Raw genomic sequence first — 144,179 nt, 5'->3', positions numbered from 1 at the left:
GTACATGTTCATTTGGTGTGATTTACACAAATCTGCTCCTGTGGCAGTTCTACAAAAAACAGCAATATTTAGTGACTTGGGGTTACTAAATGGGTGATCTTATGTCGTTTTCATAAACACTTGATAGAAAATGAGCACGAGATAAGTAAAACTACACAGTTTCCTTATCTAAATTGTCGACACGTGTTTCAGCTCTCCATTCATGTTGCACTGTACCCACGTGTACACAATATACTATTTATAGAGCCACCTTCAGGACATATAGTTATTTGTTTGGCAAGTTAAATCAGATGGTGACTCCTCTATTCACAAGACCTACAATACACAATAGACAATGGGCCTCATTACAAGTCTGCCGGTGCGCATTAAACGCTGCCGGCTCATTCTGACCTGCAATTCCGGAAACACCATCTCCTCGAATCCACCCCCGCGCCGACAACGCACCCGGAAAAAGCGTCGGGAGACACAGCGCATCGACACCCCGTTAGCTGCATCACGAAAAACTATGCGCATTACGAGTAGCACGGACACGGAAACGGAAACAGCGCCACCGATGTAGTGGAAACACCGTGAACACTGTGGCGGTACCGCCGCCACAGCAGACATGGCGGTAAACAGTGGCAGGTGAGCTGAATCAGGCCACAGGTGCACCAAATGAACCCAGCTGCACCCAGCAGGCCACTGGGAGCCTACAAAAGGGCCACACCCACACCCAGGCCAACTCCAGACACAACCATGCAGCCAGCCACTGTAGCAGCATTAGGCCTGGGGCTAATGAACCTACAGGCTGCAGCGCACATAGTGGCAGTAATGCAGCACAGGAGGAGGAGGCAGATGCAGAGGAGGTGCAGGCAGCAGATAGTAAACACGGCACCCATACCAAATCCCAGTGTGCAGCCGGCACGACCCCGCATCCAGCCTGCAATACCCAGCATCAGCCTCACCCTGGAACCTGACCCCAGGGCAGATCCACACATTATATCGGCTTGACTGTCCAACAATCATGTCCATCGCCACCATGATTGAGGATGACATCAGCAGCCACATTGAAATTCGGACAGCAATTCCACCCCTGCTGAAGGTGGTCCCGGTGCTGCATTTCCTAGGGACTGGAATGTATCAGCACACTGTTGGTCAGCTGCACGGGCTGTCACAACCTTGTTTTTCAAGGCTACTCGACCAGGTACTGGATGCCCTGCTGCACCATGCATCGGAACACATTGCCCTCCCCGATGCCCCTGTCCAGGTTTTTGCCACCAAGATGGCCTTCCATGCCATTGCTGACATGCCAAATTGCATTGGTGCATTAGATTGCACCCACATAGAGCTGACAGTACCATGTGCAATGGAGTTGGTGTACGGCAATAGGAAACTATACAACTCACTGAATGTACAGATGGTATGCAACGCTGCACAAGTGATAACCCATTGCTGTGCACGTTTCCCGGGGTCGACACATGACTCAATGGTCCTGCGGAATCCCACATTGGCACGGTACATGGACGCTATGCTGGACAGAGCACATGACTATTGGGTGAGTACAACTGCCAATGCATGACCCCTGTGAAAGGGGGGAGGTGGCCAGGGCAATGACCTGTGTGTCTGGGTTGCTACAACTGCCAATGCATGACCCCCTGACCTATGCAACGGACAGTCTTCACACACCACACATTGCAACGCTTCACAATACAGATGGCCACAGTGTGCCTGTACAAACCCTGCCAAAGGAGATGGACAATCAAGAGATGTCGTAGCACCACAACCAAACACTTAATGAGGGAGTGAGTCCCCCCACCCATCCAATGCACCTGTGCCCCCACAATGCACATGATGAGTGCATATCTGACATTTAGCATCGATCCACGTTAACACAGTGACCATTGACAGACTGCTCTGCGTGTGTACATCACCGCACAATGACATACTTACCTACCACAAATGAGCATAAGGCCATCATCTAATGCACAGCGAGTCGTTGACCACTGTCAAAGCGCCAATATGGAAAACAATGACCCATGAACGGGATTCACCCACTAGTCAGATCAGCGCAATGCCCCATATGAATGATTCACTAATGGTACATGATTGAACTGCATCTTATCCACATATGGATGCCACTAACGAGGACATGTCCCCTTCCTTCCCATTCCATGTAGGTGATGCAGGATATGCACTCACGCCATGGCTGATGACGCCCATACGGAGGCCAAGGAACATGCATGAGGAGGCCTACAACAGGGCACACGTTCGCACACGTGGCATGACCAAGAGGGCATTTGGTTTACTGAAGGCCAGGTTCCGCTGCTTGAGCAGATCTTTGGGATCATTGCTGTACAAGCCAGTGAAGACAGGTAAAATAGTGGTTGTGTGTGCCATGCTGCACAATCTGTGCATGCGCAGGAATGTCCCTCTGCCCCCAGACACAGAGGTTGATGATGAAGTGGATGATGAAGATGACGATGGGGATGGGGATGGGATGGCTGCACTCCCTGGCAGGGGTGCACAAGATGGACAACATGCACGGGATGCACTCATTCGCAGTTTCTTTTGAGAGACTCTACATGAACAGCACTGCATGCATTTAATGTAGCATGACAATAAATGGAGTCACTGTACATCAAATAACGGTTGTCCACTTGTCACTTCAATTTCAACAGGGATTTAATGTTAACAAAGCAGGAAAGAAGGTGGTATCGACAGGAAAGCTCTACACCCATGGCCACCCACCCACCAAGTGTACCCACCTCACCAAGGCCCCAACACACTACCCCCATTATGGACCTCCCCCACCTCCCAAACGTACCGACCCCCACACAGGCACCAACACACTACCCCCATAATGGACCTCCCCCACCTCCCAAACGTACCTATCCCCACCCAGGCCCCAACACACTACCCCCATAATGGACCGCCCCCATCATACAAACGTACCCACCCCCACCCAGGCCCCAGCACACTACCCCCATAATGGACCTCACCCACCTCTCAAATGTACCCACCCCCATACACCCAATGATCCCAAAATGTCTTGTGGACAGTCAATCATAGTGGACACTATTTCCGGCCGCGCTTATGTGCACTAGCGTCCTTGCCAGAGGGGCCAGCAAGCCGACCAGAGCACCTCTTTGGGCTGCCTGAGACAGAACTTGAGGGGGTGGTGCTGGTGAATGGCACTGGTGGCGTGACAGGTGGCACACAGGCAAAATACGCTTGCTGGGCCACCAACATGGACTCAGCAATGGTGGACATTTTGCTATTGCCCTCCCTGACATTGCGTGACAATTGGTGTGGAAAAACGGCCTATGGCCCTGGACAGGCGATGTACTGACGTGGCAGTGCTTTCGCATTGCAGCCTCACCTCATCGCGCTGCTGCATCGCTTCCTCTCGCTGTAGTCTAGCCTCCTACATCTGGCTTTCCACCAGCTGTGCAAGGCTGGCCTGCTGCACTCCCATGCGCTGCTTGCGTGCACTTAACTCAGCCATTGAGGGTGTTGGTGACCTCATGGGGCTGTGCAGGTCTGGGGGGCTAAACTGCAGGTTGTGGAGGGATGAGAGGTCACCCATGTCATACACCTCCTCCTGTCCTGCATCTTCAGACTGCACGACTGGGGGACTGTTGCCACAGGATGCAGCATCCTCCTCAGTGCACACTGCCAGATCGATGGTTTCGGTGGCCACGGTGGTGCTGGGGGCTACTTGTGTGGCAGCTGGCTGTACGGGGTTGGCCACTTGGGTTGGGACATCTGTGCCAGAACTTGCTGGTGCAGATCTTGCTGGTGTACAGGGTTGGCCACATGGGTTGGGGCATCCGTGCCAGATATTGCTGGTGCAGACCTTGCTGGTGCAGGTGGCTGTACAGTGTTGGCCTCGTGGGTTGGAGCATCTGTGCCAGATCTTGCTGGTGCAGGTGCCTGTGTCCCGGAGGTGGTGGTATCAGCATCCCGGGTAGGACAGCTGCGTCAGTCACATGCGGGTGGACGTGGCGGTGCCTGTTGTGCCATGTCACTGTCACTTGACGTGCCTGTGGAGGAATAGAGGGCATGCTGTTAGTTGTGTGGTGGAATTTGATGGGTCCATCACATGCATCACATTGAGCACTGCATGCCCACTTGCATGTACACACATTTGACAGGTCAAGCACTCAGGTGGTCTCAGCCTGTACTCAGTCACGCACTTTGTGCATGTCCAGGGGGCATGTCTTGAGTGCATGTTGCTTGTCGTCTGGGTCATTGGTAGATGCATTGGGTTACTCCTGCCCTGGCTGGGGGGGTGTTAATTGGTAGATGTATTGGGTCACTCCTGCCCTGGCTGGGGGGGTTTTCATTGGTAGATGCATTGGGTCACTCCTGCCCTGGCTGGAGGCGGGGGTTCATTGGTAGATGCATTGAGTCACTTCTGCACTGGATGCGGGGACAGGGGGGTCACAACCATAGCTTTGCACTCTGTGCACTTACCAGCATCAGCAGGTGGGCATACTCCAACCTATGCCTCGCCAACGCCCTGTATCCCCCTCCAGGTGCAGGATACTGCTGCACCGCTCCTCCCACGACTGGAGTTTCAATGGGGATGCTGGGCCTCCACTGGTGTCAGTGCTGTGCTGGCACTGTGCAGCAATATGATTGTGCACTCGCAGCCGTAGGTCATCCCACCTTTTGTGGCAGTCCTTTACAGTGTGTTGGTCACCCCAACGGCTGTGCATCTGTGTGCAGCTTCTGCCCAGACCTCCTTACGGCGTTGCTGGGTGCTGCGTCGCTGGTCTGCGCTGAAAAGCATGTCTGAATTCCCTACAATGTGCTCCACAAGCACTGTGAGCTCTGCCTCACTGAACCTATTCTTTGCGCTGTCTTGTAGCAGGGATACTGGGTGGCCTTGTGGTGGTTGGTTTTTCCAACTGAAGGAGGTGATGTAGCCTGTGGTCTGTGAGGATGGCAATGGATTGTGGTTTAAGTAATGGCCACCTCTCTCTTTCCGGTTTTTGCGATCACAGTGTTTTCGCTTCCGGTATTTCCATGTCCGTGTCGGTGGGTGCAGTCCCGGAAATTCCACTGCTATTATTGGCGTTATGTCCATGTCCGTGGGTGTTTCCGTGCCGGTGGTGACACCGTTTCCGCGTTGTTCTGGTGCGCGCGACCAACAAGCCATAATCAGCCATTGATTCTGCAAGCTTGCGGTCGTGGAAACGGTGTCACCGTCATCACAGAATCAATGGATTACGGACCGGTGAACTCGTAATGAGGCAACGGTTGGTCACATAATTGTAATTACTGCAGTTCTCTTGTTATATTTATAACGTTATTTGATGTTTTAAGTAATTCAAAAAAGGATGCTATCTTCAGTAAAGGGAGGGTAAATAGGGAAAATGTGGCAGTTATTTCTGGTCAGGACGTACTCAGTCGCCTACTTTCTTCTTAGTCGAGATAAACAAATATTCTCTGTTAGTGGGAAAAACACAAGGCATACATTGGTCTGGTGCCTCAATGTCGCACACATGGTTTGTTGCTGTCTTATTTCAATTTTTTATTTTTAGCATGCAGCAACAGTTTGTACAAAACTAGTGGGAAAGAACAATTAGTAATTCCTACCCATAGTTGTTGACCTGTACGTTTTCAATTATGAGTTGTGCATGCACCGTTTTCATTCAGGTATGTATGTCAGCACGCTTGTACTCTGTAATGAGAAAACACAGATTGCTGTGTTTAATGTATGAGATAGACAGCGTATTCCACCATTTTCAAAATATTTGTCCTCAATTCAGTTAGCTCTATATGTGTTTATTAACCTAGCGTTTGTTGCCAGCTGTTGCTCTTTAAAACACATTTGGTCCGAAATGGCACATCAGGCAAATGTCAAAAAAGGGGGGGGAGCATTATCATTCTAAAATGCCACTAAGGAAAAACAACTGGAGGATTATGTGGAGCGCATTCTTCTCTCCTTGTTTGATTCCCCAAAGCTCTCACCAGAATTTGCAATTGATCGCACCCACCGATGCCTGGCCGTGAAACCCAATCCTGAGGCTCCCCCCCATCCTATCATAGCCAGAGTGCTAAACTATCGAAACAGGGATGCTTTGCTACGTGCGGCCAGGGCTAAAGGCAAACTACTACTTGGCTCTGCCAGGATCCATTTGTATCCAGACTTCTCCGTTTCCATTGAACAGGAGCGCAAAACCTTCCTTGCCGCCAATAAATGCCTTCAAGAGGTAGGGGTTAAATACTCCATGCTGTACCCAGCAAAATTGAGGATTGAACATGCAGATCGTTTTTCTTTTTTTCACCATCTCAGAGGAGGCCCCACAAAGTTATTGAGGACCACTTTCCGGGCTATCAACTGTAACGCATCACCCTTATTGACCCTTTTCGGTCTCTTTGAGATATGGTCCTCCCATTCAAACCTGGCAGATCAGTGCTAGCTCCACCTGTACGATCGACCTTCATTCTTTATTGGATATGAAGCCACGCTCTTGGAATGGTTGGAGGGCCACCCCCGCTTTGTCTAAGCCACCCCCACTTTGTCTAAGCTCCTTATAATTCTTCTTTGTTAATATTCAAAGTTATGCACCAAGTAATGTTTTCTCATGCCCTACGTTAGAGTAGATGCTGTTCTTGGCCAGCGCATATCCCCCATGCAGTGCTGCGATTGTTGTGTTCTTGGGTTGAAGGTTTATTGGGGTGTCACCCTTCTAATTGGGAGGCGTTGGGGTGGAGGTGGTGGGGAGGGACACAAGTTTGAAAATTGCTTGACGTGCGATTGTGGAGACGAGCTGAAGCTTATTTTCGTGCTGAGTTCACCGTGTTTTGACCCTTTCCGACCTGATCAGGATTTCGCTGGGCAAATTTTGTATTGAGTTAAGCTTCCACTGACACAAATCCATCGTCCTGATGGTGGATGAAGGCATAGTATGCATGAGCTGGAACATTAGAGGATTGGGTAACCCTGTCAAAATGTGTCAACTGCAATTGTATGTCGAACGACACAAGGTCAAGGTACTTTTCTTACAGGAAACCCACGCGCTGGCTTAGGGGTACGCTAGGTTTTCTAGGTCATGGGGCCCTCAGCGCTACTATACCACCTCTTCCACCCAAAACCACAGAGTTATGATCCTTATTCATAAGTCCCTCAAGTTCGTCCACAAGGTTACACCTATAGACCCCCTGGGACGCTACCTTTTACTATTCGGCTCACTTCTTGGATGGGAGATGGTCTTACTCAATATATATGGCCCTAATACTGACGATCCCGGCTTTTACTCCCATCTCTCCTCCCTGTTGGCTGGGTTCCCCCTCATTCCCATACTGTGGGGCTGGGATTTCAATACCATAGTCGACACTGATTTGGATAGGTCTGGCACGAAAACTTGTCAGCTCTCCAAAGCGGCTAAAACCATTATAGAACTGCAGGCCTCACTAGGGTTGGTCGCGGCATGGAGACTGATTCACCTCGGTTCTCGTGTCTTCTCCTTCTACTGATCGGTTCACGACTCTCACTCCTGTATCGATAGATTGCTAGTCTCTGATATACTGATCGGACCTATAGGGCAAATAAACATCCTGCCTAGGACCTTCTCAGGCTACTCCCTGGTTACAGTCTTATTGAGGTGGGGGGTGGGGCGGGCATGTTCATGGAGACTGACGCCAAACGCCTTAATGGACCCAGTGTTTGAATCCGAACTGGGGTCAAGTATTGACAACTTCTTCAAATTCAATACTGGGTTGGTAGACACTCAGGCCACTCTCTGGGAGACTTTTAAAGTCAACTTTCGTGGAGTTGCCTTGGTGAATGAGGTGGGGATCCTTAGGGTGATTTGTAAATCCATTGGGGAAAGTGAGCTAATAGTGAGCTAATACTTGCTGGACTAGAGACGCTATACACCTCGTTTCCCACACCTGCCACACTCAGCGAGATAGGGACAGCATTAGATACCTACTGAGCTCAGGCAGATCACGAACGCAAGTTCCTAGACGACCCTCAGACCGCCAGAAAATACGGTGAGGGTGAACGCCCCGGCGTCTATTAACCAGATTTATCCGTCAAGAGAGGGGAGCTCCCCATATTCCAGGAATTGAGAGAGCGGATGGTATACTGGCCCTCTCTTCTCAGGAAATCAATGATGAGTTTCGCTTTGCTACTTTTATGATGCGCTCTATACAAATACGGACACCGCCCCTACGGCAGATATCAAATCCTTCCTTGACAGTCTCCCGCTCTTGACATTATCTTCAGAGACCAGGGAGGCACTTGATCACCAAATGCCAGTGGAGAAATTATCTAAGGCAATAGACTCACTATCGGCCAGGGCCGATGGGCTTACTTCTGAATTCTTTAAATGTTACAAGGGGCACCTGGTTCCCTGACTGGCAGCGGTTTGGGAGGTGGCATGCATGGTCGGTGAACTTCCCCCCTCGCTTTGCGAGGTGGTTATTTCATTATTACTCAAACCTGACAAGCCGGTCACACAGTGCAGCTCCTACCAGCCGCCTTCTCTTATTAATTGTGATGTCAAAATATTTGCCAAAGTGTTGGCCCTCAGGCTAGCACCATACATGTTGTTTATTGTGCACGCAGACCAGTCGGGATTCATCCCGGGCTGCTCCACCGCTCTTAACCTGCATTGCTTATTTGACATCCTGGCCCAAAACGACCCAGACGCGCAAGCCGTAGCGCCCACATTAGACATGCAAAAGGCTTTCGATTCGGTTTCCTGGAGGTTCTTGTGGTTGGTGCTAGAGAAGAGTAATTTTGGTCGCCGCTTCCTATCCTGGGTGAAACTACTATATGCGTCACCTGTCGCCAGGGTCCGCACAGAAGATCGGTGCTCCACCCAATTTACGATAGCTAGGGGTACCGGCAGGGCTGCCCCTTCTCGCCTCTGAGATTTGCGATAGCCATCGAGCCTTTAGCAGACAGGATTCTTCAGCGGCATGCCCATAGGGGCATAAGACTCTCCGGGGACCCCGAGATCATCTCACTCTATGCGGATGATGCACTGCTTTACAGCCGCGCTCCTAAGGAGAAACTGGCACCAATAATAGAGTATGTTATTCTTTTTGGTGAGTTATCTAGGCTAAAGGTCAAGTGAACTAAGTCCACACTATTCCTGTTGACGGACACCACCACGGTCCCCCTGACCTTTATGGGTTTTCCTGGTCTTAATCAGAGATGAAATATCTAGGGGTAGTGGTCGCACATCACCGGATTCCATTGTACAACCATAACTATGGAAATTACCTCTCCTAACCCGAAAAACTGAAGGCTGGGCTAAGTTACTGATCACACTTGTCGGGAGGGTGGCTGTCCTCAAAATGGTGGTACCCCCACAGTTTTTATACAGATTTCTAAATGTCCCGCTTTGGCCTGGAAGTGAATTCTTCAACTCACTGACCTGGACAATCAATGCTTTCTTGTGGCACTCTGGTGCTGTCCACCTAAAGTTAGACACGTTAGCTACTACTTTCGCGCAGGGTGGATTTGCTGCCCCTAATTTCAAGTGATACTGGATTGCTGCTCAGGCCCATTTTGCAGCTTTTTAGTTTGAATCTGACGGACCCCCCCCATGTCAAGCTTGAGCGCCTGGCAGCCGGTGACCTAGATGTTCGCTCGCTTGTTCTCCCCTCTTCCAGTCTGAAACTAGAGCCCACTGATCCCACCAGAGCTACGATGACGGCGTGGAGTAGAATTTGGAAACAGGTAGACACCCCCCATCCATTTCACTGTGATTTCCCCCTATGGAACTGCATCCCCGGGACTCCTCCTGTGGATAATGCAACTGCCCGCCACTAGTCCATGAAGGGCTTTGACGGACGTTTTCACTGTGGGTTCCTTTACTGAATGGCAGGACCTGCCAGAGTCCCTGCAAGGGCATCCCTCCCGTTGGTTACAATATGCTGGCCTGCGTCGAGCATTTAAGGGCAGGTGGCACAAATTCCTCTCGATTCCCAGTGAGGATCGGTTACTATCCGAGATTTTGATGGGCACCACAATGAGGGGGAGGGTCACCAGGCTATATGGTCTTCTTCAGGGAAGGATAGGCCGTCCATGGGATGGACTTCGGGGGGTCTGGAGCATAGACTTGGGTATAGCTATAACCAATCACAAATGGGAATCCATGTGCACCTGTACCCGTACCCGGGAAGTCTCCTTTAATTCTAAGTTCAAATTGATCCAGTTTAAAATGCTAGATTGCACTATTACACCTTCTCCAATGACTTGTCTTTTCCATGAGTTTCACCTCACTGGCCGTGACCTCAAGAGGCTGGCTGGTCTCTGTATGCTACTCGCGTCCCACTGTATATTGTTGTTCTGGTTGCGCCCTGGTATCCCTACCCTTGCCCAATGGCTTTGGGCTGTCACCTGGGCCTCCGATGTGGAGGAACGCTGGTCCACCATGCAGCCGGTGACTAGTAGACCTAGGAACATCTGGGCCCACTTCAGATCCTATCTACATTCCCTGACCACTGAGGATGAGAGAGATGGTGACATTCCACTGTCCCCTAACCTTCGTCCATGTTAACGTATCTACATGTGTGTTCTTCTCAATGTACAGCTTATGAATTGCACTGTGAAGACCTTGTGTGGTTACATTGCCTGATTATGTACTTTATATGTCAGATTCCGACTGTTCATACAATGCTCGCTGCTCCTTGTTGTATCATCAAGCAAGTTAAATAAAGTAAAGAAAAGAACCAAAAAAAGTATTTGTAAATAAAATATGAATAAATGACAGAAACGTAGTAGATTTCTGCACTTGTCTCTTGACTGGAGGCCCTAATTAAAGCCGGCAGCTTTGTAATTCAGAAAGGGTGAGCAATTGTTTGCTATTTCAAGAAAAAGGGAGGGGTAACCAGTCTCCTCTTGACTATTCCTTCCACAGTTGAGTCTGGTCCCCCGATAAGAAAGAATTATTGGAAGTACCCAATTTATATACTGTATCGTTAGGTGAGAGATACATTTCTGAGACATACGCCTCCCATTTATTACTGTCTATGATGTTGATCAATGTAGAGTTAGGCCTGACAATTGTCTTATTTTCTAAATGTGTGTATTATTGTGAATTTGATCAAAATATGATCTTACATACATATATACCTTTTAAAAACATTTTTCAAAATAAAAGATTTCCTTAAGAATCAAGTCAATTGAAATCTGCTTGCATATATGCCAATTGTCTTACTTACTAATGACCACGCTGGGTATGCATTGGTGGGTTGTCATAGAGTGCAGGTGCACCTTAGAACTAGTACGCACTGGAACTTGAGGAGGTAAACAGAATTCCCAGACCACCCTTGCACCAGGGTGAGCTTGGGACAGTCACATGATACCTCACCAAGACCCCATTATTATCTATGTGGTAAATCTCCAGCAGCATACATTGATGTATATGGAGAGAGGGTGCAGTACCAGACTCAAATGGGTAGTTTTATCTGTCCCTCTCTACCCTGAGGGAGACAGCCTCATGATAACCAAAACGTATAGCCTGATAAACAAGAGGGTACCTGTCCCTTTAGGGATCCATGCTGCATCAGCTCTCAGCAATAAATAGACCCTGAAGGGATTATATTTACTCTCAGCACATGTTCATGGGCCATTCCAGATGTTGGGTTCAATTAATCTTTTCTCCTGCAGTGTTGCTGGAGGAAAGTTTACTTCAAAGCAGAGTTTATGTTACTAGTATTCATTTTGCAATGCCACCAAGAATCACGCAAACAGAATAAACAAACCAGAGCGGTCTGCAGGACACACAGACCACAGATACAATTTATAAGCAGACAATGGGCCTCATTACAAGTTGGGCGGTGCTGGATAAATGCAGCGGTATTATCATATAATGCTGCATTCCCACACTGCCCAACTATGAGGTGGGTGGAAAGTTGGAGGATTCACTTCCAGCCACGAGCTGGAGATAAATCTGCAGACTTTCTGCCTCTTTTTGCCAAAAAAGCCCCATTCAGAGGACTCCGAAAAAATGGGGAGTTACACTGCAACGGCACTTTCTATGCAGCAGTAATCCTACCGGACCAATTTGCGTTAACAGAAATACAGTTTAATGGTATCTGAGCAGATACCACCAAACCCGCAATAACCCCCTAGTGAACCTATCTGATACTTCACAACTTCACCATTGTTCCACTGGTTGAACTAGCATAGCTGGAGTTATATAATGGCAATTCTTCCATGATGAAAGTTCTCTGACAAGAAAGACTCACTGGGTTTATACAAGGGTTTACCGACTGCTGTTACACCCTACAGGAATAGAGGTATGTAAAGGAAAGACATTATCACCAGTTTCCAATGAGAGAAGAGAGCAGCTCTCACACAGGCTGACCTAATCTAAAATAAAAAATGACAGGTCATTTTGTAACCTCAGGCCAGAACCCAGTACAGACTACCTGACCCCAAGGACATGGACCAATCCCAGAATAGTCCAGTGTGTTCCAGGGAAGATATCAGAAGCAGGTTGAGGCACACGTCGGTGTAACTTCATGCAGGGTACAATAAGTTAACGCAGACTGTCGGAAGCAGCTGACTCTGGTCCTGCACGATACGGTTCTCAGTGCGGCTTGACAGTGGTGCGTAGTACGTCCTAGATCCTTTCCTCCACCAGGAAGTTTTCGGATCCTCGAGTGGCTCGAGCCACTCGGCGGACAACCGGTGGCCACGACTTCCTGAAAAAGCGGACTGTTGACTGTTGTTGGAGGCACGCCGTCGCGGCTTGGGCAAACTCAAGGAGGAAGTTGGGGAGAGTTTTGTGACCGCCCGGCAATCGGATTGATCGGATTGATTTAGAGCGGACGATCCGCTTTTGTGCTCCACGCGGTAGTTGGGGCAGGAGCACTGCAGTACCAACTGTACATTGCTAAGCCCCTCGAAATTTGCTTTACAACGCGATAAAAACCCAGAGGGGGCCTGGGCCTGGGCTTGAGCTTGGGTCTGGGCCGTTAGTGTGTGCGGTGAAGCAGTGTGAAGCAGTGTGTGTGCTGGTGTGCCGGTTACTACTCTTATTGACTCGGTAACACAGACCACACTATAAGGGGGGCTAAATACACGCTAAACATACATGCAGAGATTACCAGAGTGCAGTGGAGCCACTGTTCTGTTTCCTGGGCACTTTGAGGGCCCTATTTAAAACAAATGGCTTCTTGGTGATTTGCGCTAACACTTTGAATTGCAAATACAATTGGAATGATAAAATAGTGCGAATTTACTGTCATAATTCAATTTGCTCCAATCGTGGGCAAAAAAGTGAGAAGTAGGGAGATTGTTGGGAGACTGTTGGAGATTTTACTTCTTTGATCCCTTCATCCTTTTTCCTTACTTACTCAGTTTTATAATTCTGAGAAATGTCGTCTCGTTACAATTTGAGGAGTGGACCTCTTGTTGATGATTTAAGAGCTCCCGAATGGGATGGCTCCTATACTGAAAAGTCCTTACAGGTGGAGGTAAATACCTTAGTTCAACAAACTCCCACTTCTGCGACAAGGGATAACAACATAGTGGAGGTGCAAGTTCATCAAGAAACTCAAGTTGACAGGACACCAGCAGGAGCAATTTTAAGGGACAAAGTAAGAAATACTCCACCCATACAATCAAAGGACTTTACCCTGACATCAACAAATATAAAAGGGACTATTGACCATTATTTCCAGAAACGTCATAAAAATAGCTCAAGTGCCCTTTCAAATTCCTTAAAACCCTTAAAACAGAACTCCAATCCACAGATGGAGAATGGTCAATTGGAATGACCAAACTCAATAATTGATCTCTCAAGGACCCCTAATCATCGATTGAGTATAACTCAAAATGTATCATTCCAAGGAGAGAGATAGAACTCAACAGAGGTACCTAGAAGAGATCCAGCTGTGTTCAAAGAATCTATAATAGATCATCCAGTCCATACACCAAGTGTGGCCCTTGGAAGCAAGAACCAAGATCCCAAAGAAGGGGGCTCAACTTTACCAGCTTTGAATTATGTTCTAAACTCATTGGTGAAAGTTTTTGACCTCCTTAAAAGAGACGTGCAAACGCATACAGGGATTTTAATGGAAATGACCAAGGACATTGAACAACTTGAATTTTCAGTGGTAGGCCAAAATAATGTAATAAATTGTTCAGTACTGCCTACACTGGTAAAAATGGAAGATGGTTTTACAAAGCAAAGTGAAGACTTAACCGAAATTAAGCAGCAACTGACTTCTTTGCTGACGGAAAACAGGGAGATTAAGGATTTGTTACTAAAAATCAATACAAGATATATAACAGATCAAGAATCTGGAATTAAAAAAGACGATTCACCGCCCGAACCAAGTGCCTTTGTTGATGACACTCCCCTATCCGAGTCCGTAATGGAAGAATTCTGCCGTTTGGCGCAGGTGGCCGATTCAACATTGGAACAGCTTACTGGAAACTAAGATGAAATAATTGAGATTTCCACAGAAGAAGCGACGGAAAATGCAAACACATGGAAGAAGAGTACTCAACAAACTTACAAGGGACGGAAAAGGGAAAGGCGGAAAAATCAAAAATTAAATCATATGTCCTCAAAATCTAGGGGCAGACAAGAAAAGAAAACAAAAAATATGAAAAATACAAAAACAAAAAAATCAAATATAAACAGTTTTGTAAAGGGGATCCCGGACTCGGAGAAAAATGTTGAAAACCAAATTGCATTCCAAAAGAGCGGCAGGAACTTGGAAAATCATTCCTTACATCAGGAAGAGCAGAGAAGATCAAGATTAAAAAGGCCCAAAAAACAACAAATGAAAAAAACTCAAATTGACCGAGTCCCAGAAGAAGTGGAAGAGACACAAATGGTAAAAAAATCTATGAGTACTCAGACAGAAGAAAAAATAGTGAGCTTGGACATAAATCGACAGCAACATGGCTCAGTAAGATCAAAGATCACAGGGAAGCTGCTAAAAATTGCACCCCTATTTTTGTCCAAACAGAAAACAGTTTCAAAAGTACCTATGCAGAACCAGACGGGCTTAAGGATTGCTCCAATATTTAATATGACTAGAGTAAAGATTGGAAATTTAGCAGAATCTTCGAAACCGCTTATCGGTCACCCAGAGGGAATAAATTGTGACCCGACATCTAAATCGGAGAAGAATAATCTTGATCAATCAGCAGGTGTAGGAAGTAAAGTGAAAGCAATTGCTCCAGTAGTAATCTCATCTCCTGAAGCTATAGTTGAGAGACCAATAACCATTCAAGAAGATCAAAATCCCTTTGCAATCCCGAGACTTTGGTTTACTAATGAGGAAAATAGTCAGTCCGGCAAACCATTGAATAGGGGAGCGATCTTGCCACTAGCCAAAAAACGTCCTGAATTATATTTATTTTCTACAAAAGACATCGAATATGTTCGTTTTCCTAAACCGGGCTGCACAAGTTTAGCCGAAGTTGGATTTGTTTCGAAACTGGGGGTGATGGCCTTCCTACATTTGGCAGAAAAATTGTGTTGTTTGGGTCTGGAAGTGCATGACAAATTACCGTCTTATGCTGTAGAAGTGGAAGAAGGTGAGGAAAATGAAGCAACCCAGGGGAATGGCTTTGCAATGCAAGCCGGCCAGAAAGAAAAGAAAGAAGATAATACCAAAGAAGGGTCACAACAGTTATCCTGGCCAATGCTACCAGAAATAATTATGCAAGTCTGTCAGACGTTGGAAGTAGTGCAAGCATCTCTTTAGTAGTAAAAATGTAAGAATCACCAGTTGGAACTCACGAGGGTCCAGCTCCTTCAAAAACAAAAAAATGAGAGCCTTGTTATTCAGGGAGAATGAATTGATCCTACTACAAGAAACCTGGTTAGTAAATACTCCAGAACTCGAGGGGTTCAACTTGATAACACAGCCAGCATATAGTAAAGCTAAGGGCAGACCGATGGGGGGGTTTATTGATCGCCTGTAGAAGGGTTTTATTTAAAGAAATAATAACTACACCCTATAAACAAGAAGGAATTATTGTGGTGAGAGCAGTCACTCCCCTAGAAAATGATCTATCAAAAGAGATAATAATCATTTACCTATATTGGAACCCGGCCAGGGAAAAAATACAGGAGTTTTTAGAATCGATCTCGGTAGTCCTCAGTGCTATTAGTATAATATACCCTGGGGCCTACATAATAGTTGCAGGAGATCTAAACTTGCAGTGCATTAAAATTAAACACAAATGCCTTACAGGAAAAACAAAAGAAATAACATCTAATGGTAGAAAGTGGTTGAACTTCTTTGATGAATGGGACTATAAAAAATCCTAAATGGATCTGTAGAAGGTGATGTACCACCTTCCACAACGTGGGAGAGGGGGTCCATAGAGTCAACATTGGATTATGTCCTTTTATCGACAAATTGGTTTGGGAAATGTATACACTTCTCAGTGGAAGATGGTGAAACACGCGACCATAAACGACTAGTCACACAGATAAGTTGGCATTGTAGGGACACAATAGAGATTTGGGACCATTGGGTAGTAATTCATTTTCAGAAAAATCGGTTGGTGAAATATAAGAGAGAAGGGGAACGTTTAAATGTTGGCCTAGATAGACTATATAATTGGGAGAATCCGGAAAACCTACATCAAAATTGTAATCGGCTGTTTTTTCACGAGTTTATATTGTTGATTGACCCACCATCGAATACTCAGAGGGGTTTTCAACAAACCCATAAACATCACTTCGATGAAGCAGTCTGGGCAAAAAAACGTGAGACCCAGAGGCAATTAAGACTTGTAAAAAAATTGGCAAAAAGTATACTAGAACTTGCCATAGGAACAAAAAAATCAAAAACAATTTAAGGAGTTGGTCCAGACACCATAGAGAAGAGCTGTGGCAGAATGATGGAGAAGAAATGTGTGCATTGCAAAATAATTCCTCACAGAATTTTTGGTCACTAATTAATGCATTTGAAATAGACCAAGATATTGTTCAAACGAACAACGTGTCAGAAGCAAGCTGGCTGACCCATTTTGGTGAGAAATATCAAAATCCACCGGGAGCCCCAAAATATAAGGGGGGCAATGGAAACTGGGGTCTGAGTTTTGAAAAAGAGGATATCTTGAACTTGATAAATTCCTCTGCGTCAAGATCTGCGGGCCCTAATGGTTTAACTTACTAAGTCTTTAAAGGAAATGGGATCTTGTGGGGAGAAATTCTGTACACATTGTACAGAGGAGTGATAGATAAAAGAGCAATTCCTCCGTCTTGGAAGTCGGCGATCATAGTCCCTATTTTTAAAAAGGGAGATCGCAAAAATCCTACAAGTTATAGGCCAATTACGCTGCTTGATGTGGAGAGCAAGTTGTTCACTAGCCTAATACTAAGAGAACTGGAAACTTGGGCAAGGAATAATAACATAATCCCCAAACAACAAACAGGGTTTAGAAGAGGTCACTCTACCTCCTTGAACGGTGTTATACCCGCCTCTCTAACAAACTATAAAGATTAAAAAAACGCAGGAAGACTCTATGGGGCGTTTGTTGATCTGTCGAGCGCCTTTGATATGGTGAATCGAGATAAACTTTGGCGCAAGATGGAAAAAAAAGGAGCCCCGAAAAATCTGATAAATATTCTAGTAAATCTCCATGAAGGAAACACAGCCAGAGTAAGACTCAATTCAGCTGGACATCTGTCAGATTTTATAAGTATAAATAGGGGAGTCAGACAAGGTTGTATGGTGGCACCATTTCTTTTTAAGTTTTATTTGGGAGATTCTGGACAGGCCATAGAGTCTTCAGCATTGGCAAGTCCAAAGGTGGGTTCACTAGCCATAAAATGGCTTATTTATGCAGACGACATAGTCCTGCTTGACAGGACTCCTGTCGGTCTGCAAAGACTGCTTATGGCACTTGACCTGTACATGAAAGCAAATGTTCTGGTGGTAAATCCAGAAAAATCAAGGGTTGTAATTTTTGGACGGAAGGGCCTTAAATATGTCAAATACTGTTGGTCAATTGGTGGTTATTCGATCCCTGTTGTAAAAGAAGTTATATACTTGGGTTTTACCTTGCATGCGGCCCCTACAGTTGTGACACAGTATGGGGAATTATTGGCTAAAGGCACACAACTAATAGCTCAAATGAAGAAGATTTCTAGTTTGTATGGTACATTTTCCATCATGCCAGTAATAAAGTTTTACGTTGCGAAAGTAATTCCCGTATTACTATATGGAATTGAGGCCAAGCCTCTTTTATGGTCTATAGAATGGCAAAAACTAGAAAGCTACCTCTGGAAACAGGTATTAGGCCTACCCAAAGGACTACACACGGCGACACTCAGATATGAACTGGGTTTAAAATCTCTTAAATCTGCAATTGAGTGGAAACTCCTCTCCCTATATAGATCTATCCTGGTGCCAATGACCAACACATTGTTTGAAAATCTTCTGGATAATATGAAATTAGACATCTCACTAACCCTGAGAGAACTTAGACAGGTAGCAGAAGACCTGTTGATTTATTGTGAACTAGATAAATCCATACTGATTTCAAACCCTCCGAAGGTTAAGAAAGCCTTGAATTTGAGAGACTGGCTCTCTACAGTGGATGTGGTGAGGTCGTCTTCCATCCCTACATCTTTCTTTAAGTATAGGAAAAAACAGGGTTTTGTTCCGAGGTATCTGACAAAGTTCCCAGATAAAAAAGGAAGGCAGAACTTTATGAGAGTACGCCTGAATTTGATCAAAACGGGTGCAGTACTGGTTAAATGGGGCCGAACAGAAGAAATTTGGAGTTTGTGTATGGAATGTTCAGACCCAAGTAAACAAACCCTTGAGCATTTGTTAAGATTCTGCAAGGGTACTTGGGACACAAGGGTTGAATATCTGGGAAACCTAGTTGGATCACTTAATCGGTTGCCTTCTAGTGCTTTCTGGGAAAGAATGATAGCGGGTCATGAAATCAAATTGACTGTTAATGTATTAAGAGTGTTGCAATTCACAGGTTTTATTCCTCAAAAATACTGGTAATCTAGTCACTCCGAAGGATTGGTAAAGTCTTTTTCTATGATTATTTCATTTTGGACAAGTCACTGATCAATCTTAATTCATTATTTATTGTAAAAAAACATGTTAGAATTGTAGGTACGAGTAGAATAGGTCTTAATGATATTTGAGTCAAATTTTCTATATTGTATTGAATTTTGCATTTTGTATTTTGTATTTTGTGTTTATATATTTCATATGTTTAATTTTAAACAAAGAATGTGTAAAAAACCTAAAATGTGGTTATATCACAATAAAAAAAAATAAATAATAAGTTATTCTGGGCCCTCCCAGAAGGGGATGCATCCTGATGGCCAGGCCCTAGAACAGGAGGTGCTCAGGAGCCAGACCATCAGTCCACACTGCCCTATCAAGCCCGGAGGACCACCCTCTAGATTGGAAGCACTAAACAACAGTCTAAAGAGTGTAGCAGAGGACCAGAAACTGCTCCGAGTGGTGAACGTCCAACCAAGAGGATCCAAAATGAACAGACCACCACACTGTAAATGTCCAGAGGCCGGATGTCCCAAAATGAAGGTCCAGGAACCCCAAAACCAGCAACACAAAGGCAAAGGCCAGGTTCTTTATGACAAGCATCCCTGATTTGGACCAAAGCACAGACTTGGCTGGGGGGCCGTGTCTCCTGAGAGCCGAAGCGAGGCAGCTTGGACCCTGCTGGCAGAGTCTGTGCAAGTGCTTGTTCCCTTGGGCTGTGTTCCAGGCCCAAGGATGTCTGAGGGGCAGATGGTGAGACCCTGACCTAGACCCAAAGCATCCCGGAAAGAGTGTTTGCCAGCCCCATGAGACTTCTTAAAAGACCCTTGTTCTCACAGTATCTGTGATCTTTGAACTGTCACTCACCAGGAAAACTTGTGAAGGTTCACAAATACAACAAGGAGGACTTATTTATGCAGAGACTTGGGTCTAAACATCTGGTACTCAGAGGGACAGACAGAGACACAAAGCAAGACTTATCAGAACTTTCCGGACTAGAAAAGCTGCTGTGATAACCTCAAGTCTCATTCCCTCAATGAATAGTAAACCTTGTGGGCATGGAGAAGACAACACCCAAAAAAACATGTTGTTATCCTGGCCCCTTTCTGTTGAAACACACACCCCACATCATTTAAGACATGGTGCAAAGCCTTCATTGATTGTTTCCCCCTTCCTAATATCTTGTATCAAAATCCCTTTAGGCACTTACTGGACATGTAATTTTGGTTTACTGTAATACAATACTTTGAAACTCACATGCCAGACTTGACTGGTGTCCACTAGTGACATAATGAATAAGAAAAGTGAAATGAAGCTGCACAAGGTGGTAGTAAAGAAGAATTCACAGACTGAATTGAGAAACATGATTGTCATTGATCTTGTTAGTGTGCTGAAATTCCTTTGACTGGCTGGAGTGAAATTGCACGTTTATATCACAGCTATGCCTTACGAACAATCTGCTATCTAAAAAATTGTTGTAGCTCTGCCTCACAGAAAAGTCCCTATCCATAGAAATTTTGTCTCTCTCTTGCAGAAAATCTGCTATCTGAAAAACTGTCCTGGCTCTCCCTCAAAGTTGCTCTCTCAAACATTGTTCTGGCTTTCCTTCATAGAAAAGTTAATCTCCAAAAAATTGTTCTGCCTCTCTCTGACAGAAAAACCACTATCTAAAAAAATGTTTCTGGCTCTCCCTCATAAAACAGCCACTATCTGAGAAATTGTTCTGGCACTCCCTTGTGGGAAGCCTATCTGATCAATTGGTCTGGCTCTGCCGTGCAGAAAAGCTGCTGGTTCTCCTTTGCAGAGAATTAATATAGCCTTTGCTAAATGTAAGGCTATGTTACTACAGTCCCAAACTCCCATATAATTTAATGTAATGTGCTGTAGTTATTTGTGGTGTTTGGTGCACCTCTCTCAATCTTTCTTGGACTGAAATGAGCTTTCTTGGCTTCCATCAGCCAGCACAAATGCTAATAATGATCTTCCTCTGGGAAACAGGAATGGTATCAAGAGATGACACAGACAGTAAAGTAGATTTTCAACAACCTTTATTTCAGTGGTCAGGATGGAAAAATACCTAATTTGGCCTACCTCTAAGGTGGGAATGTTCCATAATGAAAGGATAACTAAAGGAAGTCTAAGTCTGTCAGCTGAAAGTAAAAATCTGTCTGCGTCAAAACCTATGCTTGCCATCACTTCTGCAGAATAACAGGGTGTATGGGATTTGGCCAACTCAATAGTGTTCAAAGTAAAATTAGGGACACAATGGAACTCTTCCCTTCCCCAAGTTCAAGGCACTCAGGTGACGTTTATGAATAAAGTTAGTGTAACAATGGAGCTCCTCTACAGCTCCCTTCCCCAAGTTCAACGCATTCCGATTTAGAAAATTCCACAGAGTCTTAGGATTCTCTTGGCAATTCAGATTGGCTTGACAAAAGTTCACAATACCTTCTTTGGCTAGGATATTCTTCTATAACGGGTCCCTCAGGCTTACCTCACCGTGAGCAGGGCCCTCTTGATTGGTTTCCACTCCACCAAATGTTTAACTGGCTCATCGTTGCCTCTTGTATATTATCACAGTTCAGTTCACTGTACTTCATGCAGCTCACTTTTCCAATTGTGGCACCCCTGGTCGCCCGGTCCCCCTACTACAGGTCGCACAACCAGGTGCCTTACTTTTTCAATGTTTCTTCTGTTCTCCTTGTGGGGTCTCTGCGGCCTTCCTGGATCAACTGCCTGCTTAGGGGCCACCCCAATGCTTATTTACACTCTTGGTTTACATGGAATGTCTCTTTCACTTTACTTCGGAATGTTGCTCCCACTTCGGTTTTCACACAGCTCCCTTTTCTTTTAGGAGCACTTGCTTTTGGGATTTGGCTCCCACTTCGGATTTCACACAGCTCTGCCTTTTCTCACAGCAGCTCTCCGTTCAACTGCAGAGTCTTTCGATAACATACACTGTTGTATGAGACCACTCTGTTACTTTGTTTTCTTTTCCAACAGTTTGTTTTGTTTCCATTAAGAGCTTAATTAGCATGCTGTCTGCACGTGCTCGCTTAGACACACTGTAAATAGCAGCACTGACTTGCCTACGCGGTTGCTTTCACTCAGGGAAACTCACCGGTCACGCAGCTGCTTTGGCTGGCTCCGGCTTCAACTGCTAAGGTCAGGTTCTCACCCCCTGTCCCTCAGACACTCCTGGGCTCCTCCTCACTGTCCAGGGGAACAAGTAATTTCCTAGGTATTTTAGGAATCGCTTTGCCTCCCACTTTTGGACTTTGGCTCCTTGGAGACATGGCTCCCTCGCCACGCTTCGTCCTACCTGCCTTGATCTGCAGGGGCAAGCATCTCAGCATCCTACTCTCTGCCTTCTGGTCCTGGGATACTCCGGCTCAGCTGCGACTTCCATCCACCCTCCTACTCGGTTCAACCAATGAGTGCTTCAGTGCTCTTTATACTGTCTTGAAGATTTTATGGGCTGCAGGTGTGCATGGTGAAAGTCAATGCCTGACTTGGCCTGGCCTTGTTAATGGGACATAGAAAATGGAGAGGGTGATGTATCTTGATCTGCCTCTTCTTCTCCGTAGTATAATGGCGTTTCTCATAGGAAATCTGTACTCCTCTTGATCTCCTCTTCTTCGTCCCAGTAGTTGAGTTGTGTTTAGGGGAAAAAGCAGAATGTGCCTGAATACATCCTATGAAGGCTGAGGAGGGTGGGGTTGGGTAGGTTCCTATCAAGAAAGGGGGGCACCATGATTCACCCTCAGGTCTTCCCTCCACAATCCATGAGGACCCTCTACCCAGGTGATCCTCCCTCGCTCGTGCACCCCCAGGGTCGGGATCCAAATGCGATGGGCCTCCCCTGGCCACCTGTGTAGAAGATCCCCAGGTAATAGTTTGGGAAAGACCCTTAGGTTTTTCACACTCCTCCTCAGACATAGGCAGTGTGTGCATACATGTATCAGTGTTGTCTGAAATCATGTCACCCATTTCCTTGAGCAGAAATGGTTGTGGGAAATACTGGAGCTTGCTTTTTATAAAGGCAATGCACTGAACGTTTTCAGCACTGGGTCTAGTATATCTTTCAGACACATTATTTGTATCTGTGCTAAAAAGTGTAGCAGATGCTGGCTGCAGGTCAGCTCGCCTTCCCTTTCAAGCTACTTTGTGGAAGCTGCATCTGATCTGCTTTCTTTCTCTTGAGTACTGGAATTGATCAGTGTCAAATGTTGTGACACCTTCTTTGAGATTTCTGTTAACAGTGTCATGTACTCCCTTGACACAACCACATTGCTATCCTTTTGGGATATGAGGAACTTGTCCCAAAAGCTTGTCTTAAAAGGTACTGATTTTTTGCATCTGGTGGGAAGTACTTTTTGATATGCAGGTTGTATTTAAGCTGCTGTGGAGAGAACCCTCAACTCTCACACCAGAAAAAAATACAACCCTCTAGGGAAAAAGGCCAGCACACTTCTTGCTAGGAGAACAAGGTTGTATACTCATAAAAAACAAGCACACAATAGCAAAGGACTCTGCTGCCATGGAGCACTCTGGCAAACACAGCATAAGCAACAAGTTATGAAGGCACACAGTGTCATAAGTGACGTACATTACATATGTTACAGATCAGGGTGGCTGGTTGGTGCGACCCTATACATATACAGGCTGCTCCATAAGGGATGCCAGGCTATTGGTCCCAGCTCCTTCTGTCCATCTTCTTTCACGTGGGGATCTTCGTTGTACGTTATCGGGCATGATGCTTCTTATTGGCAATTGTACCAAAAATCATTGGAATCTCTATCCGGGGCCTAATGTGCACCTGGTACTGCAGACATGGGTGCAGAAGATAAGTTTTAAGTCACGTTGACTTGCAAACCCCAGCTTGAACTAACACGCGTCAGCGCCTTCCCATATCTCGCCACCCTGGTTTTAGGTTTGCTACTTTTTCCATTCGTGGCACCTCACAGCACAAATCACAGGGGTCTAGGATGTGTGAACCTGCCCTTCTTCTCGTGTGATAATCTTTGTGCAAGGATCTCACGGCCACCTCATTGCCTTGCAGGGCGCATTCCTTTGGAGCTAAGAGTGCTAACTGTATGAAACAATGGGAGGTTTATGAATCCCCATAGGTTTGATCTTTTTCTCTGCTGCCCATGTTACTTGACCCAGCATGCATACACGTATTTCTGGGTTCTGGGCCTGGGCCTACAGCCCTGGCTGCAGCATGGCATGAAGCCTAGTTTCACTTCCAGTGCAATCTATACCCGTGCATATAATAAACCACCCATAATACAGCTTCTATCAGCATCCCCCATCCCCTATATCCTTCCCAAGCCCCTACGACACCATTGTATGTATCCTTCTCATCCGGAACTTCTTGGGGGCCTGGGCCGATCGTCCCCGCTTTCCAACACTGCTACTCCTACTAAATGACTGGTGAGGTTGGGTCGAAGTGTTGGGTGGTCATGATTCTCTGTCAAATGCTCCATGTCTTGAAGTACTGTAGAAACAAGCATCATTAATAAAATAGACCTTCCAGATAACTTGGTGGCAGTTTCAGCTTAAACTGAAGGTCAAGAGAGCTGCAAGCTTAGTGTTCTGTTTCCATCCGTTTGTTAAATCATTTGCAATATTGAAGAAGCTGAAACATTCAGTCAGCAAGGGGGGTATGGGTATGGCAGATGCATCTCCTTTGCTTTGACATGACCAAGACAATTCAAACAATGGGCAAAGATTGGAATATTGCGGAATCTGCCAATTCGCAATCAAGATACTGCTTTAATCAAATGGATGGTAGACCTGTCGCTGACCTTCAGGGCAGAATGTACTGCGTTTTGCATGTTTCCATAAAATTGTGGTATTTGAACAGTTGAAAAGGCTTCTGGCTTGGCACATTGCAGCATGGTATCAAGTAATTAATAAGGGCTTTGAAACAACTGTTTTCAACAATACTGAATGACTGCATATCTGGCTATTAACGCTCCGAACAACGGACTGATTTCCAGAGTTACTACGTGGTTCTTGGAATAGGCTGTCCATGATTATTTGCTGATGACGTGACATTCTATTTTCTAAAGCTACAGCCCCTAAGGAAGTACTGTCATTCTACGCATTTTCAACCACAATGATCTGGCCACAACCCTCTTTGCTGGCTGATGTTTAGAAAGAGTCACTGGATGACATCTTTCAAGATGGTGCTTATGAGATATTGTACTGAATATTGCTGCCTGTTTTCCATGGCTCACTGACCAGTTTAATATGCTGCTGCCAGTCCTAGCAAATTCTTCAGGGTTGATTTGAAAGTGGCTCTAAATAATGACTGTTGAGAGTAAAGTGCGTGAACTATAAACAAGCTGCAATTTGTTTCTAGAATTTTCACATGGTATTGAGGTCTGTTTTGGGGGTTGGCAATCACTATGCATTTTCTCTGTGATTTGTGTCAGGTTACTGGCAATTTCCTTTTCAGGACCCCTAGATTGAAAATATTGAAACATTGTCCAACTTCTTTTCACTCTCTTGTCTATTGTAATGTTGGATCAGCATCTGCAGACTATCTATCCAAGTCAAATCCATGTCTACTATCACTAAGATCACCTGTTGTACTTAACAGTAACAGGGTATTCTTCTTTTGTTGTGAATTGTTTGCAGTACTATTAGAAATAGGTCTTTTGTTCACAAAGGCCTCAAATGTTGCAGAAATGCCCCATCACCTAATACACTTCAAGTAAAGGTTTCAGTTTTACACTGCTCAACCTCATTGAAAAGTGGCTCCCTTATACATTGTTAAATAGATTTGCATCTCCCCCACAGCAGACTCACAGAAAAGCATCTCTCTCTCTCTCTCTCTCTCTCTCTCTCTCTCTATAAATACATTTGTTCTGGATCTGTCACATAGAACAGATGCTCCTGAACAATTATAATGGCTATCTTTACCAGAAAGCAACTGTCTCAAAATGTATAATGGCACCCCCTCTCCATTCATGTACACTTCGCTAGTTAGCACCATCATTTGAGAACATGTTTTATTTTGAATTACATTTTCTTCAATGTTGGAAGGACTGGGATTCAAAATAAAAAGATAAATGGATCAAGAAAATCAGCTGACTGCTAAACAAATCAGGGAATACTTTTCGAGGAACCTTATTTGTTTGGGCTTCCCTTTGAACAACCTCAGCGCCCTGACAATTTCCAGATACTACACTGTTTTGTTAGGACTTTTCGCTTTTTCGTGGTCGCATGTGATTGTAACCACGGAGTTCCGGTTCCTCAACTCCGTTTTGATTAAGACACAAAAGCAAACTTTTGGTTACTGTTTCTCTCATGTGCCCTTATGCTTTGAGAAGAAAAAATCCACCAGACTCTCCTTCTCTTGATTTTGTAAAAGATGGATATCTTTTATTTAAACAACTTGATTGTACTCTTTATGTTGCCCTTTATGATTACACGTGTTTCGACTAACACATCGTCTTTTTCAAATCGGGGCTACTGCTTCCTGTCCAATACTCATATTGCTTTAGTCTGTCTCTATTGTTGATAACGGGTTTGTCATGGGTTAAAACCCGTTATCAACAATAGAGACAGACTAAAGCAAGACCACGGAAAAAAGGAGACAGCAGGGAAAACACTACCGAGAAAGAAGAACGAGCAGAGCGAGAGTAAACACAGCATGTACACCCAGCTGCGGAAGCGATAGGGTTGCAACACAAAGTGTCGCAGAAAGGGGAGTGGTTAAAAGGCTGGAAAAAAACAGATACAGACAAAACAACTAGACCACTGCACCAGGAAGTGAGGGAAAGAAACGGCACCACTTAATGGCCGGAAAATCGGCAAGTCCTCCATAGCTTCCATGAAGGCAGGCACATAACGCGCGTGACACCATGTCCCTCGAAGGCCGCTGTCGAGGGCGACATCACATGATGTTATAAATAGGACGCCCGTAGCCTCAGTTCTGTTTTTTCCACAAACGTGTTCACTTCATGAGTCTCGGCACGCCTCATGTGTTTTTTTTCGCAAAAGATGTCTTTCTCTTCGACCCCTCCGACTTCGCGGTCTGGCTTTAATGGGCAGCGTTTAGGAAATCCATGATGGCGATTTTTCAATCGCACGGCACATGTCGGGTCGCGCCTTCTGACAAAGCCGGCCAGGATCGCTCTCGTTCCGTAGCTCGCATGCCTTTGGGCTCGGGTTCGCCACGCGACACACATCGGGAGCCATCAAGGTCCCGTAAGGATAAGGAATGGAAAGCTTGCAAGAGATGTGTCTCTAGGTCTCGGTCCTCGTCAACAGTGAGGCCGCAGCAACCTATTTAGGGTTTGGGGCCGGCGGCGACTCGTTCGGTGCCGTGTCCATCCAATTCAGACTTCAACGCATTGCTGTCGTATCAGCCCACGGCGCAGTAGGAACCTGTGTCAACGTCAACCCGAAGCCTTCGGCGATCCCGACGTCGAGGTTGTCGACGCTCTCAACATCGAAACCTTCGACGATATCACCGCCTTCAGGGATGTTTTCTCTAAATTTGCTGTTGCAGTACCCGGATATCGTGGATCCTCCAAGGAAGGCTACGTCGAGGTCTGTGAGGCCAGTTTTGGCCTCCAGGCCCTCCTCTGCCCCAGACCTGGATTTCAACTCCCTCTGGATGATATTTATGACAAGGAGGAAAGGTCTGAGGTTGAGGAACCTGGTGACCTTGATGATGCTCCACTTTTTTCTGGCGACAGTCAGTTGGAGGATTTGAGGCAGACCCTCCATGATGCAAGTGGGCTGGACACTTCCCCGGAAGTGGAGTTTGGTAGACCTGAGCCTGGGGCTCATGCAGAGTCTTCTTATAGGAGACTCGGAGTATCTGGGCTGGTCTAGTCCTCCTGAAGACTTTGTGCAGGAAGGATGATCTGACAGACATCTTGGATGAAGGTCTGTCCTCTGACCCTGTTTTGCCATTTCATCTTACCTTGCAGAAAAGGGTGGCAGCTGCTTGGCAGTCCCTGGAATTTGTTCTGGCTGTTAATAAGTCTTTGACCAAGAAATACAGCCTTTCCGTTAGTGACCCCAGCTATCTATCTACTCACCCCACTCCCGAGAGGTTGGTGGTTCAGGCGGTGTCATGATTCCTGCCCCTCATGTCCCCAGCCCTCCAAGATGTCAGGCTGGAGCCAGGCCACGATCACCTACATGGCCCTCAAGGGCCTCTCCATCCCTCCAAAGACCCACTTGGAGTCAGACTTGGCGCTTGTGGCACCAGACTCACTCACTCCCATAGGATAACATCGGGGATTGGACTTGTAGTGCATTGATGGGGACAAGATGGATGCCCCCACATATTTCGGTTCCCAGAACTTCATGTGCGGTCTAGTCTTTTGGGTGTGGTTCAGCCCAGAGACACCTGGGATACCCAAAGACTATTTAAGCCACACCCAGGCTAAGAAACATGCTTTGCGTTTTCTGCACCTGCAGCGTGACACTCACTGTGTTCGGATCAGTCTCCAGTAGGCCTGCATCTTTCTTCTGCGCTCAGCTCCTGCAAGAACAAGAACACCGTTAGGAACAACCTTATCTTGCGGCACTTCTGCCCATCATTCATCGCTCCTTCTGTTCTGCGGGCATCTTCGGCGGTGTCATTCCCATCCTGGCACGCCGCTTCCTAAGGAAAAGGGAAAAGAACAGAAAAAAGGCATTAGTAAGCATTCTGCAAATCTTTGCTTATTTTTAAATACTGTACGAGCTTCAAACGCTTACCTGAATCCCAGCTGCTCTGGGGGAACTCTGTCTCCGGAACTTCTCATCCATCTGCAAGAGGGAGAAGACATTCCAGGTTAGCGTGGAAACATCTAGATGCATCGCATACCGCGCTTACCCACTGCATTTGTTCTTCATAACCGGCATCCATGCTGAAAACGTTGCGGCACCTAAAAGACACAGAAAAAGAACTCCGTTCAATGCAAATACGAAAGGGGTGCACGCATCGCGCTCTCACTCACCTTCAGCGCTACTCATCTCAGCAGCACGCCGCCATCCCCGGACGCCGGCCATCATCTAAGGAAGGAAAGGAACGAAGTTAGAGAACTGTTGAAAAGACTGATTATACTTACCTGTCGGACTCTTGCCAGTGAAGTAACTAGGCCGCAACGAGCCCGCATCAATCAACGCGCCCCTGCGCTGAAAGCAGGACAGAGAGCACACTATCCAAGAAAACAAGGTGAGCTGTGGATAAAAGGGAAGGGTTGGACCCCGGGGAAGAAGTGTTCAAGCACACAGAGACAATAGGGAGTTAAACTCTACCAATCCTGTGTTTCAGGCCCAGTTTCCAGTCGAATAGCCTCCATGGAAGGGTTCGATGTGGTAAGAGGTCATAACAGGCTGAATGACGTCCCCGTGGATACCTGGTGAGCTTTACAGAACGCAAAGCCTCACATCAAAATCCACTTTGGCGTCATGGAAACGTCAGAAACTGACCAGTTAGCCCACATGTTGGGGCAGCTACGTTCCAAAGTACATGCAGCCAGGCAGGAGACCAACATCCTAAGGAGAGAGCTGATAGTAGCCAAAGATCACACTGATGATTTAAGCCGGCAACTTCTCCAGTCACAAGCAGGGCATGCACCATTGCCGGGAAGCATGCCCTCGATGCCAGTGCCATCAGCCAATCCCGTTCAGATAACCCTTCCTGGGGCAGTTCCCTTTGCCCCGCCCAAATGATTTACGGGGATACCAAGAGGTTTGCAACGTTCATGAACCAGTGCCGCCTGCACTTCCTTTGTAGGCCAGGGGCCTTTCCGAATGACCAATCACGGGTCGCTCTTGTGCTATCCTACCTGAGTCGTAGCGCCGCGGACTGGTCTGTACCCTTTGTGGCCCAAGACGATCCTTTGCTGCATGACTTCAGGGGCTTTCAGCAGGAGATGGAAAAGCTGTTCGCCCGTCGTGCTCATGGGCAGGCATTAGAAAATGAACTTCTGTCCCTACGCCAAGGGAATTAAGACCTATTAACATACATAGCCACGTTCAATAGAATTGTAGTTGAAGCAGAATTGCCAGTGGAGAAGAGAACCACGTTATTTCATCAGGGGTTGCGGGGGGAGCTCAAGGATGTTCTTGCACAAGTAGTGAACCCCCCCCCCCCGAAAGACTGCTCAGAATTCATTGACCTTGTTGTTCAACTGGAGCATAGGTTGCAGGACCGAAGAGCAGATCGAACCAGACCGGACACTCGCCCTATGTATTGCGTTCAAAGGACAATACTGCCTAAACAACGGAAGGTTCAGGAGAACCAATGCAAATCGGGGGGGGTCAGATCCCCCTTGACTAAAGCAGAAAGGTATAAAAGGAGACAGCAGCAGTTATGTCTGTACTGTGGAAGGTCAGGTCATTTCCTTAAAGAGTGCCCTGTAAAGCCACCGAGGAGGACTGTAGTGGCCACGGACAAGGAAGATACCATCAAGGAATCGGAAAACTCCCCAGCCCGGCAAAAGTAGGGGTCCACTTGTCGAGCGAAGAAAGTGAACTACAGACCTCCCATTTTGCACTGTGGTCTTGATCAATCACCAACAACCATCTCGGATGCACGCAGTAAGAGCGTACATAGACAGTGGAGCCGTTGGGAATTACATCGACCAGGATCTTGCGGCAAAGATGGGGCTTCCGTTACGCCCTAAATCAACCACCGACACTGTTACCACTGTCGACGGCACGGGAAATAGCTTCGGTCCAGTATCCCAATGCACTGCAGCTTTAACCCTTCTGTGCCAGGATGGACACCAAGAATCTATCGTTTTCGACCTCATTAAGGCACCACAGTTCCGGTTGATTTTGGGAATGCCATGGTTGGTAGCTCACAATCCTCGAATCGATTGGCGAGCAAAAATAATTGGCCTTTCCCGTGACTTGCGCCCAAACGTGTTCTTGCCAAGAGAAATAACCAATAGACACCAGAACCTCCACGCTTGCGACTGTGGCAATCGGCACCCTACCAAGTGAATACCAGGACTTTCAAGATGTCTTTCAAAAAGAACTGGCTAATACCCTGCCACTGCATAGACCATACGACTGCCAAATTGACCTGATACCCGGCGCACAAATCCCTTGTCTGCGAATTTACGCACTCACGTAATCAGAAAACCAGCACCTGAAGGCCTATCTTGACCAATACCTGACCAACGGGTTCATCCCTCCCTCGAAGTCTCCAGCAGCCAGTCCTCTATTCTTCAGACCGATAAAAGCAGGGGGACTTGAGAACGTGCATCGACTATCGTGCACTGAACCAGATTACCGTAAAAAAATCTCTACCCCCTGCCACTGATCCCTGAATTGCTTGATCAAGTCAAAGATGCCCAAATCTACCAAATCTAGACCTGAGGGGGGCATATCACCTTGTTCGCGTAAAACAGGGGGACGAATGGAAAACCGCTTTTCGCACCAAATACAGCCTGTACAAATATCAAGTAATGCCCTTTGGCCTTTGCAACGCGCCTGCTGCATTTCAATACTTCATGAACGATGTCCTACGGGAATTGATTGATGTCTATGCTCTAGTGTACATCGACAATATCCTAGTATATTCCGCATCAAAGCAGGACCACGTTAAACACGTCCGATCCGTATTGGAGAAACTCTGTCAACACCAGCTCTACGCCAAGCTCGAAAAATGCTCATTCCACGTCTCTGAGGTGGAATTCCTGGGCTTTATTCTCAGCCCGAATATAATCCGAATGGATGTACACAAGGTAGATGCTATCCTGAACTGGCCATCCCCAAATTCATTCAAGGGGGTTCAAAGTATGCTGGGTTTTGCAAACTTCTACCGCCGGTTCATCCCAGGATTTTCGCAAATCGTGCATCCCATCACGTCATTACTAAGGAAAAGCAGCAAAAAGTTCCAGTGGACAACAGAAGCCGAGGATGCTTTCCAAGAACTCAAAGCAAGATTCACATCTGCCCCAATCTTACGCCACCCTCGTCCTGATCTCCCATACCTGGTGGAAACGGACGCCTCAAGCATGGCTATGGGAGCCGTCCTCTCACAAAAGGACCCCGAAACAGGCCAGCTACACCCTGTTGCCTTCTGATCACGTAAATTCATACCCCCTGAACTCAATTACACTATCACAGACAAAGAACTCCTGGCCATTAAGTCAGCCTTTAAGGCATGGCGGCACTACCTCTTGGACGCCAGACACACAATCACCGTAATAACTGACCACCGGAACCTCCAGTACCTAAAAACAGCAAAGGCCTAATCCTCACGACAACTACGTTGGGCTCTTTTTTTTTGCTGAATATGACTACGTGATTACATTTCGACCAGGGGTGAAAAACGGGAAGGCCGATGCCCTTTCCCATATGGGGGTGGAAGAGCAAGGGTATCAGACCCCTGACCCAATAGCAATCATCCCCAGTGACAAGCTCCTAGGAATCACAGCAACCATAACTCAGAAAGAATTACATGAAGAAATCCAGAACCTGATGAATCCGGAGCAATTACAAGTATGGAGTGCACAAGGAGAACATTACATGATAAAAGATCAGTTGCCCTACTTCAGGAATCATTTATTCTTACCAAACCAAGAACTACGAGAACAAGTCATGTCCAGTTATCATGATTCCTTGATCGAGGGCCACCCCGGAATCGCTAAAACCCTAGCCAAGGTAAAACGAAATTATTGGTGGCCCACATGGCGTAAAGACATTATCCAATTCATCCTATCTTGTGGAGTGTGTGCTCAAAACAAGTCATCCAAGCAGAAACCGGCTGGGCTATTACAACCATTGAAAATCCCACCAGCACCCTGGCACACGTTGTCCCTCGATTTTATTACTGACTTACCACCCAGTCAATGGTTTAACACTATTCTTGTGGTTGTGGACCTATTTTCGAAAATGGCACATTTCATTCCTCTTAAGGGGCTCCCACATGCTTCCACTCTATCAAAGGTATTTCTTGAAGGCATCATACGGCTCCATGGGTTTCCTTCAGTTTTGGTCTCAGACCGAGGTACTCAATTCGTATGTAACTTCTGGAGAAAATGCTGCTCTATGGCCCAGATCGACATCCGGCTATCCACCAGTCACCATCCCCTAACAGATGGTCAAACTGAGAGGACAAATCAGATGCTCGAGCAGTATCTGCGTTGCATGTTACACCAAGCTGAAGGAAGCTGGTTCGACCTATTATGGATAGCTGAATATGCTTAAATAATTCCCTACACACCAGCACTGGGCAGACACCCTTTTATACCATGTATGGCAGGCACCCACGTACTTCTGAGTTGGACGTTCCTACAACCCTGGAAATGCCAGCAGTCAAAACCTTGCACACGACCATTTCTCAAACCTTTAAAAGGGCAGCTGAACACCTACTTCAAGCTAAGAATCGCCAAAAGAAGTTTGCTGATCAACACCGAGCAAAGGCCCCCAACTACCAAGTGGGAGACAAAGTCTGGCTGGCGTCTAAACACGTGTCCATTAAAGGAGCCCGAACTTTCCGTCCAAGATACCTGGGTCCATTCACTGTCACCTCCGTGATAAATCCTGTGGCGGTCAGACTAGCTTTGCCGTCAAACATGCAGATACATCCTGTGTTCCATGTGTCTCTCCTAAAACCTGTTCAACCTGGGACCCAGGTAGCAACGCCACCGCAGCCAGTAGTAGTCGCCAGGGAGCCAGAATTCGAAGTCAAGGACATCCTAGATTCAAAGTACGTCAGATCCAAATTATACTACTTAGTAGACTGGAAGGGGTAGGGTCCACAAGACAGGACATGGGAGCCTTGTGAGTACATCCATGTACCTCGCTTGCTTAGACGATTTCATCAAAACCATCCAACCAACCCAGGACCAGACAGAAGAGCCACCTTGAGAGGGGCCTTGGGGGCGGGGGGGGGGGTGCTGTCATGATTCCTGCCCCACATGTCCCCAGCCCTCCAAGATGTCAGGCTGGAGCCAGGCCACAATCACCTACATGGCCCTCAAGGGCCTCTCCATCGCTCCAAAGACCCACTTTGAGTCAGACTTGGTGCTTGTGGCACCTGACTCACTCACTCCCATAGGATAACATTGGGGATTGGACTTGTAGTGCCTTGATGGGGACAAGATGGATGCCCCCACATATTTCGGTTCCCAGAACTGCATGTGCGTTCTAGTCTTTTGGGTGTGGTTCAGCCCAGAGACACCTGGGACCAGAGACTATTTAAGCCACACCCAGGCTGAGAAATATGCTTTGCGTTTTCTGCACCTGCAGCGTGACACTCACTGTGTTCGGATCAGTCTCCAGTAGGCCTGCATCTTTCTTCTGCGCTCAGCTCCTGCAAGAACAAGAACACCGTTAGGAACAGCCTTATCTTGCGGCACTTCTGCCCATCATTCATCGCTCCTTCTGTTCTGCGGGCATCTTCGGCGGTGTCATTCCCATCCTGGCACGCCGCTTCCTAAGGAAAAGGGAAAAGAACAGAAAAAAGGCATTAGTAAGCATTCTGCAAATCTTTGCTTATTTTTAAATACTGTACGAGCTTCAAACGCTTACCTGAATCCCAGCTGCTCTGGGGGAACTCTGTCTCCGGAACTTCTCATCCATCTGCAAGAGGGAAAAGACACTGCAGGTTAACGTGAAAACCTCTAGAGGCGCTGCATACCACGCTTACCCACCGCATTTGTTCTTCATAACCGGCATCCACGCTGAAAACGTCGCTGCACCTAAACGACACAGAAAAAGAACTCTGTTCAATGCAAATACGAAAGGGGTGCATCGCGCATTGCGCTCTCACTCACCTTCAGCGCTACTCATCTCAGCAGCACGCTGCTATCCCCGGACGCCGGCCATCATCTAAGGAAGGAAAGGAACAAAGTTAGAGAAGTGTTCAAAAGACTCATTATACTTACCTGTCGGACTCTTGCCAGTGAAGTAACTAGGCAGCAACGAGCCCACATCAATCAACTCGCCCCTGTGCTGAAAGCAGGACAGAGAGCACACTATCCAAGAAAACAAGGTGAGCTTGTGGATCAAAGGGAAGGGTTGGACCCCGGGGAAGAAGGGGTTCAAGCACACAGAGACAATAGGGAGTTAAATTCTACCAATCCTGTGTTTCAGGCCCAGTCTCCAGTCGAATAGCCTCCAGGGAAGGGTTCGAGGTCGTAGTTTAGTTTAGTTTAGTTTAGTTTAGTTTAGTTTGTTTATTTATAAAGCGCGTCCGAACCCTCAGGTAGCTGGGCGCATAATCATGTGCACAGCAGAGTTACATATCGTTACACAAATACATTAATCCAACAATAAAAGCAGGGTAGTCCAGGCTCTGAGTCGTTACATACAGAGAACAGAAAAAACATGAGAAAACATGGTACAAGATAATTACAGTGGAGAGTGAGGACCGGGTTACGGGGTGGTCCTGAATAGGATATAGATAGGGTAAACATTTCTATGTGGTGGAAAGAAGCGGCTGGCCGAGCGTGTAGGTGAAAGACTAGGTGTTTAAGCTGATAGCCATGATTTCACCATGGCTCCAAATGGCCAGAATGCGGCTTCCGATCTAATTGCAAGAGGGAGAGCGTTCCAGCATTGTCCTGCGAGAACTGGGAAACTGGAACCACCTGCTGTTTTTAGGTTGTAGTTGGGAACCTTTAGCTGGTGCAGGTATGGGGTTCTGGTGGGTCTATTGGAGCAGTGTCTGGAGAATTTGTCTGAGAGGTAGCGTGGGGCAGTGCGTGACAGGCAATTATGGGTGATGACAAGCGTTCTTAGCTTAATTCTGTCACGGATGGGGAGCCAATGGGCTTCTTTGCTAGCCGTAGATATGTGAGCCTTGCGCGGGAGGTTAAGGGCACATCTTAATGCATTATTTTGCAGGATCTGGAGCCTGTTCAGATTTTTTGTAGTGGTGCCTAGGTAAAGTGTGTTGCAGTAGTCTAATTTAGACAATATCAACGCTCTGGATAGGGTGAGGCAGCTTGAGGCGGAGAGAAAGGGCCTGCAGGCATTGATCAGTTTATTGGTGTAGGTGGTGGTTGAAATGGTGGAGTTTATTTGTTTTTTTAGTGACAAGGTGGAGTCGAGGTACACACCTAGTGTTTTGACCTCTTTGGAGACTTTTATGATGTTGCCATCAATGGCAAAGGATTGGTACCTGTGGTCCAATTTGTTGAGGCGAGCTTGGGATCCTACGATAAGCAGTTCTGTCTTATCGTCATTGAGGCAGAGACTGTGTGTGGCCATCCAGGCTTGGATTTCTAGGTAGATTTCATTAAGCTTTGCAACATCTTCTTCATAGCTGCCAGTGAGAGTGATGAGGACCTGAGTGTTATCCGCGTAATTAGTGTAGCTGACACCCAGATCGTCAAGACGGTCAAAGAGGAGTTTAGTGAAGATGTTGTAAAGTGTGGGAGAAATGCAGGAGCCTTGGGGGACTCCACATTGGATTGGGATGGTATCCGCAGCCGCGGACGGGGCGAAGACCCTAGTCGTCCACTTAGTGGCATTCTGTGAGAATGCAGCAGCCGAGGAGAGGTGTTGTGTGAGGATCTGGTGGTCAACCAAATCGAAGGCAGCGGAGAGAGCCAACAAGAGCAAAATGGCCAGTTTGCCCTTGTCTTTGGCATCATCCATTTGGATTTTTAGATCCAAGAGAGAAGTTTCAGTCCCGTGCCTTGGTCCAAAGCCGGATTGTCGCAGGCCTAGGAGGTTGTTGTCTTCCAAATGTTGTTGTATTTGGAGGTAGGCTACCCTGTCCATGATTTTGAGGAGAAATGGGACAGTGGTGATGGGTCTGTAATTTGTGGGGATGTTGGGGTCTAGGTTAGGTTTTTTGAGCAGGGGGAGGACCCACGCTTCTTTGAGGTTGTTGGGGACCACTGAGTTTTTGAAGGAAGAATTCATCAATGAGGTGATGAGAGGGGCTAACTCATTGGCTCCATCTTTGATGACGGAGGCGGGACATATGTCACCTTTGCAGTTGGATGGTTTGAGGCTGGCGATTATCTTGACTACTTCCCCCTCTGTGACTGGTGAGAAGTGGAAAGAGGGGCAATTAGGAGTGGTGTGGTCTATTTTACTGTTGGGGTTCTCTCTGGTGGCAAGGTTGGCTTTTTTAGCTTCTATCTTAGGTTGGAGGAGGGCGATTTTGTTGGCGAGGGCAAGCTGGATATTATTACACCAGGCCTTGTCTTTAGTGCAGTCCTCTGTAGGAGGCAGAGGTGATTTGAGTTCCCTTAATATAGAGAATAATTCTTTAGAGGTCATTCTCGTAAGAGGTCAGAACAGGCTGAGTGACGTCCCTGTGGATACCAGGTGAGCGTTACAGGCAGCTACGTCAAGGCAGGCAGCGTACCCTACCATCCCTCCGGATAGGGACGACAATCGCTTCGACGGTTGGGCCCGGAAGCATGGCCCTGAAATCGGCCAACTCCACGTGTGCCTTGGCAAGGTTTTCACACACACTGTGGAAATGTGTTTCTGTGGCGGATGAACATATTCCTGAGGGGGAAGAAAGGGATGGGTTCCTTGCTCTCGTGCAGGATGGCAAGGATGCCATGTGTGAATCCCTTCAGTCGGGTTTGGATACGACCGACAGTGTTAGCCGATCCATGGCTGCGAGCACCGTTATACACAGATTTGCATGGTTGCGGAAGTAGGGGTTTGCTCCGGATGTGAAGGCCTGTCTTCTCAACATGCCCTTTGATGGCGCACATTTGTTTGGCAGCAAGGCTGATGAGAGCATTGAGAGGTTGCAGACCTCAAAAGCTGCGGCGAAATCTTTAAGCGCTGCAGTGTGTCAACCTCCGCCTTTTCGTCCTAGGGGACAGCAGTCGAGGGGAGGTTACTTTTGTTACTACTCCTCTGGTAGAACGAGAGGGGCCTCCAGTCAGAGGGGCCAGCGAAAGAGTACCCGTGGTGGTCAGGGGAAATCGTGGTGCCAAAGCTGCTCAGGCAGCTGCCTCTTTGCCATCAGGCACTGCCTCAGCCGCTTCCAAACAGTTGTGAGGCCATGTCCCATGGGTTGCCGGTTGGGGGCAGACTGTCTCAGCATCTCGAAGAATGGCGTGCCATTACTTCAGATGCGTGGGTTCTGGATACCATTGCCCACGGCTACTGCCTTCCCTTCCTTCAGCGGCCTCACGACAATCCACCGGGGAAACTCTCTTTGAAGCTTCCAGATCTGCTCCTTGCGCAGGAAATTTTGAGCCTGCTGGAGAAAGGCGCTATAGAACTGGTGCCTGTATTGGAGAGGACCAAGGGATGGTATTCCCCTTCTTTTTTTTAACCCAAAGAAAGACGGGGGTTGAGACCCATCATGGACTTGCGTTGGTTGAACAAACTTCTCTGGAAGGACAGGTTCAAGTTGGTCACTCTTTCTCAACTCCTCCAGGCCCTTCAACTTCAGGATTGGTTGGTGTTTCTGGACCTCAAGGATGCTTACTTTCATGTGCCGATCCATCCCGCGCACCGGAAGTACCTGAGGTTTGCGGCTGGTGACTCGTACTTTCAGTTTCGGGTCCTGCCGTTTGGATTGACCTCTGCCCGAGGGTCTTCAACAAGCTCATGGTGGTGGTGGCAGCATACCTCAGGCGATGGGGGATTCACGTCTACCCCTACCTGGACGACTGGCTGATCCCGGCACGCTCTCCCAAGCTAGCGTTGGATTATCTCAATGTCACCTGTCGCACCCTTCACAGGCTGGGCTTCTCCCTGAATTTCAAGAAGTCGCACCTGACACCTTCCCAACAGCTCCAGTACATCGGGGCTGTGTTTGACACGTCCTTGGGGACGTGTTCGCCTCCCAAGGTAAGGGCTCATCAAATTGGTCATTCCCACTGCTGTACGCATTTCCTCCAGTCCCCGTCATTCCTGTTGTTGTTCAGTGTTGCAAAGGTTACGGAGGTTCGGTTCCCACATGATCCTCATTGCTCCAGATTGGGCTAGGAGAGCATGGTACCAGGACCTTCTGGAAATGTCCATCTGCCCTCCACGCCGTCTTCCCCACCGAGAGGATCTGCTCTCATGCGAGGGGGGTCAGGTTCTCCATCCAGAGGTCAAGACTCTCAACCTTCACGCTTGGTATCTGAAAGGTTGAGGTATAACGATTGGGACCACCCGGATGACTTGATCGAGGTGTTGCTTTCGGCCAGGCGGCCTGCAACAAAATCCCTGTACCGTTGCCGTTGGCATAAGTTCTGCGACTGGTGCAGAGATCACAATGTTGATCCTTTTCAGTGCTCCATTCCTATGGTTTTGTCTTTCTTACTTTCTTTGGCCCACAGGGGCCTTCAAGCAGGTACCATTAAAGGTTACCTGGTGGCGCTGTCTATATTTAAGCGCTCGCCTGAAGAATGTTCTTATTTTAAGATTCCTTTGATTTCTCAGTTTCTTAAAGGACTGACTAATGTATTCCCGCCGTCCCCTTTCCAGGTGCCGGTTTGGGATTTAAATTTGGTTTTGGAATTTCTTATGGGTGCTCCGTTTGAACCTTTGCACTCTTTTCCTTTGAGATTACTGTCCTTCAAGACTGTGTTCTTGGTTGCGGTTACTTCCGCTCGCAGAGTGAGTGAATTACAGGCACTTTCATCTAAGCCACCCTTTACTGTGTTTCACAAGGACAGGGTTGTACTGAGAGTACGTCTCTCCTTTCTACCTAAGGTAGTTTCTGAATACCTTTTGAATCAAAAGGTGGTTCTTCCATCTTTCTACCCTCCTCCTCATCCTGGTAAGGAAGAGGAGCGACTCCATCGGTTGGATTCTAGGAGAGCTCTGAGCTTTTAAATTTCTAGGATGTCCAGGGTCAGAGTGGACAATCAACTCTTTGTGGGATATACTGCACATCGATTGGGCCAGGCTGTTACCAAACAGACCTTGTCCAGGTGGATTATCCTCACCATTACGGAATGTTATCGATTGGCGGGTAAGGACCCTCCTGATGGGTTGAGAGCTCATTCTACTAGGGGCGTGGCTACTTCCACCGCCCTCCAGCGGGGTGTTCCTATTAGGAATATTTGTGATGCCGCTACATGGGCTTCCATCCACACCTTTGTAAAACATTATTCCCTGGATACAATCCATGGTCAGGCTATGGCCTTTTGAGAAGGCGGTTCTTTATCCCGCAATCTGATTGGCTACTCTAAATTCCTTTCCCCCCTCCATTTACTGGTACTGCTTTGGGAGTCTGTCAAAGATGTGGAATGCATTGGAGGACACAATCCATTTGAAGAACAAGTTACTTACCAACCGATAACGTTCATTCGACTGGATGTTCCTCCAACACAATCCACATCGCCCTCCCAGCCTGCCCCTCTGGAGAATATCCTATGCGATTGCAGCTTCCGTTTCCGCAAGGCTAAGTGCAGTCAAGCAGGCATGAGACTGGTGCCACACGTTCTGGGGAAAAAACTTAAACTGAGGCTACGGGCGCCTTGCGTCCTATTTATAACATCCTGTGACGTCGCCCTCAATGGAGGCCTTCGAGGGACATGGACCCGACACCATCGACGCAGGATGCCCTCTGCCGAAAAAGTTCTCTGAAGTGCCCAGCTGTGGACATTACATGTCAAAGATGTGGGATGCATTGGAGGAACATTCAGTCGAAAGAACCTTACTAGTTGGTAAGTAACTTGTTCTTCTCAATAAAATAATGCTGGAATCACATGCTATTTAAGCGCACATATACACAGTTAGTATGAACTTCATACATGAATTATGTCTCCCCCACCCCGCCACCACATCCACGTTCCAAGGCCATACCTGGGGACGGATTCTCATGCACCATTTGGTGGCTTTTAACACAGTAGACCACACTATTTCCTTCAGCCCCCTAAGGGGCTGAAGATGGAGATGGTAGATGGGCTTGGCGATGGAGCCCTCCACTGATTCTAGTAACTCCAAATAATTCACACTCACTAGGTTAAGCTCAGCCTACACCCTACTCACAAAAGTCATTGATTGACACAATATAAACTATCGAAAGTAGGATAATGGTGCACAGCTCTATTTCAACATATCCGATTCTTCTGGATATCGTTGTCATATTGTGGACTGTCTCACCTACGCTCAGCAATTGATGGCCCTAAATTGACGCTACCTCAATGCATCCAAAATATGTTGACTGTCGGCTGCAACAACCCTGCTACATCACCACTTGACAGGCCCCTTTGAGCCCACACTTTTACCTTGAACTCTTGGGAATAAATTGCCTTAATTGGAGAGTTAAAGTTATTGCCATTGGTAAGCAATGTTGTTAGGTCTTCCTTCCCTCACCTACGCTTCCTGAAAGGATTATTTCCATGTTTCACACTATCCCAATTTTTTAAATATTCCTGGCAGTGGTACTTTCCCGCTTGGACTGTTGCAAGAGTATCTACAGTGGCCTACCAACCAAGCCCACTGCACAGCTTCAAAGGGTACACACTCAAGCAGCTCTCCTCATTCTAGCTTGAACATGGGCTGATCACCATATACCAGCTCTGAGGACACTGTATTTGCTACAGTTCAAATGAGGGTCAACTTTAAAACCTTATGAGTTACCACAAAGTCCTAGATGGCTGGGCATACAAATACATAGACAGACGTTCTACCGTGCCAAGATGGCGAAGGTTGGCCCCTCTAAACAGTTGGGGTCATTTTTCAAGACAAATGCTAATTGTATGCAGGGCACGGGATGTTGGGTCGTGCAATTATTTTACTTTTGCAAAATGGAGTGAAAAAGTAAAGAGTAAAAACAGGCGAAATGTACCCATACTCTTTACAGTCCGTTTAAAGCTTTGCAGACAGCATTTACAATGGGTTCCATTTGTTGCACACCTGCATGAAAATCCCATGCAGATGTACAAGAAAGAGGTTAAACCGTGGCATAAAGTGCTCGACGCTTTGGTTTTACTCCTACGTTTACCACTCTGTACCATTGAAAATGACCCCCTTGGTCCCTCCTAAAAGCTAGATATACACGCGGTAGGGGAATACAGAGTTCTTGTTATGGAACTCTTTAGCATTCTGAGAAAGTATACCTCAGGAAATACTGCACCAGAATGAAAAGAAAACATATCTTTTGCATGAAGCTTAGGGAATAGTCTTGCCATAACAGGCAGTGAAAAGATGCTCCTATGAGGCAGTCAAAAGGCAAATGGTGCCCTGTCCAAATACAACAAAATAAAAAGGCATGCTTACCACTAAAAGTTCAAGTTATATTTTCTGCAAAATGACTGATATTTCGGAGTGTACAGTATAATAACTCTCCAATTAAAATATTCCCTGGCATTTAAACATTACAAAGAGGGATTGTGGGATACTGAAGTTCCTACAAGCTGTCATTCACTGAAATGGAAGCTGCAGCTAGGGGTAGGTGGGCGATGTGAAGTGGTCTTGTGTAGCACACCGCTGCCGTTTTTGCAGCCTTGCTGCAAGTGATCCGCAAGTGGGAATAGAGAGGAAGGCAGATGGTAATCCGGAGATGTTGATGTGTGCCAGCCAGAAGAACCCAAGTCCTGGGGTACTGCTGAGATTCAATGTGATTGGTGGTGGTGACTCTTGGGTGTGTGTTTCAATCGAAGCAGGGAGCACAGCATCAATTCTATCCGCTGACATGGGATGTGTGGTGGGACTAGAGATGTGAGCAACGTTATCATTGCTCTGGTAATGTGGTGTATTTGTAGGCCCCTTGTGACCGTGTGTCAGTTTTGATTGTGTAAGTGCTGTAAGGTGGTAAGAGACTTGGTTAAGAGATGAGCTAGGCTAGCTACAATGAACCGATTGGTTTAGTTTTATTAGTGAAATGGTGTGGAAAATCCTGAGGAGTCCTTTCTCAGGATGAAGAGTTATTTTCCGAATCCATTTAAAGGGGGTGTGGGGAAATCAAACAGTATTGATGCCTTGTATGTGTGGGGCCGGTGGCATGTTAATGAGAGTACACAGAGAATATTCTGTCTGGTCAATGTCTCTGAGAATGGTGGAGGATGGTCAGAGGAGCTTCGGTTTGCTCTTTATCAGCACTGTCCGAGTGCCATTTTAAAAGCTAGGTGTTCATGGAATACTGAAGGCTGCGGAGGGGGGGAGAGGAGTTTAACCCTATGTACAGACATCTGGAGTTGAGCTACAGAGCTTGGTTGAGAGAAAAACATTCACATCTATGGCATTTCAGATCGAGGCTTGGTACTGTTGCCAAGGGTGTGTTCCTGCACTCAAGTGTTCTGATTGACTTCTAGTGAATGTATTTGTCAGGGCCTCTGTGTCCACATGGATAGACCCTCTAACCTCTGCACCCGTACCCACTTGATACTATTGGCAGAACGGGGGATGGACACTACAGTGGGAGAGAATAGACAGAACCCTCTCCGAACTGCAAAGGAAGAAGGAATAGGTCATTATGAATTATGCAATGACCATCTAAATGAAGTAGAACTGTAATGAAAGTACTTTAGTAATTATATAGGAGGAAACCAGAATCAGAACAACCCAGTACAATCTGGGGAACCTTCAGTGTCCAAGACTGGGAGATATGCCCTGAAGAAAACAGACGGACAGATCTACACGTCTGAGAATGATAAGTCTTGGGTGAACAAGTTCTGGTCCAGCAAACATTGACATGATCGGTTATTTATAACGCGCTTCAAACCCAGAGGTTTCTAAGTGCAGACCCGTGGATCGAACCTCTGGTGCTCTGTGTTATCTTGTTTCCAAGGTGAGCACGTTGCCCCTGAGCTATTCTCCCGGGACCATTGAGGACGAAGACCTGATGGCACAAGGAAGAAGCATAGGAGTTCAAAGTCCACGAATGGTTCCAGAATACAATCAATGTCCCTAGCACACATAGATGGAAGGTCTATGAGGATCCTATAGCTTAGGTATGGAGACCCACACCACTGGCTTTAGTGGGACAAGTGGGAGAATGCAAGTACAACTGGGAGACTTCATAGAAGGGGGGGGACTTGAACAGAGAAAGTAGAACTGGTAGAGGGGAAGAACCTGGTAGCAATTGAATCAATGATACCCCACAGATTGAGACGGGGAAAGAGTAGGGATTTTTGGAAACTTCTATAGCTGAAGGGGATTCTAGTGGTAGGTCTTGCAGCTCAGGTCAGCAATGGGTAGACATTATATGGGTGCTTGGAGCTGGAGGGAGATCCCAAAGATAAGTTTAGCAGCAGTCAACGGCAGCTACAGGAAGGCAGTAGAAATAACAGGAGTCAGGAGAGCAAAGACAACAGGACTCTGGTGAAGAACAAGGGTGGGAAGAACACAAGTATAACTGAAGAACTCACCAGAAAATCGCCTTCCTGGACTACAGTGGTTGATGGCGAATCCCCATTTAAATTGGGGTTATGTGGCATGCAAAAGCGATGTCACATGCTCATCGTATGTTATGTGGCGCGGCCGTGCAAGGGCGTTGGGTACTGTACTACTTGTGCAGCATTGATTCCCCCAAGGTATTCCTTACAATATTTCCTTGTGGTGGACTCTGGCCCCTTCTGTGAAAGGTACAATAAGCGATGCATAGGGATTTGGATTGCATCCTCCTTTTGATCATGACCTAATGGGGCATTTGGAGGGCTGGGTTCATGTGTTTGTTTCTTTGAAATCTAGCTGCCTCCTTTTGGGCTCTTTTTAATATGTTCCATAAGTAATTGGGGATCTCAAGGTAGAGGCTGTATGGGTAGGCTATTCTTGAGTGCTAGTGCATTGACTGCCATGGTTCTGTTCTCTAAGCTTGGGTCAAGCATGATGCATCAGATCGTTTGGAGTTTGAGGAAGCAGCTTCATATGATGGCTTTGGCTTTTGGTTCAAATGTGAGGGTGCTGTCCAACAAGAATCCAAGGTTTTAGACAGTATCATTTGGATGTGGGCAGGTTCCCGTTTCCTAGGGCCAAGGGATTGGTGTGAGTGTGTGGTCCTTCAAATCATCAGTTCAGTTTTTGCTGGGGTAGGGTCCAGTTTATTTGTTGTCGTGCATGAGTCGACATCTGTGAGGCGTCTTCCAAGATTTGATTTGTTTGAAGTAGATTTATTTTTAAACTTGAAGATGATTTTGGCATTGTCTGTGTACTCAGAACATGTGAGGACTGATCTGTTAATGGGGGAGGTGGTCATGTAGATATTGAAGAGAAGGGGATTAATGCTGGTTCCTTGCTTCTCTAGAGGTGAGGATGCTGGAACATGTGTGGTGTTTCTGTACTCTCCGTGCGGAAGTACAGGATCCAGCGAAATGTGATTCCTTTTATCTGATGCTCTCCAATGGTATTAGCAGAATGTTGTGGCTGATGGTATAACATGTGGTGGAGATGGCTTGTAGGATAAGTGCCCTTGGCATGTTAGAGTTATCTGCTTTTCAGCATATCCCGTATTAGGGAGAGTCTAGAATATGATTCATTCTTTGGTCCGAATTCGTGTTGTGGCACGTGAAGGAGGCTGTAGCTTTCCACATGTTCCAGAAGATGTTGGCATATAAGCATTAAGGATTTTTACAGAGAAGGGTGTATTAGAGATGTGTCTGTAGTTTGCTGGGTCATTGTGGGTCAGCTATAGATATTTTAGAAAAGGCTTGGCAAAGGCTGTTTTTAAGGCATGATGGATGATGCCATGTTCAACAGAAAATTTCAAGAGGCAATAGAAAAAAGGGTGTGCGCCCGAACTGATGAATTTTCACTTTGGAGAAGTGCAAACGTTTGCATATTACTGTTGTAGACCCTGGTTAAAAACCAATGTATCAATAAGGGACATAAAGCTCTGTATTTCAAGACTGGTGGTCTTCTTGGTGCTGTTTCCGTCAATGGGAATGGTGAACTTTTCTGGTCTAGCTGGACCTGAATTTGCCGAATTTATTTACTCCAGTGTATTGCAATGAAGTCACAGATGTCTTTGGGTGTGTAGAAAAGGTTGGGTTTTAGTTCTAGTTACGCGGTACTCAAAATCATGGTTCAAGACAGAATGTACTTTGAAGTGTTTTGAAGATATTTGGTCTCTACACCTCATAAATATCATATGGGTGTTTCCCTTGTAGACTTAGTCGCAGAAGCTAAGAGCATGCATTCCTCTCCCTCTCCCCTGACATGTAATTACTAAGTGCTGCCCCGGTAGTATTTGCTTTAGGGAAGCTGTGAAGTCTTGTGTGTGAATTATTTATGTACGAGGATGAGTATTTTGTGAAACATAATCCAAGTGTGGTTAAGTCTTGCTAGTACTAGACGATTCATTCTCTATGCCATACCCTATTTTATTGCACCCCAGAAATGATCCCAACTCCCCCTAACAGGCATAGCAGCTAATTTTGCTCCTGGTCGTAATTTGACGGCAGAGACCTGTTACGTTTGCACTGAGGTGTAGCTAGATTCCAGGCACCAAATGCTCATCCTTTGAACTGCTGGGTCCAAATGTAGAGGGCAAAAGGGGCATAGTGTGTAGGCCACCTTTTGCGCTTCACATTTACACTGCGTCCTGTAAATGGAAGTAAACGCTGCCTGGCATGCTCCCATGCCACACAGCGTTTATTTTTAATTGTGAATGCTGCTTGCCAGCAAGCGGTGCTCACAATTACAATTAAACACTGTCCAAAATGTTGGCATGTCGACAGCGTTTATTTGTAATTATAATAAACGCCTGCCATGCAAGCATGTCTGGTGCTGTTTACAATGAGGTTTCCCTAGGAAATCATTGGTTTCACGCCAGCATGAAAAGCTCATGCTGGCGTGAAACCAAGTTGTTTCTGAAGGCAGAGGACAAATTGGAGGAGGAAACGTAACTCCTGTTATGTCTCTGCCTTAAAAAAAAGAACATTCCCTGTAGTGTGAATGGGGGCTGCTAGGGAGATTTACACAAGTTGCTGTCTGTGACAGAACTTGGAAAAGCCCACCTTAAGTGACAGGGTTGTACATCTTAGGTTTAGCCTGAATTACCCAAAGGTTTGGTAGCAATGGCTGAGCAGCCAGGCTTAGTCTAGGAGGTAGAAGAGCTGTAGTGAGGCACACAGTGCTTAGTTCATACAACCACTTCAAGCAAACACTGACGCACTGGCAGTTATATAAAACATATTAATTTATTTCATATATACAAGGCTTTAGAGGTAAGTAATGTAAGTAATATATATTTTTTTTATTTTAAATTTTTTTTTATTAGGCAGCGTGGCAGCAAAACAGCAGGCGAATAGCGCCCAGCAGGTACATACTGACAATACAGTTCATGTTATAGTCATACGGAGATTACACACAAAATGATTCAGAGGCAGAATTACCAACGACATGTGAGGAGGGGTGGCTGAGCAACATAATATGGGAGGAGCTCTCATACTAGTGAGAGAGAACAGGTGAGGGGGAGGCAGCTGGGGTCATGTCCAGGTCGGACAAGTAGGAGCGGAACCTAAGCCAGATGTCCCTAGGCCTGGAGTGGGTAGGTTGCATGTGAGACCAAGTTTCCTCGGAGTCAGAGGCCCAAGTAACCGCCTTTAACCATTGGGCATGTGTGGGGGGGAAAGGGGCGAAGCCAACAGAGCAGGATGGACCGAACCGCTAAGAGCATGCAGAGGCCAGCTAGTTTTTTGGAGTTTCGAGGGAGGCCAGGGAGTTCGTGGAAGAGACACAATGCTGGGGAAGGATCAATGGGGTGATCAAGCATAGCAGATACCGTCGAGCAAACCGCTCCCCAGAACAGTGAGAGGCGGGGGCAGGACCAGATCATGTGGATGTAGTCCGCGTCATCATGCCCGCATCGAGGGCAGCTAGACGGATGCTCACTGGACATGCAATGCAATCTGACCGGAGTATAGTGGAACCTATGCAGCACTTTTAACTGAATGAGTTTAAATCGGGAATTGAAGGATACCCGGTGAGTACGGTCGCATAAATGTGCCCAGCGGTCGTCTGACATTTCCACCCCCAGGTCCCTCTCCCAAGACCCCCTGAGTTTGGAAAATTCCGGGAAGGATCTGGACTGCAGCATGAAGTATAACCTGGAGATTTTACCTTTCATGGGAGAGGGGGAAGTGAGTTCCCCAATGGCCGGGTCGTCTGGTGGTTCCGCAGGGAATGTTGGATAATGACGCTTAAGGGTCTTACGGAGAGACGCGTATTGAAGCCAGACACTCCGGTCACTCCTCAAGGGTAGGGGGAGATCAGTCCACTCAATAAATATGCCCTGGGCAAACACGTCCCGCAACAGCTCATAGCCTGCTTCGGACCAGCGACGAACAGTGAGTGGTGCCACCTGGGGGACCCCCGGGAGGAAGTTCCAGAGGGGAAGGTTGCCGTGGAAGGCACGGGGTACTCCAAGCAGCTTCCATGTTTTGGCTAATGCAAGGGATGTGCAGGCGACCGGACTCTGTGAATCCAGTACCAGGGGAGCGGGTTGTATAACCAAGGAGCGGATTTCGCGGTCACAGACCGCAAGTTTCTCGAGCCGGACATGAGGGGGGGGTCAGTTGTGTTGAACCAATGGGAGATATATTGGATCTGGGATACTAGCCAATATTTAAGAAAATCAGGGGCACCGAAGCCCCCCCTGGCCATGGGGGTGGACAAGGTCTCATACTTAAGCCGGACCGCTCCTGAGTGCCAAAGGAAGGAGTTGATTGTACGAGTCAAGTCGCGAAAAAAGTCCGCGCCTGGCCACAAGGGTACGTTGGCAAACTTGTAAAGCAGCTGAGGTAACACCACCATTTTCAATAGGCCCATTCTGCCCGCGAGAGAGATCTGGAGCTTGTCCCAGGCTAAAACCTTAACGGACAGATGTGTAAGGTACTTCCAAAAATTCTCTTCGAAGGTTAGTGCCCGTTGGCGCGTTACTGCTATTCCCAGGTAAGTGAATGTGGATTGAGCCCAAGTGAATCCCAGAGTGTCAGGGGGGGGAGAGTGCATTCCGTAAGTGGAAAAAGGGTGGATTTCGAGCAATTCACCCTAAGGCCAGAGACCCGGCCAAAGTAAATGATATCCTCCAGCACTGGAGGCAAGTTGAAAGATGGAGAGCGAATGAACAACAACGCGTCATCCGCATATAGGGAAACTATGTCCGCCCTCCCGGCAGTACGGAGGCCTCTGTGGGCATGGCGATGACGAAGCATGTCCGCGAAGGGCTCCATGGCAATTGCAAAAACCAAGGGAGAGAATGGGCACCCCTGCCTCGTCCCCCTGGCGATCTCAAAGGAAGGAGAGCAGTGATCACCTGTACGGACCCTAGCCACGGGGGACAAATAAAGTAGCTTGACCCATGAGAGAAAGGAGGAACCAAATTTACAGCTCTCGAGAACCCACCAAAGGAATTGCCATGATACCGAATCAAAGGCCTTTTGCATGTCAAGCGTGGCCGCTACAGCCTGAGTCTCTGGGCTAATCCTGTCAATTATATTAAATATACGCCTTAAGTTCAGGGAGGTGGACCGCCCCGGGACGAAGCCCGCTTGATCGGAATGAATGATGGATGGTAGGATGGGGGCCAACCTGAGAGCCATGGCCTTTGCGTATATTTTGGCGTCGCAATTTATAAGGGAGAGCGGACGATACGATCCACAATGCGAGGGGGGTTTGCCTGCCTTTAGCAATACTGTGATCGTGGCCTCACGTAGCGAAGGGGGGAACACACCTGTCTCGACCGACTCCTCCCACACAGCCAACAAGTGGGGAAGGAGAAGTGACTTATAGGACTTGTAAAATTCAACTGGGATGCCATCCGAGCCGGGGGCTTTCCCCGAGGATAGGGAATCAACAGCGTCGGAGAGCTCCTCCAGTGTTAGTGGGGAATCAAGAGAGCCCGCGGCCTCAGGGGATAAAGTTGACAAGGGAAGGGAATTGAGAAAGGAGTCGATTTCTTCCACTGGTACTTCGTCCGAGTTGGAGTATAGGGACTTGTAAAAATTAAAGAATTCCGTGTTGATGTCCCGGGAGGAGACAGCCAAGGAGCCGTCCAGTCTCTCAATCCCGAGAATGTGTGGGGAACCTGTCTCATGTCGGATCAACCTCGCAAGGAGGCGACCAGGGCGCTCGCCCTCCCCGTATTTCCGCGCGATGCCTGGGTTGTCCAGAAACCTCTGTTCACGATCAGCCCGGGAGCGAAACGTATCCAATTCCGCCCCAATGGCCGCTAGGTTACCCGGGGAAGAGTGAAGTGAACACGCAGCCTCCAGGGTCGACAACCTGGATTCACTCTCAGTTAGATCTCTCCGAATCGATTTGAGGACTCCGTTTTCCTTGGAAAGTACAATCCCTCTAATATAGGCCTTGAAGGACTCCCATAGTGTGGCTAGTGATGGTACCGAGCCTGCGTTTAACTCAAAGAACTCTTCAATAGAGTCCTCAAGCTCGGAATGAAACTCTGGATCGAGTAGGGCGAGGGGTTTCAGTCTCCAACAGCGGGACCGGTCAGGATCAGGGGCCCAGCTCACGGTGATGGTCACAGGAGAGTGGTCGGACAAGGTTCTGGGTAAAATCATTAACTGTTTCACGTCTTTAACCAAGACATTGGAGATCACCAAGCGGTCAATTCGGGAGTATGAGTCGTGGACTGAAGAGTAGAATGAATAAATGCGGGAGTCGGGGTAAAAGAACCTCCATGCGTCCACCATGGCCAAACGGGGTAGGGATGATAATGCAGCATAGGCTGCCCTGGAGAGATGACAGGGCTTGGACCCAGATCTATCAAGGGCTACATCGAAAATAGTATTAAAGTCACCTCCCCAGAGAATTGGGACAAGGGGGAAGCCATCTAAAAGGGACGTGACCTGTCTGTAGAACTCAGGGTCATCGAAGTTGGGGCCATAAATGTTCAACACAACCACCTCTTTCCCTTGAAGCGTGGCGTGTTACAGAACATACCTGCCCAGGGTTCAATGTGTGAAGAGATGAGGGTGAACCGGAGACTCTTGTGAATGAGGGTCATGACCCCACGACTTTGAGTAGAGAAGTCGGTGAAGAATCTATGAGGGCCCCAGGTTTTGGCGAAACGCACGCATTGCTCCATGCGAGCATGTGTCTCCTGCAAAAAGAGAATCTTGGACCCGTGGCGCTCAGCCTGCAGCTGGAGCTGCCTCATCTTTCTATAGTTCCCCAACCCCTGAACGTTCCAGCTCATAAAGGTTAAGTCCCCCTCAGCCATAGATGTGATAATGGTAGAGTCAAAAAAGGTGTCCAAGACCAGTGGGTGAGTGCTGCACCATGGTCCGCCTTTGCTGCCAGCGCCAATTTTCTGATAACAAAACCCCAAACATGTCCCACCCCCACCCACATCCCCCTCCCAAACAGAGGAATGACAATCCCAAACCCCTTCAACCAAAACCAAACTAGAGGCATCAGCGCCTGGGGGCCTGTAGGCCGGGCTGACCGCAGCGCTCCGGGTCGCATCAGGACCAGTAGAGCTTAAGGTCCACAAGCATTGTATGTAACTTAAACAGGGTGTCTTGCACTTAGCAGTATGGCACATCATTGAAGTAAACGGAGAAACTTGAATAAGCCGAATCCGGGAGAGAGGATCAGTGCGGCACCGGTGACGGGGAAGGGCCGGATCCGGCTGCCCCCCGCAGGGCCCAAGGGGGAAGCTGCAGAACTGTGGACAGAAGAAGGAAGTCAACCTGGGAAGTGTTCGTCCATAAACTTGGAGGCCTCCTCTGGGATCGTAAAGAAGAACACCTGATTAGCATGTTCTACGCGCAGTTTGGCGGGGTAGAGCATGGCATATTTAACGGAGTGATCTCGCAGCCTCCGCTTCACAGCTTGGAAAGTTTTGCGTTCACGTTGAACGGCAGTCGAGAAGTCGGGGTAAAGATGAATCCTCGCACCCCCCAATAACAGCTCGCCCTTGATCCTTGCGGCTCTGAGTAGAGTGTCACGATCCCGGTAGTTCAGGACCCGGGCGATGATGGGACGGGGCGGAGCCCCGGGCTTGGGTTTAGCGGAAAGGGCACGGTGCGCCCGCTCGATAGCAAAGTGAGGGGAGAGCTTGGGCGAGTCCAGAAGTAACATTAAAGTGTGCTCAACAAAGTCCTCCATTGGCTCGTGTACCTCACTCTCAGGGACCCCAACAATACGAAGGTTATTGCGCCTTGAGCAGGATTCCAAGTCCTCGTTCTTCTTCTCCACCTCGAGGACTCGGCCCGAGAGAGCGACAACCTCGGAGCGCAGTGCACCCAGTGCATCCTCAGCGGAGCTGACCAGTGTCTCGACCTCAGACACGCGACTATCGGTCCTCTCGATGTGAGCCTTGATCGAGGATATTGTGCCGTTCATATCGTCCAGTTTTGATTGTAGGGCAGTGAACCCCTCCCTGATAAAGTCCATCATGTTTTGGGGCTCAGGTGCCACTACGGACGACGACGCAACCGGGGCCCGCTCGATGGAGTCCTCCGGGGATTTCGCAGCTGTCTTCGCAAACATGTTAATGGAGCTCTGTTTCCTCGCGCCCCCCTTGGTCATTTTGATAAGGGTGATGGTTGAGTGGGGTGAAGGGGGATCACAAGCAGCCCCGAGAGGGAGACGGGGAGATCCCAGGCCGTGCAAACCAATAATCCAGGTAGGGTACGTGACAAGAGAGGGGAGCAGGGAATGTCGTGGCCACGCGACTATGCCAGAGAAGTGTAGGCCGCAGGGCTCCAGCCCGATCGGGAAGGTGTGGAAGACAACAGTGGGGGGCCTTGAAGGAGGGAAATCCCAGCGATGGAAGAGCGGGGACCGGCGGTATTGACAGCACCCTTCTGCAGAGGTTCACTCCGGGTGGAGTGGCAGTAGTCTCCAAAGCAATGAAGCGGGGAGAGGCCAGCCCCCCGTGAACGATAGGGCCACACAGAGCAAGGGATTCCAGCCAAGGTAGAAGTAATGTGAAGTTGGTGAGGGCCGAGTAGCCCCCCAAGGGGGGGGAGGGCAAAAGCTGGGCTTCACAGCAAGAGAGCCAGGAAGGTCAGGGCTCACCAGGCGGAGCCGGCAGTCGCCGCCCGTGGGCCTCCGGCACCCCTCACCGCAGAGGGGAAGGGCCACCAAGGAGGGGCGACCCCAGAGATCCAAGGCAGGGGGGCAGGGAGGCGGTAGTTCAGGCGCAAAGAGTCAACGGAGCCTCCTCAGCCCGCACCCGGAGGCCGCGCCGCTCCAGCAGCGCAGCGCGCGCAGGCCGGGGAGGAAGGGTCCCCACGACCCCCCCCGCAGGCCTCCAGGAAGGAGGGAGGGAGATCCCACGGCGATTCCCAAGCTCCAGCAGCGCAGCGCGCGCAGGCCGGGGAGGAAGGGTCCCCACGACCCCCCCGCAGGCCTCCAGGAAGGAGGGAGGGAGATCCCACGGCGATTCCCAAGCTGGGAAGAAGGAGCAGTCCAGGTGACTCTCCAGGAATGGCGGGGGCAGCGCATCCCAGGCCCCCTCCAGCAGAACGCAGATGTAGGAAGGAGTTCAGCGAGGCCCCAGGCGGATTCGTCCACCCTCCGCCGGGGCTGGCCGCGGCTCACAGAGTCACCCCAGGCCCCCGATCAACGTCCAGGCCGGGGCCGCAGGAGCCCCGAGGCAGCGGTCGCAAGGTCGCCGTCGGAGGCAGCGGGGCCCCCGCAGCACGTACCCGGAAGCCGCGCCGCTCCAGCAGCGCGGCGTGTGCCGTCGGGGGGGAGAGGCTCCAGCGACCTCCCCACAGGCCGCGGAGACCCACCGGAGAGGGCAAGGAGGCCCCGAAGCGAAGTCTGCAGCAGGGAAGAGAGAGCGGGGCGGCCGCGCCACAGGCCCGACGTCCCTCCAGGGACACGGGGGCAGCGCACCCCAGGCCGCACCGTCCCAGAGGAAGCCACAGCCCGGCCGACGGGACACGGTCTCAGGTCTCCGTCGACCCCGCCTCCGGGAAGGATGAGGCACGCCGGCCCCCACCGATGCCCGGCAGATGTGGGAAGCAGCGCGGCAGGGCCTCGGGCCGGCACATCCACTCCCCGCGCCGGGGTTGGGTTTTAGGCGCGCAGGAGCACCTCAGGCGGGGGGATGGGCACTACGGAGTCGGGAAAAGCCCTTCCCGGCTCCGATTTGCAGCAGAACCGGGTCCACAGGATCACCGAGGCAGTGGCAATAAGTCGTGAGTCCCGTACACGGCAGCAGTCAGAGAAAGCACCATAAAACAGGGTTATGAGGTCCGCTCGCCACGGAGCTCACGCATCAGGCGGCCATCTTGCTCGGCGCACAACAGCGCCCCCAATGTAAGTAATATTTACACTGTAATGTCACGGTAGAATTAAAAGGTAGCACACTTTAAATCAATGAAAAGCAACACAAAGTGAGAGAAACTACTGAAACTAATAATCAAACTTTAGATCAACTCTTGTAACTTCAATTAACCCCTACTTAACCAATCTTTAAAAGTCCAACCCTGTACTAGGCGAGTCTTGCAGAGTCAAGGGGGGCACTGGTGTCCAGTGACAAAGGGCTGAGGTGGTAAGAGGAGGGTAAGCAAATGGAGTCTATGAAGGTTTTCTTCAGGTTTGCCGATAAGTAACAGTTAGTTTGGCAATTTAGAGTCCACTGGGACTCTGGGTGCCCTGGAGGGGGGGTGCAAGTAACAGCTTAACTGCAGCCTTCTAAAACCACACGAACAACTATGCAAGACCAAGGTAAGTACCTAGCCTCGGAACAGTACCTTTTCAATTAAGAGCATGATGCAGCAGGACGGTCCCCATGGTGAGGTGACAGCTTTCCTCAGTTTGGGTTTCTTGGCCTGGGCAGCTGAAGAGGGAACTTTGGAGGGAACAGACGGATGCACTCGAACAATAGGACGCCCAGCAGTGGATTTCCATCGCACTGGTGCATTCTAGTCCTTCACAGGCTTCGGATAAGCGACGGTTGTCATCCAGTAGACTTCTCTTCGGTTCTCGGTCCATGGCTTAGCTGAGGGGATGTCTGTGAGTAAAAAGAGTCACTGCAGGCCCAGTAGGAAGCCCACAAGATTTCAGCCAAAACGACACTTCGCAAAACATTGCACCACGAAATGGCACAGGCCCCAGGGTATTGGGGAGTTTGAAGCCCGGGATAGTCACAGCTCTTCATTGGTTGGTGCAAAATTCCGGTGGTCTTGAGAATGGTTAGTCTCACCAGTCCGGGGGAGGAAGTAATCTTCAAGAGCTCTTCCCTGTCAATTGTAATTCGTGGTCGGTTCTGCAGCGTTCACGCATCTGCTCTGGCGGTCACTTGGAAGTTGCTGGGACGTCCTTTTATGACTTCCTCTTCGGCTCTTCAGTCCAGTGGTCGACTCTGAGGTTCAACTCCAGAACCCTCGCCTTTTATGCATGAAAACTGGCTGAGGCCCCCAATCACCATTCAAGCCTTTAATGCAAGTCTGGGCGGTGGCTGTCCCAGGGGGACAACCAGCCCCCCAATTCAAACTGGTACCAAGCACTCTGCAGGACAAGGACCACTGGAGTTTCAGTTACCTCCCCCATTCCTGTCCTTTCAGGCCCTCAGAGAGCATTGGTGGGCTTCCAAGGGGAGCCCGCCAAAGACAAAAGACTCCTCAAGACCTCCCCCACATAGGCAGGTAGAAGAAGTCTCAAATAAGAACAGGTCCTCATGAACAGGGCTTAAAAAGGTAAAAGCAAAATTGTAGGCAAATGGTGACCCCTGTGCCCCCTACTGCAGCTGGGTGAAGACAGCCTGCGGTAGAAGCCCACAGAAAGTCATGCAAAAAGGTACACTGCCCCCAGCCTGTCTGATGAACTTGTAACAGTAACTAAACGTTACTGGAACAGTGAGAAAGGGAGACAATGTTTCTCCTCAGTACTCCACATAAGGTGGGGTGTGCTGATCTCCAAATAAAATACAGGAGGGACCAAAAGGTGTCCCCATTTCCTGTTAATATGTGTTGACACAGGTAAAATAAAAGGGAAAGCTCAAGGAGCTTCCAGCAACACTACACAGAAAGTGCTGTGTGCTACAATAATAAAATGTAGCTGCCAGAAAACATGGAGGAAAGTATTAGTCCTTTAAAAAATACCAAAAAGAGGTAAAAGGGGTACTCAAGTACAGAGTAAAAGAATGAGTGAGTGTGGAAAAAGGTTCCCACTCACTCAGGAGAATCAGGTAATAACTAAGAGTCCAGCAAATAGTGCTGGGGGACTCACAAAGTGGGGAGAATTACACTCAAAAAGGAAATCTACTCTAACAGATGCGCTGTCTTTAGCACCTCTATTTACGCCACAGGGACCTCCAAAAAGAGCTCCATAGTGTTTTCTGTTGACAAGGGGCCTCATTATAAGCTTGCCGGTCTGGTAACAATGGTACCAGTATGCTTGCCGGTACCATTGTTACCGGACCGGCAAACTACGAGGTCTGCCGGATGCACCGGCACCATTCACGAATGGGATTCAAATGGGAATGGGGACTAATATTTAGCGGCGCCCGGGAATGGGCAATTACCTAGTCCGCAGAGGCTGTAATGCACCTGTAATTTGCCATTCTCAGACGCTGGTAAATTCATGACTCCGGGTAATTACCGGCACGGCTACCGCCAAAGTCATAATGAGGCCCAAGGTTTTTTGTCTTCCTCCCTTGTCCAAGTTGGCAATCCATCTCTCTGCCCGGAGACCTAGAAAGGTTGTGCCTGTGCATTTTACCGTACGGCTGTCGATTGCTGGAAGTTGGTGGGCAATGATTCCATAGAATGCGTGCAAGTTACTCGAGTTGCCTAGGATGCCATATTCTATGGAGGTTTGCATGATTGATTACATTTCGAAGGTCTTTGGAAACGGCTGCCGGGTATGTCTTTAACTATAAAAGACACCTGAAATAAACAGAGACCACCTTGGAAAAATAGTGCGGGGTAGTGGGAATTCTGAAATCGTGGCACTTGGGATCTCAGAAAAGGCAACCTTATGTGATGAGATCTACAGGGTTCACATGGATTACTTAGCGATGCGATCTAAAGACTGACAGTCTCGATGGTTTTGCTCGGCTTGACAACGTCCTAATGGAAGGACACACAACCTGACCAACTGCGAAACCACATTACGGAAAAATGAAAGTCAACAAGCTCTAATGAAGCTCGTTCAAAAAGCATTTCATCACCTTGCCTACAGTGGGGAACAGCGCACTTCTATTTCTGGCAAAAGCGAATGCTGTTATCTCTTCCTTCTGAGGACTTGATGGAAAGGTGCTGTGTGCTTGATTCTTCTGTTACTTAGAGTCTGCAGTGCAGCAGGAAATTGAAAACCACCACGGGCTGCCTATTGATTTAATGTAATCTATCACTGTAGCTCCACTGCACGCTTTAGCTGTCTGGGATGATACTGACTTCTTTTTGTGAGGTGTCTTTTTAACATTGACTATGTTTCACTCCTTCCTTTCTAGCCTCCTTGGCCACATATTCCAGACTGCAAGCAGATCTCATTTTTACTGTTCCACAAAGCATGCTGTGACTGCCCTTACAGAAGGGGTTCGACAGGAACTGAGAGAAGCCAAGAGCCATATTCGAGTTACGGTAAGTGCTGGAGGCCTGTTTTTCAAAAGCGACCTTGACTTCAGGACTGCACTATTAGCAGATCGCTCCACCCCATCAATAAATCCAGCTCAGAATTGTTGATACAGATTAATGGGAGAGGTATTGCTTACATTCTTTAGACAAAGTGGCTGTACTGTCATGATATGGGCATGGATCAACAGATGCGACCAACCTGGGTTTATAGTTCTCAGTGAACTTTGGAGCAGATACAAAATAACGTATTTTTAGACAGAACACCCAACTACAGCCCCTTCCTCAATGTCATCTTAAGCTGGCCTATATACTTTCGTCAATAGCCTTTCAAATCTCTTCTTTGAAAATGATTAGCAGTTTCACAACAAAATGCCCTTTTTATCTCTGGGTTATTGTGGGTTATGGCCAGCTCCAGTCTCCTTTCAGGTCTTGTAGATGTCGGTGTTCTTCTGCCACGAGATGCAAATGCAACTGGACGTTTCCTTCCATCCTAGGACTGAGCCAGATGGGGTTTCCTATCCCAGTTTCCATAGAGGGGCATAAGAGGGTCTTAGATGATTGCTTCTCATGGACTTCTACTGGTCCAGCTCAACTCTGATGCCACTCAACACACTCATTTCTTCCCCCACCGTAGGTTTACGACTTTTGATTAACGTGTTTCTTCATGCTCTTGCTGGCTACGATCCTGCAAGCCTTATTTTACTAACAGATAAAAGCCATCGTGCCGTGTGTTCTCGATTCAGATTCCTTTATCACGTTTATAATGCACGTAGCTCACATACTATATATATATATATTTCTGAGGCTTGTGGAATCTGCCTAGATCACATGCTGTGCGAGGGTGGCAAGCGGACGTGAGGGGGTTGGGGGGGGGTTCTTGCTAACCAAATGTGTGTAGCAAAGAAACTCATATAACAAACATGCCACTGGAATTCATTTGTGTGACAGTCAGACAAGAGATGACACATATTCCAACACCCTGTTGCCTTGCCATCATGCAAGTCCACATTGGAAGGGGGCCTCAGCCTACATTCCCAGGCTGCCTGACTCTTGCATACGTAATAGTTCACAAAGGTCTGAGGTGAAAGGCTGTCAGTGGAGTGGTGGCAGCAAGGCACCACACGGTCCCTGAGAAGTGAGGCTGACAGAACTGCTTGGGCATCTTCAATTCTCCTTTTGTATATGTGCATAAAAAGGCTTAATAGTTACACAGTTGATGGGTTTTCTTTCCTGAACAACAGACACATATATCAGTGGACTGCCTGGCAGTGTCTCCTGACGCCATAGTGTCGTAGTGGTGAACGTTGCAGTTTAGAAATAATGAAATACAGATCTACTTCTAAAAAGATTTGCGGTCGCTACATTTTAAGGATTGACGACTGATATTCCTGTAGAACAAAAGTCAAAGGCTTCCTTATCCCATCACCTTGTCCCACTTATGCTGCTGGTTAGTTCAACGTCAGTTATTTGGAATTTAGGAATATGTAACTTTACAGAAAGAGGATGGATGGGTGAATTCCAGGGCAACAAATAACGTACTCCTTTTACATGCATTAAATATGAAATGGAAAATTCCATTCTCCCATAATGGACAGAGGGATCATAAAATGTGAAAAGATGGTGTGTTCCTATTGTGCCTATTATATAGTGATAGTGTCCTAGTAAAATTGCCAAATAAATTTGGTATGCAATAGTTGCCATTTGTCGGTGAGACGGGCGAAAGTGAGATGCAGGGCAATAACGTCAGAGTCTTTATTTTAATTTGATTTTTTTCCATATTTTCTTTGTATCAAGCAATACGAACATTTCACAATACACATATTCCTATTGCATTAGAAAAATATAATAGATTACATCAAAACAGTATCAGACAGCGCAACATATTACATACCTTGCTAGATTAGACGAACAAAACAATGTAATACTAGATATATATCATGAGTAGGTCTAATACCCATAGAACCCACCATCTAGCCACTTCACATAGTCGGCTCTTATAAATTCCCTTCCACATGTTGACAGCGGCAAAACGTATTCCTTTTGAAAGGCCATCCGTGTATAGCCTCATAGAAGTATTGAGTAGGTTTCATGCTGGGATTGAATGTTTAATGTTGAGGAGACAAAAAGCATTACACTGTTTAATGTAATGGTCTAATTTCCTGAATACCTCTGCCTCCCCTGTTTATAAGGAAACAATGCAAACTTCTTTTCATTTTTCACCCTGCTCCGAGGACCAGATTTGCAAGATTGTGGCAAATATGAAACTCACCTCTTGTATGGGGGACAGTTGTCCTTCCAGCCTCTTCAAACCTTGTATTTACACATTGGCTCCTTGGGTGACTCGGCTCGTCAATCTCTCTCTTTCGAGGAAGCAAATGTACCTGCGGCTCTTAAAGATGTGTGGATTGAACCCTTACTGAAAAAGAGTACCCTCGATCCTTTGATTGCCAAAAACTACCGACCAATCACTAATGTGCTGTTTTTACTCAAAATATTAGATCGTGTTGCCTACCTACAATTGCAAGACTTCCTGGAAAGTAACAATCTTCTAAATCCCAGGCAATCTGGCTTTAGGTCAAAACACAGTATTGAAACCGCGTTACTCGATCTGAAATCCAACATTCCAGGCATTGTCCACAAAGGTAAACCAGCACTTTTCATGCTGCTCGACTTGTCTGCCTCGTTTGATTTAGTTGATCTGGTCGCTAGGTTAGTGGATCAGGTGCTCTGTTCTTGTGCTGCGGCTCATTGGAACCCATCCTTCCATGGACCCAGATACGCCAGAGTGGCCGTGGACAATGTTCGCTCTACTCCCGCTTTGGTCACCTGCGGGGTACCTCGGGGCTCCTGTATTTAGCCAACATTGTTCAACATATACACCATGCCTCTTCTCGCTCTCCGGGATGACCTGGGTGTCCAATTTACCAACTATGCTGATGACACCAGGTCATAATGGAATTTTCAGGGTGCTGTAGCAAGAACACCAATACCGTCAACTCTAAATATTAGGCCATACAGGCTTGGATGGTTACCAACTTGCTCGAATTTAATGTTGAAAAAAACAAACTCTGTATCGTTGCGTCTGGAAATAAAATAAAGAAATTAGATCCTGAATACGAGAGCTTTTTTATAGCTACTAACAAATTAAAGTTGTCAAGTCTGTAAAATCACTTGGTATTACTTTGGACGCTCAGCTTACTATGAGGTCTCAAGTTGCTCAGAATAAAGCATCCTGCAGCTACGTGTCCAAACTTTTCAACCACATAATCCCTATATTTCCTTACAAAATGGGTCGACACAGCCTTGGTCAATTCACGTCTTGACTATGGTAACAGCCTGCTGGCCGGAACTTCAAAAGCCAATCTTCAAGTTCTGCAAGTCACAAAGATCAATGCTGTCAGAGCAGTCTTTGGGCTTTCTCGAAGGGATCACGTCTCCGAAGCCAGGCAAGAACTTCACGGGCTTCCTATAAAATATGGTGTTACTCACAAGATCTTGTCACTAACCTATAAATTCTGCAACACTGACGCGCCACAGCACTTATCTGATCAACTGTCTCTCACTTTAGTAGGACACTCTTTGCACTCTCTTGATCCCACCAAATTGGTACAGCCCAGATTCAAGGTCACGGGATTTGATGGCACTATGTTCGATGTACCCTTTGATCTGGAATAAGCTTCCAAACCACTTAAGGCAGGCCAACTCCCTCTTTAAGTTTAAAAAGCGATTCAAGACCCATCTTTTTAATCTCAATCCAGACTAAGTTTTTTACCATCCCTGTATCACCTCATCTCGATTGTTTCTGTGTTGTTTGTCCTGTTTGTTGACTGTGCACTTTCAGTCCTGTGGGCGATTTAGCGCGTTATAAAAATTAAACTAAACTAAACTATGAGACTGAATTTCAGTGAAATAAAGCACTATGGTACAAACATAAAACAAAATAAAACATGGTAATGTTTGCAATTATCCACAAACGTATCTTTGCTTCTCCACCGTATATACGTCTGCTTCACATGGATATACAACTATTTTTTCCTTTTGTGAAATGAAACAGTTTGTTAATGGTTGACGCGTCTAATTTATTTATAAAATGTATTTATAAACTGCTAATTACAGTGAAAGCGTCTATTTGTAAGTACTAGTAAGATCGTTGTATTGTTCTCCCCTGTTCCCCTCCCTTGCCTTGTCGCGCTCTGAAACACTTGTGTAAACACTTGTGTACAAGCGTGATAGAAATAAAATATCAATATCAATATCAAAGGCACATGCACAACGCTGTGCGGTGGTGAGTGGTTGCACTACATCTAGCTTTGCTCATCACATCATGTAGACTGAAGTGCTAAATTGTAATTTAATTTACCCAGGGTGTGCAATTTATATGTCCTACCTAATATTCTCTCCAGATTCACACATTTATTCTAATACATCATTCCCAAAGGCCAAGTAGGTCGCTGGAGTTCTTTTTGAAACACTGTACATTTTTACACCGTTTTTCTTTTACAAAAGTAGAACAATATTTTTAGTCTGAAGTTCTCTGAAGATAGGTTCCCCCCTGTGCTTGATGACAGTTGGCCCTACCCACCCAGGAATATGCAGAAAAAGGGAGCGACCTCCTCTCGCTTTTATAAACAAAACACTAGTGTGCTTCTAGATCTTTTGGACCATAAGCAGCATTATTTTTAACACATTTGTGGAGCTTTTTCCCTGCAAGGTCTGCTTCATTCTTGTTTAGCCTCCGTAGAGGGTTTACCTTCTATCCTATGATGATGAATTCTAACTGTGCATGCGTTACCATGGTAATGTGTGTGGTGAGAATGTGCATTCTTCAAACCTGCTCTTTAACTCAGGAGTGTACAACACTGCACATTGCCTTGCAGCAAAATCAAGCAAAAGGCGACCTGTGAGTGACGACTTAGTTTTAGCCAAGCCCCATGATGAGTTCAGAGCCTGTCCCTCTGGTGCTTTAAAGCTTTTTAGGATAGATGCTTAGCCTAGGAAGAGTTCCCTGCAAAAAAGGGTACATAGGACGGCGACTCTTTCCCATCCTTAATCTCTGCATCTGTGGCCTTCATGCCTCCTGCTAAAATACCTGTCCAGCTCTCCATCCACAACCCCTTGCTTTCTTAGTGACAGTTTGTGCTAATGGTACTCTCTCACTAATGGGGTATTCATAGCATTGGACATTACAGAGTCCCCTGGTAGCAAGAGAAGAGAGACTGCTGCCAGGATGACATTATCAGTGTCCACATTTCTGATAACAACAGGGTCCTTGTTATTCCGTAAAGAGGGAGAAAGTTGGGGACCCTATCCCTGCTGAGGAATGTATTCTCTGGGGCGTTTACGTTGCTGGTGTTAATCTTGATATTGATCTGATGACATATCAGGATCATTTTAATGTATTACCCATCAGCATCCGGTGCAAGGGAATGCCAGACAATAACTGGCAGGGGAGGTTAAGAGCAGAACGGAAAACTTGACTAATCATCAACACCTCCCAGTTTGATGATTTGATCCCTTACCTGACTAGAGAGAAAAGGCTACAAAGCGATTTCACACACCCTTACCTTACTGAGCTTCCAGATTCGGACATCATATATGTTCAAGCCCGGTAGACTACTATATATTTCTAAGGTATTGTATCACCATTGGTGGCTTCTTTGCCCATTCCTATGAGGCATGCTTCAACATTAATAGGCTGTTTTCCAGCAGATTCGTTTTAAGCTGATTGAAGTAAAGGGGATGGTTTCCAGAAGCGTAAGCACGTTCCACCTTCATACTTAGGAATCAGGAAACTTGTAGCATTGGTAAGTCACAAAAGCTCTGGGCGTTACACAAATGTAAAAATAAATAAAATAATAATTCTACCATAATCGTCTGCCGAGTAGGCAGGACAAATGTGGAAAGGATGCAAAGGCTCATTGGGGTTTTGTCCAATGAGCAATGCACCAATTCAGATGATATGGCAGCGGAGAGTCAGTCACTGTGAGTAGCAGGTGTCTGCAACCGGTGTATCTAAAGATATTTTGGGCTACAACTGCCAGGTTTCCTCACCATTAACTATGCTGGGTAGGGCTAATGTCTGATGTAGTCGAAAACATCTAGACAGCCAAAGTTTGCAGACGTTGGCATTAGAGCCTCCCCAGATGAGGTGCCCGGGCTGTCTGTTAGATGACACGTGCAGTTTATCTGAGAGAAGATGCTTCGGCAAGACTTCCTCTAAAAGCCAAAAAGAGATGTTTGGAAAGCTTTGAATTGCTCATGCATATGGAGAAACCTTCAGGGCAGTTTCTGTTCCATCCACCGCATTAGCTGTTCTAGTACACCTGTAACCCCATATCTTTAAGATACCATTATGCCAAAGATGCACTTTATCCAAGACGAACTGCAAGACCAATGAATTGAAGCTACTGGAAAATAGAGAGTATTATTGTGGTTGTTGCAAGATGCTTTATTATGATGGACAAAGGTGTGCAATGCGCTTTGAAGAATGCCCATGAGGATGAAAACATCGGGTAACACTGCTGATAGATGTGTCTCTTGATGAATGGGGAGTCCCACTAATGGTCCATGGAGCCAACTGGAATAAAGCACGCCCATCAATTTGATGGAAATAAAGGCCCTCAAGTTGGCTCAAAAAGTGTTGATCTCATACCTTGCGGTGAAAGAGTCTAGGTGCAGACATACAGCACAACTGCAATGTTTTAGCACAGGAAGAGGGAGGAACACATACTAGAAGCGCATCACCAGCATAAGGATGTCAGAAGAACACAGAACCCCTAGGGCAAGCCACCCAGGGACATTAAAGAGGGCGGGGATCACAAAGCTGCAGTCACGCTTCATGGGAATGAGAGGGCCAGGTGCCTGACCAAGGAGAGGAACACTAGTGACAGTGGGAAAATCTCCCACTTAAGCAGCCTCCTACCCAACCCCAAAATATACTCTATCGCAGAGGTCTGCAACCTGCAACTCCAATGATCACTTACGACTATGTGGGCTAGGGCTAGTTGGAGCTGTAGTCCAAAACATCTGCAGTGCCAATGGTTGCAGACCCCTGATCTATAGCCAGGTGATTGAACATACTCAAGCTGGCAGCTAGTACATCATTCCCAAAGGGCCTGACACTGAATCTGTCAGCCACGATACTGCTGCCCATGGATGTCACCCTCACAGAAGAGGGAGACTTTACCATAATGCTTCATTCACAGGACCTGATCATGGACAAGCAACCATGGGTCCCTGCTGACAACTCGACTTAAACATCTCAGAGTTGTTTTCAAAAGCAACTGTCAGACAACAAGTGCCACGTTTGCAGGCATCTGTCCGAAGGGAACTTTGAGGCTTGAATGCCCAAGGCCTTAGTGGAAATGGAACACATTCAACACACATGCTTCTGGAGCTGTCGGATGTGAATTCAGCCATGTCAAATGACAAACTTCCAAGATTGCGCCATCTCTGCAATGAAATGGAATCTCATGGCTATATTAGGCTTTCGGGCTCCTACTCTCATATACCCGTGATTAAGAATTAATGGCCGGTCTTCCATTTTTTAGTAAGAGTCCATCAGTACCAATACAAAGACCTTCCTTTTATGTTTGAATCCGCACCCGGAGTGTTTATGCACAGTCTAGCAGACCATAGATTTTAGGCAATTCATTTAAGTCCATTCTTGCCTGATTAAAGAAAACATCTCATGCAGATGCAACCAGCGCATTGAAGGCCACAGTCAATTCACCCTATCACCAGGGTTCTTGCCTTGAAATGGGATATATCTTCCATGGCTCCCAGCACTTAGGTATTTTTTTAGGAGAGATAATGCAATTCTGCCATGAATCTGTAGCCCTGTCCAGAAAGGAGCTTTTTGTGCACAAGAATATGCAGGATCTTTCCCAGTAAGTCAGTTCCTCAGTTGGTTTCTGTTTCTCAAAGCAGAAATCATTGTGCATTCACCGGACTACCCGTGGAGGGCATCACGTGTAGCCTATGCAAGAATGCATTGAAAACTGCTGGTAACAAGCTTTGCAGCAGTTGGTGGGCAAGGCTTTGCTTTGCTAAGCATGTGCTCAGTGCACTGCTCGTTGGACAAGTGAATACAATTTTATGAAAGGTTAAACTCGATCCTAGAACAAGTTTTTCCGCAGGTTAATTCATCTCTGAAAAGGCTGAGAAGCTGCAACAAAATCAACGAGACACTTAAGGCTTCCCACCGAGAATCATCCGATCACGTCAAGGTGCTAGTGCAAAGTGTCATTCATCTAGTCCTCCACACATATTTCTACTGTAGCTCAGGGATATGGCTCTAGATGTGCATTGGCAGAGAGTTATCAGTGAGATCAAACACTTTCGGTAAATATAAATTTCATACTATTTCTTTAGAATAAGGTGGTCCTAGGACACACCATACTTTTCTAAGGCGGTTTAACAATTCGATCTGTTTCAGGTTAACATGGTTTACTGCATTTCTGTGTCAAATACCTGGTCGTCGAGTTCGTGGTGTCTTGGCAGAGTTGCTGGATCGACGTGGTTCAAGGTTTGGTTCTGTAGGTAGTGCAGCAGGAGAGACCAGTCACCTCTCAATCTGAGAATATGATACTCAGAGATGGTTGGGTACCTTCTCCCCACACAACAGGCCCGCCTTCCGGTATTTCTCCAGCATTGGATCTTTCATAGATTAACATGCGTTAAGATGGATTTCTATACTCTGATCTGGTGGGCAGAAGTGTAAGAGGCCACCATAGTTTAGTGGAACAGTGGAACATTCTGGACAAACCAGACCAATCTACGGTAGCTTGGCAGGCGGTCAAGAGTAAGGGCCTCATTACAACCTTTCAGGTCTGGTGATTCTGTGACAGCGGTAACAAAGTTTCCACGTCCACAAGGTTGCGGAAAGACCGTCCGATTACTTGCTGTTGGTCGCGCGCACCACACGGATGCGGAAACGTTGTTACCGCCATCACGGAAAAAGCCACGGAAATGGACATAGCACTGCCACAAGTAGCGCAAAACCAGTGTCCGCCACCATCGCCCCGGACACGGAACCGGAAACACCATGATCGCCAAAACAGGAAACAGAGAGGCTGCCATCATATAAAGCACAATCCATTGCCATGCAGAGACAGCACAAGCAGAATCCACACTGTGAGAAGACAAAAGGGACCACCAGCATGTCTGCCAGGATTCCAGCCCAGAGGCAGTGCAAAAAGCGCTTTAGTGAGGCAGAGCTAACCGCTCTGGTGGATCACATAGTGGAGCATGCAGAGATGCTGTTCAGTGCCGATCAACGGCGTGCCATACAGCAGCGGAGGAAGGAAGTGTGGGCGGAAGCAGCACGCAAGTGCACCGCTGTGGGCGTGACTGTGAGGAGTGTAAAGGACTGCCACAAGTAGTGGGATGACCTCAGGCTGAGGGTTCGGAACCTGATCTCCACACACCTCCAACGCAGCAGTGGGACAGGTGGAGGACCCCCTTCCCCACTGAGGCTGCAAGCATGGGAGGAGCGTTGCAGCAGTGTCCTCCACCTTGAGGGCATCCATGGGATCGGGGAGGCTGAGGCAGGAGTGAGCCCACCTGCAGATGCTGGTAAGTGGTCAAACATGAATGCCATATGAGTATATGTTGATGGCATGACTGGGCCAAAGGACCCATTAACAATCCCCCTCCCCCAGGCAGTGCATGACTGGGCCAAAGAACCCATTAAAAACCCCTCCCCTCAGGCAGTGCACTACTGGGCCAAAGGACCCATTAACACCCCCCCCCCCAGGCAGTGCATGACTGGGCCAAAGAACCCATTAACAACCCCCCCAGGCAGTGCATGACTGGGCCAAAGGACCCATTAACAACCCCCCCCAGGCAGTGCATGACTGGGCCAAAGAACCCATTAACAACCCCCCCCAGCCCCCCAGGCAATGCATGACTGGGCCAAAAGACCCATTAACAACCCCCCCCCCAGGCAGTACATGACTGGGCCAAAGGACCCATTAACAACCCCCCACCCCCCTCCAGGCAGTGCATGACTGGGCCAAAGGACCCATCATGATCCATATGGCAACCAATATCACTACAATGCATACCCCCAACAAGCAGATGCATGTAGCTGCCACTATTAAATGATCAACCTGTATGATGCATGTGATGCACCCATCAGGCACAACCACATAACTAATTGCATGTCCTCTGTGTCCCCACAGCCGTAACAAGTGACAGTGATACTGCACAACAGCCCAGGCAATCAGCACCGGCACGTGTCCTAGCCAGCGCCCCTGCACAGGAGGATGCTGCCAGCAGTTCGGCATCCCTGCCCCCAGTAGCAACTGCAACACATGTGCCGGGCACCATCGCCAACATCCCCACCGTCTCCACGCTGCCTGATGCAACACAGGTGCCACGGTCACCCATCATGCCCACCCAACCCACCACAGAAAGCAGCTGCACTGCAGAGGAGGCGGCATGTAGTGACAACAGGCCCCGGCAGTGCAGTCTGACACTGGGCCACAGGGGGAGATGCCCACATTGGATGACTTTGAATCCTTCCATCAGCTGGAATTCAGCCCCACATCACTCCGAAGTCCCATGAGGTCACCAACCCCATCAATGGCAGAGCTAAATTCCTGCATGCAGCGGATGGAGGAGCAGCAGGCTACCCTCACCCAGCTGGTGGAGAGGCAGCTCGAGGAATCTAGGCTGCAGAGGGAGTGCTACAGCACGTCAGTACGTCGCCTCTCAAGGTCCATTGGACGCTTTGCCAGCACTATAGTCACCCTGGCACGCCGTGTGCGGGAGGGCAATGACATCACCTCCAGGCTCATAGAGTCCATGTTGATTGGCCAACAGGCAAATATTGCACATATGTCATCTATTCCTGATTCTGTGCCATCCAATACCACCACCCCATCCAGCTCCACCACTGCCAGTCCAAGGAGGCACTGGAGTCGGCTAACAGGGCTCTCGGGCAAGGATGCACAAGCACAGAAGCGCACACGGAAGTGATGGCATGTGTGTCGGGCACTGCAGGACACATGTGGACTTGAAGGGTGTGAGGGGTGGGTACGTTTGGGTGGTGGGGGAGGTCGTTTGGGGGTGTGAACATTGGGGCCTGGTTGGGGGTGGGTACGTTTGGATGGTGGGGGAGGTCATTTGGGGGGTTTGAACATTGGGGCCTGGTTGGGGGTGGGTACGTTTGGGTGGTGGGGGAGGTCGTTTGGGGGGGGGGTTGAACATTGGGGCCTGGTTGGGGGTAGGTACGTTTGGGTGGTGGGGGAGGTCGTTTGGGGGGGTTGAACATTGGGGCCTGGTTGGGGGTGGGTACGTTTGGGTGGTGGGTGGACACGGGTGTACAGCTTCCCTAACCATTGCACCTCCTTCCCTGTTGTTAATTCATCAATATATCATCATTTTAAAAAAACATACATGAGTGGGCATCTATAATTTCATTTGCAGTACAACAATTCATTTATTGGCATCACCATATCCATGCATTGCTGTGAATGTGCTGTGTCTCAAAAGTAAATGCAAATCAGTTCATCCCGTGCTCTTTGTCCATCTAGTGGACCCCCAGGAGGAAGTGGTGCCACCCCATCCCCATCTCCATCCCCATCTCCATCCCCATCTTCTTCATCTGCGTCTGGGGGCATTGGGATGTTCCTGCTCAGGCAGAGATTGTCCAGCATGGCACATACGAGCGTGATTTTACCAGTCTTCACTGGGCTGTACAGCAGTGATCCGCCAGATCTGCTCAAACAGCGGAACCGGGCCTTCAGCAGTCCGAATGTCCTCTCAATCATTGCACGTGTGCGGACATGTGCCCTATTGAACGCCTCTTCATGCCTGTTCCTTGGCCTCCGTACAGGTGTCATCATCCATGGCGTGAGTGCATATCCAGCATCACCTACATGGGATGTAGATGGGGGGGACCTGTCAGTGTTTGTGGTATCATGTCTTCATCTGATGCTGTGCTATCTTGTGTCATTGTTCATTCATGCATGTGTGCCATGCAGTGGTTGGTTGTGTTCTTTGGCCATCACAGAGGACATTGGCAACTGGACATTGACCAACGCATTGGTGTGCATGTGTACTCTGCCCTGCGGGTGACATTTGATTGTGAGTATGGCATTGTGCAGTGATGTGCACACATGGCAGAGTCACTCCACTGTGATGAAGTAGTCGATGCAGGACGTCTCATGTACAAGCATCATGTGCATTGGGAGGGCAGTGTTCCATATTGCGGGTGGGTGTTTGCAGTGGCACAAGGTGTATGGGACAGTGATAGTATCGGTTGAGTGTGTCATGTGGCAGGGTGTGTACGGGCTCACTGTGGTGACCTGTCATGTGTTCCTTTGTGATGTTTAGGATCCGCTGTCTATTCAGTTGATGGCCGGGGGGCAGGGGGGTGGTGCATGTGCAGTCACAGCAGCACACTCACATTGCTCATTGGCCTGGACACACACACATACTACTTCAACATGGTCGGTGCATTGGCAGCTGTACTCACCCAATAGCCATGTGCTTTGTCCGGCATATCGTTCCATGTACCGTGGCAACGTGGAATTCCGCAGTACCATTGAGTCATGGGTTGAGCCTGGGAAACGTGCGCAGCAGTGTGTTATCAGTTGCGTGGCATCACATACCATCTGTACATTCAGCGAGTGATACTGTTTCCTATTGCGGAACACCATCTCAATTGCACGTGGTACTGTCAGCTCAATGTGGGAGCAAGGCCAACTTGGTGGCAATGACCTCGGTGAGGGTACGTGGTAGGTCTATCTGTTCCGACGCATGGCGCAACAGGGCATCCAGTACCTGTACCAGGATTTTTGAGAAACAGGGTTGTGATATGCCGTGCAGCTCACCAACTGTGTGTTGATAGGTGACAGTGCCAAGGAAATGCAGTACAGACACAGCCTTCAGGAGGGGGGGTGGCGGTGGGGGTGTCTATGTGGCTGCTGATGTCGCCCTCAATCATGGCGGTGATATGCAGGATTGTTGGACGGTCCAGCCGGTATAGTGTGTGGATCTGTCCTGGGGTAAGGTTCCAGGGTGAGGCTCTGATGCGTGGTATTGCAGGCTGCCTGCGGGGTTGTGCCGGCTGGACAATGGGGTTTGCCATAGGTGCAGGGTTGGCTGGTTGCCGCCTGCACCTCCTACGCCTCCGCCTCCTCCTCTGCACCATTACTGCCATCATGTGCAGTTCTGCCTGTTGGTTGAGTAGGCCCAGTCCCAATGCTACTAGAGCTGCTGCCTGTATGGTTCTGTATTGTGTTGGGCTGGGTGTGGCCCTTTTGTAGGCTCCCAGTGGGCTGCTGTGTCCAGCTGGGCTGATTTGGTGCACCTGTGCCCTGATTCAGTTCAGCAGTCACTGTTTAACGTCATGTTCGCGGTGGCGGCGTTACCGCCACCGTGATCACGGTTTTAAAGCCATTTTTCAGGCGGTGTTTCCATATCCGCGCTAGTTGCGATGCTTGCAGTGTTTCGTATAGCCGGTAACAGAGGGGTTTCCGTGCAGGCGGACTTTACGGGACCCTTAACTCCGCGGTGGCGGTTGGGGGTGGTGCTATTTCCGGGGCCGCAGGTCATGATTGGGCGGACGCAGAAACGGTGCCGGTATGGTTATAACGGCAGCGTTAAGTCCGGACCGATGTACTTGTAATGAGGCCCTAAATCTCAGGAGGGGTGAGAGTGATTGGAAGCCCACAATGAGCACACACAGTAAAACTCCACAGATTACTCTTAGACAGATGCATATCAAAAATACATTTATTATAGGCCTTATAACTAAACACAAATAAACCACAGTAATAATAGAATAGTTACCACACACGTTTCTCACTATGTACATATATACAAAATGCATTTAGCCTAATGCTGATGAAAGGGGAGAAAATAACCACAATCTGCAACAGAAGCGGCAAGTTCAACACAGATATTGCATTAGGCAGTTCTTCAAAGTCAATCCATATCTTATGCAATCCAGCCCTAAGATGTGAGGAGCCTTATGTTCAAAGTACAGCAGTGGGCTAACAACACGTGGCTGTGCGTAAAGCGAAAAGTGGGTTCTCTTCTGGGAGCTGTAGCTGTTTAGGAAGGGGGTTGAGGCGATGAAGAATAAAGCCCTGCTCCTTGAGGAAGGTCTACCCTTGCAGATAGAGTGACGTTCAGAGTTCAGGATTAGCTGGGGAGCGCAGGCTAGCCCAGCTAAGGTGAGTATCTTTTCAGGGAATCTCGTGCGTAAAAACAGATGGATGTGCCAGGGGCCACCGGTAAGTGATGCAAGTACTCACCGACCCTCCACACAGTCCGGACCAAACTTTGCCACTCTAGTCCACTTCGCTAGTAGGTTTCATCCCTGCAGGTACAGAACGCTCCAGCTCTCAGCGGCTGCGGGATGGGACAGTCGTCCGTGGCGGGACAGTAGCCTTTGCTCAGCTCTCAAAGAAAGGAGAAGGATAGTTCCGGTGCAGCACGTCTCAGGACACGGTGGGGAAGGTTTGCAGGCCCTTATAGTGACAATCATCGCAGCGGGTTACTCAGGGACCGCAAATGCTCATGGCGTGGCGCACTCTCATAAATCATGACCCAGAGGAGCTAGGACAGCGGTATTTGGCGGGAGAGGGCCCAGGACCACAAGTACGCAATGCCCAAAGTCTCTAGTCTAAACTCGGGACAGCTGCACTCCTGTATGATACCCTGGGTTCGAGCTGGTCAGTTCGCTGGATGACCCAGGAACACTTCTAAAGAGGCTCTTTGCGAGGGCAAGCAGGAGGTGCTGAGAGTATTTGGTCCACCTACTCCAAACTGTTGTAGCGCCATTGCAGGCCTCTTGGTACGACACAAAAGCAGGGGCAGACGGGACAACAGCGGGCTCAGGGTGCCAAACCTTCCAGCACGTCTCTGGCGGTTCCACGAGTCTGCTCTTTTGATAAGGATACTTGGGTCCTTTTGTAATTCAGTGTGAACTTCAGATGATCAACCTGGAATGGATGCAGAACCCCTTCTCTTATCCAAGATTTGTTTTGCGCCTAAATCTCAGATAACCAATGGAAGATCTGCTCTGTTGCATGCACGACAGGTGTGGGCCAGTCGTGGCCCACAGTGATTCCAGTCATTCAGGCCTACCAGACATACTGGCACCAGCAGTGTGGATTGGGACCAGACAGTCCCAACCCTCTTCCGAGGCACTAACACACGTGACACGCAGGAGCACGCAAAAGATGTGGTTTTCGTGGGAGGCTGCATGCCCAAATAAGGAATGCCTGGATCTCTCGACCTGGGGTCAGGCAAAGTGATACAATGGCCAAAGGAACGAGCAAAAGACTTTGTGGCACGCCCATTTTCGGCACTGGACACAGTCTTGGGCCAAACGCCATAAGCGTGCTATGGTCCATACAAACGAAGTAAAAATACTTTAAAAGTAAACTGCTGCCACCAGTTCATCCTAGACACACTTGTACAAACACCAAAAAATCCTTAGAGGGTGGCTAGTGCCATAAAACAAAAGGACCCCTATGCGCAGTACTGTAAGGTACTTGGCACATAGATAAAAAATTGCCAAGAAATGGCAACATAGTCAAAGACTAAGGGAAACATAGTTTCCCAGTACTGACAGCCTGAAGGACGTGTCAGTTTCCCCATAACAAATGAGTAAAAGCACAGAGCAGTGTAACTGAAGGCTGTGCTCCACTGGAAAAAGTCAGGTTAGGTAAGCCAAACAAAAGCACAACGTTGGTGGGGGCACCCATAAATGGATAGCACCTAAGGGAAATCTTTCCTAAAATGATGCTGTGAATATTCCCTGTCCTCAGGCTGGGAATCCTCTGTGACTTTTGATTCCCCTTTCCCTAGGCAAGAAGAACCTACATTTTGTAGCCTAACACCCTTGTTATGGGTGTTTCTGGTCCAAATGAATGGGGCCTTGAGTAGCTGTAGACAGTATTAGCATACTTGACCTTTTCTATTTTGCCTCATTTTTTAAATAGTTTTTTTGTTGAATTTTGGTCAAAATAAAATAAATATATATGTGGGGTGGGGTAAGGGAATACATTAAGGTGGGGGGACTTGGGGAGGGGGGTCGACCAAAAGAAATGTGGTCAAATAGGAAAGGTCAATTTTTTTCATTCAAACAGACCTAAATCGCTGTATACTAGACCCTCCTCATCCTCTTCCCCTCAGATTCTAACCGTGTGTTCAGCTGAGGAGGGCCCCTGGTTTTCCACAGTCAGAATGTTAGATTACAATCATCAAAACAACTATTTCAAAAGAAAAGAAGTATTTTCTCTACACAACATCAAGAATACTCTTCAAGGTGAGGAACATTTCTGGGGAAGAGGGCTAAAGGAGCCCCCTTTTTTTAGCACTGCGCCACCTGTGGCCTCAAGATGTAGATGAGGGAGATAAGCACTCCAATTGCATATACTGCCTTTACCCCCGCCACACTGTTGAAAACTGCACTATCTGCTGAGGTCTTTGCTCCAAGACGCTCAAAGATAGAAATAGAAGGCTATTCTGCTGGCTCAATGAGGGGAACTATCCTGAATACCCCTCTGATGTCGAATCGACCAAGAGCATGACCGCTCCTGTGGGAAAACCACCGCGGTCGAGGGAAAGATTGGCGGAACTGCTAGTGAAGAAGAAACACAGCTATGAGCTGTCGGCTCAAAGACCTAAGGGGCCGGACGGGTCGTCATCACCCACAAAAGGCCAGTCGTCACCGGGGCGGAAGTCGGCAGCAGAAGGCGGCAAACCAACTGAAGGACCAAAGCACAAGCATAAACCAAGGTCAGTGAGAGAAGGTGAGGGCCCGTAGAGGGAGTGGGGCGCAAAGATAACCCGGGGCACACGAGCAGAGGCACAACTATCTTGTTGTCGGCCACTGCGAAAGCGCTTTAGCACCAGTCAACGGGAGCCGCTCAGGCACAGAAGGTGCACAAGCACCCCCCTGACAATGACTACAGAAAAGAAGCAGGAAAAGGCATGTAAAGTAGGCCATTCGACGCCAAAAGCGACGAAGCACCCGGCACCTAACCCGTCAACGATGCCACGTAAAGTTACTTCATAGATGAAGTCCAGCTCATCCATGACACCCCACAAAACGGCCTCATCCACTCTGCTCCAAAAGTCCAGCTCATCCAAGACACTCCACAAAACTGGCTCTTCGGCGACACACCATAAACTGGACTCATTGACGAAAGAAAGCCATGGACAAATACCACACTAACACGGTCCGTCACCCTGACCTACAACCTCGGCAATGGGTAAAGACACACCTCCAGGCCCCAAGAAACCACTGAAGGAGGGTCCTTCGCCGACACTGTCGATGACAACCCTGTCGACGGAAGGACGGGTTCTTACGCAGGAGGTACAACCTCCACATACAGACGAGACCACACAACCAACACAACCAAAGCACATCAACCATGTCTCTCCTGTCCATTACTCCAACGTAATACCAGAAGGGATCTTGCAGTATGAGGTGAATACCAACTTTGAGGCGCAGCATTAGCAGTCAGACGCGGAAAACATTTATTGATATTACAGGAGGAAGCTCCAACTAGGCCATCCATGCCAGGGAATCATATTTAGGAAGGGGGCCTAACAATTAGACAGCTGCAAGAGGAGGCAGGTCCAGTGTGGTGACAAGCACAGGAAGAGGCAGGCCCGGCTCCCGCAGGGCACTCCCACCTACAAATCCAACAAAGGGAAGTAAGGGCACTGTTAAACAATCCACAAGCGCTACTATCCATACAAGTGCTCTCGTCCCTGCAGAGGGTCATCACTCAACTTGACGCAGCTTTGATGAGACCAGGGATGCCGGCCTTACCACCACCTCAGCTGGCAGTACCGCAGGTACCACACCATTCTCCAGTCACACTCAGATCTACTTCGCAGGGAAGATCATCTAGGTCTCCTCCTTCCAGACCCAGATCTACATCGCAGGGAAGATCAGCAAGGGTCCCTAGAGGGCTCTCACAATCCAGGTCCATCTCTCCAACTCCCCCAGCATCCCCTGCTCACTGACCAATACGCAGGGACAGGAGTGTATCACCAACATTACCCTCTCCATCATGCAAAAGGAGCTGTATCCTTTCACCACTGGCTTGGTCGGCACCAGAAGAAGGAGAACTAACAGATACAGATGCAGACAACCCCCGCGGCACCACATCCACGTCATCCACTCCAAGACGGGACGATGATTGGGACACAGATTCCACCCAGGAATTTCCCCAGGACGAGGAATCAGCAAAGCCGTCCCTACCTGATGACATCACGGGGTTCCATTCTACTGTCATGATGGTGTGCAAGGAGTACGGCCTCCTCAACTCTGAGGATGAGAAGGAATGTTTTTTATTTGACCATATGGGTAAAATGCACATCCTCGACCATGTCTGGCATGAGGGTTCCCGATCCTGCACAGAACAAAGAAAGGAAATCAAGCGGCACTCATGCAAGGTCATCCTCATTGCACCAAACTGGCCTCGCCAGACCGGGTTCTCCAATGTGGTCCAGCTCTCCAGGGACAAACCCATCCATCTCAGCAATCGACCAGACATCATAACGCAAGGCAAAGGGAAAATTCAGCACCACAACCTCCAATCACTTTGGTGTGGCTCCTGACTTCGCAGAGTTGGGAAGCCTAAAACAAGAATGTACATAGGTCCTAGCAGCGGCAAGAGCTCCGGCCACCAACAAATCATACCGCTTGAAGTGGATTGATTTTCAAGCGGTGCGAAACCCAACACCAACAAAACCAGGAGGGGCTGAACCCATTCCAGGCGAGGCCAGAGGATGTACTACTATACCTGCTAGGCCTGACCAAACAGGGCCTTGCCCACAACTCAATTAAAGTGCACTTGGCAGCGATTTCTAGGTACACCAGACTGGAAAATGGGTTTTCCACCAGTAAGAAGAATATCGCCAGAATGGAGCCTCAGCACCGCGCTCTCAGGGCTCATGAAGAAAACTATGGCCTCTGCGCCACTGGGATACTTGTCCTGAAAAGTCGCCTTCCTGGCGGCTATTACATCAGCTAGGAGGGTGTCGGAGTGTTTTGCTTCTCATTAGTGCACAGTAATCTTTTTTCATAGCCCCAGCACATACTGAAAGGCAATAATCCACCTAACACACTTAGCTAAAATGTAAAATGGCACTTTATGGCCGTTTATTCACAAATCAGCATACATAAAAGAATAAATGCAGTAAAAAGAATACATGCATGTTTAAAAATACTTCACTGTTAAAGCAGCAGCCACAAAACTCCTCATCTCGCCAGAACTGCATTGGAAAGCCCCAAAACAGGCAGGCAGAGAGATTTTGCTTAAAGGGCATAGCAAGCAGTGCATCCACTCTTTCTCTGAAGCTTTTCTCTGTCTGCCTAATCTGGTGCTCTCTTTTTTAAACCTCCCACAAATGCAGGATGGCCTTTTTCAGAAAGTTCTGACTCTCAAAGTCCACCTGTTGCCAATTCCCATGGATCCTCGGGCAAAATGACCCATGGCAGCCCCAAGAGGTAAACTCTTCCCCTTTCTCATGAAAAAGTGCGAAAAATAGCATAACTTTCCTTCGTCTCTACAACATTATCGGACACCAGTTGGCATCTTTATTCCAAACCGTCCATGAAGCAATGCAGACTAACATACGCAAGAAAAGCATGTTTTTCCAGTGATTCAGAGTTCACATTAAAATGCAGCTTTCACTGATGCCTGAAGAAAATGTACAGATGTCACTGAGGCTTGATGAGAATTTCCATTATGACTATAAGTGCACCCAGAATGCATTTCACCTAGACGCCATGTTTTTTAGTCAAAAGCATTATAACTCAAAATCATTATACAGAGCTATAAGCCCTTGAAATCAACCAACCATACTTGCGGTTCTAAAAGGGCAGGGTACTTCTCATGACAAACCCACGATCCGTTCCCAAAGTACCCACGGATTTTCACAAGAATTTCACGATAAATGTACAAGGTTTCTTTAGCAAGCCCTCATCACCGGCAAAGGTGGCATTACACTTGCTCGACCTCAAGCAAGCGTTAAAATACTACATTGACAGGATGCAGTCCTTCAGGAAATCGACGCCACCTTTTGTAGCTTATGGCCTGACGAATAAAGGCAATGCTCTATCCAAACAAAGCATAGCAAGGTGGATCTCATCGGCTGTTGTCTTCTGCCACAAGCCAGCAGGGAAGCCCCTCTAGAATCCCCCATATGCACATTTAACAAAAGCTACAGCAGCTTGAGCGGCATGGTGGTCCGTGGTCCTAATCACGGACATCTGCCTGGCGGCCACCTGGTCAGTGCCACATACTTTCACAAGGCATTACTGGCTGGAGAAGCAGCTTCTGATGCTTGTTAATCTGCTTAGAATCACATGCTGTGCATATGGTCCGACATCCAGTGGTAACCGCAGAGTATTGCAACTTGTCTTTCGGGGACCGAAAGGGGACGTCGGCATAGGCGTTTCTGTAACGCTATCCCTATCATGACGTGTGTAGTACCCAAAATCCCTCACACGCTGAGGTCCCTCAGATTGTTTTTTTCCGCCCAGATAACTGGTCGCCCTATAGCAGAGCTCTCACTAGAAACATTGTTTATCTTTACCGAATTGTCAGTTTATTCCCCGTTAAGTCACTTCGCCAATAACTACATCTTCGACGAAGACTACGGCGGAATCGCCTACGGCTGTGGATTTCGGCACCTAAGATCCGGCAGCCAGATTGTCCACGTGGTCGGGCCATCTGGCCGACCTATACAGTAGGGAGAGTGGGGTCAGGGTAGCCATATTGTTTAGTATGTCTTTTCTCCTTTCCCCTCTTTTCCCTTTCGGCCTGGTCATCCTTCCCTTTTGCTATGGAAAGGACTCTTTTTAGATTCTGCCCTAAGTGTAGGGTCAGATATCCTTGGAAGGACGAACAAAGGTTCTGTAACGCCTGTCTCCCCCTAGAGCACGACGAGAAGTGGTGTGCGGCGTGTAAACTCCTACGGTCTAAGACCCTTAAGGAGTGCCGTGTAAAGCGGTGGGCCGCGTACGGTATGTCACGCATGGACCCCCCATCCCCAACCGCCACACCAACGCGGATGTTATAGACCTTGAGGCGGACACTTCTAGATCCGCCACACCCATCCCCAACCCTTCCAGACTCAACTCTGGTCTTGCTACAGGGACCACACCCGGCAACAGGGGCGTACAAGCGCATCGCACTAAGCACACAACCCCTACGCCAATTTCGACGCCTTTGTTGAAAGAGGCGAAAGCGCCAACGGGGCTGCTGAAGTCTTCGCCGGTTCCCCCGGATCGCTCTGATCCAAAGCCTTCCCCGCATCCGCAGCAGCATATTGCGACTGGGCAATCAAAACTAACCAAGGGCACTACTCTAAAGCCTACACGCGTCGAAAGTCGGGCCTCTTCCCGGAAACCCGACCACTAAGCCTCCTGGTGGCGCAGACGGTATTTCTACTACTGACAAATCATTGGAGCTTTTGTCTCACGACGATTCGGTGACTATCCAAAGAAGCATTGGAAGAATCGCAGCGGTGGTGGGCCTTATTCCGGTTCCGCTTAAGGTTATGGGTCAATCCGCGGAAAAGATTTCGTCGGATGGGATTCCTGATTTGTATGAGGCGTACGTAGATAGTCAAGAGGTTCCCGTCGATGCCACAGCGCGGAGAATGTCACTTCTCGCTTAGGCCCGTTTCGGTCCTCTAAATGGACTACAAAAAAATGTGAGGGTTGTATGGATCGGCTGGAGCGGATTATCAGTTCTTCTGATCATCCGCCCCCGAAAAGGGCTCAGGTAGACCCTAATCCACAAATTCAAGTAGATCAGTCTCAGGTTTTCCAACAAGAAGACATGATCCATATGGATGCTTATAGAGACATCTATAATGAAGAAGAGGAAGCTTTTTCTCGAAAACTAGATTCTCCTCCGTCCACCCCTGCTCGCCAGGCCTCCCCTGTGGATGACCAAGTGGCTTTCAACTCCATGTTGAAAAAAGCAGCAGAATTCTTCAAAATAGCCACTCAAGAGGCGGTACCGGAGCAGGATTTCGTGGAGGATATTATTAAAAAAAAAACTCTGGCGAGTCAATCCATCCCCCTTCTTAACTCTGTTAAAAGACGGGTGGCTCCTTCTTTGGTCACACCTGCTCAGACACGGGCAGTGAACCCCAGAGTCGAAAAATTATTTTGGCCTTCTCCTACCGACCCTCTATATATTAAAGGGCACGCCATCCCGGACTCACTGGTAGTGACTACCACGCGAAAGAGGGCAGGGTACCCCTTGCCACGGGAGAATCACCACCGGACAAGGAGTCTAAAAGGTTGTATGCCCTGGGCAAACGTGTCACTTCAGCAGCTGCATACACCATTCGGGTTGCTAATAATACTACGTTATTAGCAAGCTATGCCGATGCCCAGTGGAACTTACTTCAAGAAGGCCTCCAGGAGGTTCCTGAACCCTCCAGAACAAAGCTTCTCGCCATTGTTTCAGAGGGAAAACTGGTTAACCAGAATGTGGTGAAGAACACCCTGGACACTGCAGAAACAGCAGGCAGGTCTCTTGCACAAGATACTCTTCTGTAAAGACACGCATGGCTGCGTACATCGGGCTTCAGACCTGAGACTCAGGCCTCCCTCATTAATAAACCCATTGAGCAGACTAACCTCTTCGGGAAAGCAGTTGATGAAGCATTGGAGACGGACAAGAAGGAGCACGAGACTATTAAGTCTTTGCACCAAATTACACAAAAACCCTCCTCCCAGAGGGGTAACAATTCTCGGTGGTCCTTTCGAGGACAAGCCTGTGCCGGCCAGAACAACTACGGCACGGGTAACTTCAACACGAATCAAGCACCCGGAAGCCCTACTTACTACCCCACAAGGGGTCAGAAACGCGGCAAAGGTAGAGGCAGAGGCCCCAATCCCAGAGGAGCCACAGCCTCTGGTCAGAAATGACCACCAAGTCCAGGTCCCCTCCCATGTCTCCCCGGTCGGGGGGAAATTAACATCTTTCCTCAAGGCATGGGAGGGGATAACTTCCGACCAGTGGGTCTTAAAGACGGTCGCCCACGGTTATTGCGTGGAATTCGCCCGACCTCCACTGTTCAGACCACCGCGCTCACAGGGCCTTTCACCAGACCATCTGGAGATCTTGATCCAAGAGGTGAAAGCACTGCTGGGAAAGGACGCCATAGAAGCCGTCCCTATTCTTCAGGTAAACAAGGGTATTTATTCAGTGTACTTTCTTGTACCCAAAAAGGATCTCACCATGCATCCTGTTCTGGATCTGCGCCCAGCGAACAAATGTATAAAACCCCAGAAGTTTTGCATGGTAACACTGCAGGAGGTGATCCCATTGCTGAAACAGGGGGACTTCATGGCAACATTGGATATGAAAGATGCATACTTTCATATTTAAATGTTGCCAGCGCACAGAAAATACCTGAGGTTCATGATCCAGGACAAACACTACCAGTTCAGAGTACTCCCCTTCAGCATCGCCTCGGTGCCAAGGGTGTTTACCAAAGTCCTGGCAGTGGCAGCAGCACACCTGCACAGACTATCAGTCCCAGTTTACCCTTACCTCGATGACTGGCTCATTACGGGGGACTCGTTCAACGCTTGTTTTTCGAACACCCAAAAAACAGTAGATCTCCTCTTCAGCCTGGGTTTTTCAATCAACGAGAAGAAATCCAGCTCAGTGCCCAGCCAAGTAAAACAATTTCTGGGAGCGCTAATTTCGGACGGAAGACGGCTTTGTCTTCCCCTCCAGCTCTCTCAGATTCCTCAATATGTTGCCAGTCGAGAGGTGACGGTATGCAAAGCGATGCGATTGCTAGGGATGATGGCGTCATGTATACACTTGCGTCCCATGCAAGAGTGGCTCAACAGCCAGTGGTGTCAGGCCAGCGGACAATGGGAAGATCTGTAAATTGTCTCGCCAGCCCTCATTCTCTCTCTGCAGTGGTGGTCAAGAGAAAACCTCTTGAAGGGGAAAACCTTCACCACCCCTGCAGTGGAAGCCACTCTCACGACAGACGCATCTCTCACGGGGTGGGGGGCTCACCTGCTTCAGCAGACAGCGCACAGACTGTGGTCCCCTCAAGTAGCGTCCAACCATATAAACTTACTGTAACTACTAGCAGTGTTCAAAGCATTGAAAGCCTTTCAGGTGCACCTGCAGGGGAAGACAGTACTGATCCTAACAGACAGCACTACAGCAATGTATTACCTGAACAAACAGAGGGGCACGCACTCTCCAGGGCTATCCAAGCTGTCCCAAAACATTTGGATATGGGCTCTCAAACACAAGATGTTTTTGTTGTCCCAACATGTTCCAGGGTAATCAATCTTCTGGCAGACGTACTCGGCAGAGATTTCCTCTGCCAGAAGAATACGAATGGCGACTGCACGAAGACAACATCTTCGCAGAATGGGGTTTCCCAGAGAACGACCTGTTCGCTACTCAGGAGAACGCCCAATGCCAAGACTACGCCCCCAGGTACCCCCAGAACCGATCCAAGGGGAACGGTCTCTGGATAACTTGGTCGGGGAAATTTCTCTACGCTTTTCTCCCAACTCCCCTTCTCAACAAGATAGTGCACAAGATGCACCAGGAACCAGTCACCATGATACTGGTGGCCCACATGTGGGCCCGCCAACCCTGGTTCGCTCACCTGATGGAAATGTCCCTCTCCCCACCAGTCAAGCTGCCCTACCTGTACAACATGTTGTCTCAGGACAGGGGGGAGACCATACACCCATGTCCACAAACTCTGAATTTAGCAGCCTGGCTCCTGAGATCATAGAGTTTGGACACCTGCAACTCCCTCACAGATGCATGGACATACTCAGGGAAGCGAGAAAGCCTAATACACGTTATTGCTATGCCAGCAAATGGAAACGTTTTGTCATCTGGTGCAATTCCAAGGGCGTCAATCCCATCGATTACTCACCCTCACACATTGTGTTGTATCTAACCCACCTGCTGGACCTGGGGTTAGTCTTCAATTCCCTAAAGGTTCATCTGGCTGCTCTGTCAGCCTACACCACATCATAACAAAAGGTATTGTGATGGAAAATACCAGTAATTAAAGCCTTTATGGAAGGGGTCAAGAGGATTTATCCTCCCATCTCTCACCCAGCCCCTGGGTGGGACCTGAATGTGGTTTTGACCAGGCTCATGAGAGCTCCCTTCGAGCCAATGCATAAAGCAAGTCTGAAAGATCTGACTTATAAAACGGGCTTCCTAGTGGCTATCACTTCTATCAGAAGAGTTAGTGAACTACAGGCTCTGTCTGTATTAGACCCCTTTGTTACAGTCCACAAAGATAAGGTAGTTCTGCGCACACATCCCAGGTTTGCACCTAAATTCATTTCAAAGTTCCTTGTGAACCAGTCAATCGAACTACCCACTTTCTTCCAGAACCCCACTAACATGGCCGAAAGAAGCCTTCACACACTAGACGTGCGCAGGGCAGTCATGTTTTATCTGGAAAGAACTAAACCACTAAGGAAGACTAAACAATTCTTTGTTTCAGTGGCAGCTGGTAGAGAAGGGGACCCTGTCTCTAAATCAACGATTTCAAGGTGGATTGTCAAATGCATCACACTATGTTACACTCTTGCGAAGAGAGAACTGCCCTTCAAGCCTAGAGCACACTCTACTCGAGGCACTTGGGCATCCATAGCATTCATTGCAAATGTTCCTCTTGAGTCCATTTGCAAAGCAGCAACCTGGAGTTCTGTACACACCTTTACAAAACACTATTGCTGTCATGATGCCTACCCCCGGAGCACCAGGCCAGGCATCATGCCCCTGGGTAAAAGCCCAGGGGCCCCTTATAGGGGCTCTTTGGACTCTGCCGTTGGTGCCAGGCTCATGTTGGACATCAGTCCTGGCGCCATAGGCGCCAGGCCCATAAAGGAAGGTGTTTAGTGCACTTACCTGATGCAGACCATGCTGCTAGATTCAGGCCTCCCTGAGACCTGAAAGGGACTATTTTTTCATTGGGACTATTTTGCCACTGGACCGGTGACGCTTATAGGTCCGAATAACCATCAGGAGGCAGTTGTGTTTGATGTAATCAAGGCTCCACAGTTTCAGGTTATTCTCGGAATCCCTTGGTTAGAGACACATAATCCTCGAATTGATTGGCGAGCGAAGAGAATAACCTTCCCGGATTGTGCACAAACCTGCTACCCAGAAAATCTGAAGATTAGTCTAGCGTCTGTAACCTCTGTCTCCATGCAACTACCTCCAGAATACCAAGACTTTCAGGATGTCTTCCAAAAGGAACAGGCCAACACGTTACCTCCCCACAGATCGTACGATTGCCAAATCGATCTGGTGCCCGGTGCACAACCCCCTTGTAGCAGGATTTATGCCCTTACTGAACCTGCGAATCTGCATTTGAGACAATATTTAGATCAATACCTAGCCAATGGTTTCCTTCGCCCCTCAAAGTCTCCGGCATCCTCGGCTTTGTTCTTCGTGCCCAAAAAAGAAGGCGACCTTAGAACTTGTATCGACTACCGCGCATTGAACCAGATAACTGTTAAAAACCATTACCCTCTGCCTCTGATCCCTGAACTCCTTGACCAGGTGAAGGACGCTTGCGTATACACCAAGTTAGATCTCCGGGGGGTTTATCATCTGGTGCGAGTAAAAGAAGGCGACGAATGGAAAACGGCCTTCCGTACAAAATATGGATTATTCGAATACCAAGTGATGCCTTTCGGGTTGTGCAACGCGCCTGCTGCCTTCCAATTCTTCATGAACGATGTCCTTCGGGAACTCATCGATGTTTGTGTTGTCGTATATATCGATGACATTCTTGTGTACTCCTCTTCGGAATCTGATCACAGAAAGCATGTCAGGGCCATCCTTGAGAAATTGCGCCAGCACAAACTGTTTGCAAAGCTGGAAAAGTGAGTTTTCCATACCACCGAGGTTGAGTTTCTTGGATTCATCCTGACACCTAAAGGGGTCCGAATGGACTCACGAAAAGTGGATGCCATCCTCAAATGGCCATCACCTAGTTCGGTGAAAGGTGTCCAAAGCATGCTTGGTTTTATCGCAGATTTATCCCGGAATTTTCACATGTGGTACAACCCATCACTGAACTCTTGCGAAAAAATAAACGCTTCGAATGGACCGAGGAAGCCGAACAGGCCTTTCAGGAATTGAAAGCTAAATTCACGTCCGCACCTATTTTGAAGCACCCGCGTCCCGATCTCCCATATGTAGTCGAAACCGACGCGTCCAGCTTAGCCATGGGAGCTGTCCTGTCTCAGAGAGACCCTGAAACCAACCAACTGCACCCCGTAGCATTTTGGTCCAGAAAGTTCTCGCCGCCTGAGGTAAATTATGCAATCACCGACAAGGAATTATTAGCCATTAAGTCCGCCTTTAAGGCTTGGCGGCATTATCTTCTTGGCGCCAGGCATACCATCACCGTGATCACTGATCACCGGAACTTACAATATTTAAAAACTGCCAAGGCTCAATCGTCACGTCAGCTCCGATGGGCTTTGTTCTTTGCTAAGTTCGATTTTGTAATCACTTACCGCCCCGGCTGTAAGAATGGCAAAGCGGACGCGCTATCTCGAATAGGAATGGGAGAAATAGACACAAACTCTGAACCTGTGCCGATAATTCCCGAACAAAGAATTTTGGGGATAACCTCTTTACAAACCCTTGAAGACATTCAAGCACGGGTAAAACAACTCCTGGACTCTACAGCCTTGCAGGATTGGATCCAAAGGGGGTCTTACTTTTCGGTCAACGATGGCCTACCTTACTTCCAAGGACGCTTATTTCTGCCAGAAAAGGAATTGCAAGAACTGGTTATTTCCCGTCATCATGATACCCTGATGGAAGGACATCCTGGAATTGCCAAAACTGAGGAAAAAATTAAACGACAATTCTGGTGGCCTTCCTGGCGAAAGGATATTAAATCTTTCGTGATGTCCTGTGGAGTTTGCGCCCAAAACAAAGGCCAAAAGACAAAACCCGCCGGTCTTCTTCAGCCTTTAGACATTCCACCAGCACCTTGGCCACCTTGTCACTAGATTTTATCACGGACCTGCCCCCTTGTAATGGATACAATACTATTCTGGTTGTGGTGGATTTATTTTCCAAGATGGCCCATTTTATTCCGTTGAAAGGATTACCTTCAGCTTCTGTCCTAGCCAAGGAATTCCTCGAAAATATCATCCGTATGCATGGATTCCCGTCCATACTAGTCTCCGACCGGGGAAGCCAGTTTATTTCTCATTTTTGGAGAAAGTGTTGTCAACTGGCACAAATCGACGTAAGACTCTCAACCAGCCACCACCCACAGACCGATGGTCAGACGGAGAGAACGAACCAGACCCTTGAACAATACCTACGATGCATGTTGCACCAATCGGAGGGTAATTGGAAGGATATTTTATGGGTGGCCGAATATGCATACAATAACTCGGTACACTCTGGAACTGGACAAAGCCCCTTTTAAACCCTATATGGACATCACCCTCGTACTTCAGACCTGGACTCACCTCTGAGCCTTGAAATGCCCGCAGTGGACCATTTGCATTCCACGATAACTCAAGCCTTCAAGGATGCAACTGCACATTTGCAACAAGCGAAAGGGAAATACAAAAAGAATGCGGATCTGCATCGGAGTGAGGCGCCTCCATACCAAATAGGGGATCAAGTATGGTTGGCTACCAAACACTTATTGCTCAAGGGACCTCGAACTTTTAATCCAAGGTATTTGGGCCCTTACTCGATCAAAGCTATAATTAACCCAGTGGCAGTCAAGCTCGATCTACCAGCTAACATGCGGATTCACCCCGTTTTTCATGTGTCACTTTTGAAACCAGTGCAACCAGGAACCAGATTAATAAAGCCACCAGAACCAATCCAGATAGATGGGGAGCCTGAATTCGAGGTGAAGAACATTTTGGATTCTAAGATCTCAAAATCAAAACTTTTCTATCTAATTGATTGGAAAGGGTACGGGCCTCAGGAAAGGTCTTGGGAACCCAGCGACCACATACATGCACCTCGGCTGATAAAAAGGTTCCATCGGTTCCAGTCCCAGCACCCCCAGGAGCTGGCATCATGCTCCCGGGTAAAAGCCCAGCGGCCCCTTATAGGGGCTCTTTGGACTCAGGCTCATGTTGGACATCAGTCCTGGCGCCATAGGCGCCAGGCTCATAAAGGAAGGTGTTTAGTGCACTTACCTGATGCAGACCATGCTGCTAGATTCAGGCCTCCCTGAGACCTGAAAGGGACTATTTTTTCATTGGGACTATTTTGCCACTCGGGCGTGGCCGGGGAAGGATACTGAACTGGAACTACTTTGGGGGCTATTTAAGCCACGCCCAGACAGTAGCTCACGCTTCGCGTTGTTCTGCATCCAAGCAGCTGAACTCTCACCGTGTCTGCTCCTGCATCTGGTCTCCAGCCACGCCCGCCTCGATCCTAGAACACCTGTAAGGAAAGAAGGGAAGAGAAAGGTGAAAACCAAGAATTTTATCAAACTTCTTACCTGCATCCAGAACCTTCACGCCAGCGTTCCTGAGAAAAGACTTTCATTTAAAAGCACCGCGTTGCTCGCTGCAGCGCCGCGCTTCACTCACCTGTCCTCGGGAGTTCTTCTGGCTCCACCGCGACTGTCTGCACCGGTCGCCACATCTCTGCGCCTAGGGGAGAGAAGAAGAGACAAAAGGTGAGCAGAAGGAACATATGAGGAAAGCCTAATTTTCCGCCATAACACGTACCGGTCTTCTGTTGGTGGACCATTCCTCATTTCGGGTCGACGCCGCTTCGTTGGCAGGTACCGCACCCCGGCCCCTAAGGGAAAGGACAAAAGACATTACTGGAGGAATATAAAGACATTAAGAGGGATCGCCCCCATCGCTAACTCACCTGAGTTTACCATCGGCAATTCAATTCCTCAACGCATCGCCTTCATTCTGCACCTGAAATAAAGGACAGATCACAGGTTAGGAAGGCAACAGAAAAGGAGGCTCTACACTTGAACTTTTGTAATCTTCATACTTACGGCGTTCCGCTCGGAAAAGTCAAGTGGATTTTGCCAGCGCCATTCTGAAAACCAGTGAAGTAACTGGACAAACACGCGCCCCTGCACCAGAAGCAGGATGGAGAGTTCATCCTTTCAAACCATAAGGTGAGCCTCAACCGGGGATTTCGGAGGAAGTTAGAGAAGAACGAAGGGGGGAAGGGGGGAGCAAGCACACTATTCTGCAGACTGTTAATCCCCTTTCTCATCTGCAGAAGGATATTCCTACGGGCCAGACAAGCAAGATTTGAGGGTCCTGATCAGTCGGTGTTCCGAGTTCTGCGCATCACGCTCGAAGAGGCCACAGCAACCCAGACTAGACCAGCGCCTCCGTGGGAGTCAGGTGAGCGTTACAATTGCCTGGACACTTCTAGGTCTGATTCTCAGGTGGGACAAGCAGTACTAAGATATCTTTTCTCTACTGTTCCTTCTCACAACCCACCTCCAACTCCGGTTACTGCTCGCTAGTCTATGCACAGCATGTGATTCTAAGCAGATTAACAAGCATCAGAAGACATGCATTACTTACCGTAATAGCATTTCTGATGATTGTATCTGCTTAGATTCACATGCGCCCTCCCTACCTCCCCGCTCGGGGTGGAAGGAACATAGACGTCTTACTACTTTCTCTCTTTATGTACTCACTCACTATAGCCTTGGGCTCCCTCATGGCAGAAAAAATACAATCGGAGGGACCTGGGCGCGTGAGGGATTTTGGGTACTACACACATCACGATAGGGATAGTGTTACAGACACGCCTATGCCGACCTCCCCTTTCGGTCCCCGAAAGACAAGATGCAATACTCTGCGGTTTCCACTGGATGTCGGACCATATGCACAGCATGTGAATCTAAGCAGATACAATCATCAGAAATGCTATTACGGTAAGTAATGCGTGTCATGTCGAGAAAGTGTGGACGGGGAGACCAGTCCTACATCTCCTGTTTTAATAAGGTACGATCCTATGGATTGACGGTAAAGGTGACCTTGTCGGAATTCTAACTGTATGCACCTCCAGTGTCTGTATACTGTTACATAGTCTATTCACAGCATGTGAATCTATGAAAGATCCAAGGAGGAGTAATTTTCTTACTTGTAACTCCTGTTCTCCAGCATTGTTATATTTCATAGATTCACATGTGCCCTTCGTCCGCCCCTTCAGGAAAACACTCTTGCACCAGATGGGCATCTGTTTCCATGGGATCAGAATCTGAGGGGAAGAGGAAGAGGAGGGTCTAGTTTACAGCTACTCGAGGTCCCATTGGTTGGGACCAAAACACCCATAACAAAGTTCTTCTTGCCTAGTGTAAGGGCAATCAAAAAGTAACCGTGGATTCCCAGCCTGACGATGGGGAATATTCACAGCATGTGAATCTATTAAAGATACCAATGCTGGAGAACAGGAGTTACAGGTAAGAAACGTACTCCTTCTGTGGCGTGGAGACAGTGCAAGCACTGAACTGGAAGGTAAATAGGACTCTGATAAGTATCCAAAGGAACCAAATAAGGATACCTATACAGCAGTGGAAGATCACAGCCAGGCCAAGATGGAGAGGGCAGGACGAGAGGAACAAGGAAAAAGGAGAAAGTGGATGTAAACAGAAGACAGGGAAGGGCTTCTGATGATAGGAGCAATGATGGTGTAATAAACCAAGATTAAGGCAGCAAGGAAGCAAGGGGACAAGAAAACAGAGCAAAGTAGAAGGCACAGGGCTCAGGGCACAAGGCACAGTGTACGGAACGGCCATGAAACGAGCAGAGCGAGGGTTCTGGTCAGAGCGTTTAGATGTGCAGATGAGAGGGCGCATTGGGCTTTTATTTCCTGATTGTGTGATGGTTACCATGGCGACCAGGGCCCACCATCAGTGCTTGGCGTTCTGTTCACCGTACACAGCGTCCATTACTCACCCGTATTTTTAAGCTGTACAGCGTCTTCCCAGCTTGTGAGAACCGTCTAGGGGACCGGCGGCACGAGGAGATTCACCATTGAGGATACAGGTGCCTGTGACAGGTATGGCACGGCTGCAGCGATGGCAGCAGGGTGTTACAATCTGCACCTCCTTTAGGCAAAGCGAGTTCTCGCCTACCCCCCTCATAAGGAAAATATTTTGAGAGTTTTGCACCAGGAAATCTTTATACAACCTGTTTTCAATCGAGAGGTTTTTAGGTGGCTTGCTTTTTGCATACAACTGGGCTACCAAAAACGTAAGGGCACTATGCTGGTCTGTCGAGAGCCTATTCTACCAAGGGAAAGCAGTTACTGCAGCGCCACTGATTACAGTAGCTCGAGTTTACTTTTATAAACAAGAGCTGATTTCTAACTGGCACAGGTGTTTCTCAGAAACCACTTTGGGAAGATACTGCGTCACTGCCCCCTTCTTCTAGATATGTTCGGTTACAAATACAATTCTATACCTAATAATCTGTCAAGGATTCCTTGCTGTAGAAAGAAGTTACATGCCCATAACAATAGCTCTCCAGCAATCTTACCCTCCCCATATTCAAAGGAACAAACCCCTTTCCTCCCCACATTTAGAGGCAAGAGCTGCACACATCAGCTGAAAAATGAACTTGTTTGTACGTTCTGGGAGAGCATCGTTCTTTCTGGGAGAGCATTGTTCTATCTGCCCCCAGCAGAGGGGTTGCTGGGAGGGGGTGCTGAGGGGGCTGTAGCCCCGGGTCTTTTGGTTGTAACCCCGGATAGAACCTTAAGGGTTACAAGCAAAAGGCTAGCTAGCCACGAGTCTCGACGGTCCCTAAATTAGTATAACCCCACATCTTTTCCAGACCCATTAACACCGCTGGCCCCCAGTAACTTGTAGAGGCAATCTCTCTTATGAGGACGTCTGACAAAATGTTCTTTTTTCTACATGCTAATTGGTTTACATTTTTGAAAAAATAAAGAACCTCATGTAAAAAAAGGGTATCTTTTGAAACATGTGTTCTGTGTTTGTCCTGGCAGTGAGAAGCTGTTCTATGCGTACAAATTCAAAGTCGATCCCCTTGCTGAAAAACTGTTCTTAGAGATAAGTAATGTTTCCTAAACTTTGAGGACGACGCACCAACCTCTAAGCTGACACGTTTTTGTTAAAGAAATGTGAATCGAATTTTAAAATTCGAAATGTGTAATTATTTCTTTCGCAGGGAATAATTATTGCGACAGTGGCTTTTTAGAGTTGTGTGGTGTTTAAGAGGAAACACTATTTTGTGAATTTAATAATAACAAGCAAATATAAACTTTATATATTTATAATATCTGTTGAATAACCATAGAATCTGATTTGAGCAATTATTCGCTCTGAAAGAAATAATTAAACATTTTCATTTTCAAATATACAAAAATATGTGAGCTTCGAAGTTGCCACATATTCCTAAACATTTAGAGAATGTGTATCACACACAGGGGCAACAGTGTGAAGTGAAGGATAATGCAGACAACGTCATAAGAAAAGAAATGTATAGGGGTGCGCAGTGAAGTTTTTGTTTGCTCCACTTTTGAGTCATAATATTCACGTACATTTTCCATCCGTCACTCCGAAAGGAAAGCATGAAGAACTTGATTCTGTATTTATTTTCAGAGCATTTCACCCGGATTAGTGGAAACTGAGTTTTTTTTACAGGCTCAGTGACCAGGCGCCTGAGAAGGCTGCAGAGTTGTACGCCAGCCTCAAGGTATGTTCAGATGTGGCTATGTTTTTTTTTTGTTTTAACTTTATCCTTCTACAAAAACGTGTAACATGTGTTTGCAAGATTATCTGGTGCCTAAAGGGAGGAAGGAGGGCATGTGTGTGCCTTTAGTTTCACAAGAATTCAACTTTTAGGTTGCTATTGCGCCCTGAGAAGGCCATTAGTGGCAGGCAGGCTTCACACAAAAAAATCGAAATAAATATATAACTGACACTAAGTTCTTTTATTCAGCGCGTGCATTTTTACCCACGGCACATAAACTGCCAGTTCCCAGCCCTTCAGATGCCAGCCTCTTCCCCATGGAGACGCTGCTGAGTAAACGGTTCACTGAGCAGACAACATTTCAAGGCCCATCGGCTGTTTCCCATGGAGGATCGACCGTCCAAATGCTGAACAGACACACGAACGAAAGCGTTATTTTTCCAAGAATTATAAACACTAGCAGTCTAATTTAAAATGGGGCAGAGCTGGAAATGGAAACACACGAGGTGTAATGCTTTTACGCCTCCGTTTGCCACCCTGCCCTAGTTTCCTGCAGTGGCAAGGCAGGGGAGGGGCCACGAGTGGAGATTATATCTCAGCTGTGCTGCTCTCCTCCATTTTGTGAGTGTGTTTTGTTTTATGCCTGCATGACGTGTTCATGCGGGTGTAAAATTTATGGATTCCTATGGAAGCCGTCGCAGATTTTTCACAGGCTAAAGACGGGTTGACAAGGAACCAAAAATGGCCCTGGAATTGTTTATCAAAGTAGCCCCAAATTATGATGTGCAAGCAAGCCTAATTCCTCTAAGTATGCTAAGGGATTCTTACCATAGGAAACACTGCAACAAATGAGTCCAAAGAGTGAGTTTTCAAAGGGATGTAGGTGATGTAGAGAGATGGAAAGGAGAGTTCAGTGTGCATGGGAGAGCGGGAAAGAAGAGTACAAATCTCCAGAGTTCCCTATAGGCCAGTCCACCACTGGCTAAAGACCAGGCAGATTCCAACGGAAACCATTATTAAGTGATGCCTGTAAAGTGTCATTTGCAGGCAGTTTTATTTTTTAATTTTTTAATTAAATGACTTAAAACGGTTTACAAATTCGAAAACCTTTAGTCATGATGTGCAAAATAAAAAAACAAAGAAAAAAGACACTGATATGAAAACTCTTGGTGTTCTCAGATAATGTAACAGTGGTCGACTAATTGTCTTATTAAGCGTCAATCAACGTCCCTCATTTGGAAACAAATTGCAAGGTCAAGGCAATGGGCGCACTTGAGAAACGTCTCCGCTGTATACGTAAGTGAATGGTGAGCGACCTCCCAGCAGTAAATCATTTCAGACCCAGACCACGTCATTTCGATGGTTACTGTCTGCTTTGATCTTCAATCTTTCTCAGATTTATTGCAGTTTTGCGGGCAGCCCTTCCATCCACTTTGTCTTTGCAAACCTTGGATAATGACTTCCTTGTGTTTAGTTCCAGTTTTGCAGAGATTAATAGCAAGAATTTAGTCAGCGCCAATATGATGTGCGTTTTATCACCTTCTATTAAGATTCACCACCATTCGTCTGCTGACCTAAATCCATGTTTTGCAATTATGCTCCCATTTCTTGCGTTGGGCAGCTGAGCACCAGATGTTTTAAAGGCATGGTCTAGTAAAAATTTTTATTGTCCCTACGGGTCGGCCATGTTTTTTTAAGCCTAAGTGGCTCGATTTTAGAAAACTTTCCTATGGACCTTACCCGAGTTTTCGTCCATTGAACGCACGCGAAAACAAGCACCAGGGAGCCGCCATTTTCTGATAATCCTATCTTTTCCCCGATCGCCCTGGCTGACCTGCGTTTGCGGCACTAAATCAATTCCCCCGCCCCTGAGCCTGACATTATCAAAACATTCATATTCCCCGCCTCTCCCCGTGACGTTACTGTGCTGCGTAGGCAAACGCGCCCAGTCGTCTTCTGCGCGACTCCACACAGAACCCAGAAACCAACACAGATCAACTCACAACACAGCGCGCCACAATTCGGAATATGAAACTGTACTTTAAAATGAAACAGCAACACGGTACATTTGGTAAAGTACATTTATTTGACATTAAATGTTTAGAGAATATTCAGCAATTGACATATGAACTCCAGAAGCCATTTATTTTCTTTTATCTGTATCCGCAATAACTGTTCCATTTCATCTTGAGTCACGCGCTGTTCCTTTATGGTACACAGGGTGTTCATTTTCCTAAAAAGGAATCACTTTGGAAGCACGGTGAACCGCAAGGCTGTTCCATCAACTAGGCACTAGTCCAGCCTAAAGGTTGATATGTTGCTTCTAGCCACTAGTACAGCGTAAGGGCATGTGGGCCCTTGGCGATCGTGCTCCAGTTGTTGACACAAAGCTGCAGGTGTCTGCTGAAGAATCCATCCGCCGGTGTCTCAAACAGATGGCAGTGGCAGAAAGGGATCAAATACCTGTTATGAAAACAAAAAAATGATAATTAGTCTCGCTAGCCGAACTTCATTAATATTACTCATTTTATTTATTACGGCCGATCAGAAACTATTTGCTTGCAAGGATAGTTCAATGGAGTATGTTCGTCTCTAAAATCAATGCGAAAAGTAACGAGATAAATCGAGGCCAACACACAATGATAAACGACAGTCTACATGCGTGAGGAATGATATGATATATGATATGGCATTTGTAACGCGCCTATACTCAAGTGTTTCTAGGCGTGACGAGGCAGGTGGGGAACAAGGGCAGACAGACAACGATCCTACTAGGCCAGGTGTCTTTCTGATCGCGCATGGGGAAGGGCTGTACATGGTTAGTTGAATACAAATTAAATAATAGGGCCAGCTGGTGGCAAGTGCAAGGTAAATGCTGGGAGAAGGGGCTGAAGGATACAGAGACAGTCCCGTAGTGCAGGGAAAAGTGACTGGGCCAAGGACCGAGATCGGTGAGACCAGTGGACCTGCATGCCCATGTGCCCACTACGAACAGTTTTACTTGCTTTTCCTAGCTCTTCATTCATTCATTTATTCATGCATCCATTCATTAAATCTTCATTCCGGTATAAAAGCGTGTAAAGATTTACTTACATTATATTTGAAATTTCCATTGTGTCTCTTCGTAATGCAGTCTGTAAAACGGACCGTGCTCTTGACAATGATTTTTCGTTTACTGACCTAAAACTGAAACTCGGTCTAGTTTCTGAATTTTCTGCCTTATCGTCTCTTACGTTATTGCGCACTCCCTTCAAATGTAGTTCTTTCGGCATGGTCCCTGTCTCAAGGTCAAAAAACAATAGACCCTTATACTTCCAGTGCGACTTGTGGGCCTCATCTGGGCGCTGTCCTTCGCATTCTTTATTTGCAACATCACGTAGTATAGGCATCTGTGAGAACTTGAAGTTTAGAATCCGTCTATGTAGTGCGCCTCAATGTGCAAATGCGAACTGGCTTCTCTCCCAAATGCCACGGCCCGCTTGGCTGGCGCGTTCTAAGTGCCCCAATTTTGTCCCCGTTGTCTGCGAGCTTTGCAGCCCAAATTGAGACATTTAATTTTTGGCAGAAGGTCAGGGAAAGTATAAAGTACCACAGAAGTTGAGTTAAAAGTGAGATTTATTGTTTGTTTGTTTGTTTTATTATTTGCAGTACGCAAGCCTCCCCTCCGTTAACAGTGCGCAGCATTTACATTTACATGAGATGAGACATGTGAAAAATATATACATACACATATGTGAGGTGAATAGAGAGAATTCAAAGATGACACCCAGCTTGTTCGCCACCCATGATGGTGAAGGTAGGGGTTTGGTTTACAGGTACACTGTACAATAACATTTATTTACAAAAAGACAATCGTATTGCAATTATTTAAACCGGGATTTGTACTTCACAATCAATTGTGCTTTGGGTGGGCATGGCACAGTCGCAATGTTCGGTGGCAATGGATCACTGCTCTGCACAGAAACGTCCAAAATTCCATATCTGTGCTTCTCTAACACAGCAACAATAAGGCCTTTCACAAAGTCGAACTGCATTTCATCATAGACTGGTTTGATCACCCATTGCTTACTTCGTTTTGAAAACACCTTAGTGTAGCGAGGCATCCTTACTTTACCCCTAGTCCTAGATTGTTCACGTCCGACATTGCTGTTATGGGCCAAGACCGCTAGTAGAGTGCGATGTTTCATGCCCCGAAAGCTAAAATGCAAGCGCTTTGGCCTGTACTTTAGGCACATATTGTGGAACACCTCCAAATCTCCTGTGTGACAGAATTCTGTCAGTCCTCTCAAATCTCTTGATAGAGTTTTGTCGAAAACAATCTTCTCAATGGCTTTGTGTGTCGGTGAAGATGGAATCAACCACTTCTTCTTCCGTGCCTCCTCTGGGGACAAAGGGCCATGTTCACATTGGTGGAAATGTTCATTTGCTGTCCAGCGGTGCATCAGTGACTGCCATTTTTCAAGTAGTATTTCCACTGACCCCTCACAAGTTTTTGAGCTCCACCAAAGATGGTTGGTGATAGAATTTGACTACTGCAAAATACTTTCAAAACCTTTTTTTTTCCCTGCAGCCGAGATTTTCTTATTGATTGATTTAGCAAGATGCCATACGTCAAATTGATGTTTAATATGTGGGAACTGCTCTCTCATTGTCTTGGCAATTGAAACGTGTCTATCCGTGGCTATGAGGTCGATGTGCATTCCCCTCGATTGTAGATATTCCACTGATTTTATAAAACCTAGTTTCTCCATGGCCACTGAGGATGTACATTGTGTTACCTGCATGACCACCGAACTCACAATTTTCTTACTATCCATGTCCTGAAAGTGGTAGGTGCAGTACTTGGCAGAAAATCCAGGGCTGTCGCACTGTCCATCGCCGGCTAGCCTGAATCGTTTGCCTTCGAATGTACTTGCTAGAGACAATTGTTCAATTTTCCAAGCATCACTAAAGGCCGGAAACAGATAATCACGTTGGTATGTGTAGTACAGCGCTTTAGAAATGAAATGGAGTCCCACAAACTGAAAGAAAGCCTCTAACCTTCTAAAACTGGAGCCACTAAAAAGTGATACAGCTGCACACAGTAGATTGCCTTCTGGCAGTTTCCCCAGCATCGGTTGTGCAGACCATGAGAACCTATTATTTAATCTACAGGCGGCATTTATTTTGACGTTACTGCCTTTTATTTGGCGAGTCACATTAATCAATGGCTTCCCAGATACTTTCCCTCTAATGGAATGCACACATTTCAGCATACTTATAATTTCCATCAAACAACTGTCGAATACAATGTATTTGCTCTCTTTCATTAGACTGTCATCCTGCGTCAACGTTGTTTCGGCCTTTGACGTTGTGGAGATTTCAACACATTGGAAAGTAATATCGCTGATATCAAGTTCTGATGCGTCAATGGATGCTGCGGCTGGTTCATTCTCTGTCATTTCAACATCTATTACTTCAACATTGATGGGAGAACACAACAATGTCGACAGGTTTTTTGGTGGCAAATTTTTTGCGGGTGTAGATTGTGTAAATTGATCTGCAACTACTTCAGAGCTATCTTCAATACATTCAATAACATCTTCTTGTGGTGGTGTAGCTATGGTCCAATGCAACTTTGCTGTAGTCTCCAAACACAATTAATTCATGTTCTGGCCATTGGACATGAGCATCTCGAGCCTGAACACGCCTCGCCTCAATTAATAGTTCCTCCATAGTGTACACGGTCTGGCAAGCCACATCTCTCATTCGCTTCACTGTCTGTGTGTGTATAGTTCTGACACCCACGGGTAACTGGAGGAAAGATTGGAAAAGGGATGTTTAGTTTAAACACAAGATGGAGTGTAGTAGAATTGACTGGAAAAAAACATAAAATAGTCCCCAGCACAAACATTTTTTTAAAGTTATGAACTGTTTGTAACTAACCTTTTTTTGTTTTTTTTTCTTTGCAACTTTTTTGACTCGACCTTCAACATCTGCACCCTGTAGCTCCGATTCGTTTCCGCATGTCCTCCCTTCCTCTTGCGCTGCAACGACTATATTTTCTGTATCCGCATAGGCAGCACGGAATGAGGCTCCATCGTCTCCCTGAAACATAGTACTTTCATTACTATGTATCAAAATATTGTTAGCATAAAACACACGTGAGGACGAACACACAGGTACATCTCAATAGCCAAATACGATTTAAACATTGTGTGCAACAATCAAACGACAAGTATTCGACCAGTGATGATCTATTTCGATGGAACTGTCAGTATCCATACCTCTGGCTCTGCATGGACTGCCATGAATGGTTGTATTGGAGAGGAGGCACCCGCATCTCCCTGAAACACAGTACTTGCATTAGTATGCTTTTCAATATTGGAAACACAACAAACACTTGGGGTCGACGGCACAGGTGCATATAAAGAGATAACCGCAAATGATGCATTGTCCAAAAGAATCAAGGAAAATCCAAATATGATCACATTTCATCGACTTATTTCAACGATTCCTTTACATCTGCATCATCTAAATGAGATGGTGTGATTGTGGTGGAAGCTCCGTCGTCTCCCTGAAACACAGTACTTGGATTAGTATGGTTTTCAATATTGGAAACATAACACACACTTGGGGTCGAACGCACTGGTACATATAAAGAGATAACTGCGAAAGATGCATTGTCCAAAAGAATCAAGGAAAATCTAAATATGATCACATTTCATCGACTTATTTCAACGATTCCTTTACATCTGCATCATCTAAATGAGATGTTGTGATTGTGGTGGAAGCTTCGTCGTCTCCCTGAAACACAGCACTTGCGTTAATAGGGAAGAAAGTATAGCAAATGGAATCACGTTATATGATCATGCATGATGGAGCTGTCATTATCCATACCTCGTGCTGCTGAAGAATATCTATGGATGTTGCAAATGTAGTGCGCACTTCCGAAAGCTGTTGCGCCGATTCGTATACTTGAATGTCAGGCTCTGCATCAAGTGCAGGGGTTGACGCTCCATCAACTGCCTGAAACATAGTACTTGCATTAGTGAGGATTACAATTGTGAAAACATAACACACACCTCGGGTCAACAGCACAGGTACATATCAACGGCTAACCACGAATGAAACATTGTGTAGAACAATCAAACGACAAGAATTCAAGCTCTGATGATGATGCTCGATGGAGCTGTCAGTATCCATACCTCCTGATGTTGAAAAACATCTAGAAATGTTGTAGATGTGGCGGACGCTTCAGCATCTCCCTGAAAGACAGTACTTGCATTAGTATGGATAACACTAATTATAACTGAAAACAAACACCAGTGGACGATAACTAAGGTGTATATCAATTGGAAAGCAGTAACCAAACATTCGGTAAAATAATTACACGATAGAATAAAACTATTACTTGACATGCATAAAACAAGTATGTAGCAGATTAGCCTAGTAAGATTACCTGATACGCGCTAGAAGTGGTTGATAACTGCGACCACGTCAAGGATGTAGAATGTTCTTGCTTCAGATTCAAGGGATAGTCAAGAAGTTGTAAAGGTCAATTAATGATTGATAATGAAATGCCAATATTAAAAATAGCCATGTAAGCCAACAGAATACTTGAAAAATGCTCAATACAGCACAGTTCCCTGTCCCCATATATATATATATATACATTGCGTTTGTGGGTTATGAAATCGAAAAAGAATATATTGATAAATGTCATTATTCAAAAAACTATACACTCATATCAATATCAAAATTATTACAAGGGATAGAACACCTACAATATCAATTAATCCATTTGGCTACACACTACCGCAAGGCCGAAAGCTAAATCCGGACACTTGACTCACCGGTGGCGGAATGTGGACGAATAGAGTGGGAATAGCGTTTTCACGCAATTTCCGTGTCGTTCGCCGTTTATTCTTCTTTGTTACCCAAGAAGTTGTGTACATGTCCAAGGAAAAGTGCCGGCTGCAGATGCGGTATCGATCACCCCTCTTGTCCTCTAAGACTTGTTGGACTCTACTTTCCAGCTCATCCAGTGTATATCCGCAATGTCTGACCCATTCTCTTATTCGATCAACAGTTTTCGGGAATACATGCATTGTAGTTCCTTCAGATTTCGCATGGGTCTTCGAAGGGCAACCGCTAATCGAACAGGCAGGCATTGTTGATAAATCTGAAAAGTAAATATCGACATTATTATACAATCTTCAAGAGTAAAGATTTGATACAAAAGTAAATGAATCATACAATGATCAATGCAAGGTTTGTTTTGGTCGCAGGAACTATACCAGTTCATTATGTGCTGCTTAGTATTTGCATAAGTTGCAGAAATGTATAATTGATGTGACTGAAATCTGAACATGTGACTCGTCCCTTGGATGTTCTGTCTTGCACGAGAAGGAAACATGCTTACATTATAGACTGGACCCCGAAGGATGCAATTCAATGACAATAGACACAGATGAAAATAAATAGATCTATTGATAGCATAGCAATGGAAACTCAAGTCAATAGCAATGAGACCAATGAACATAGCACTATTGTGTACTCTACTCGAAAATAGATAGAAATTTAAAAATCTGCGAAATATGACCAGGATACATGGCCTTACCTTGACCAACAAACAGTTGGATTCAGCAAGCAGAGCAGTATGTTGCGGGAGAATAGGTGGATGGCCACAGGTAGCGCACTGATGGGTATGCTCGAAGCGGTCACAGAAGTTCACGGATAGCACGACGACGAGCAGATTAGCATAGATCTCAGTGGTTCCCAGGTAGCACGTTCAGGAGTTGACTTGCAAAGCACAAAGTTGTTCTCATGAGACAAATCGAGTGGTTTTTAAAGTATTAGAAACTGGGGTGTGTTTGTGAATGAATGACGTATGTATGTCGTGGTATTAGGGGGGCGGCCTGCTTGAAGGGGAGGCCTGCCTGGAGACACGGGGTCTGAGGAGGACATGTGACCGATGGCCCCTTGGCGTGGGACACCTTTTGATGTGTACATGCAGTTTGGCACCTTGGCCTTTTGCGCCCCTTACAGCCCCCCATGCCAGCGCTCATCCCCGGGTGTGAACCGCCTTTGATAGAGGGGGGTGGGATGGATGGGCCTGGGGCGTGCAGATAAGGCACAGGAAGACTGCTGAATGGAGACACACTTATGTGTATTGCAGGGGGGTGGCCTGCCTCAGCGGAGGCCTGCCTGGAGACACGGGGTCTGAGGAGACCATGTGAACAATGGCCCCTTGGCGTGGGACACCTTTTGAAGTGTACATGTAGTTTGGCACCTTGGCCGTTTGCGCCCGTCACAGCCCCCCATGGCAGCGCGCATCCACCGGCGCGAACCGCCTTTGATACAGGGGGGTGGGATGGATGGCCCTGGGGCGTGCAGATAAGGCACAGGAAGACTGCTGAATGGAGACACACTTATGTGGATAGCAGGGGGGCGGCCTGCTTCAAGGGGAGGCCTGGCTGGAGACACGAGGTCTGAGGAGGCCATGTGACCGATGGCCCCTTGGCGTGGGACACCTTTTGAAGTGTACATGTAGTTTGGCACCTTGGCCTTTTGCGCCCGTCACAGCCCCCCATGCCAGCGCGCATCCACTGGCGCGAACCGCCTTTGATACATGGGGGTGGGATGGATGGCCCTGGGGCGGGCAGATAAGGCACAGGAAGACTGCTGAATGGAGACACACTTATGTGGATTGCAGGGGGGCGGCCTGCCTCAGGGGAGGCCTGCCTGGAGACACGGGGTCTGAGGAGACCATGTGAACAATGGCCCCTTGGCGTGGGACACCTTCTGAAGTGTACATGTAGTTTGGCACCTTGGCCTTTCGCGCCCCTGACAGCCCCCATGCCAGCGCGCATCCACCTACGCGAACCACCTTTATATCAATATACAGTATATCGCCTTTATATCAATGATAGTATATCGTTGTTTATCAATAACAAATGCCACATACCGGAGATTCTTGTGAGCACAGACCCACACTTCAACCGGTGTATTATAGTGGTCAAGACTGTATAATCCAATGGTAAATGTTAGTATAGATATATGTGTGACTTTTAAAGAGACATAACCTACTGAAAGACTTTGAACAAGTGTGTTTTAGTGCATGCATTATCGAGAATATGTTATGTAAGCTTAGATAGATAGTGACCACCCTGCTTCACAGCAACCAGACCTTCACCCATTCGGAGCACAGATGTCTGACGTCCATCCTTGAATGGAGACACACTTGATTCATTTAAAAAATCGAGACAACTGTTGTTAAAATATATGTGGTGTTTTATTTTGTATCTTATTTTCATGACACAAAAATACAAGACTTTAAAGATTATACAGGTCAGGTTGCAGCACAGCGAGAGAAAATCCCCTGTACTGACCGCTGTCACTCGGGAACGTTTCTCTAATGGCACGAACGGCACAGGCGGGTATCACTCTTCGAACGCGGTGTCCAAGCCTCCCGTGAAGCCACCATGTAAAGGAACGATAGGCCACCAGCCTGTACCACCTGTGAAAAGGAATGAAACAAACTGTTTTTAAATTACCAAGATAAGTTTAATAAACGTTTGTTGTCAATGACAATTCTTGTAACTAATGGCATTTTACACGGACAAATGCTATCTAGACAATGCACACTATTCAACGACTTACATGCGTTACAATGATATGTAGATGTAATTTTGGATAAAGTAGAAGACCATGAAATAGGAGTGGCATGACAAGCAGAGTATTCTTACTCGTTACTCGGATTACGAGGACGAACAGTTGCTCGAAGTTCGTGCATAAGCACCATCATTATTCTCAACATGGCCCGTGTGAGGCAGGCTGCCCTGAATTCTGGCAGCTCGATGATGCATTGCGGTCGTGGCCCGCCTTCCGAAATGTAGGCCAGGCACCCCGAGTTTTCTCAGCAGCAGCAGTTCTCATCCTCAGTTGGCATTAGCTCGCACCGATTGCATGTGCACCAGGTGGAGACGCCGTCCATTCGACTAGGCCCAGGCTCTTCATCTGTTGATTCGTCCTGCCAACTGCTGTCCGAACCCCATAGTTTTCGCGTGCTTCCCTTTCCAGTAGTTCCTCCTCGGTATACTCGGGCTCGTACATGTAGGGCATTATTGTAGCCATTGTGTGTTAAACAAACTAAAATAATTTATAGCAGTGGTACTAGTATCTGTTCGCACGGGCTACAAGCGGCGAAGGTAGCTGGCCAGAGCACTGAAACGAGTCACAGAATACTCAAAGTAACACATAGAGAGGAATGGAATCGAAAATCGGCTGCTATGTGTTGTGAAACGGTCTGTTTATACTTATTGAGGAGAAAGGCGTCCTGCCATTTCCATGGCGACACGTCATTAGCTGAAGCGCAGCGAATGTTGACACGAGACGTGCTTTGGCGTTGGGAAATGGGCGGTACGAGTCTGCTGATGACAGGCTCAGGGGCGGGGGAATTGATTTAGTGCCGCAAAAGCAGGTCAGCCAGGGCGATCGGGGAAAAGATAGGATTATCAGAAAATGGCGGCTCCCTGGTGCTTGTTTTCGCGTGCGTTCAATGGACGAAAACTCGGGTAAGGTCCATAGGAAAGTTTTCTAAAATCGAGCCACTTAGGATTAAAAAAACATGGCCGACCCGTAGGGACAATAACAATTTTTACTAGACCATGCCTTTAATGACACTGCCACCTTTTCTTGATTACACAGACTACATATGGTGTCGCTTTGATTGCCCTTCCTTCCACTTGACCAGCGTTTTGGAGATTCAATGTTTAGGCAAAAGCACATAAATTGCCTTCTCAGGAACCAGCTCAGAAGATTTGGCTATATCTTGGGCGTTCATTTAATTTTCGAGCTCCAAACCAGAAATCATCTCGGTTGTGTAATTATAGATCTCTTCTACCGTCTCTATCCAATTGTTTGTATATCATGTCTTCTTAATCTTCCCTGGCTCCTGCCAATGTTTCATCTGATTCATTCAGATCAGTAATCGTTTTCTGACAGATGGTTTGCCATTCCTTAAGGCGTTTTTCCCTCGGATCTATTAATGCCCTTTTTAACATCTGAAAAAACCCCTTTGGGGGATATTTAAGGCATTTACGGTATAGTAATAGCAATTTCCATCTAGCAATTGCCTTTAGCGATGTTAGAGCCAGTTCTCTTCTTACTATATGGATCGGAATGCTTTTTGGCAACCCCCACAGGTTACGCGAAAAAATTCCTTCCAATCTTGGCCAGATGTTCTCAGGTAACATAAAGGATGTTTCCGCCACGTAGGTCAAATTGGCCCCGCTTTCGATCGATAGAAGGAAATCAAGGGTATTAGTGAGAATCTGCAATATTTCTTTAGAATGACCTTTCCTAATGCTACAAAATTATTTGCTTTGCTTCGCAGTACGGCAATCCGAGAGGCTTCACAAATGTTTGTATTGATGCAGACTCCCAAATACGTAAATGTTTTGACAACACTTATCCTTTGGCCTTTCAGGAACCAGGCGTATTTCGCTCTATATCTTACCCTGTCCTGTTCGCCGAAGACAATGATCTGTGATTTAACTGGATTAATTGGATTAATTGTTAAATGGTTACATTCCAGATAACATTGAAGGGCATCGAGCTGCCTCTGGAGCTCTATTGGGGTCTGATACATGATGACAATGTCATCAGCATAAAGTAGTCTTCCTATGTTGATGTCCACTATCTTGGGAGGAAAAAAGCGAGTTTGCAAAAAGGCGTTGTCAATGTCGGATATAAACAAATTATAAAGTTCAGGAGCTAACGGGCATCCTTGTTTAGCACCAATTTTTATCGGGATTGCACTTGTCAGCTGCCCGATTTATCCAACTTGACTTTAATCGAGGTATCCTTATGCAGGCTTTTGATGTTGTTCAGGATAATCTGCGGACATCTCCAGGCCTCAAGTTTTTCCCATAGCAAAGGTCTTTTGATCGAATCAAAGGCTTTCTACAAGTCTATAAATGCTAGATAGACATTTTGCCCTTTCCTCTGTATTTCTTTAGCTATTAAAAGATTTAAGATACAGATGTTAACCGTTGTGCTGATGCCTTTAACAAACCCAGACTGCCATTGATCTTGATGGCCCGTTGTCACACTCCATTGGGAGAGAGATTTTAACAATATGGATCTGAATATTTTTCCAGCCACATCGAGTAAAGCAATTGGTCGGTAGTTGCCCGGTTCTTTTCGAAGGCCTTTTTTAAATATCGGGACAACTACTGCCGTGTTCCATGACAAGGGAATTTGAGCTGATTCTAAGATGCCTCTAAACAGTCGATGCAGAAAAATGCCCCATTGTCCCGGGTTTTGTTTCAACTGAACGTTTGTTAGCCCATCTGGGCCTGGTGCTCTCGAGTTTTTGAGCTTCTTTATCAAATCTTCAATTGTTGATGCTTCAATATCAATCAAATGGTCTTCTGTGCTAGGGCTAGCAAACTGAGAGGGATCTAAGATGTCGCTTCGGGATTCCTCTGCTTCTTCCCCTCGTGAGTTTGTATAATAGGTAACCCATGTGTTAGCTGAAAATGGGTTAGCCAGCAGTGCATCTTGAGGGGCATCCATTTGGTTTATTGTTGGCCATATTGTCGCGGTGTTCCTTGTTTTGATGTTTTCTAGCATGAGTTGGCATCTTGATTCACCATGTTATTTTTGTGAATTTTCAACCAGTTGCGGTACTTTTGTTTTAATTCATAAAATTGCCTCTGCATTATTCGTTGATTTACTACGTTTTAAATGCATTATTTATTTTTTAAGTTCTTTTTCTTTCCCACAATCTGCTTGTCATATGCGTGCTTGTGTGTCATAGTTGGCTCCTGTCCTCCCACCCTATGATAAGCTGTACAATCTTCAAATAGGGGGGCATAGTTTATGCCTTGCTTATCTTTGCCCTCCGTCGAAAGTTTGATTAAGTGTGTTAATTTTTCAATCAAATTCGGCAGGTCTTTTCATTGGATATGGAGTCTATTTCTGCCAGGGTTTATCCTCGGATTTACTTCAAATCTCTCTCAGGCTTCCTTATTGATGTTGTGGCAGACCATTATTAATTAATTATGGTCGCTCTTTTTGGTTTTATGCACTTCCAAGCTGTCGATGAACCCACTCATGTTTGATGAGACGCATATATATTCTAAGATCTGTTCACTCATTGTTCCTTTCCAGGTAGCTTTCTCCGGGATGTCGCCCTTAATTATCCCGTTTAAAAATTACTCGAGATTGCAAAATTTGTCTCCAAGTGATCCCTCTTTTTTCTTTATTGGACGATGTTGGACCTTTTTCTGTGATCGGATTATTGCAGCTGTCAAGACATGAACAGTTCAGGTCACCTATGATTATTATTAGCAGATCACTCCACTTTGATCTTTCTTCATTGATCAGCAACGCACCATCTTTTGGCATATTCTTCGTTCTTAAGTCGGCGGGGTTCCAGTAAATATTCACAATTATCAAAATTCAGAATGCAGGAGTTTGGACATTTGAAAGTTTCAGTGCAATCAGCTGTACAAATGGCGTAGGGTGGCGTTTGTACATTAACACCAATTCTAGCTCATTTTCCACCGCTACTAGGATGCCACACATCGGGCGTCCCAGCTGGTTTTTAAAAGCTGGGTTTAACATCACCCTGTAACCCTCCAATAGGGGTGCTTCAAGCAGCCATACTTCTTGGAAGCATACTATGTCCGCTTCTAATTTTAGGTCTTCGCCATCTTGAAATAAGTAAGATGAGAATCTGGTGTTCCAGCTCATTATTGACCATTACGTTTTTCTTCTCAGTGTTTGAAGCTATTGTATCTGCACTTTTTCCGCCAGAAGCCCCGCTAACCATCTACAGTTGGCTTCATCCCTGTCAGTTGTTATCTTGTTGATGGCAAGTTGTTTTGCAGTCTCTTCCTGTGATCTTCCATCATTGGGCACTTTTCCAACCTGTTTAGCTTTTTGTTTGTTTTCATCTCCCACGATCTTATCATCGGATGATTTATTGCCCACCTCATGTTTTTCTTCTCTCAGGTCGAACCCCATAGTTCTCAAGTGGAAGGCTTCTTCCAGCAGCCGCTGTTTGACTAGTTTGGAGGCTAAGTGTATAATCACTTTATCCGTCTGCCACTCCTCTGGAAATACAAACAATTTAAGATCTTTGGTGGACACTAGTTTAAGCGCTTCAACATGCTGGAACAGCCTTATCGCATTTGCTCTGTTCATTATTAGACCGTCATCACAATGGAACCTTCTCTGTAAACATAGCGTTAGATCATTGTTCCTAGATATGTCTCTTTCTTGACAGTGTTTAGCTATTATTTTAGGTGGAAAGTTTAGACAGACTTTTATCCTGGGTGCTGCTTCTAAGGGCCCTTCTTCGTTTTCTGAATTTAGCCCACAATGGGCGCTATTTTGGGTTGACCTTTGTTTTATAGACGGCTGCCTATGCTCGTTTGAGTTCACTTTTAGCTTTAGTCCTGCTAAAGGCTTATTTTTCACAGTTTCTTGTGCTGCTACTTGTTTTTTTAATCTAACCACCCTCGTTGGTGGTGATAGGTCTTTTGGATTGGTCCGATACCCTTTTCTGGCCAATCCAATTATAGTGGGGCTTTTAGGACCCAATCTTTCGAGCTGTCCTCATCCTTCTCCGTGGTCTCTGCTTCCGTGTCCTCACACACACTGAATTCTTTTGATGCTGCACTATTCTCCAAATGACTGCAATCTTCTTCCGAGATGTAAGTTGAAAGATCCATCAGGTCAGTTTCGCCAGAGTCTTCAATGCATATCTCTTCCTGCTCCTTTCTGTTGTCAATTATGATGGTCTCCCTCCTTGCTGTTGTCTGCTTATTGGGCTTAGTCAGTGCCCATGTAGCCAAGTTAGGAACTCAAAGGTTTTTGATAAATGATCGACTACTATTAGACTTTGGTTTAGGAGGATTCATTTGGTTTTTTGCTTTCTTCGATAATCCTTCCTTTTTGACAGTCCCCGTTTTGTTTTGCACTGCTTCAGCTTTTTTTTCAGTTCCCACCCTGCCCCTGCCATCAGCCGTGTTTCCAATCACTTGGGGGTTCTTTGTGACTATTTTGCAGATTTATTGCACGTGTTTATTGGCATCTATGCTTCCCCCAGCCTCTGAATCCTTTTGACAGTTTGGGGCTGTGCCTGGGTCTTCTTTATATGTCCCAGGATTGTTGTTGCAGCTTTGGGGTGTTACCTCTTCCAGCACTTCCTTCTCATTTGGGGGCCTATTCATCTGGAGGCCTGGTTCCCAACCATGAATCCCTGTTGACATATAGTACAAGGCGTTTTCTTTCCTCAGCCTTGCATTGTCTTTATCTGTAAGTTGTGGTTGATCCACCGTCTTGTTATCGTTTGTGCCAGGCTGTGGAGGTCTCATTTCCAACCTCACTTGAGCCATTGTTGGTCTATCTGCGTCAAAGACCTCCGAACTTTTGTCCCCTTCTGGCCTGAACAATCCTAATCCAGTTGATGATCTGGACATTCTTCTTTCGGTTTTTTCCTTTTTGATCGGGTCTAAGATGTCATGCAACAATTGGGTCACCCCCGCCAAGCTATTATCCATGTTTTACTGGATGGCGGTAATGAAGCCCTCCACAAACATCATTTTAGTATTCACCATCACCAGCATTGTGGAATGATCCTTAAGAGTTTCATCTAATGACTCATAAAGTTTCATGAAGGGCGACAAGATTGCCGTTAATGTTGACACTAGATATAATTCTTTGTCCTTGATCACCTCAGAAGTATTTGCTTGGCTTGGGAGGATCCTAATTTCCTCTTGTGGGTGTATAGTAATAGAGGCTACTTCTTTCATATGCAGCCTTTTCTCCATATCACCACCTTCATCTTTTTTCCTCTCTGGGGTTTGCGTGCCTAAGGACTTACCAGTCGCAAAGGTATTCGTCCCTTTGTCCATGCAATTGGACCTTTTGCTGTCCCCTGGCGGTTTGTGGGTGTCTTTTGAAAATTATTTCCGAGGTTTCTAAGAGTAATTCATCTGGTATTTCACTCTCAGTCCTATCGCTGCGGCGAACCTCTGTCTCCTTGATTCTTTTCACGGACTTCTGCCAATTTGATTTGAAATAAAATCGCCTAACGCTTAAGTCTTCGCCTAAAGCTAAAGTGGGCGGTTTCCAAATATTAGGACCAGCGGTAGCTAGCCTTATAGTATTGTTTACTGAGGTACCCACATTAAAGTTGCTATGCCAAAAGCCAAGCTTTCCCCATTCTTTCTGGAAGTTAGTGTCCGTCTGGGCATTTTGTTCTAAATACAGTTTCAATCTTTTTTCCTTTGAGTTTCCTCCTTCCTCTCCCGGGGTCGCTAGGGCTGGCTTCAGGCGTATGTCTGTGTGAATCTTACCACCTGTCAGCTTGACCTGATCCCGCTCTTCTGCCATTTTTCTCTTCTCTGCAGTTCTTTCTTCTGCCACGGCAGATGTGGGGGTACTGGTTGCCCACTCCGATCCCGTCCCACTTCGCCTATTCGACCCCAGATTTTGATTTAAGGGTAAATAGGACCAAGTGGACCCCATCTCTTCTGCGATCTCCACCCGCGTTGTTGGGTGCCCTATCTGCCCCCTGCCCAGATTACTCATTTGTTCCAGCTGTGCCAGGTCCCGGGGGCAACACAGTCTCTCTTTACGTGTACCCCACTTCATGCCTGTTTCCTTTCTGGTCCGAAGTTGCTCAGCCAACGACATGTTCAGCGAGATCTCTTCATCTTCCACAGAGTCCGTTAGGAGGGGGATTTGTCCCCTCAACCCCTCTTCAAGCCCACTCCCCTCCTTTGGGAAGCTTAGGTATGAGACCCCACACAAGCCATCCCGGCACACACATCTTTACACTCGGTGCGAACCGGGTGTTGCCTCCTTACCCAGAGGCTCCATTTCAATTGCGTGGTTTCCCGTACTTGCTGCTGTGCACCGCCCAACCTCCACAACAATGTTTAGCGGAATACCCGAGCCAGTTAAATTAAACTCCATTCTCTCACTTAATTCCAGGACCTCAGAACTCAGGAAGGCATTTGCCGTAGGTAAAGGGCTATCTAATCCTAGCTGGTTTGTTACTATCAGTGACTCGGCGGTCCCCATGACGGCCCCCTCCTCCTATATGAATGGGTTCCCCCATCTCCATGTGATGTTTAAATCCTGCCCACCTCTCAATGGATTGCGCGCTCAAAGTAAGTGTTTTTCAATGTCCAATGTCGCAATGTTCAAACTCAAGCAGTAATAGCAGACTGTGCAGCACACCAGACACTCTGCACACACTCCGCCCGCTCCAGGTGCAGATTTTATGGTGAAAAACAAGCGTGATTGGGGGGTGGAGTTTCATGTCCAGCTACAGCAGAGTATCTCTGGAGTTGTAGTTCTTTCTCCTATTGTAGTCCGTAATTCCAAGCAAGAACTCAAAGTAAGTGTTTTTCAATGTCCAATGTCGCAATGTCCAAACTCCAGCAGCAATAGCAGACTGTGCAGCACACCAGACACTCTGCACACACTATTTTTCCATGAGACGGCACGGATAACTAAATAGTAAATGGGAACCAGGGCCGGCCTTAGGGCAGGGCAGGCCGGGAGACTGCCCAGGGTGCGATGCCCCCACGGCACCATTAGCCCCCTGCCATGCCAGCTCGGGGGAGTCCTTCAAGGGCTCCCCAGAGCTGGCATAGTGGGAGAAGGCGCAGTAGGCACCCTTTTGTTATTAAATGCGCACGCATCGGCGGGGTGCATTTAATAACATCAGCATCCTATTCAGATGATTACCTCCCCGCTCCAACGCAGTAGTGAGGCGGTTTTCATTAGAATAGGGAGTTCATGCATTAGCATGAGCATCCTCTTCAAGTGATTAACTCCCTGCCAGGTGCCGGGAGGCCCTGTTGACCAGGCGGGCCGGGGCACCAATTCAACTAGGGCACTGCTGCCGCTAAGGCCGGTCCTGATGGAAACACACCCTTTTTACTCTTTAGTGTTTGAATATGTGTGTAAGATTAATAATGTGTGTCTGTGTAGGTTTGTGTGAGAAGGTGTGTGAGTGATTGACAGACAGTGTGCACACTTGTGTGTATGACAAGTGTATTTTTTTGACAGGGTAGTTTGGTGAATGGGGGATTAATTATGGCTTCAGCTTTATGAAAGTGATTGACAGTGACTTGTGATGAATCAGAGATGATTCCCCCAGAAAACCTAGCCTGGGACCCTTCTCATGTGGCCAGGGAAAGGCAGACATGTTCTGATCCTGACCCTGGGGGTGGTGTACTTTGGGAGGATCATATGAGGAGGGAAGCAGGTCAGGAGGAATGGGAACCCCCTGTTTCAACTTCCCTCGATGTGCCACCCTTCTAATGGCCTATTGTAAAATAGATGAAGTTAGAAAAACAGATTTTTACATTATGGACTCCAAATCCCATAATCCCCAAAGTACTGAGACGAGGAAGAGGGCACAAGAGGCACACAACTGCAACGTGCAGCTTATTAAGGAACATTATTCACACCTGAGGCAGACAGGGAGGCTTAAAAGGCCCCACCAGGTGCAGGCCATGAGAGAGCAGAGGGGGCAGAGCAGTAGTCGTAGTCGTAGGTGGAGTTGTGAACTCTCCACGTTACAGCAGAAGCAGAATCTGGAAGGGGAAGTAGACCTGGGACCATTGTTGAGTGTCAAACAGTTGCTTGTCCTGAGAGGGTCTTTGCCTCCAGAAGCTTTAATTGCAGAGGTCGCGCAGCGGGAAGCAAAACTTTAGAAGCTTTCCCCACAGTAAGGCTGTCTCCGGTGGCAGGCGAGCACCAGAGAGTCTTTGGAACAAAGAAAGCTCCATTTGCTAGTGCGCGGGCCACAGGAGATGGAAAGCAGCTGGTGGCTGGATCGCGAGAGGCAGCTGAGGCAGAGGACCTGGGAGCAGCGAGGCGAATGAACGCACACGCCGACCTGGTGAGTTCACTAAGATATTGTGACACTGAAGCACCCTGTAACCACCCACTCAATCAGACCAGGTGCTTTAAACCCAGAAACAACACGTGTAGAGGAAAATACAAGAAGAAAAGTTCTTTTGAATACTAAACTGATAGAAAGCAGATAAAGCAGTATTTTGTAAACCACACTGACTTTGAAGGGAGTAAGTGGAATGATAAGAGCTTAATTATCAGATCAAAGAGGTTTGAATATATGCATGTGGGACAATTTAAAAACCACCAACTGGATGGGGCAATAATTTAAGCTCTTAATACAGACTACCATTGCCAAAGCCAAAAGAAAGTTATAAGAGGGCAATTTCAAAACCACAATCAGTGCCAAAGCCAAGAGGTGGCAAGTGAGAATCCAAATGTTTGTAAAACCTATTTCCCATGTTTGAAGAAGTGCTTAAAAGGAACTTGTTTAAACCCACTTTGCCAAAGCCAAAGAAGAGTCAGAGGGAGACAGAATTATTGTGGTTAATGAAAATGTGGGGAAACACGTGTGGCAAGAAGGCTGCCTTTCTGGTAAAGGATATTCAGAGGGAGTGGAGCATAACTTGCAGAATGAGTGGAAATCACAAGTGTCTATTAAATAGCACCAATGTGAATCTTGTTTTGCCTGAATAAATTCTCAAATGTGATGTTGTGAAGCAAGAGACATTGCTACGTTATTGGAAGCTGATTTTTAATACAGACGTACTTGTGATTGGTTTACTCTGGCCTGGCAAGGGAGTACACCAGGTCAGAGGGTGTGGTAACACGTTGTTCTGTTTTGGCAGGAGAGTACACCAGAATAGAGAACTTTGAATTAGTAGGCCTGGCATGGGAGTAAACCAGGGGAAAGTTGATGAAGTATTGTGAAGTAGTGCTGACAAGTCGCAAAGAAGAAGTAGTAGAATCATTGGTATGGTTTGGTGAAATATTACAGAATCATCCTGCAATCTTTCATTGCTCATGCAAGTGTTGTGTAAACTGTTGCAGAAGTGTTTAATGTTTATTTTCAGAACAAGTACGTTGTTGCAGAATAATCCTGACAAAGACAATGGGCCTCATTACGAGTCCGGCGCTAGCCATGCTAGAAAAACCGGCAGGCTGCCACCGGACTCGTGGTGAATTACCACCTCTGTGATTGCCGGAATCACCGGGGAATTACAACCCCAGTGACCCGGTAATTCCGGAGGCGGAATTCCATTAATCCCCATTCCCATGGAGTCCTATAGGACTCCATGGGGTTGGGGTCCATGGAAACACTGGCACAGTAAATAACGGTGCTGGTGTTTCCATTACTGTCTGCAGGAGGGTGGCGTTACTCCCGCCAGGTCAGACCTGGCGGCAGTGACACCACCCACCTGCATAACTCTTAATCTGCCGGTCCGGAAACAACGGTGGCGGCGGGTTTACCGCCACCGTTCTTTCCGGACCGACAGGGTCATAATGAGGCCCAATGTATGTTAATCCTGATGAACTAAGGAAGTGTTCTTGGTTTTTGCAAAGAGGGTTGTTTGATTTCTTGATATCACAAGTGGAAGAGAAAGAGGCCTTGTTGAACAATTCTGAAGTGTTGGAACTTTGGTTGTCAAGTTGGAATCAACAGCAAATGCATTTGGACTTTGTTACAAGACAGGGGGCCTCATTACGAGTAAGGCTGAATGGGTTAACGGGGTCCGCTAATGGATGCAGACCCATTATTCCCATTCCGCCTGATTACGAGGTCCCCTCGCGGGACCCGGTAAGGATGCCTGGTAAAACCAGGCGTTGTTACCGGGTCCCGCGAGGGGACCAGGGAGCTAACAACGGGCCGGTCGTAATTGGCCCGTTATTAGCTCCCGCTCCCATTCCCATTGAGCCCTATGGGGGCTCAAATGGGAATGGGAAAGGTCCGTGCCTGGGCTCCCTGAGGGAGGAATTACCGGGCCCTCCGAACTCGGAATGGCCCAGTAATTCCCCATTCAGGGAACCCAGACCCGGGTTTGGGGGCAGCCATGCCCTTATGCTTTTGAACTGCCATATATTACCTTGTTGAGTTATTGTATGTACAAGTGTGAGTTCCAGAAACCTTTTGTTAGAGTGTTTCCTTTAGTTTAATTTAGGCAGGGAAATCCTCGTCAGGGTAGCTATAGTGAGGCGCTTATCCAGTCTTTTCAGTTAATTACATTGTATCTTTTGAAAAACCTTCACAAAGTTGTCTGCCTCACATTTCTGACCCCTCACAGACATTACTAGCATAGAACAGCAAGGTCCCATCTAGCTGCAAGTCTCCAACACATCCTCATTATTACAACAAGGAAAGGACCACTGTCAAAAACAAAATGAAATATGTATTCTTATAAGTGAAATGCTTATATGATTATAATACATTTTAGCTGGCATATTTTTGAACTAATTGTTCTTTTACTGGGAGAAGCTAAAGTGAACTTAAGGTTTTAAAATATATCTGGATATGCTGGAATGCCCAAACTCTGACCAGATCAGAATTCTGTGATACAATTACAGAATTAAAAAATGCTTTTTTATCCTATCAAATCTACTTGTTACTGTGTTACCTGAAAAATGTCAATGTTCATTAATTAAGCATAATAAACGGAACAGCATATGGTACTTTGAGGGACATATATTGCCTTCAAAAACAATGTATGATTCGACTGTGCCTGCAGCTTCATACAAGGGATTAACAGTGGCCGTTACTGGTCTGGTATAGATTGTGCACGCAGCTTCATGAACATGATTTATATTAACAGAAAATGTTAAATATTGTGACCGTAGTTTCACGCAAGGGATTTGCATTGACTATTACTGGCATAGAGGGTATACATAGCTTAATGAAAGTGGTTTACAGTGAGTATACTGTGGACACAGCGTCATGCAGCTCTCAACGCACATCTGCTGCAGTAGGATCATAACGCACATTTCAAATATGTCTCTGGTGTGGGTTGTGATACTTCAAGGACCTTGGGGGACCCTCAGCAGGATTCACAGCCCCCCCTCATTATTTGTTACCCCACTGTCAGAGTTACCAGCAAGGCCGAAGAGTCCATTCCTGCGGGTAAAAGACCAGATTAAAATCTGAGGATCCCCAAAAAGGGGCTAATAAAAGCACCGACCACGCTGATGGATCTAAGCGGTTGGAGGTCCGCCCAAAGACCGGAAATACCAGCATTGTGAAGGATCCCTCAAGGAGGACTATACCGGTAACAGGCAAAACCTCTCTGGCCTCACGAAAGTCTGTGATGCAGATCTCCACATACAGTGATCTTCGTCAGTCATTTTGACAACTCATTCAGCCACTACATCAGTTGACACCATGCCCAAATTGATGCCTTGTGCCTCTTAAGGAGGACACCATTTTAGCCATGAAGTGGATTGAACATCTCGCACAATAATGTCCTTACTGTCAACAGTCTCTCTTCCTCCCACCTCGTCTCTGTTACAGTACGCCGACCCATAGTTGGGGGATGGCCCTTCGTGGCAGCCTGTTTAGACTGAGTCTTGAAGAAAGTTCCTTTTAGCAGGTAAATGCCAACACCTCAGCCGAGACAATCCTCTGAGTTCACTTTCTTTGGTAACTCTCAAACTTGATGCATTCAGGGAAGATTTATTTTCTGCAGCCTTAAGAAGCTTCACAGCCACTGGAGAGCCCTCCACCACCTCTAGCTCTGGCGAACCAGCCACCTGAACCAAAGGAGCCTCATCCTCTGCTGCAAATGCCACGTCTGGTGGACCTGGTAGAAATCCCTGCTGATAAGGGAGCGCGGACGTACAGGAAGAAGAGGAGCAGCCATCTTCTTCAATTCAGGCTTTTCATGCCTGAGGTTTGGATTTAATGTCTTAATTGGACATTCCAATACCAGAATCTCCTCCATCCAATGGGAGTTTTACTGGGAGCCCTAACCTTCAAAGCTCCAAATTGCTCAGGCCTTTTCCTTCAAAGAAGATGTTTTAGCAGAAGCCAGACAGGTTTGGGCAAAACTACATTCAGGTCTGCACATGAATAAGAAAATAGATGCCCATTACAGGATTCAATCTTCAGAAGAGATCCCCTTAACCACTTGCCCTCAACCATCATCTACAGTTGCAGCTGCAGCAACTCTGTACTCCAAGTTTGCAGCACCCACTTCTATAACCTCTCAACTCCCCACAAAGGGAAATACGATTTTTGAGGTATTTGTTAAAACATATTTTCAAACTCGGCGTCCCAGCTTAGACTGACCAACACTGAAGCTCTTCTTGCTAGCCCCAATTTAAAACTGTGGAAGGAACTTTGAGTTTGAGCATACATTCTGCAGGACAAGCTTGATCACTTTAAAACAGGTCTTTCAGATGCCACAGTGCTGGCTCAGGATTTGTTGGAATCTGAAGCCCATCATATAGACACATCAGCTAGAGACCTCATGACTGGTGTTGAAGCCTGTCGCCAGGAGTGGCTCCATGCGACTAAGTTCGCTAATGGTGACCAGGAGAAAGGTCTGGACCTCCCCTTTGAAGACAGTGAGCTTTTTTACAGCTCAACTGATGATGAGCAGTTAAAGATAAAAGCAAGTACCTTAACTGCAAAGTCACTCTCTGTTCTTAAGAAACCCTCTGCTGCAAAATCTACATATACACAAAGATCAGATTTTCATTCCAGTTCTTTCACTAGTTTTTGCGGCATTCAGGACCACACATTCTGACAACCAGACTGCTCCTACAGCAGCAACTACCGTAAAAAGAGTGTTTTCTCCCATTCAACTTCATCCTCAATAGGAACTGCTCCCTATTATTCATGATGGTCAGGAATCGTCCCAAGGAACTCCATTTGGTGGTGATTTATTTCTTTCCATCAGGACACTTGGAGGACCATAACAATAGATGGTTGGGTCCTCTTGGTGGCCTGCAATGGCTATCGCCTTCCTATTCCATATGCCCTCTTGCTCAGAAAGGATCTCTGTCTCGCCTCGTGAAGATTCAATAGAAAGAGTGCTTCAGATGGAAGTAGGTGGGAGCTTTTATTCCCACCTTTTGACAGTGCCCAAACCGAACTAGGCTGGCCTGCACACTATCCTAGAGATGCCGGAACTCAACCTACATCTCCCCCAGGAGGGGTTCAAGATGATTATCCCAGCACAGGGCCATTCTTCTTCATATCACAAAGATTGGCTCTGTGGATCTAAAAGATGCATATGTCCATATACTGATATGGCTCCAATTGCTGAAATGTATTTGCTTCTCCATCCGGAATGATAATTTCCAATACCGAGTCTTGCCCTCTGGCCTGAGCTCGGCTTTGAGAGTTTTTACAAAAATGTTGCAATAGCGGCCTTATTCAGACTGCAAGGAGTTTACATATATCCATATTTAGATGATTGACTCCTCAGATCCCATTGCCAGCAAGAAGGCGAGTAACAAAATGCAAGCCCTACTTCATCTTTTGTTCCACCTTGCCCTATTGGTAACCTGGAGGAAATCCTCTATGATGGCAACTCAAGACCTGCATTTCATCGGATTTCGCTGTAACAATAGCCAGGCTTTTTGTCACGGAGGAGTAGATGAGAGATCTTTTTCCAACTGGTTCCCTCTTCCTAAATTTGACCAACATGTGAGACCTATTTGAGAGCGTGGTGGTTCCAGAGACTGTTGGGCTTGATGCTCAACAATCTCTTGCGGTTCCATTGGCAAGGCTCAAAATGAAGTTCACGCAGTTGGTCTTGAGACAAGCTTGGTTCCAGGCAATGGATCCCCAGTCTCACTTGATCCCAGTACCTCTGGAAATGAGGGGCGATCTCCTGTAGTCGTCCAACCAGTTTAACCTAACACAAAGAGCATCTTTTTAGATCTAGTTCCACAGGTGAACATAACTATTTATTCCTCCTTGCTGGTTTGGGTGGGAGGGGGGCGAGGGGGCAGGCATTGGACTATCGGGAAGTATTCGATCTCTGGTCCCTGAAGGAGAGAAAACAGCACATACATATTTTGGAGTTCTCAGCCATTTTCTAACCCCTGAAGGCTTTTCAATCAAGCGAACAACGCTGTCTCAATGTTCTATGTGAACAAACAAGGAGTAACCAAATCTTACCCTTCAATTTCGGCTATCACTGCAGCTGTGGGAATGGGCGATTCAGAGGAGGGTATGGCTTCAAGCTATCCATATCCCTGGCCAGAACAATTTGGAAGTGGACTCCCTCAGTAGTTTGGTGACAGCCAATCACCAGTGGGAACTTAACTACGAAGGCCTCAGCCAGATTTTTCACAACTGGGAAGCTCCCCTGATGGACCTATTTGCAACACACAACAGCAAGAAACCTCCCTGTGTATGCCTACAGGGAAGGCCTGGGCCGGCGCTCTCTGATGAACGCTTTGGCATTTCCTGGAACGACATGTCAGTGCTATCTTTTCTACTGTTGCCTCTACTTCATCAGGTACTTCTGTAACTGAGAGAAGCAAATAATTGTGTGGTGGTGTTTATAGCTCCATGGTGAAGAGCACGGTTCTGGTTCTTGGGCTTGAAAAGCCTCCCAAGTCCATCCTCCAATTTGTGTGCAGGAGATCCTGAACCTCCTCCATCAGAACGAAGTTAGATGTGGCACCCCTCCACACAATCCATGAACTTGGCGGACTGGTTCCTGAGACCAGGTTGTTAACTTACATGGAACTCTGAGTACAAACTGTGCATCATACAGGCAGCTCGTAAATCATCTACGCGACCAGTATAAGAGCAAATGTCTCCACTTTTGCCACTGGCACCTAAACAAGGGTATCAACCCTTTTTCATCTTCTATAGAAATATTCTTTCTTTCAACTCGGCATTGGCAGTCACAGGAATTCAGATATATTCCTGTAGGACTTATCTGTCAGCCATTGGAGCTTACTTGAATTCTAATTCTTGATCCCTCACCTTGTCAAATCCAGTGGTAAAGCATTATTTCAAAAGGCTCCTCCATCTGTATTCGCCTGCTCCTCATTAAAATGGGATCTTAATGTCGTGCTTAACGCGTTGTGCCTTACACCTTTTAAGTTCATGGCCACCATTGATCTTAAATTGCCCTCTTGGAAGGTGGCCTTCCTGGTCACCATCACCTCAGCAAGGAGGATTATCGAATTGCAGGTACTTTGCATCGAAGTACCCTTTACATTCTTTCATAAGGATAAAGTGATTCTTCTCATATATCGTTCTTTCCTGTGGTGACAGACTTTCATGTCAACTATTGCCTTGCCAATACTTTTTCCCATCGCCTGGCGCAGAAAGGGTCTTGCACAATTTGGATGTGAGAAGGACGTCCTCAACCTTATTTGTAACTTTCGGGAACTCAAGGACACGGGTTCAAGTTTCTAAAGCTACCATTTCACATTGGATTGTTTCCTGCATCATGGAAGCTCATAATGCTCAGGGCCTAACCGCACCTAAGGGTCTCCATGCGCATCTAGTGCGAGGGAAAGCGGCATCAGTGGCTTTTCAAAAATATGTCCTCTGGGAGTCCATTGTTAAGGCAGCCATGTGGGCCTCTCCATCGTTTTTTTGCGAAGACTACATTCTCAATCTTTCTTCTAGAGCCGATGCCCAGTTTGGTCAGGCTGTTCTCAGAAATCTCTTTAAATAGGGAGTGTTTATCCACTCAGTAATAGTTCTACGGTGCTTGGAAATCTGCCATAGGTATGGAGGAAAGGGGAAGATTGTAGGAGTAAGAAAAATGTACTCACCCTTGTGACTAAGTGCTCCTAGTCCAGATTCTCCTTTGCTCCATATGCCCGCACACCATCCCCTCTAAAAGGTATTCTTTAGTTGCTAAACTGTCTACCGACCTTAGCTGTCGAAAAAGACTGGTGGGCGAGGCACGTCGGGGCACAGTAAGGCCGGGGTAAAGCCGCACATCTGCTGGCCCTTGTTTAAAAATGGAAAAGGACAAACTTTTTGGTGCTACAAAAAAGTGCTTGATCCCATGCGGATAGACAGAATATCTAATTGGTTTTGAGGTAAGAGGAATCTGGACTAGGAGCACGTTAGTCACTGTGGCAAGTAACCTTTTCATTTCCTGGTGGCGAGTTTGGGGATTATTTAACCATTCTCGACCCCAGCGTCTTACCATTGGAGGTTTTGCATGCAATTGCAAAGGGGACTCAAGGACATTGTGAAAGGATCTGAGGAACAACCAGCACCATCATCAACACACATTTCAGTTCCAGGTCTGATTTGGGAGCAATCCTACCATAAGCCTCATCAGGTAGTTCAACTCCAAGACCCGTGAAAACTAGGGCCTGGCCTTTATGGGAACTGTCCACGTTGTCCGTACCAACCATCCAAATCCATCCCAGATGATTCAGGAGTAGCCCTCATAAGTACTTGTCCATTCTGAATGTACAGATGACTTGTACGCTAGGAATGGATGTCTGAGGTAGGCTTTCAGATCAGCCATTGTGGAGCCCACTTCAGAGACCAACGGTCATATAGCTGAATGGGGACTTGTTTAATGTGTTCCTGCCTCCTCTCGTTTCACTCTAAGTGGATGTCCCTCCTCCTTCTCGCTCCCTTTCCAGAATCTTTTCTTGCTTGCCTCTTCTGTTTCCACTATCTCTAGTGACTCTTCGTCCACCTTCCTTCCTCCCTTCTCCTATAGACGTTTCTCTTTGCCGTCCTCTCCTCCCTCTATCCTTAGGTGTTTCTCCATGAACTCCTTTCACTCTTTCCTCTTGCTTCCCGTAGCTTCCTTCTTAGATATTTTCCCGTAGCTTCCTTCTTAGATATTTCTCCTCCACCTTCTTTCTCACCCCCTTTTCGAGGTGTCTCTCCATATTTCTTTGATATTTTTCTGAAACGTGCTTTGTCTCCTCTGCGACAAAGTCACATGCTGGAGGATGAGATTGTGAGGAACTTGGGGCCAGCGGACACCAGCCGTTCTATGATGCAGGTCCTGCATGTTGTATACAGAGGATGCCCAAAACCTGTATCTCTACTCCTGCCTTGTGTGCAAGGGAACTGACCCTGCCATAGAAACCCACATTTTCCCTGGAAATTGAGCCATGCTGACTTTATTAAAGCTAAGTACGTGGAGCGTGCTGCTTGTCCACCCACCTCTGCAGGGGTCTGCAATTGTTTTTTTAACCACACCAAATCATGATTGATTGTTTAATAGAGGAAACATTGTTCATCCTGCGCATGCTGAATGCCTCGAGCTTTGCTCCTACTTGTTTGCAGCGGTCCCCAAAGCTTATGGGAAATCTGAAGAGCCCATCCCTGTGAGAGTTTACAAGGAAGACTATCACCTCAGCCAGGCTGGCTGTCACAATGTTTCCAAAATGATGGATGCACACCTTGAAAGCTTCAAGAGAGCGCGCATGGTGCAGTCTGCTCTCAATTTTAAATCACTTGATGGATTTGCAGTCTGCATAGACGAGGTCCAAACAGTTGGAAAGTTTATGCTATTTTCACACCTAACATTTCCACAATTACTTTTCCTGGCCTCAGCCCTCTGTAAAGGAGACATAGCAGTGAAGTAGTGTTAGAAGTCATTCTGCAAAGTTGCCAGTGCAGAGCAGTGAGGAGGAGAGTAGAGAAAGGAGCTGGGAGAAAGAGCAGTGAAGGAGGTGAACATGAGAGAGGGAGAGCAAAGGAAGTGGAAAGCAGAAGGAGAGAAGCAGTGGAGGTGAAGAGAGAAGAGTGGAAGAGTTGAATAGGAGGAAAAGAGCAGTGGAGGAGGTTGAGAAGAAACAACTGGGAGTAGCGGAGATGCAGGATAGAGTGTGGCGGATTGGCAAGGACATAGAGAAGAGGAGAAGGGAGAGAACATGGCAGATTTGTAAGGGGTAGAGTAGAGGAAGAATGTATACAGAAAAGAGGAGGACAGGAAAGGAAACAAAAAGGGAGAGGAGAAAGAGAGACAAGGTGGGAAAGAAGAAGATTGAGAGAAAGCCCCCAGAGCCTGGGTCCTACAGTGGCGCAGGGGCCTAAGCTTTCAACCAGTGATCTGGAAGGCCAGGCAGACAAGGTAATTTATTAGCATTTAAGACTGATAACCCCTGGACTCCAACAGAGATGACATGGTCAGATGCTTGACCCCCATCAAGAAGAAACAGGGCACTGACTGTAATGGTGCAGTTGAGCTACAAGTCAAGGTGGACCAACGCAACATCCTAATCAGTGGTCAGCAAGAAATATACAGCAAAGTCCATGAAAGAAGGGCTGGGCACGATAATTCCTAGCAACTGTGACTGTTTACCGCCAAACAACATGACCTGATTTGGGGGAAAGGTGGCAAGAATAAGGACTGCAATCCTCAAGAAAGCCGACTCGGTTGTGAAAACTCAAAAACTCAACCCGTGGACTCAGTTAAACCCTGATGCCCATTTTGTTTTGTACATGAAAAATGGAACATACATACCATCTCAAGTCATCTGTGGATCCTTCGGCTGTGTACCCATCTTTCTAGGTACTTCTACTCCACCTGTCTTTCATCTATCTTCCAATATTCCCTTCCTATGTTATGTTAAGGATTCTGGTAGTGCGCAGCTGGGTCTTCCTTTGGGGTAGTGAAGACCCATCCAGTGGCATGAACAAACTAAAAGATTTAAAAAGCCAACAAGAAGAGAAAAACCACAGACCTAAGCCATACTACAAAAAAGTTGCATTTTTAAAGTTTTCCTAAAGAGGAGATGATCCAGGAGCATAGCTCAGCAGCAACATGCTCGCCTTCAAAACAAGACGACACGAAGCAGCACATGTTCGATCTCCGGGTCCGCGCTTAGAAACCTCAGCGTATTAAGTGCGTTATAAATATGCAACTAAGAGACATATTCCTGTGACAGCACCTCGAGGCACTCGGGCTGTGTGAGCGCTTTAAAAAAAATTGCAAAAAGAATCCTCAATCCTGGGAAGGCAAAGGGGAAGAGAATTCCACTGGGTGACGGAAGCCATCAAAAAGCTCTGCCCCCTATAGTAGTTCTGGCACCTAGGAACGTGATTGAGATAGAGGTTCACAGACCGGAGATTTCTGAAAGGGACATACAAATTAAATTTATACCTTAAATAAGAACCCCCCCCCAATCCGTGCAAAGCTCGATGGACAATTCCAAGGGACTTGCATCTCATTCTGCTGTCGACAGGCAGCCAATGGAGGTCTTGGAACACCACAGAAATACAAAAAAAACGTAGGCAAGACCGCTACTAAACGAGTGGCAGAATCTTGCAGAATTTGAAGCCTCTTCATATAATATTTAGGTTGTGCAAGAAAAGTGGCATTAAAATAGTTCAGGATCCCTGAGACCTAGATATTTCTCGTCCAAATTCTTTCCTCTCTCGCACCTCACTTGCCTCCAATCTCTCTCTACTCACCTCTCTCAATGTTTCCCTACAAACTCTGAACTCCCTTGCTCTCTGTGGTTGTTCTTCCTTTATACTCTGTCTGAACTGGAAATTGGGCTCATGACTTTGAAACCGACAGCATCACTATGGGACTAGTGGGCGGACTCACTGATTGGTGGGGAAGTGAGAAAACTAAATGTTCCTCATGTGCATTCACTTGCTTCCCATGCCCTGCTATTGTTGGGTTCATCACGAGGATAACACTCATCTGCTATTCTTTGTCAATCCTAATCCTCCTAAACTGTTCTGAAAATATTGGAACTTATTTTTTTACCTTCTCCTTTTGAGCTTTGTAAGGTGCTCAATACCATCTGCTCAGGGTCAGCACTGCTCTTTTGCAATAAAGTGGGCCTTTTTTCAAGGGATGCCTGTCTATATGGTGGTGCCGCTGAGGCCTGCTGTGACTGATTTTCACTGCCTGAGGGTTTCTCTGCTTCACAGGAGATAGCCTTTCAGGCACAAGATGTCTGCTGTCCCCCCTCACATAGAGGAATCTTTCAGATCCATGGTACCTATGTAGTTTGTCACACAGCTTGCAGAGCCCTGTAAAGAATTGCAGGCACCCTTTTCTGTGATACGCCCGCTTCACCTTCAGTCTATATGGCACAATGTGGTGACCAGGGGGGTCATTATGTGTTCACTGAGGGCCATAACACAAGAGGCTAGCAATGGTATGGAAGCCCTAAGTGACCTCCCCATATACTGCTTCAAGGGCCAGCATCATGAGCAGGTGGCAGTCCCTGGCCCACGCCGGGTCTCCCAGTCCCCATCATACTAGTTTCTTAATAGTGGCTTAATCCCACCACTGAAATAGATTGTGCTTCCCCATAGGCTTTGCAAAAGGGAGGTGTGCAACAGGTGTGACTGCCCCATCCCAGAGCTCATCACTCATTCATAAAGAGATGCAACAGTCCTTGCAGATGTTTCCTCTACACCTGATGTACACTGTGTCATAGAGCTACAAAGACTCCAAATCAGGATCTTTGGTAAACATTGGTTTTATTTAACATGTAAAGTTTCTCTTTGGGGGTCAAACACAAACACAAAGTTAGAGGACAGTTTCTTGCTAACAGTTCCAACTGTCCAAGGGGGTCCTTCTAAGGTTTAGAAGATCTTGGGCACCACTCCGTCATGCACAGTCACTATGATTATTTCTCCATTCCTCATGATGGTCTCCAGTTGCTGGTGGCATGTGACCAACTCTGGTCCTTCCTGCAGCTCCTGTAGCTGTTACTGTGGCTATGCCACCAGCTGTAGATACCAAAGTAAAAGGGGTGATGGCTGGAAGGTTTAAAATCCATCTTAACCTCTGGCATTACTCTGGGCAACCCTCCAGACCATCGGTCTTTGCCTGCCAAGCCATTACAAAAGGGGAAAGACCAAATACAAAGCAGGCTTGGTCCCACCCCAAAAGGGGATGTCCAGCCCAAAGTGCTTGGTCACATCCCTTCTGCACGAGACCACAAGCATCCCCACACAAGTTTTGGACTTGTTTGGCCTCATCAGTGAGGAGTAGCTTGGACTGGTCTCTAGGCCCAGCAGGCACAGGACCCACATCTGGGCTTACCCGTCCCACTCAGGGAGACAATAGCAAAACAAAAAGGGTGATTCTGGAAGGTTTAGAATGAATCGTCACCTCTGGCATTGCTCTGGGTAACCCTCCCGGCCATCATTCTTCTGTAGATACAGCTGGAGTTTCTCTTTCACTTGTGGACGGAGCCATCTGGGGTTGCCTGCCCAATTTCCATAGAGGAGCAAAAGAGGGCTTTTTACCCTCCCCTTTCCAGTGTCCAGCTCTTTTCCAACTGCACAATCTCTCAGCTACTCCTCTGATCCTGCTCCTCTTCAACACCCCACCATTCCCACTGCCATCATGGATTAAAACATTTCTGATCAGGTTCTCACAGATACTCCTTACCTTGGGATAAAGTGCTGTTTTATTCCTTCATGCTCTTGCTAGTTACCTCCTTCCTCACCCATTGCGCTGTCTCCTAGTTCCTAACCACCTGCTGTCATCGCCCTACCACCTCCTGATATCTTCCTCCTTCCACCTCTAACACCTTCCTTCTTTCACCTCCTGATATCTCCCACCTACCAACTGCTCATGCCTCGCTTTGGCCACCTCCTGATGTCTCCGTTTTACCTCCTCATGATGCCTCTTTTCCCCCTCTTATTTCCAGCCTCATCCACTTTCTCCTCCTTCCTGAGTCACAAGCTCCAAACTCCAGCTACAACCTTCTCACAACTCCTATATGTGCCCTCCCTGGGATACCTTTTTTGCATTCCAGCTGGTCCTCCCTTAGGACCTGCCTGGGTGTTGGGGCCTGCGTGTGTGTCTACGTGATTGTTGGTTGTGAAATGGCTTTGTCTCCATTGGTGAAGCGTATGTTATGTAATGTAATCCAAGTGGCAGCTGTAGAATTGTTATGATCGTTTCTGTGAGGTCGGCCTGCATATTGTACAGTCTGCGCTAAGGAAGAGGTGCACTGCCCTGTGTGAGACTGCAGGTCAACAGACAGCATACTTAAAGAGCCAATAGCAGTTTTGTCTGGCATGTCATTGTCTCCTACGCAGTGATGGGAGCTAAGTGAGGGTAACCAAGGGGTCACCATCCACTAGTTCGGGAGGTCCCCGGCACCCTTGGCCACCCCATTGGAACACCACAAAACAAGTCTGGTTGCTTCACACACTTGGCACAGTGGAAATAATATTCTCAAATCCTAGACACATTGCCTCATCATGAGTTGGGCATTGGCCCTTAAATGCAGCGGTAACGCTATTACTGCTGCATTTAAGGGTTGGCCCAATCAGGAGTCTGACAGTAAGTGGGAGTTTTAGCTCCATCTTTTTGCGAAGGTAAAAATTCCCCTTACCGCCTGTTTTCAGTGCTATTACTGCTGGCGCAATTACAGCCGGTAATAGTGCCGCCCAATGGGTCCACTGGGAAATGGGAATTTACTGCTGTACTGCTACTCGTGATCCGCCACTAATAGCGCCGGACCAAGTAGCAGTAATGCTATTTGCGCTGGCGGTATCCTGGCAGAATTATCACAGGCATACCACCACGCTCCTGATGAGGGCGATGACAATTGGTGTATTTCAAATATGAAAGACCTCACAAAATCACCCCAAAAAAATCGGTCTTTTTTGTGTGTAGCCTTTAATATTCGAGATTATCACACAGAACCTCCTCACTGGATGCTAAACAGAGGACGTTGTCACTCTGTGCAAGCATCCTGGCATTGGAATGGTTAAATACCTTAAATTAGCTAGTATTGAAAAGGCTAAACCTACTATTGTTTAGTTAAAGTGTGCATGTACATGTGTTAGTCATTCACGGATCATTTTGTTTTCAATTTTTCTCTTATCTGTAGTGTCTTGAAGTGGTTGATATTGCAAATGCAGTGGTGCATGTCTTGGGCACACCACCTAAGGTGCAGGTAAGAGTTTTTTCTACCTTATTTAAATGAGATCATCCAAATTGACTATGTAATATTCTTACCTCAAACCACATATTTGGGAAAGGGCAATGGTACTGTTGCAGGGGTTTGGGAGACATGAGCTGTTGTGGGAATGATTAATGGTTTAATTATTTCTGTCATGCAGTGAGTGATCACTAGGCTGAGTTAAGCAACTGTGTGGAAGGCAAAGCCACAAGATTGAAACGTTCTAGGGCTGTGAACCCAAATAATTCTGTAACAGCACAAAAGCGCTCAAATGACTTCTGAGGAAGCTCAAATTTGAGTATAAATATGAATGCTGTTTATCATACAGAATTCTTCTGTGTGGCATTCCACTCCATTACTTTAGCTCATCAGTGGCATTACAGACAGGGCTCAACCATATGCTATCCATGTTGGTCACGACCCCATGAAAGTAGCTGTGGTGAATCAAGGTTTTTCCTCGACTCACAGAAATAACATAACAGGTCTGCACCCATCTGATCGAGGAGCCGGAAGAAAGGCAGTCGGTGCTAGCCTGCCGAAGGGGCTAGGCAACCTAAAGGTACCCAGTGCAGAAGGGACTGTGGGCAGCCTGACTACTCCTAGAGGGCAAGAGGCGAGAAGGGGCGAGCCCAGTGCGAAGGAGTCAAGTAAGAGACTCATCCCTTTTCTTCCGAGTGAAGAGGAGACAAGTGGTAAGCCCAGTACAAAGGAGTCAAGTAAGAAAATCATCCCCTTACACTGAGTGAAGTTATCCCAAGAGAGGGGGTGAGAGTGAGGATACCCCGAGAGAGGGGAACGATAGTCAAGACACCTCAAGAGGGGAAGAGGTGAGAAGGGGTGAGCCAAGTTTGAAAAGGTTAAGCGACTCAACCCCCTTGCTCAGAGTGAAGATACTCAAAGATACTCAAAGAGAGGGAACGAGAGTGTAGATATTTAGCCATTACAGTGGCACCCGAACTACTGTATATCGAGGGGAGAAAACGTGAAACAGAAGCAGCAGCCAAGCATCTTTTCGTTGTTAAACCCTTTAGATTTATGTGTGTTAGTGTTTCTAGAACAGTGGTAGGCTAGAATAGGATTTGAGCTAGGGACTTTGTTTTGACTCATCCTGACAAGAATAACTTGTTCTTGAAAATTTGAGTATTAAAATAGTAAACTTAGCACTTCAAAATAATGTTCATTATTTTAGTTGGTTATTTTCTTTCAAGCTGTCCAAGAGGTCAGACTCATTGTAAAACAAGATAATAAAAATCTATGAATATGATGTCCCAGAGTTCCGAGTCCTATTTCTGGTCTGCCACATAACCCAGTCCACAATGCTAAAGAAGAACGAGTCCCTAGCTAGGATTATTCAAATGTGATTTCCATCACTATTCTATTGCGTACATTAGCCATTTTGCATGATTGTAGCACATTTGAACTCCCCTTCAAGTATTCAGATGAATTACATGCAAACATTCCCATTGGATTGTAACAATAACCCACATTTTCAACTAAGAATTGGGATGCCAATGGTAGTTTACCTTTTGTGACTGACCAATTAACGCATTGGCCTGTTTTAAGATGTCTGCTGCACAGAGAGAAAGAGTATGCAGCAAGTGTGAACTCTCTGCTGTATCCAACGTCACATGAGACTGTGATGGTTCTTCACTATGGTGAAGCAGTGAGTTCACAGATGTGAAGCAGCAAGCCTGGGTTGCCAGTGGGGACAGTGTGGCGCACAGTCCCCAGTCCAGACCGATCAGGGTTAGCTCAAGTTGAATGCTTTGTATGGACCTCCGTTCATACCTTCTCCTACCTTACTTCTTGTAACTGTCTGTTCCCTTCTTCTTGATTTGTGGCAGGCTGGAGGCAGCAAGGTGGAAACGATTGGAGTTCTGAAGGTACGCGCAACCATCTAAGGTGATAAAACTATTTGAGTTCACTTGTCACTCTTCAAGTAAAGATTCGGTACATTTCACAATCTCAAGCTACTTTTCACCCCCGAGCAGCTGTCTTTGGCCAGCGCACTTGTCCACATAGATGGAGAATGGAGAAGCAACACGCTCCACATCACCACTGAGTTAGAAATTAGGTTGCGTCTCCTACAGCTTGGAAATTAAACTTAAGAAAAGGTGTTGAGGCAGTGGAGGAAAGTCTGCCCTGGCGAGATCACAGTCGTGGTGGATGGCTTTCAAAATGAATGTTCTGCCTGTGGAATACTACAAGAACAATCAATGATGAAATGGGCCCACTGATTGAGTAAAATGCCCAGGGAATAGTGCTTTCAAAAATTGCTGTGCAGCCCCCTTATTAAGTTCATTTAGTTCTTGGCCCTCAATGCTAGTGATGTGACTAAACATTATGGTGTATTTATGTATTGAAAAGCTAGCTTTTTATAGACGTGCTCCTTTTTAATTCCTTCTTCTCCCTGACATGAAACATAAGTGTAATAATTACATTCATGACCTTTGCATTACTACCTATGTAAATAAGCCATTGTATGGGTCCATCACTGTGTTTTTGGGGTACTAGTTGGTGACCTGTCTGTGATTTGCATTATAATTTGTATGTGCTATGTTAATCATGAAAATCTTTGCCAAATGTACATCTATTCCTCGTCACTCTAGTTGGGAGATAATCACTCTGGGAGGGAGCATATCTGGGAACATGAAGCGGCCAAGCATGGAAACTGCTCCACAAATCCACTGTATTCTTTTTTTTGTTTCCATTTTAACAGGTCTGTGACATCATTATACGGCCAACGGAGCAGATTCATTGAAGAATGCAACCATGTCCGCTACTTCACAAATGCATAAAATCTCTATATAATTACAGGCATCCAATCCAGGCTCCACTTCAATTTTGTTATAGGGACTGGAGTTTTGGAGTGCAGCAGTCTGTTATAATGGGTGACATTGTTGGGGGTACTGCATCCTAATCAGAAAGCTGTAGCGGCAAAAAACTGTGAAAGTGGTTTTCTTGTATCTTGTGATTTTTCTTTCTAACCCTATGAGTAAATGAAAACATGTGTCGATAACTTGAGTCAAACAGCCTTCTTTAAGTAAACCTAAAAATGGTACATCCAAACGCAAAAGAGGCTATAAATAAAACAGGAATGTCAAATCCTCTTTCATGATGTCTACTTGCCTTGCATCCACAATCCTCGAGCAGTTCTGGCTTCATATCTCAAATGATAAATCCCCAAACTCATAGGATGTTTTTGGAGGTGCTCAATCGGAATAACATGGGTATGCCGCACTGTGGTGAACTTTGAAGCGTATCCTATCGGGCAGTATAGCACGTGAAGATTGGGGATCTATTACCCAAGTCTATGGACTTGCGAGGAATTATAACCCCTCGCAAAGTCATAGCGGGCCCCCATCATTTTCCCTACCCACAAAATGGACATAGTGGCATGAAGTGCTCTTGTTAAGTATTATTAAGTTTTGGAAACACTGCAAGAAGTCATTATTGAGCCTTCCTAAGTAGCAGCCAAGACTGGGACATTTGCAACCGAGGTGTGGATATGTTCAGCAATGCAATTTCACCTCTGCTTCCTTTGCCTTTCTTAAACCCTGTACTCTTGAGACTGTTTTACTATTAACGGAAACCTACACATTGATTCGCAAGACCCTGCTTTAGCTCACGCGCTTGGAAATGCACAAAGAACTGGACTACTTTAACTATACATAGCAACTATTCCGATAACAACAAATTAATTCCAACTGTGAAAGGAATACAGTACAAGTTTGTTGTATGGGACCTTTTACACCCTGCATTCTGAGACCGTTTCACATGAGCAGCATTGTAAACACGTACAGATCCTCTAGACCCTGCCTTAGTAAGTAGTTCCTATATACTTGGAAACACACATGACTGCACTACTTTAACTATGCATTGCAAATGCTTGGGAAAATACGTTCATCCATACTGTAGCATAGAAATTATCTGCATTCTTTTTTTTTAACTCTTTATTTCTCAGTTTACAATAAGACATCAAAGTACAAAAATAAACATGAAGCAGGTCATTGAATCATTAAAAAAAAAAAATCCAAAATCATGAAACTGGGTCAAAGAAAGCACTTTACAGTTTACCATAACTCATCTGCTGACCCAGACCTAGCTTTAGATACAAACAAGAGCAAAAACCTAAACTATCCACTCGACAAAGACACTGCAAGACAATAGACAAGACAAATACAACCCCCCACACAAAACCCCCATATATTATGATTACAATCCTACTCCATGCTTCAATCCAGTATCACCTATAGAATTCATTAAAAGGTCCCCACAGTTCATCACATGCTGTGTCTTTGTTCTGTTTACAAAACATCGTTTTTTTCATACTTAGAAAGAGTCTGTACATCAAAAAGCCATCCCTCGACCATGGGCTTCTTCCTTGTTTTCCAGACTTTTAAAATCTGGTGGCGACTAAGCAGATTTTAATAGTCTGGAAATTGTCTAAATTCCTGCAGTTTTTAGACAGTGCAACATTTCCAACTGCTCTGTCTCCAAGTTATCCGTTCTACTGGGTAGGTTCATGGCTGCTAGATAAGATGATCACGGCACTGCAACCCTTGTATACTATGTCATATAATGTTCCTATATTCAACCGCATAGCTCCATTAACTTTTACATATTTTAGATTTGTTTGGAAGTGTAATTGTAACATTTAACGAAAAACACAAGAATTAACTCGTGAAATTCTAAACACGAGCATTGAAAGTGTAAATGTATTATATCTAAAAGTTAATAGAGCAGCAGAATTGAATATAGAAACATTATGCCATAATTTCATATTAGTGGATTAGGGCAAAAGCACTCTTCCTATACTCATGCAGCAGCCATTGTAACTTGGTCTACTTAGCCTCTCTGCTGCAACTAATGTGCGATTTTGCCCAATGTGTCTCATCAAATAATTCCTAGTATACCAGATTTGGGTGTAAAAATCTAATTATCGTTCATTACCCTCCCTTTGATTTTTACCATTTAATGTATATTTGACTTCGAAAACTCATGGATTATTCCATCACAGCATAATATTTTCAGTTAGTACAATAAAAGATATCAAAACTCGAACTTTTGAGTGATTTCTTTTTTTTAAAGATGATTATGGAAAGACAAGCAATAGGCTGGGTGACAAATAGAGACCACTTTGGATTCAGACCAGGATAGTCCTACTGCTCTAAGCTCCTATGTAAAATCCGAATTCACTGCACTGTATTTGTATTTTAGTTCCCAGGCATTTCTAAAACAAATTGTGAATGTGGGATAAGCATGCGGATTACAAGAACAGACACACTGATACCCGGTTGTGTATTTGGGAGCGTGGTAAGTGATAGGTAGCATGGTAAAAATAGAATTGACTACTTATATTTATTTTTATTTATTTATTTAAATGTATATAGTGCACGTCAGCCCTTGGGCATTGTGGCGCTGTTACAGTAGGCTTACTTAGCTGCGATGGTATTAGTTATATCTGACTTGTATTTACAGACGTCGCCTGTATTGGCTAAAGTACAGTACTAATGTGGGTAGATAGGATGGGTGGCTTTGCTCGGAACCTTAGAACAATACGTCAAGGCCTAACAGGTACGTCAGGAGCAAGCATTCTGTCCTCTGTTCCAGCAGGAGGATGTTCTCATTCAAGGAAGTCTGAAATGAGTGGAAGCAGAGCTTAGAAGTGCACAGAGGTGTTTTGTATCAAAAGAAAGTGTCGGACTAGTGAGGAAAGGGCACCATTCAGGATGTATAGTGAAACAGACAGGGTGAGGTACAATTTGGCAGGCCATAGATGCTTTCAGAGAATATGGTGGTATATTCGTATATGGCACTGCTTTGGGCAAAAAGCAAGCTGGCCCAGTGCTAGAAGGAGAAGGTGGTGAAGAAAGGGGGCCCAGCAGTATATGGGTGGCAAAGATAAGCACCTCATTGAGGCTGTGGACTGGGAAATAGTGTAGGTCAACGAGGAGACTGTTGCAACAGACAGCCTAGTTGTCTCTGCTATTGCAGTGATCAGAGCCTTGTTTGAGAGGAACTGGAGGTGGGGGCTGTTTCTGAGGATGTTTAGATAGTGTAGTGGATGACATAGTTGCAGTGATGAAGGGATACACGCAAAGGTCTCGGGAGGATAGCTCAGTGGCAATGTACTTGCCTTGGAAGCAAGACAGCACAAGCAACACAGGTTCGATCCCTGGGTACGCCCTTAGAAACCTCTTGGTTTATAAATATCCCAATATACCATATCAAAGGCAACTGTCAAAGAGCAACAATAGGTTCCTAGCTGAGGGTGATGGAACAATGATATAGAGGAGGGGAGAAGATTTAGATTGGCCTCATTCGACTGGGGGTAAGCTTTTGGTAAATTCATTTCAAAATTAATCAAAATTTTGAGAGGATTAATATATGTTGGTGTCCGGCTGGTGTCAGGGTTCGAGCTTCTCAGGTTTATATCAGGGGTCCTAACAACTACAAGCTATTGAATCGGGACAAGAAGCAATGATCCTTTATTATTTTAAATGACTACTACATGACATTTAACCCTGTTAATCAGAATTGCCTCAGGAGTAAATCATTTGAATGGGATATACCATGTCATCAATATATATGGTGAAGAAGCACTATGTGAAGTGCGAAACGCGTCAAACAACATGTTTCATGGTGCTCTGCCACTGCTGTATGTTGTTGCTGTGTTTTACCAGTTTAATAAACTTGTAGTCATTTGACCTCAAGTTTGACTGTTTTTCATGATTTGTGGTGAAATCTTTTGACTCGGAGTGCAGTCCATGCTGCTGCGGAAGCTCCTCCTTTCCTTGCATATATATATATATAATCAGCTAAAGCCACCTTAACTTTGCGCCCCCTGTTCCACAGCCTGTGACCACAATGATGACATCACTGATCACATCACTGATGACATCACTAATTACATTACAACAGTAACTGGCATTAAGCATGGCCTTCAACCATGGTGAGTGTGCATGGTCAAATATATTTTAATATAACCACAAACTTGATGGGTGGAAGGTTTTGAATGCATCTGAACCACTGGCATTGCTCTGGGCAACCTTCCACGCCACTGTTTTTTAGCCCAACTGCGCCATTGAAAAAAGGGATCCAGCCATATGCAAATCAGTCAGGTACTGCCACCAGTGGTAGCAGTCCAGCCCGAACTGCTAGGTCAGGTCCCCTCTGCACGGAAACACAAGCAACCCCAGACATGTTTCGGCCTTATTGGGCTTCCTCAGTGAGGTGCAGCTTGGTTCCCTATGGTGCAGCGAGCAAGGGACCCACATCAGGGCATACCCTCTCTCACATGGTGAGACAAACTATAACCACAAAAGTGATGGGTGGAAGATTTCGAATTAATCTGAACCACTGAATGGGTACTAGTCACAACCTTCACCCAGGTGCACTTAATATTTTAAAACTCTAACAGGCTACCAACCATAGATTTTGGCCTTTATCAGTGGATACAGCTTTTAACCGTGTCCACTGTATATTATATACACTGATCAGCACTAGCCATGGACATAAGCACAATACTGGCCAGTGTCCACAATCTTTGGCTGTGCCCACTATATATTCTAACATACATGGGCCACTAGCCATGGCCTTTGACCTTGAGCAGTTTGTACATCTTTTGGCCATGTCCACTGTATATTTCAAAAATAATAAAATGCTATAAGCGATGGCCTCCAGCCCTGCCCACTATGTATTATACAACACTAACAATGTAATCAGCTGAAGGCCATCGCAACTGATGGAGCACCTTAATCATAACGTTCCTTTAACAAAGTTTTTTCAGTGAATTTTATAGGTTTTTATTAGTACAACTTAACCATAACGTCCCTTTAACGTTTTTCAGTGAATTTCATGGGTTTTTACCAGTGCATGCTATTTTCCTACAACTTGCTAATAACATACTTCACCCAATATAGCAACATTTTTGTCCAATTTACAAAGTTTCACCTTAAATCTCTGTAATTTTCCACCTTCTAGCATCATTTTTAACACTTCTATATACATTTTGCAACTTTTTTTTGCATCTGTCGACGTCCTCAAACATCTGACGTCATAACGGACCTTCCGGACAGTTCCACGTGACCATGCGCTCGAGTGCAGCATGGCGAAGTGTCTGCAAACAAATCTGCACTTCACGATCTGGTCCGTGCTTCGAGGACATTTCGGAACTGCATTTTCTACTGATCTAGGAACTTTCAAGCTCAAAATGTACCCTTGCACAGCTCCTGCACCTATACTTACTCATTATCCATTAACAATCTAGTACAAAGCACATACTTGGAAGAATATTAGCAAAACTGCTATTTATCTTAAACATGGCATCAGCTATTGCCATCCCTCCTCCCCAAAAGCAACCACCACCACCAGCTGGAGAACCTACACAACAAAACAAGCACAGTACTTCCAAAGACAATGAAGATGACCAAGAAGATGAGGTAGAGGAAGTACCTACCTCTAGCACCCAGAGAGAATCATGGGTGTGTCAGTTCTTTACCACTGTTGGGGATGTACCAAAGGCTAAAGCTACCAAAGTGAAATGCACTGACTCAGTCGTGGACTACCTGGACAGTACTCCTATGGGATCACCTCCATGCGCCGCCACACCAAATCCAACCACCACAATGCTCTCAGAAAGGTTGTTTGTTTCTTAGCAAGTAGTAGGCTATCTTCCTCCACCTCATCTTCCTCAACCAATACTGTAATCACACAGCCTACTTCTGTGGGACACAAACTCCCACCAGCTACCTTGCAAGCAATAAAAGAGGCTGTTGATCCATATCTTTCAAAGACAACAGTCCTCTGTATATACTGCAACACACCACTCTGCAGGGGGAAGCAATTTCGAAGCGCTTTTGAAGCTGTAATCAAGGAGCATGAGAAACACTGCCCCTACCATAGAAGTAACACACATGCAACATCTTCTCCTGTCCACCTGCCCCTCCATATTCGTGCTTGGTGTCTCTTCCCTCATTTCCCACCCTACATTACGTTCTAACCTCTCCTGCACAGTTAAAAAATAGAACTAAAGAAAATATCTTATAGATGTCCTCTCCTTTACATTTCTCAGTAAAGTACATAGACTCAATAAGATTTTCCAACATTTCCATTAGAATATTTTTTATGCTAATGGGAATAATGTGGCGTTCATCCCCAATTCCAGGGACTGGAACGGGGATAACGGCCCGGCAGTCCAAGTTATCAGCCCAAGTGAGGCGAGAGTGGATAATGAGGGCTCCAGACCGTTATCCCCATTCCAGTCCCTGCAATGGGGGATGAAGGCCCTTAGCACCTCGGGTTCCCAAAGCGGGAACCCGGGGTGCTAAAAAAAGAAAGGATTTTTCTTCCTAAATTCTTGTCCAAGATAGCCACTGTGGAAAGGGAAGGCGGGGCTTCGTACAAAGCCCCTATTCCCTTTCCATGGCAGCCTGCATAAGGCGAAGAGAGAACCCTATGACCATATTACCACAAGCACATTTTTTTCCCTTTCAAACCTATCCCACTTTCGAATAACTTTACCACATAGCCAGTCCCAGGTGGACATGGACACTTTAACCTCATTTGTCGTCCCTCGTGGTCATGGCCAATAGCCAGATTGTCCATGTCATGACCTTATGCCATGTCCCGGACAATCTGGCCACTGCCCATGGCCACATGCTATACCTCAGTCACCAAAGGTATATCACAATTTGTTGTACCTACATTATGACACTTGTCTAAAAATAAAACACGGGTAAATTTGCAAAACCATGCATTAAGGTGCTTGCCAATGCTCCTTACACGAGTTTGCTGGAAATCTGCCCATGTCTTATTTTTATTACATACAATAGTCATTTAACTTAGCCCCCACTTGACAAAATCCATTCAGACTTTACACAAACATTCAAGGTTGGGTCTATAATCTTTCTGAAAACATTTGTCCACGTTCATCAAACGGCAACAAAGTTATAAGCCATCTAAAAATGTTGAGACCCCCCTCTAATTTAACCCCCTCTTGACAGAATCCCACCAAACTTTATAAAAACATTTATATCTAGATCTAAAATCGTTTTACAAACTTTTGTGTAGATTTGTCAAATGGCACCACATTTATAAGCCTTTACAATATTTTGGGACCTCCTCTAATTTTGCCCCCTCTTGACAGAATCCCACCAAACTTTGCAAAACATTTATATCTAGATTCAAAATCGTTTTGCTAACATTTGTGCAGATTTGTCAAATGGCACCACATTTATAAGCCTTTACAATATTTTGGGACCTCCTCTAATTTTGCCCCCTCTTGACAGAATCCCACCAAACTTTGCAAAACATTTATATCTAGATTCAAAATCGTTTTGCTAACATTTGTGCAGATTTGTCAAATGGCTCCACATTTATAAGCCTTTACAATATTTTGGGACCCCCCTCTAATTTTGTTCCCTCTTGGCAAAACAGCTCCACACTTTTCTACACAATTCAGAATTCATGCAGTTTCATTGAGTGGTGCCAAAGTTAGAAGCCATCCAAAAACTGCTTTTCACCAACCCTGTAATGCAGAAATAGGCATAGATGTCCCTCAACATCTGAAGTGTTCGCGAACATCACAGGACTGTACTCGAACATCCGGGCTGTTCGTGGACTTCAGGGATGAAAAACACTAGTTTTTTGGCTTCTTACGGCCATATCCCATCCCATCCTCATCATCCCTCACCTCCCCAGAGATTGACTGATAGGTTTGACAAGTGCAGTGTTGTGTTTTTTAATATGTTTTTACCGTGATGTTCGTGTACACTGGCGGCTGTCCGCGAATCCAACAGGGCTGGCATTTCCAAAAATCTGACACACTTCACGCTTTTCACCATCCAATCAGTGGGCGTGCCCGATGTCCGCGGACATCACGTCTCTCTCTAGGGCAATGGAATGCCCGTCTGCGGACTGAACAGGAAAGTGAGTCTGCAGACTGAACCCAGATATCCCAAAACAGTTTTTACCTACTTTTGGGCCGTTTAAAAAAGAATTACTGGACGGATTTACACCAAATTTACAAAAGCACGCTTTCAGGACCAAGCCGCGGCTCCTGCCGCAAATGTGATGAAAATCTCTCCAGCGGTTTGGGCTGTAGACATGAGCAACATTTGTTTTCCGTTGCGTCTATAGAAAAAACAGAACATTTGGGACCCCCCCTACAACTTTGCGCCCCCTTGACGAAACCTCACCAAACATCCCACACCAATTCTGATGGGACCATATACTTTTTTTTTGCAAAGTTTGGTAAGGATTCGTTGCAAAGTACTGAAATGTACGTCTCAAAAAATGTGTGATATATGGCTCCGTTACGTGGACCCATTTCCCTGTTCGCTCCGCAGACAGAAGTCTCATTGGCTTGCAGTACGTTGTGCTGTCAGCGAACTTTGGATGCCCCCTTGACGAAACCTCACCAAACATCCCACAACAATTCTGATGGGACCATATACTTTTTTTTGCAAAGTTTGGTAAGGATTCGTCCGGGGAGCAAAGTTATAAGCCACCCAAAAAGTGCTCTTCCTATGGGTTGAGCAACTTAACCATACCTACAGGGCTGCTACCGCAGGCTCTGTAATATTACACGGCCCGCGGTCGCGGCCGTGTAGTTATGGTTAAGTTGCTAAACCCATAGGAAGACCACTTTTTCGGCAGCTTATAACTTCACTCCCCCTAGAGGAATCCTCACCATACTTTGCAAAACAAGTATATGGCCCGTTCTGAAATTTGTCAGCAAGTTTGGTGCGGTTTCGTGTCAGGGGGAAAAGTTATGGGGGGGTCCCACATTATTATTTTTTTCCATAGACTGAATGGACGAAACCTTTGCACACGGCTAGAACCTGAACGGCTAGACGGATTTGCGCCACATTTGCGGCAGGAGCGGGGGCTTGGGTCAGAAAGCGTGCTTTTGTGTGTTTGGTGGAAATCCGACCAGTACTTTTGTTGCAAAGAACTGAAATGTACGTCTCAAAAAATGTGTGATATATGGCTCTGCTACGTGGACCCATTTCCCTGTTTGCTCTGCGGACAGAAGTCTCATTGTCTTGCAGTACGTTGTGCTTCAGCGAACTTTGGACGCGGCCGGTGGTTGGCTGGTGGGAAGCGTGCTATGCGTCAAAGATTTGGAAAAACACCACCATGGTGAATCGGAGGACAGTGCAGCGCCGAAAGAGACTGACAAACAGAATGTATGCCATGTGGGGGTGGGAAGAGGGGATGGAAAGGGTGGGGGGTAGAGATAAGTGGTTCATCTGGGATGTGTGATTATTAGGTGGACGAAGACGGTGGTGTGCCTGCAGTATCCATGCATACTGCACCAATTCGCCGGTTCCTGCACAGGCGACTACCATGTGTGGTGAATGCAGGCAACCTTCTTTAGGGCACGATAGCTTGTGCCGCGACCTCTTACCATGCTGACTGGTGGTAGCTGAATAGCAGATGGGGAGTGCATTGCAAAACATATATTACGCCCTGTGGCGGTGGGAAGAAGGGATGGAAATGGTGGCGGAGTGAGAAGTGAGTCATCTGAGATATGTCAATAGATGGATGAAGACGATATGGCTGCAGTATCAGTGCGTACAGCGCCAATGCGCGGGTCTCTGCATAGCCGGCTACCATGTGTGCTGCATGCAGGCAGCCTTTGTTACGGCACGATAGCTGTTGCGGAGACCTCTTTCCGTGGTGACTGGTGGGAGTGCATTGCACATGACATGAACATTGTAAGATAGTGTGTACTCTGGTGTGTTGCGTGTGGTAAGCCTGTAGCCCATTCCATGCATGGATGGAGGTCTTGCACCGACAACTATGTGCTGTGGTTGCAATTAGGTTTCACATTGTTGCCTTCTGTGTGGTTCGTAAGCATTGCATACATTTTTAATTCCAAGAGTGTGGTGCTTCTTAGCACATCCTATAGTGTTTACTCCATGGCTGCAGCTACTGGAGTAAACAGTTCTGCAGTGAGTGCACAGAGTGCAGTGTTGTAATACTTTAGTATAGAAGAGGGTAGGTTTGAAGTGCATCTTCTATGTGCATGGATACGGCAGTGTGTGAAGTGGGTGCCATATTCAAATAGTGTGTGCATAGAAGTGGATAGGGGTGAACTGCATATTCCAGAGGATTGCATAGTGTTCATTGCGTGGAGTGTTGCCCACTGTACTCCACTATGAGGTAGTGCTTTTGTACACAGAATAGAGTACGGCAGGGGAGTGCATTGCACATGACATGTACATTGTAAGAAAGCGTGCACTCCGGTGTGTTGCGTGTGGTAAGCACGTAGCCGATTCCATGCACGGATGGAGGCCTTGCACCGACAACTATGTGCCGTGGTTGCAATTAAGTTTCACATTGTTGCCTTCTGCGTGTGGTTTGTCAGCATTGCATACATTGTTCATTCCATGGGTGTGGTGCTTCTTAGGACATCCTACAGTGTTTACTCCATGGCTGCAGCTACTGGAGTGAACAGTTCTGCAGTGAGTGCAGTGTTGTAATACTGTCAGTATAGAAGAGGGTAGGGTTGAAGTGTATCTTCTACGTGCATGGATACTGCAGTGTGGAAGTGGCGCCATAATCAAATAGTTTTTTCATAGGAGTGGATAGGGGTGAACTGCATATTCCATAGGATTGTGTAGTGTCCATTTCTCGGAGTGCTGCTTACTGTACTCCACTATAAGGTACTGCTTTTGTGCACTGCATAGAGTAAGGCATGTGGTGGTGAGAAGAAGGGATGGAAAGGGTGGGAGAGTGGGAAGTGGTGCCTATGAGATATGTCAAAAGGTGAACGAAGACGTTGATGTGGCTACATTATCAGTGCCTACAGAGCCAATTCGTAGGTCTCTGCCAGGCGACTACCATGTGTGCTGAATGCAGGCAGACTTTGTTACTGCACGATAGCTGTTGCGGACAGGTCTTTCCATGGTGACTGGTGGGAGCTCAATTGCTGAAGGAGAGTGCATCGCACATGATATGCCCATTGTAAGATACTGTGTATTCCGGTGTGTTGCATGTGGTAAACCCGTAGACCATTCGCTGAACGGATGGACGCCTTGCACTGACAACTATCTGCTATGGTTGCAATTAAGTTTGACATGGTTGCCTTCTGTGTCTGGTTCCTCAGCATTGCCTACATTGTTGATTCCATGGGTGTGGTGCTTCTTGGCACATCCTACAGTGTGTACTCCATGGCTGCAGCTAATGGAGTGAACAGTTCTGCAGTGTGTGCACTGGGTGCGGTGTTGGAATACTATCAGTATTGAAGAGGGTAGGGTGGAAGTGCATCTTCTATGTGCATGGATACTGCAGTGTGTGAAGAGGGTGCAATTCTTCAATAGTGTGTGCATAGAAGTGGATACGGGTTAAACTGCATATTGCATACGATTGCATAGTGTCCATTGCATGGAGTGCTGACTACTGTACTGCCGTATGAGGTATTGCTTTTGTGTACTGAATAGAGTGCTGGGAGCCATACTATCTGCATGAAAATGGGTATGGGTGCCAGAGGCTGTGTTATGTTTGTAGATTCTGCTAACTGTTGCATGTTTCCATGCATAGCTATTTTACGGTGCAGAGGTTGGGTAGCACTGGCGGTGGCTGTGGTACTTGGGCACATGTTGCATTACGTTGCGGTGGGTGTGGGTAAGGCCTAGACTAATGGGTGGATGGCCAAAGGCTGTAGGCCATGCACCGAATAGTCTAGGCCTTGCCCACATGCACCATAGCAATGCAGTTTAGACTGCATCTGTCTGAGGGTGCTCACCTTTACACAATGGTTGTGAAGCACATTTTAGACTTCATAGAGCACCAGAAGTCAGCTGACATGCAAATACTGTTGGTTAGTTCAGTTGGCAGTAACACCATCATTTCAATGAATGAAAGTGGGTAGGGGTGCCGGAGGCTGTGTTAAGTTAGAAGTCAGCTGACATGCAAATACTGTTGGTTAGTTCAGTTGGCAGTAACACCATCATTTCAATGAATGAAAGTGGGTAGGGGTGCCGGAGGCTGTGTTAAGTTTGTAGATTCTGCTAAAAGGTGCATCTTTCTATGCATACGTGTATAACGGTGCAGAGGTTGGGTAGGAGTGCCGATGGCTGTGGTACGTGTGTGGATTGTGGTACTTGGTGACATGTTGCCATGCATGGCTGGATTACTTTGCGGTGGGTGTGGCCAAGGCCTAGAATATTGGGTGCATGGCCAAAGGCCGTAGGCCATAGACCATGCACCCAAAAGCTAAGGCCTTTCACCACAAGCACCGCAGCAATGCAGTTTTCACTGCATCTCTCAGAGGGTGATCACCTTTACAGAATGGTTGTGGAGCACATTTTACTTTGCATAGAGCACCAGAAGTGCGCTGACATGCATGGTTCCATGGGTCCGGTCATTGTTAGAACATCCTACAGTTTTCTGTGTATGGCTGGAGATTGTGCAGTGAAAAGTCTTGCAGTGTGCCCACTGGGCGCAGTGTTGGAACATAGAAGAGGGTAGGGTTGAAGTGAATCTTGTATGTGCTTGGATATTCTAGTTTCTGTAGCTTCCTGGGAGTAGGCCCAATGTTGTGAAGATTGTGTGGTTTGGTTGACTGTGACATAATACTTTGTGAATGGTAGTGGGTAGGGGTGGCGGAGGCAGTGGTATGTTTGTGGAATCTGCTAACTATTACATGTTTGCATGCATCAATGTGTTATGGTGCTGGGGTTGGGTAGAAGTGCTGCTGCCTATGTAATGTTTGTGGATTGTGGTTTCCGGCCACATGTTCGCATGCATTGCTCCTTTATGTTGTGATGGATGTGGGCAAGCAGTAGACTCTTGTGTGCATGGTCAAAGTTGTGATGGGTGCCGGTCTGCATTATTTTGGATGCTGACATTCAGTCAAAACTGCATTTCCGTGGTGGATGTGGCCAAGGCCTAGACTATTGGGTGCATGGCTAAAGGCCGTAGGCCATGCACCCACATGCCAGGGCCTGCACCACACTGAGAAAAAGCAGGCAGAAAGAGAAAGGCTTTGAGGTGCTTCCGGACAAGGCGATGGTTCTCCTCAAGTTTCAGGGAGGCAGGGAGGAGGTTGCAGAGGGAGGCCCCAGCCGAAAAAAAGACATCTACCACCAAACTGGTTGCTTGCAGAAGCGACTCACCCTGAGGGAGTTGGAGGCGGATGGGGGAAGAGCTTGAGCAGGGAGATATATAGGAAATGAGAGTTCAAGGTATTGAGGTCCCAGGGCCCAGAAGGCCTTGTGCATAATGCATTGGGTTTTCACCTTATTCCTTGCAACCACTTGGAGCTACTGCAGACATTTAAGTGCAGGAGAGATACCATCCCTGGGCTTGAGGCCAAGGCCAAGTCGCGTAGTCCTCTTCTGGATGAGTTGCAGAGGATGGAGAGCAGAAGCGGGCAGATTTAAAAAGAGCATGTTTCCATAGTGCAGCCTAGACAGAAGCACAGCTGTGCAGACCGTGATCTTTTGGGAACATGCTTTAGGTTGGTAAGATGGATTCAGTGCTGCTTTTGGTGGCATATTTTTATGATTTATGTAGGAGATGAGTAAGTGGGGAAAACAATTGGTAGCATTGTAGGAAGGAAAGCAGAGAGTTCCTGTTTCGATGTTACAATGTATGATATGGGTAAATGAAAATGTTGCAAGCACATACCATTGACGTGTCACTTGATGGTAGGGGATGGGAAAAAACGATATGCTTTTAAAGAACGTAATGGACGCTCAGTGGCAGATACCATGCGCAGAGGCACTTATAACACAGTTGTAAACGCAGAAAAAGTTTTCATACCTCCATTTTGTGGTGATGGGTGCTCATGTGGATGAATGTGGATGCACAAATCTTGCAATCTTTTACTGAAATTTCTACTGGACGTGCTTTCAAATGACAGGACACTTGCAGGCTGAATTTGTAACGGTACATATGAAGTGTTGTGCAGAACTGCCAGTGTTAGATGCTAACCTCTTGGATGGCATTGGTGGATGCATGTGTGACTATTTACCCGTACTCAATGAGGATATGGTGGACAAAAAATAGTGGAAAGGGAAGAGGGACTGCTCCTGCTTTAGTGGGGCGCAGCCCTCGTGGTACTTTCAGAAGTGCACGTGCCACATTCTGCGCCTCTCTCCATGCTGGCCTATGAAAATGGGACTATGGGGATTATCCAACCTGGTACTGTGGGTGTGATTCACAGGAAGGGGCGGTCATACTGTTGTACATTACTCTGCGTAGTGAGACTGGCTGACGTGGCGAAACGCATTGTGTTGACTGAGTGATGCCTTTGTGATAGATATGCACAAGTATGCCCAGGAAGGACACTTTGATGGCAATTTTGGTTTGGAAGGAGTGGACACATTGTGGTGTGCTATCTATGACCGCAGTTTCACCGATATGCCTGCACTTTGCAGAGACCTGGCTACTGTCGATGTTATCATTATGCACTATGGCGGTATGCATATGGGTTACGTGGCTTGTTTAGGTTTGTTCCGTCGACTAAAGAGGTTGCTGAATGTGGTGAAGAGGCTTTTTCCCACTGCGAAGGTGCTTTTCTCATCCATAACACCAAGAAGAGTATGGTATAATGCTCATGGAAGTTGTTCCGAGCCAGAGGTTGGAAGGTGTCGCATCAACAGAAGCATGTATACTTTTTTGTCCACTCATGGGATGTTCTTCTGCAACAATGACCTCATTAGCTGTGGAAATGCTGAGTTTTTCCAAGCAAATGGCATTTCCTTATCACCCATTGGTAATGCTGTTTTGTTTGCCCGTCTACAGGATGTGGTGAAGAGTTTACTGTAACAATGTGAGCACAAGAAAACACAGAATCAAATAAAAACCGAAAAAAAGTGTTTCACTAGAAGCACCTAAAACAAACAAAAAACAAAAAAAAGGCTCTTTTCAGAGCCACCCCTAAAAACGAACTCCCCTACCCTGGTTGCAAATGATTCCCCCACGCCAGCGTGAAAACCACATCTGGGGATTTTGAGGATGGCCATGGAAATGGGACTGTGCAGTCTGAGGTATTGCGCAATACCATTTGAGGGTGTGGTGTGTACACAGAGGAAAGGTGTACAGAACTGATACTGTTACATGGAGAGCTCTTCAATGTGATTGGTGTATGCGTGTGGAACATTCTAACAGTACCCACTAACAGCGTGCTGGAAAGAAGGAAGTGGAAAGGGAAGAAGGAATGTTTCTGCTTTATTGGGGCACGGCCCTTGCTGTACTTGGGGAAACGCACGTGCCACATAGTACTGTTTTCAGCATGCTACCCATGGGAATGGGACAGTGGAGACTATCGCAACTGAAGGTGTGGTGCACAGGAAGGGCTGTTAATAGTTTTCTCCATTACTGTGCGTATTGAGCCGGGCTGTCATGGTTGCCATTACTTGCAAAGGCAGTGTAGCACAGCAGATTCGGTCCAACATCAATTA

At 46.7% G+C, this 144,179-nt stretch overlaps 1 protein-coding gene across 5 annotated transcripts; it reads left to right on the top strand.

Moving 5' to 3' along the window:
• The first annotated feature begins 56,966 nt into the window (after positions 1-56,966).
• Positions 56,967-130,807, top strand: LOC138487994 (dehydrogenase/reductase SDR family member 11-like). 5 transcript variants are annotated; one of them, XR_011274566.1, is made up of 5 exons: positions 89,280-89,383; positions 90,951-91,044; positions 125,686-125,751; positions 127,602-127,659; positions 128,477-130,807. XR_011274566.1 is itself a non-coding variant. In XM_069614694.1 (4 exons), the coding sequence occupies exons 1-4, from the start codon at positions 57,168-57,170 to the stop codon at positions 128,516-128,518; spliced, it is 300 nt and encodes a 99-aa protein (XP_069470795.1). In that variant the 5' UTR covers positions 56,967-57,167; the 3' UTR covers positions 128,519-130,807. The 5 variants fall into 5 exon arrangements, 2 of the variants coding, with proteins under 2 accessions (XP_069470795.1, XP_069470796.1); XM_069614694.1 differs by lacking the exons at positions 89,280-89,383; positions 90,951-91,044 and adding an exon at positions 56,967-57,320 and having other exon boundaries at positions 127,602-127,640; XM_069614695.1 differs by lacking the exons at positions 89,280-89,383; positions 90,951-91,044 and adding an exon at positions 56,967-57,320.
• The last annotated feature ends 13,372 nt before the right edge of the window (positions 130,808-144,179 follow it).

The sequence above is a fragment of the Ambystoma mexicanum genome, chromosome 9, assembly GCF_040938575.1.
Source record: "Ambystoma mexicanum isolate Mex_15411 chromosome 9, UKY_AmexF1_1, whole genome shotgun sequence".
In the NCBI taxonomy this organism is placed as follows: Eukaryota; Metazoa; Chordata; class Amphibia; order Caudata; family Ambystomatidae; genus Ambystoma; species Ambystoma mexicanum.
The sequence above is the reverse complement of the archived record's forward strand: the minus strand, read 5'-3'. Positions and strand labels throughout refer to the sequence as shown.

Excerpts from the sequence above, each read along its gene's own strand:
- LOC138487994 (XM_069614694.1), top strand. The coding sequence starts at position 57,168 with ATGTTTCACTCCTTCCTTTCTAGCCTCCTTGGCCACATATTCCAGACT. Across the intron at positions 57,321-125,685 it reads AGAGCCATATTCGAGTTACG|TGTCTTGAAGTGGTTGATAT; the intron begins GTAAGTGCTGGA and ends TCTTATCTGTAG. Across the intron at positions 127,641-128,476 it reads AAACGATTGGAGTTCTGAAG|GTCTGTGACATCATTATACG; the intron begins GTACGCGCAACC and ends CCATTTTAACAG.